Source organism: Phoxinus phoxinus, assembly GCF_949152265.1.
Source record: "Phoxinus phoxinus genome assembly, chromosome: 19".
Lineage (NCBI taxonomy): Eukaryota > Metazoa > Chordata > Actinopteri > Cypriniformes > Leuciscidae > Phoxinus > Phoxinus phoxinus.
In genome coordinates this window covers 9,863,576-10,007,754 of record NC_136894.1, presented here as the reverse complement: position 1 = coordinate 10,007,754, position 144,179 = coordinate 9,863,576, and the positions used below count along the sequence as shown (strand labels likewise).

Sequence of the window (144,179 nt, the reverse complement as noted above, 5' to 3'; positions counted from 1 at the left end):
ATGTAGACAGACAGTCTCCGGCAGTGACATTGATGTTTGATGTTTTAGTGGCCGTTAGCTCATCTGTTGCACGTCCAGTGCACATCTGCCATCAGCAATCTACACCCTGACACAAACCATATCTCAGACGTTTGACTCTGAAGAACAGCCTCTGAACACACACATCCATTAGGGTGATTTTAGCTCATGCACATTACTTTTTGTTAGTACGTCTGGATAAGAGCATCAGCTAAAAGCTTTAAATGTAAATGTTTACCTACACCATTATGGTAATATTATTGAGCTAAACTGAAAGTTTATTCATAAATAGAGTGAATAGATGAAAAGCAACTGAATCATCTAAATGCTGATGTTTGTGCAGAATGCTTGATGTTTATTTATTATACAAATGATTAGATACTGTTGGACCGTGTGTGCTATTGTTCAAAGATTAGATTAGGTTTTATTTATGCTATTAGGTCTATAAATAGGTGGTCTTGTGCTTTTAAGGAAAACAGAAAGGGATATTTGTCTGAAAACCTGTTCTGTATTGCTCTCAGTCTTTTGGCTTGGCATAAAATAAAATAAAATAAACAAAATTCAAACAAAAACTAGATATAAAGCTATGATATACTGCCTTTTTAAGGGTCACATCAGCACATAAAAGGTTTTTATAAAACAGTTCAATAAAGTTACTTTTATTTTTTGCACCGCCAATGGAAAATATCAAAATCAAAGCAGAATCAAGCCTCTCTAAGCAACACAGTTTTCTTTTCAGTGTTTTTAAATGAAACTGTATAATGGATGATCCAATGACTCACTCACAAACACCTTAATTTTTTTAATTCCTAGATTAATCAGTACTTTGGAGCCAAAAGGTATTATTATTCAATGATTCACTAACAAAGACAGTCACTAACCTAACCTACAGAAAGAGTAAAAAATTAAATAAAAAAATTAATAAATCCATATCACTAATGCAGTGTATCTGGAACGTGCAAACACAGACAAGCGAAGTGATACAAATGGTTAAATTGGACTCTATACAGACTGTCTAATGTTTATGCAGCTCCATTCTTAATAATTGTTCCCCCTGAAATCTATCATTTATGACCTGATTTGGGCATATATTTGTAGCAACACTATGCAAGTTGTGGGTTTCAATTTAAACAAACAATCCATGTTTAGTCAAATGACGGCACACAAACACGCTTTTTCATCTCACATCCCTGTCAGTCTTCCTTCCGCTTTACCTCGACCCCTCCTTTCCTCAGCACCTCTTCATACACCTGTCACACACTCACACATTCTGCCTCCCTGGATGCAGCAGCCCTGACCTAGTTTCTATAGCAACCACACAGGTCCTCCAGGGCAAAGAAAAGGCCTGTGACAACCACCTTGCAGATTCCCTCTCTTCTTTTATCTGCAGAGAGGCTGGTGAGACTAAAGAGGGAGGTATGGAAAAAGAGGAAGAACAAAATAAACAGAGAGCAATCTATCTAATTCTAACATACCTTTCCATCCTATACATTTAACTATAAATATCCTCTCGCTTTCTCATTCCAATGCCTTTCTCAAACAAGCATCTCATCTCTCTTGACCTCACATCCACTGCTACTAAAGTGAACAATTTTGATAGCACTTTATTTTACAGTCCTGTTCCCCATGTACATAATATGTACTTATTATAGTAACTGCAATAATAGGTACTAACCTGAATCCTACCCCAAAACCTAACCTTTATCCATGTAGTTACCTTATATTACCTAATATTTTCTTATAAGTACACTGTAAGTACACGTACGTGCACGCACTGCAAAACAAAGTCCTACCAAAATTCCTTATACTTGTAAAAAACAAAAAAACAAAAACAGAAAACCATCAATCAAGGTACATTTTTGGTCAAGATCTTGTATTGACAATGCAAGAGTCCAGCACACTCTGTAATGTCTACTCCAGCACATCCCAAATACTTTCAATGAATTTAAGGTCTGGACTGCAGAGGTGCCAATTCATGTGTGAAAATGATTCTTTATTCTTTCACAATTTGAGCCTGATGAATCTTGATATTGTTATTCTGGAATATGGCCATGATGTGCCTTCCTACATGGTTGTTTAAGAAATGAAAAGCTACACACTCCATCAATTAGGGTTGGAAAGACATGTTAGAAAGAAACATGCAATAATGATCCAATCATAGACTCCTAAGCATTTGCCTTTTTAAATCCAAACTGCAACTTTTTTAGATATATTTTATTATACTTTTTTGTAAGGGAGCAGCGAAAATGATTGATAATACGATTGAATTATTTTAAACTTTGAAAACACATTTCACATGATAAAAAAAGGACTGTGTAATATCATGAAGCATAATGATTATCATATTCCGAGGAACTTCAAAAAAGACTACAATATTGCGGTGGTATGTCCAAAAAACACAGTACCATGGTACCACAATGTAAACAAAATAAACTACAGGAAGGGCTCCAACATCCTACTAGAGGCGCTACAGGTGTTTTCAACATTGCTCCAATAACAGGTGGTGTGTATCCCTGTATTTTGTGTGTGCATGTGTGTGGGTTTGCACACAGGCCAGCTGGCTCCGAGCAGGCCTGACCACAGGCTGACCATGGATGTGTGTCCGTGTTGTGAGGAGGAAGGGAAGGTGCCTCAGATTAACACTTCAAAGGCACAAGAGCCCAGTGTGGAGATTAAAGCCCAGCGTGTATCAAAGCCCCTCAGGTGGCCAACAACACACAGGTGTCCCCACACAACAGCGTTTGTGTGTGCATGTGTCAGTGGTGGTATAAGGAGTACAGTATTGATGATGATGTGGACAAATGACTACGAAATGATTATGTGAGGAAATGAGCATTGCTGATAAAAATGAGGATACTTATTGTTATTAACCCTTGGACAGGAGTATTCAAACACGTCAAAACATATTTTGCAACTTTTTGCAATGTGACATTTTTTTATGACAATTAAACACATTTCACCCCAGACTCTCTTTACCATAATGTAAGCGTTTTTATGTAATTCTCATAATTGTAATGCAATTTTTTAATTAGATTATTATTTCTACAATCCAATATTTTTACAACCTTTTTTTTGTACATTTTATTTTAAATTTAGTTTTTCAGCTAAAAAGAAATTGCACTCCTGTTCAAACTTTTAGGGTCAGTAGACTTTAAAAAAGAAAAAGAAAAAAGAAAGAAATTACTTTTATTCAGCAAGGATGCATTACATTTATAAAAAGTTGCAGTTAACACTTTTACATTGTTACGAAAAATTCAGTTTCATATAAATGCTGTTCTTTTAAACTTTCTTTGTAATGAATCCTGAAAACAGGACATTGTCCACAAAAATATTAAGCAGCACAACAGTTTTCAACAGTAATAATAATAAGAAATGTTTCTTGAGGACCAAATCAGCGACTAATTTCTGAAGGATCATGTGACACTAAAGAGAGAAATGGAATACATAATACATTCAAAGTGAAAACAGTTGTAATAATATTTCACAATATTACACAATGTTACTGTACTGTACTGTATTTTTTATTAAATAAATGCAGCCCTGGTGAGCATAAGAATTTTTTTTTACCCCAAACGTTGAACTGTAAAACGTGAAACATTATTTAGTCAATACAAAAATCGAGGGAATTGTGTTCATAAACTCCATACACAAACATACATTGTTACTTGCTGAGTTTATCACATTTATCAAAGACAAGAAACATAACTTTTTAAATTTTCATTGTTGCATTAACATCCAGTGTAATGCTGTAATGCCCTTTGTCACACTAACTTTTTTAACAGACATTTATCTAGAGGGACTTCCAGAACTACAGAGATCTGGGACAGATGCAAGGTTAAGTGCACTGCTGATCTGATGGAAGAACACAACAACTCTATCTCATGAAGAGCTTGCATCTTCTCACCCTTCTCCAATCCTTAAACTTTAATGACACCCCATACTGATCGATGTGAAGTAGCCTACATCTTACATCAAGGGGAATATGTGGGATATGCGATGTGCCGAGCGGATGTCACGACACATCCAGGCATTTACCTTCCTGAAGATGTGACTCAACCGCTGAACATCCATTAATTACACAAGCTCTTTCCTCTTTTAGAGGAATGTATGCTTGAAATCGCACACACACGCACTTCTGGAGTGAACGACACTCGATAGGCTTTATGTCGAACGTCACATGAACAAACAGAAAAACCGGTCTCATCGTATCCGCTTGTCGAAGAAAGTGTTAACAGCAGTAGGCCACTCCGACGCCATATGGACTTTAAAGGTAACCAGCTAACCTACCTCTTTTTATTGTTGGTGTTTTATTCTTTTTGAATATCTAATGTTCATGAGAAGAAGAAAAAAATGTTTAGATAAAACAGCATAGCCTATTGGGTAGAGTGAGAGAAACCGCCCCCCTTAAAGGTGGGAAGCAACCTGTTTTACAGAATATAGAAGTTTGCTGCACATAACCCCAACAATTCCCTTCAAATGTATATATTTTTTGTTTTTCAGGATGCCTGTTCTTACTTTTTGTCTTAAACAAGGCTGCTCCTGAGTGACAGAGGGCATTGTGGGTGGAGATATTTGACCCCACTTCACAAAGCTGCGATGAGACCGGGACCAGCCACATGAGAGAATTTTTATCCGATATCCGGATCAATAATACTCAGCTATTGATCGTCAAACCACAGTGGTGGGAGTATGGGATGAAGGGAGGGCGGTAAAAAAATAGAAACAGACATAAAAAAAGAGGAGGGTGAGGTAAAAAATGAAAGAAAAAAATGGGAAAAAGAGACCTGAGAGGACAGACGGTAGGGAAGGAAGAGAAATGTCATGTATTACTGATGCTCACTAGTCCTATTTATAGACTGAATGGTCAAGTGTGCGTGTGTGTGTGTGTTTTAGGTGGGTTAGAGTGAATGATGATGTGTAGAGGAAGAAAAGAGGAAAAGGAGGAACAGAGGAAGGAGGAAAATCAACCAGTAGACCTGATTGAACTGCACACACACACACACACACACACACACACACACACACACACACACACACACACACACACACACACACACACACACACACACACACACACACACACACACACACACACACACACACACACACACACACACACACACACACACACACACACACACACACACACACACACACACACACACACACACACACACACACACACTCACACACACACACACACAGAGTCTATTTCAGACAGTCTGTACCTGCGCACATCATAACAAACACTGTCAGCAAAAAAAACAAAAAAAACATGCACACTGAATTGTATTGAAACTTTGATGTGTAAATGTTAATTGAATATTGAGTAATTGAGTAAATATTTGCTCTTCTGTTGTTTTAGTTTTACAGTGGTTTTAGCTGTTTGTCAGTGTACACTATGAGTTTAATGTGAGACCAAATATTCAATAGGGTTCAAATCCTTACCAAGCAAAAACATGAGCCTGATGGACTTGTTCTCAAGCCACTTCTTGGTTGTCTTTGCAATTTGGGCAGGAACTGTGGGCAGTCTTTTTGAAAAATAAAATTTGATCATTCCTCTTTAGAAAACAACATTTGTAGAAAGCAAGCCATTCTGCAATAATCTCATGTACTCCCAATGACGCCTCTTCCTCCATGCTCCACTGTGGTAGAGATGCATTTATATTATATTTCTCACCAGACTTTCAAAGACACCGCTCGGGCTCAACGCATGTTTCATTGTGATTTATCACTCAACGCAACTCTGCTGAACCACTCTGAATCAAACTTTCCATATTCTGCCAAACACTTCATTCTGTCTTTGATGTTTTTCTGAGATAATGGCTTTTTAAGTAGTGCGTATTTTATCTGTGGTTAAGTCAACCTATTATGCAAAATTAACTAATTCTGCCCTCAGTGAGCTGTACACAGTCCGCCATTTTCTACGAGCTGGAGCAGCTGACGTGATAAGAAAAATGTCTCAGTTTTGCACTAAGAAAGTCAGGTGTGTTGTTGTTGGATGTATGTAAGAGTGAGCATAAGACTCCCAGCAACTGAACACGCAGTGGATTAATATTGTTTATGATGGGAATATGCCCCTCAAGTTACCTAAAATTTTTCCGTGGCTGTGCTAATAATTTACACCAGACTGATTTGTGGTCAATACAAAGCAGGTTTAGCTAAAAAGTTGTTACTCAAGAATGTAGCAGTACCGTACGTGATCTTGCTTCACACCCATGAAGACATATAACACTTTATATTTTGTAAATTGAAAATAGCCTTTCCAAATGAGCTTGTTAGTAATTATCACAGCAAATGCAGCTAAAGTTAATACTATGTCTGTGATTATATTCACAGAGAGGAGAGTTATGTATATTTACATTTTAAACCCGAAAATGCTTATTGTCAATATACTTCATAACCACACGTTAATTATGAACTATGCAGTATAAGGCGATTGTCTTTTAAGAGGCTATTTTTTTCTTCACAAACACATATCAGTAGCACGAGAGATGTTGGTTGCCAGACAGACTCACCAGAGCTAGTGTTGTTACACAACTATCATTCTCAAAGTTGTTGCTTCTGCCGGAGTCTATCAGATTCATATAGGGCTGAACAGCTGAACACATGTATTTATGTTGTCAGGATTGATTAGAGAGAAAATTATAACCATGCAACCATCTTCTATCTACAGCATTGCATCAGTGTAGTGTCCCTGAGGAAAAATTCCATTCATTTTTTGCTATAGGAGAGGAAGAACTGTCTAAACTCACTAAATCATCTAAACAACAACATATATGTTAGACCCTATACTAATACTGAAAGAGATGCTTTCAGAGGTCATCCTCTTCTTAATTAATTGTGACCCTAGACCTCAAAACCAGTCACAAGTCGCACGGGTATATTTGTGGCAATAGCCAACAATACATTGTATGGGTCAAAATTATCGATTTATCTTTTATGCCAAAAATCATTAAGATATTAAGTAAAGGTCATGTTTCATGAAGAAGTAAATTTCCTACCGTAAATATATAAAACATACATTTTTGTGAGCAAAAGCGCAAACATAAATGGAAAAATTCTCAATGGTTCTTTTTTTTTTTTTGCACCCTCAGATTCTAGATTTTCAAATAGTTGTATCTTGGCCAAATATTGTCATATCCTAACAAACCATACATCAATGGAAAGCTTATTTCTTATGTATAAAAAATAATAATGAGCCTTGTGACTGGTTTTGTGGTCCAGGGTCACAATTCATCTTTGTCATTAGGATATGTACCGAAAACGTTCAAGTTTCAGGTAGTATGACAATATTAGCCCGGTTCTGTCAAAACTGCATTGGCTCCCTATAACATCGTTTACATTTTAAAATATTGCTAATTACTTACAAAGCTCCCCAGTACTTGAGCGAGCTCTAAACGCGTTATAGTCCTCCTATTTTGATCTCAAAGTTCTGGCCAGTTGATAATCCCTATTAAAATCGACTGCTGGCCGTATATCCTTTTTTCTATTTAGCACCTAAACTCTGGAACAGTCATCCTAGCATTGTTCGGGAAGCAGACACACTCTGTCAGTTTAAATTTAGACTAAAACACATCTCTTTCACCTGGCATACACATAATACATTATCAATTTCTATAATTCAAAACATGTGAAATGATGGGCTGCATAAATTAGGTCAGCCGGAACCCGGGAACACTTCCCATAACACCAGATGTATGTGTTACATCATAAGAAGAATGGCATCTACGCTCTAATATTAGTCTCTCTGTTTATCCCGAGGTTTATAGTCAGTCGAACCTGGGCCGTATTAAGATCAGATGAAGGACCTGCGTCTAGACACAACCACAACGCAGCCCTGTAGTGTCAGTAGAGACCGTGTCAACTAGACTATCCCCTGCGAAGACACAACAAACGGGTTTTTTTTTTTTTTTTCATGCCAGACAAGTAATTGGCAATGTCGCTTTGTAAAGAAAGACTACGCAGCCAGGCACATACGCATTCAATCGTGCATGGCATGCATATAGACTAAAAACGAAATAGACATGTGCATGCCATCACCGTTTTCACAGATTCACGTTTTTGAAGTTTACAAGGAGATGATAACAGTATCACTTTTAAAACTTGCACTTTGAAACCTATTTCAAAGTTTGCGTTCTCAGGCCAACAAAATGCTGTAAGATAAAATTGGACAAGCTATAATAAATGACCTGTGGGGTATTTTGAGCTGAAATTTCACAGAAACATTCTGGGGAGACCAGAGACTTATTTTAGCCTAAATCTTGAGAAAAGGGTAATAATAGGTCCCCTGTTTGGCCATGTTGGGGAATATACACTTACAAAAAAAGTTCATTTTATTAAGTATAGGCTACTTAAGTAACTTAAGTACTTTATGTAGTATACTTATATCAACGCACTTGCAGTGTAAAGTGTACTTTTTCAATACTACTTGGGACTAAATTGGCCCACTTTTTAGTAAATAAAAGTATACTTTAAGAGTAACAGTTTTAAACTTTGAATACACAACTAGTGTAACTTTTATACTTGAAATACACCTTTAACTACTTTACTTTTTTTTTTAAAGTTGCTACTCCACGCCAGCATTTTTTATAATTTGCACAACATTTTCATGGAACCCAGAATAGTTTGTTGCATGTATATCTGAGCACACCGTATATCAAAAGAAAGATCAGAGAAAAATTCTAGCTTTATTTACCTTTCCTGGGTCGCCATTTCATTCAGTAATGTTAGGCAGTTTAGATTTATATGCAGTTAATGTTTAATGATCGTGTTAGATTACATGCGCATAAGCAATCCTTTTATCTCTAGTTGCTGTTTCTTCTTCAGCTGTGTCTTTTGATATGCGTGTAGATTCCAGGGGGGCAGTGTTCCGGAAGACATTGAAGCTTCCCCGGGCGCCGCCATTGGCTAGCGGACCCCCACCTGCTGTTAGCATTCCATTGACTCCCATTCATTTTGGCGTCACTTTGACAGCGAATAACTTTACATCTGAGGCGTTTAAAGACTCCATTTGTCCATTGTTTATTTCTAAAGAAACACGAAAATGTATAAAAGGCTCCATTACCTTGTATCTTACGTTATGGCCCCGTAGAAGCAGTTTTTGTAAAAAAAAAAATAGGCTAACGATTGCGTCATAACCGCGCGACTCTGTCGCACAAGTCGAGAAATTACCGTATGGACAGGCAGAGAAGCTTGCGCGCAATCGGGGGGACGTGGAGGCATAAAGTCAAGAGAGAAGCCCATAGAGAGTCATACAGTTGATCCTGTTGCTAGCTCATGGACAGCTAATGCTCACGCTCTCCGTCTCTGAGAGATTCGGAAGGGAATGATTCAGATTTCTCTCGGCACAGCTACTAGAAGACCTACAGGTTGCTCACGTCACATCTACGTCGTCAAGCTCAGTTTGAGCCTGCGCAGTTCGCCCGGCCATCAGGAAGTGAGTGCTTCTAATTGACTTCACCAGAGAATGGCTGCATTCCAAACCGCATACTTCCCTACTATTTAGTATGGGAAAAAGAGTAGGCGAGCGAAAAAGTATGTATGAATCCAAAAGAGTAGGCGAGAATTACCTGGGTGACGTACTAATTATCGCGAGATTCGGACTTAAGTGCGTTCCAATATGCCTACTTTCCTACTATATAGTAGGCGAAAACAGTACGTGAAGGAAGCAGTACGTTCCAAACATCAGTATTCATAAAAGAGTAGGCGAGAAGTTCCCGGATGGCTTACTGCTTCCAGACAGATCTTTGAGTGCTCAACCGGTGGATACTCTTCTATCCCAGGAGGCCACGCGAGAGGATACGTCATTATCAAACATCACGGAGATCAGCGACGCGCGGGGTTTCAAATGTGAGTAAACACGGTTCCTTGTGTTAAAATTGCATGTGTTAAACTACTATAGAGTAAACGTTTTAACTGTTGAAGGTGTAAAGGAGTTAGACAGTATAGTATGATTGTGATTTGGCTGTAAAAACACGTTTTATTATGTATAACGTTAGCTCTAGCTGACAGGAGCTCCAGTAAGGACACGTAAGTTACGTCTCTAACGTGGATTTACATAAACCATAAACATCTTAAAGACGCTTATTTTAAACGTCTATTTACATCTGACAGGAACATCTTTTATAAGTATTGCAGAAGAGCACATCACAACATGAAATATACATCTGAGTGATGTATGTGTGCTATTATGTAGAACAGATCTATAAATTAACTAAACATAAGTTATCTATTTTATTTGTCCATTAGTACTGTTGATAAATTGAGGAACATGTATGTTGGATAAAAAGTTAAAACAACCTCAACATGTAAATGTAGTGTTGAGCTCATAAATCACAGAGGTTATGGGAGTCTTGTCTGGATGTTACAGGGACAGATGAACAGATGTGTGTTTATCCGGTGGAGAGAGGCTCATGAAGCTGATGCTGTCATCAAAGGCTTTGAGTGAGTATACTACAGAAATTAATAATAATTTAAATATTAAGTTGTAGTTTATTTTAATTATTGTAATTTCAAACAGAGCTATTACAGCACCTTTCTGATTCTTGATTTGTGTGCATTTGCTGCACAGCTGTTGTGGTGGAGCAGGACCTGCAAGGAAAGATGATGGCGGCATTTGTGGAAAAAAAGCGTTCTTGTCTGCTAAATAATACTGAAATCAAATGACATTGTGCTGTTAAAACTACTGCTTTTGTGTTATGTTTGTGCATTTTTGTAGGATCTGAAATGTCAGCAGACTGGTGTGAGCACTGAGGATGAGGAGCACAGAGCTGAATCCTGGAGATCGTGCCATGGACGAGACCCTCCATCACTCCACCGGCCCTTATTGCCTCAGATTGTGAAGCACAACACATCACGCAACAAACTCCGGCACTCCGGCACGGCTCACCTCTGGCGGTCCGCTGATTCATCAGAATAAAGCCGCAGAATGGGAACCGCTGTGTTGAGATGGCAGTAGATGTGGTTCAGTGCCTGTAGCCTATATACATGATTGTAGTTTGAATAAAGCTTTGTTTCATGTGTTGACTTGCATTTGTTTATTGTGTGATGGTGACTTTCATTCATTAATTTACTCCTTTATTAATATTTATCATTGTTGTCAGTAAATAAAATATCATTATTTAATTAATTGTTTGAATGAAAATGTAGATATGTTCACAATATACACATCTAGAGTGTATTCATGCATAGCTATGTCATATGACATACATTACATTTTGTTTGTTTTATTGATTTTTTTCAGTAAAAAGTAATATAATTAAGTATCGGTCAGTATTTGTCACGGTAAGCCACTTTTGCTTGTGGATGAAAATGTTTGGATATAAAATAAAGAAATTAACAACATATTCAAGAGATGACAATTTTGGGATTTCGTAATAAAAATAAATAATATCGTTAAGGATAAAACGGTGGGTCACATAAGTAGGGTTAAATATAAGAACTTAAATCAACCCTAAATGTATTCTCAAAATATGGGCAGCAGTTTCTTCAAAAAGACCATAAAATGAGCAAGTTTAATCAATATCAAGATATTTACAGATAGATGAATTAAACGTGTCGTTCAACTCTTTTAAGTTGTTGCACTTGTGATAACGCGGCGTAGGTCACATGATAACGTCAACATGGCAGATGTCCGGTTCGCATTCATACTTAACGAGATTTGGCTATAAAGTACCTACTCTTTTAGCGCTCGTTAAGTAAGTACTTATTGAAATTAAGTACCTACTCATTGAATATGCGGTTTGGAACGCAGCCATTGTCTAATAAGGGGAGAAGGTTCACTCTCGCTACACTTCCGGCTTCTGACTGGTTGCAGTTCCACTCTGATTCCACATGAGGGCGCTCACAGGACGAGTGCAGAATGAATGGAGGTCTATGGAGCTATACCCCTCAAAATCCACTTTTCTCAAGATATAATTTTTTGTCTAGTAATTTGAATGTTGTATTCGAAAGGAGATGCAAAGAAATTGCACATTGCAGGGTGTTCGATTTTTTAGAGTCACTTATTTGCTTTAAAAAGTCTTTCAAAATGTCAATGACGTCATACACATCGTACGACCAGAGATACTGCTTTACGGCAATCCTTCAGTCACTGTGGTGCTTTCGCGCTCTGCACTTTCTTTTCTCTCGAGGCATCGCCAGCACAGCTGACACAGGTAAATACACAGGCTAGAAGAGTTTCTGCTAGAATACATTCTGTTCCCGCTTCAGATACCACGATGCCATCAAGCGGTATCTCTGGTCGTAACCTGTCCTTCACTGACCAATCAGCGTTCATTAGCAGAATGCTAGCGTGTTATGAGCAACAACAACTCAACCTGTAAGAAATCGAAAGGACATAATTGTACTCGTTCATTCAATTTTCGACCTATAACCCATGTTGAACTTGCCAAACCTACAATCAAATCTGAGATTTCTCAACGGCAATCGGGTGAAAGGGACAAATTTAGCCGTCTAGCCCCATAGACTCCCATTCATTTTGCACTCGGGGGCGATCGCCCCCAGTGGAACTCTGGTGGAACTACAACCAAAATTCGGTACAATAGGACTTAATAGGGAGTGAACAGGCTCTCCGTAGACGGGCTCTGACTTCACTTTTCTCCGTTGAAACCTATGGGGTCGCTGTGTCCAGTCAGAGCCCGTCTACGGAGAGCCATTGCTGGCGATGCCTCGAGAGAAAATAAAGTGCAGAGCGCGAAAGCACCACAGTGACTGAAGGATTGCCGTAAAGCAGTATCTCTGGTCGTACGATGTGTATGACGTCATTGACATTTTGAAAGACTTTTTAAAGCAAATAAGTGACTCTAAAAAATCTAACACCCAGCAATGTGCAATTTCTTTGCATCTCCTTTCGAATACAACATTCAAATTACTGGACAAAAAATTATATCTTGAGAAAAGTGGATTTTGAGGGGTATAGCTCCATAGACCTCCATTCATTCTGCACTCGTCCTGTCAGCGCCCTCATATGGAATCAGAGTGGAACTGCAACCAGTCAGAAGCCGGAAGTGTAGCGAGAGTGAGTCTTCTCCCCTTATTAGACATTCTCTGGTCCAGTTTATATACGGTCTATGGTAGATTCTGTAGGCCTACTCTTTCAGAAGATGTGTAATAGCGCCCCCTACCATACAATGAAAACATGGATTGTCGGAAATTTCCATAAATGGGGAAGCGTTGTGTCATAAATGACAGATACTATTGGAAAATTCAGTGAATGTTGTGGAAAAAGTTAAGTGCATTTTAAGTAAATTCACATGTATGTACTTTAGCAGTGGACTACACTATTTTTTTCTAATCAATATTTTCAAACAAATCTATTGTACTGGGTGCTTTAACCTGCAAGTTTATTAGCCAGCATGTAAAAGTATATACGTTTGTGTAATGAAAGCGTAAACACAACTACAAGCCAAGTATACTTAGAATACTTAATTATAGCTAGGCTACTTTTAAGTCAAAAGACTGAGTACATGATATTATGTTGGAAATTATGATTATCGTCTATTATAAAAAATGATGTCTATGTAATGTATAAGCTACCCAATTACTGTTAGTAAAATCCATTTAAAGTTTAATGATGTGCACACTGAGATCAATTTGATAACCCAAGGAACCGGTTTGGAAACACAGCTTCTAAGATAATATTCCAATGAAAACAGGCGTGGGCTGTAATATTCCTGGGAAGTCAAAAGTCAGTGCTGCTGGCCTGCGGTTAAATCTACCTGCAAAAATACATATAAATGTGCGGGGATGTATATAAATGAAAAAGGTCACTGTAACTTTGAATATGCTTAGAGACAGACAAGTATTTGTCCATCTCCTGTCCCATACTTGATGGTTAAATCCCAAGACTGGCACCACTCCAAATGGGTGTAAAACAAGCATGGGAGGGTGTTAAAGCATAGAGCCACACCTGTGTGTTTCATATTTACTGTGCTTTCATGTGTGTTTATGTGCCAGCAGCTCCGCATGAACCATGTAGGATAATATTCTGCCCATGATGATTACATCATCATCATTATCATGCTTGGAGATGATACACTATGTCCGTCTTCTAAGTGATGGAGTGTCTGTCTCTCCACAAAACACTTTGGCCTGAAGGTTGCCATAGCAACAGGATACTAGCTATGTGGCTTCATTAAGCATGACACAGAAGCCTGTGGGCAAACATGCAATACTCACACACACACATTCTTATTGAGTTTATATTAACGATATGAAATAACATTCTAGTAGACAAATACATAAACACACAACACAGCTTTATTCTGTCTCCTCTGCATGAGAATGCACTGGAAACATTACATTGTATGCTTAATTTAGTTTTTGTTTCAGTCACAATTACTTCAAAATGTATTGGCAAATTAGATTATTTGAAAAGACTGCCATCCAGTGGAACAACAAGCCAGTATAAATAACACATCATCATGTACCTTCTTCAGTAAAACATACACTTTAAAGAGCATAATATGAAACTACTCAACATATGCATATCTGTGTGTGTTTGGTTCCCTCATTCGTTCAAATGTATTTGTTGGCTCATTATCAAAAACGGGACCAAAGAAAGATGTCATATTTGACGCTGAACACTAGAGAGAGCTAAAGATCTGTTTATGAATATATTAGGTACTCACATGGGTTGGTTAGAATTAAATCAAGCATAACTTTTCTTGATCAAATGAACAGGATGTGCAAATAGACAATCAAATACTGTGAATCAAGTAAAGTGAGTAAATACATTAGATTATGAGAATAATTGTGAAATATTAATCCAGGGACATAGGAGTACGATACATATTATATTCAGAATTGGTGCAACATGATATTTGATACAATTACATGACACTGCGAATGGAATCTGCCATCACTGACATCAACTTGTGCCTTCATGCCGCAAGACTGAATATGTGCAAACACAAATTAGATATGAGAGCTCCAGCACAGAGCAGAATTAATAGTAAAAATATCTTACATTTCTGTCAATTTGTTACACTAATATGGTGATTTGCTGGTTAGAATGTTAATATTTTAACTTTAAATTATTGTGGAAACCATGATACTTTTTTTGCAGGATTATTTAACAGCATATTTTTTTTATGAACATCATAATTGAATGCATTTAATGCATATGGAAGAATTATATACTACACTGATAGCATCCTCCAAGTTTTTTTTATTTTTATTTTTTACCTCGGTTGCAAAAGTTTTAAATATCTTTCAGTCTCAGTCTAAGTTCATTCTGCCCTGAATTGGCATCACTAGGTCACAGTGTACTGACTCCGATGGCTCGAATCTGCAGCTGTGCTGAACTATGAGTGTATTATGAGAGCTAAAACTCACATGCTGATTGATTGTGGTGAGTACGAGTGTGGGCTCAGGGCGTGGGCCGTGAACAGCACAGACCAGCTCAATGAGGCTCGTGCGCTACACCACAGTTGTTGCCTTGGTGATAACTCTATGTGACGTCTGTGTGGAAGAGAAAGGAAGAGTACGTTTAGAGTGAATGCGCCACGTGGAGAAGCTCAGAATGAAAGAGAGCGAGAGATGGTGCCATGACTGATACCCGGTAGGAGGAGGCTGGCCGTGGCAGAGAGGGCAGCTGTCTTACAACCCTCCCTCCCCGGCTGGAGACACACAGACACACAGGTGGAGCGGTGCCAGGACGGCCGCCTGCTGGGCCTGCAGAAGAGTGTGTCTTTGCAATGAGTGTCTTTGAACACTATCAGTGAAAAGCAGAATGTGGATTATTAGTTGTGTGTGTGTGTGTTTGGTCTAATTCCAGGCCTTCTCCATCCCAGAACAGACCTCTTCGCCCCAAAATAACATGCCTCGAGGAGCTGCTCGCTACGAATCTGTGTGAATCACTGAGTGTGTCACTCTCTGGTCATCTGTGTCTTTCTTTTCCCTCCTCTCCATCGGGTCTCCATATGGAGCATTGTGTGTGGGGCTCAGGCTGCACCCCTTCATTTCACACACACACACACACACACACACACACACACACACACACACACACACACACACACACACACACACACACACACACACACACACACACACACACACACACACACACACACACACACACACACACACACACACACACACACACACACACACACACACACACAGCCCCAGGGGTGTCAGATCACTGTTAGGGCACCACAGCAGATTATAATAGAATAATAAGCCTCTGTAGAGGGTTAAAAGCAGATGCCTTCACGAGACACTGAGACATGCTAGCAGAGCGAAAACAGCACATGACAGCAGGGACAAAGACACAGGAATTGTAGGTCTCTGAACAATGATTATATATAATATTGCAAAACAGGCTCTCTCAAATTCAAATGTTTTTTTTAACGCTTTGCTTGAGAAATGTAAATAAATGGCATTTGTTATATATTCAAAATAAAATACTGAATAAAATAAAAAATTATAAAATAAAAAATGTGTACAATGTGCAACTATTTTTATTTTTTTGTTTATTACAATTTTACTTTTTGACATTAATACACAATTTGTGTAAACACAGTAAACGCTATTTTAAATTAAAATAAAAAATATCAAGAAAAAAGTGGGAAATGATCCACAGTAAAACTGCTCTTATGCTCACCATATAAAGTTTTTTTTTTTTTTTTAATAAAAGAAGAGAAAAGGGTCCTAGTGATTCTAAAAAAAGAAAAAAAAAACGTGGGATATTGTCATTTGGGATATTAATACATTTTCACCTAAGTGTCTTAAAGGGACAGTTTACACAAAAATGAAAATTCTGTCATTAATTACCCTCACGTCGTTCCAAATCCGTGAGACTTTAATTCATCTTCGGCACACAAATGTAATCTTTTTGATGAAATCTGATAACTTTCTGCCCTTCCTTTGACAGCCTCCACTTTGATGTTTCAAATATTTCATAAAGAGATCATAAAACTAATCTATATGAATTGAGCGGTTTAGTCCAAATTGTCTAAAGAGACTCGATCCCTTTATATGATGAACAGATTTCTCACTCTCTCTTCCTTGTCCCACTCCTTCTTCCAGCGAGCCAATGACAGTTGTCCTGAGAAAAGAAAGATGGCGACTGAGAGATTCTTAATGGACAGAGTCACTAACAACAACCAGAGATTAAAGTCAGAGGTGACTAAAGAGAGTGATGAAACAGATAAGATAAACAAGTGAAAAGGGAACACAAGCTGGTCAAACAAGAGTAGTGAGGTAAAGAAAAGACAGTATTGATCTGAACAAGCCATAAAGAGCTGCCTTTCCATTCCTCCTCTCTTATCCTCCTTTATTCACTGACAGACTGCTTCAGGGTCAGGAGGACACATTACACTTGGCTTTTAAGCACTGACCTTTCAGAATCGTATCCCCCTTCTTCAGGTCGGACAGCAGTGTGTATATGTATCAACTCTACATCTGTTTTATGCAGTCGGGCTTAATTAACTTGATGGATATTAATGATCATATTATAATATTAGGACCCATTTATTGGAAGCTGAATTTAGTGCCGTGTGTGATATTAGTAGAGATAATTACAGTCAAGCTGTCCGTGCTGATGAGAGAAAGAGTAAAAAACACTGAAGATATCTCTTTAATATCTCAATTGTGTTTCATTTTGCAGTAGAAATTGACCCTAGTAATCTCACGTTCATAGAGTGTCAGAAGAGATCATAGCATTTCTCTCAGATCAGTTTGTAAAATATTTAAAAAATGACATCCGTGATTCTCAAACTGTCCCTATTCTGTCCTTACTGATAACTGCATTGGGGGAAGTGATTCTTTGTTAAAGGGGTGGTTAAATAAATATCTGATGTCCCCAGAGTGTGTGTGTAAAGTTTTAGCACAAAACACCCCACAGATATTTTTATAGCATGTTAAAGTTGTCACTTTTTGAGGGTTTGCAAAAACGCACTGTTTTGTGCCTGGCCCTTTAAATGCAAATGAGCTGCTGCAGAGGGCGGGGTTTCAAGAGCTCATGTGTGTTAGCAGCTGCGATTACCTCACGCAGACACACTAAAATGACAGAAACTGTTCTGCCTTTAATGTTAAAACGGAGTCAGACAAAGATGGAGAGACTCAAGAAGAAGTGACAACATGTAGAATGCAACAGGACGTCTCTGAATGGTTAGTTGATGAATTTATGTTGCTGATGTGGAGTTATCTTCAATTAGGATATTCTGTCATGGTAATCTATGAATCGCACATATAGGAACTGTTGTGAGATGCACACAGAGTAACTTTCTATTGCATGTGAAAAGATGGATGCTAAAGTTTGAGCTGACTCACAAATGTGCTGGACTACAACAACTTTTCCTCTTCTCAACATGGACTGTGTTCCCGGGGGCGGGGTTTATGCACATTTTAGACTTGCTGAGGTCCCTAACCCGGGAGGAATGTCGTGTAGTCCTTACCAGCCGCTTTGTTCTAGTCCTTTTCTTTAAAAGCAAATAACTTCCTTTGCTTTGAACTTTGAGCATTGTAACTTTGCAGATGTTGTTTATGCTCAAACAGCAACATTTCACACTAACTAAAGTTAGAAAAGTGAAATCATACTTTACCACGCCTTAAAAGAAATCAAATTACAAATATGAAATTAATTTTAATATGATTTTAAAAGTGCAAACTGGGATTTTACAGATTTAAAAATGTATTGTAAATCCACTATAAAGAGTAGTCAAAATAGTGAGATATATTTTCAGACAAATAAAGAGCGGAAATGCTTTAAAACTGGAGCATTTTTTATTATCTAAAAACAGGGGAACAGAGGATAAGTTCCTCTAATTGAAGAATTCCATTTTTTTATTTCCCCTTAGAATGGTTAGAAGAAACATCTGAGAGAAGCGCATGTTTATAGTTAAAGTATGTTTCATTTGAGTTAAGTCTCCTGAATTGTGAGCAATACAATTTTCCTCTGAGGACTTCACAATAGATTTAAACTTCAGTTTGAGTGTTTTTTAGCATGTTTGTGTGTTTTCTCATTGCGGTTGAACAATCTTAATGGAGAGGGACATAGAGGACAGAGATTTTCCTAATATTATTTCTCAGTTCCCTAGTTTTATCCTCTGTGCTTTAATACCTCTCTGTACCCATCATTCCATCCTCAGATCTGATAGAGAGATGCATCTAATGCGCTTCAAAGGCGTATGTTTTCGCAAAGCAACATCAAAAACAAGATTGTCATAGCTTGCAGCTGTATAAAAGACCTCCCACAGTCATCATGACTTGAGATTTTCATAGGCCGGGGCCGATTCCAGCAAGGCAGGGGAGAGCTGTTTTTCCCCAGAGGGAAGTGAATGTGAAAAAAGAGGTTGTGGGTACTGTGCTGAAAAACACACAGCGCTTCACTCGCACACGAACTGCATCATGCAGTTCCAGATAAAGTTATTTTCATAATGTCATATATATGTAGACATGATTGTAGATCCCCTAAAAGAGAGAAAAATGAATTAGACATAATCAAACATAAACAAACATATACTGTAGGAATAATGTTAAATCCATGTACACTCACAGACAAAAACATAGGACTTCAGTCAACACACAGTTTAATTCCTGAATGAATCAGTGTTTTTTTATTTTTATAATAGGCCTATATTGAGTGAATGATTCAATTATTCACTCAAAGAAAATCATGCATGCATCAATGCATGCAAAGTGAGATATTTCAAGCCTTTATTTGTTATAATTTCGATGATTATGGCTTACAGCTATGAAAACCTTTTTCACAATATTCTAATTTTGAATTTGGTGTTTTCATAAGCTGTAAACCCTAATCATCCACATTATAACAAATAAAGGCTTGAAATATCTCACTTTGCTTGTAATGAGTCTATATAATATATTAGTTTCACCTTTAAGTTGAAATTAACTTTTGCACGATATTACAATTTTTAGAGTTTCACCTAGAATAAAAGGATGAATGTAATCCATACTACAGTCGTCATGCTGTCATGTAACCTACAGTATAAGTTGCGTCTCTTTACTGCCATTCACAATGGCCTCATGGGATAGTAAAGTGTCCATTGGGATGTGCACTTTGGTATCTCACTGGAAGCTTATCCATGTTATCCAACTGTTAAATGAATTCAGACATACTTTTTCACATACTTTTTCGCCTACTATAAAGTAGGGAAGTACGTATATTGCATTCAGTCACTTGATTTGTTTTTGATTAAATCAGTGTTTTGAACAAATCGGTTGAATTAATGATTCAATTGCTACTCATAGTCTCTCGATGCCACATACTGGCATAAAATCCCACTACTAAAACAGATAATTGTTATTATTTATTACTATTAATTATTTATTATTATTATTATCATTATTAAAGTAACATCCAAAATATTTGATTAGATGAGCAGATCATTGTTGACCCAGTGCTCCACTGTAGGGTTCAGGTCAGGCCTGTCTCTAATCACAGCCGTGATGAAGTGAAGCACAAAACTGAGCAGCTGCTTTTCCTAAACTCACCACAGGCCTTTTCCAGTCAGTTAACTAACATACATTCACACACATGGGCACACACACAAATACACTCCAACAATTACATTCATCCATGCACGTATTCACTTATACAGATGTGTATGCATGCAAACAAACATATCATGTGTATAGAACCAAAATTCATCTTACTCATCTTCCTTCTTCAAGCAGGGTTTTGCAGCAGATGTGACCATTGAAGCACACACAACACACACACACACACGCACGCACGCACGCACGCACGCACGCACGCACGCACGCACGCACGCACGCACGCATTTACTTTCCCAGTGTGAATGTGTAGGCGGCACATTTCCATTGTTAGACTGTATTTTACTCTCTAGAGAGAGAATGAGAGCATACACACAAATTGTTGTATGCAGAGCAACGTCTCACGATTCAGAAAAAAATTTCCCTTATTATTCCCTCTGTCTTCGTTTTCCTCTCTTTAACTTCATCTTCCCACCTCTCATTTATGTTGTGTCAAGGTGCATATTTTATAACAGGAGGTTTACTCAGGCTTTCTGCATTCGAAGCAGTTCAGTACGTGGGTGTCCAACCCCGTGGCAGCTATAGCTGGTATGATGTATGAAAGCACACTATGAGTCACTGTACAAATGTCTATCTCCCCCTCTTTCTCCACGCATTTGGGAATGAAAACGTGACAGCTCCTATTGCGAACATCATGCCTTTCCGTCACATTTCTTCCATGACAGATATGTCCTATTAACATCTTGAATGATTGCTGATTCTAAGTAACTAAATGACTCGCTGTTGGTGGAAGATCTGTTATTTATCAATAGCACACACAGTACCATCTCAGTTGGTAGTATTATAGGTGTCAACTATAGGTAGGAACTACAATTTTACATTTTCTGAAGATGCCTATATATGCATTGATAGGTTGTTGCTAATTGGATGTAACTGCATTGTTAGGTGGTTGGTATTCTGGTGGCTACTAGGGCATCGCTAGGCAATTACAATGATGTTCTGCAGTGTTACTGTAGGTTATTGATATGGTTGCTATGTTCTCAATGGTTATTCGGTGTTTGGTAGGGTGGTAGGTCTGGGTGATATGAAGAATATTAAGAATGTTAAGTATGAGAAATACTGTAATAATAGTGATGTTTGCCTTAACAAGCATCACCAACTAAAGACCCCCATGACACTCTCCTCACACTTCTCAAGTACTGACAGTAATCCACACTTTCTTCATAAGAGTATATGACTATGTCTCTTACAGGCAATTCCTGAAGGTAACTCAAGGCTTATCTCCAAATGCTCCATTATCCAGCCCCCTGATATTTCTTCTCAGAGACTGGTCTCCCTAGAGGGTCTCGCTGAAATCCAGGACTCTTACTGGAGGCTCGAAGCAAGCCCAGAAAGATGTGGGTAAATTTGGAGAGCCCACAGGTTAATAGAGATTAGTAGAGCAGATGTTTTGCCAAGATAAGGAACTCCCAGGTCTCTCCACACTCCCACCCCCCTCACACACATAGACGTACCAAGGAGATAATACACATTAATAGAGTTAGTTGAGGTTTAACTCCCAGACCTCCTCCGGCTGGCTCCCTCATGGAACCTGTGACTAAACAGATTTGCATCAATAGTGCATCATTATTGCTGAGATCCCCCGGCCCAGAACTCAAGTTCCCTTACCACACCACAATAAAACCACCCAACACATTCTCACTCAGCTCTGTTCATAGGATTACACTACACACAAACCAACTTACACAAACAAGCTTCCAAGGTCTCCATTTTACAACACCCACAATCAAACACTTGGCAAGCAAGTAAAAACCAGCAAACGCTGTCACACCCACAGCGGCAATTCACGCACAGCCTCACCCAAGTTCCTCATATTCTCCTCTCATCCATACGGTAAAAAATTATGTGAAAATCTTTTTCTCCAACAGAGTTTATACTGTCTCAGACATATATTCAAATAGTGCTTCAAAGTTCAACATACTTCATTTGTCCATTTGCTGCCACTATGTCTGTCACACAATGCAGCTCAAATGTTCTTCCGTCATGCGCACCATCTGCCTGCACTAATTGGTGGGTCCACAATGAAGATAGAAAGTGTCAATAAAAACAACAGAAGATGAATGTGAAAACAACAAAAATAGATATGCGAGGATGTCAAAAGCTACTGTACTTGCAAGAGTATAAAAATGATGCAACTCTGCAGGTTTCTTGACAGGTGACTGCATGATTGAGTTGACAAATAAAATCTGATTCAGGGTTCAGTCGATTAAAGAATAATGTCAAACATGATACAAAAGGAGCAGTTTTTCAAGAAAAAAGGGGGGTTCCACCACCCCTAACTGGCTTGTTAGTTATCACAGCCTTCTTATAGAGTAAGCAATTACTGAACTCTATTCTCAGACAGAGAGGATTAAGAATGTGTAAGCATGAGATAAACACATAAATAGTAATACACTATGCAACACTTACAAGCCTAAACTGTAGACAGACTCTCACACAAAGACTCAGCAGCAGTCTGAGATGCTGTGGGGAGACTAGAGATGATATTGGTGCAGTAACATTAATCCCATCTGTATTCTCACAGGCCAGCTCCAGAAGTCAATACAGTGAGGAAACTGAATACTACTAAACTGCATACAGCAGAATCTACAACAGGAGAATCATTGAATACACTATTCAAAGGTCAGTCACAATAAGTGCTTACAAGAATTAACTGTGTGAAATAAATGGCAACAAAATCTGAAATTCTTTGGGCGACCATGTCTATGTCTTACCCCTTCCCCTTAGTTTTGCACGTTCACGTGAGAGTAAGGGCTATCCCAATTCTCGTTTTGATCGAAGGGTAGGGCTTGGAGCACACACTCCGGCAATACCTTCAAAAAAAAAAAATCCTATCGTCACCAGCGCACAATGAATTCTGGGGTAGGGTAGGCTGTGAAGGATCCATCTGTTGTATCCTTTATTGCCCAGGAAAGGAAGGATGTATTTCAAGGCCGGCATTTGAAGGAGCACTTCGAATAAGGGCAGCATTAGTCACGCCGCTGTGACGCAATCGATCTTCGAATGTGGCCTTCGAAGGGTTTAGCCTCTGAATTGGGAGCTACCATCTGACCTTATGTGTGTGTGTGTGTGCTCCAACAATTCTGTAAGACAAAGACTCAAAGCTAACAATACAAGTCCATCTCATCTGCTGATGATCTCAAGTATCATCTCATGTTTATGCATTGTGTTCCTGCCATATCTGCAAGTACCTGTTTCATTTTTGCTCATTGCGTCCAAGCCTGATTGAGAGAACAATATCCACACAACTTATGTCCATTATGTGTGACATAATTCTGTGGAAATAAAATGTATTTGTTCACAGTATTACTGAGAAGTATTTAAAATGTTTATATAGTTTTCATACATTTTCTAAATGATTAAAGGGATAGTTCACTGCCACTCACCCTCATGTAACTTCAAACCGAACAACTTTTTGTTTTATAGAAAACAATAAAAGATTTGAAGAATAATCACACTGCTATATTTCAGACAATGCAAGTGGATATAGAGTCCAGGAACTGTCACATTAATAAAAGGGCAAAATAAGACAAAAGACAAGAAAAAATAATCATAAACGTGCTCATTGAACCCTACAGTCTTAAAAAAATAAAGGTTCTCCTATTGCATCGCTACAAAACAAATCTTTTTAGAACCTTTATCTTTAAGAGTGTATTTGCACTAATTTCCAAGTCATCTGAATTCACAAGATAGTTTTGTGTGCTCTGAAAATCTTGCTTTATTTTCATCTCTGACATTCTGCTATATATAACTCCTTGAGTGTTTCACAGAAGAAAGACAGTCATACGAGTTTGAAATTACACGAGGGTGAGTAAATTATGAGAGAAGTGTTTTAATTTTTGGATGAACAATCCCTTCAAGAATTGAATGAGAATGTATTTGCATATAACAAAATACGGTGTCATACCCTGAACTCCATATTTGTGCTCTAAGTGAGGCTGAAATGTATGAATGATGAGGTCTGTCGTTTTTGATCTGTGAGCGTGTGGCATCTGAGAGAAGATTCTGTCAGCACTCAGGTGTTACGATGCTGACAGCCCTCATTATCCGCACTAATGTGTGTCTGATCTCAGCAGTGTTGCGTGGGAAGACGTATAGCCAGTACAGTGAGGTCTAATTTGAGATGGTCAATCTGTCACAACAAAATGTGCTGGCACACAGGCATTCGTCCACCTGTAAAAGCATGTGGCACACACAAAGACACACATATGCAAATACTGTTTTAAACATTTGCCTTGGAGCAGTCCAATAATAATTACATATTTGAAACAAGTGCCTATGTGAGAATATGCATTATGAGAATACAGATTGCCTCGGGGGCCTGATTTTGCAGAGTTAGATGGTTGCTATGTGTCATGGTGTGGTGCAGGCAGAAGAGGAAGAGGAGTCCAAAGTTCCAATGCAAAAGTTTTACTAACAAATATAATCTTTACAGGTACAGACAGGCAGGCAGGGTGAACACACACACTAAATACAAAGTAGAACGAACAAGGACTGACTGAACTGAAGGAACTAAATACAAACACTGATAAACATGATTAACTGAAAACAGTTTTTTGGTGTACTCGGTGGTTGCTATGGTGTTGCTAAGCAGTTGCTATGGTTTTTCATCATTATAGGGCATTTTTAAAGGGCTAGTTCACCCAAAAATGACTCTAATCACTGTCTTCCGGTAACGGCCATACGCGAGTTGAGTTCTGGCAGAAGTGTGACCTCTGACCTGACGTATGACATAGGATGTAGGAGTAGCGTAAGCTTAGGTGAAAGTAGTTGCCTCTCATGGTTTTTGGGTGAACTAACCCTTTAAGGCTATTGTAGACTGTTGCTCAGGTGTCCTGGGTGGGCTTAGTCAAGAGAGCCAACCTCAAAGTCTCTAGAGTCCGTCCTTCAAAGTATGTCTATGGATTTTTTTCCCTCTCATCTGATAACTTAATAGATTAGTGTCTATTCACTAACCCTAAGGCTTTCACTAGCGTACGACCAATTGCTAAAGTGATGCTTGCCTAAGCACGGCCTGATACTAAAATTAACATAGAAACTGAGAAAACATCATAGAAACTGAGAAAAGTTCACAGTCATGGCTAATCGTTCAGCCACACTATTAGTGTCCTTCCTGTTTCACTTATTCAGACTAGAACTCTGAGTCTGTACTAGATGTTCTCCTGCTCTCATCGGGAACATCAAGGCGCTGTCCTTTCAGAACCATTGATTCCCTCCCTACCTCTGCTCATTCTCTCTCTCATTCTTCACAGAGCGGCGGTCCCCCTGCCTGCCTCTGAGAGCTGGTACAGCCCCTTCTCCCGCTCTTTCTCAATGCATTTTGCCCTTATATGGAGAGAGTGAGAGTGGCGAGAGGGATGAGCAAGAGTGTAGCTGGACCGTACTATCTGCTCACGTTTTAAGGGGGTGTTTAGAGGAGTAAGGGGATGTGGAGAGGGCAAGTGATGGATATAGTGTGAATAACGGCACCTCTTTGAGTGGCCCCGAATAAAAGGACAAAATAGGTTTAGGAGCAGGGGGGAGGGGGGGGGGGGGGTGTGATTAATATGCCTATGGATTTCTCTGTGGGATGATAGCATGTTACAGCATGTTTGTGAGGGTTATTTTCAGATGACTGTGGCGTCAGTCCTGTACTGAGGATCATTCATTGAGTGGGATCATTTGAAGACTTTTCTTTGTGTTTCTCACCACCCCCACAAAAGCACAAACCAAATGTCATTGCAGGCGTCATAGATAAAATACATCACATGAAGACAGGTGCAGACTTAAATGTATCACAAAAGCCCTTGGCAAGGATAAAACCAGAAGAATCCAAGGTCACAAAACCCTGCATCAATCAAGCATGCTGTCAGTTTTCAGGTATAGAGATCTGGTGATAATGCCGGTAGAATGCTAGCAATGATTTCACATGCATTTAAAGCCTTAAAGTGGGCTCTAGCATCTTACATGAGATTTTTTTCGGTTGGCTGGACATTTATGGACTACTTTATTTTTGTCCACAGCTCAAGGCAACTGTATGGGATGACACAATCGACCCAAAAAATAATAGACCTGGTATGAATTATGGACGGCTCAGCTTTGAACTGCATGGAAATGTTGCTCAAATAAAAATATTTCAGCAATTAGAGGTTGGGCTTTTCTGATGAACTTGTGTTCCCCAAATTAATCTAAAAGCCATTCACCCTCGATGAATAGACCTGGGATGGCTGACATGGGATGATGTCAGCATTAACTTTAATTTTGCTTTACCTACATTTCGCTGGTTAACATCTTCTCAGTGCAGGTCCATTTCTGCTGGGCTATGCTGGGTTATGCTGGTCTTCAGAAGGGCCCCTAAAAGATTTACTTAAAAGGCACATTTCCCCCCAAAACATTATAATTCTGTCATCATTTACTCACCCTTATGTCGTTACAAACCATAATTTTGTTCATCTTCAAAACACAATAAAAAACACAATCAAAATCTTCTGAAGAGACACAATAACTTTATGACAAACAGATTTAATTTGGGCTTTTATTCTCATATAAATATTGATCGATGCACATAAAAGGACCCCCTCAAATATCGTCAATGGAAATCTTCATTTGTGATGAACCAAAGTTTGGAACAACGATGAGTTTTTGAATTTGGATGAATTTTTGGGTGAACTAATCCTGTTATTCAATAAAAAATAGCACTCCAAAGAACTCAAAGTAGGATTTAAAATTTAAAAAGCCTTAAGTCGTGGCTTATAGAGATACAAAAAAAACACATACTGACATGTTGCCAAAAAGCCTTCTAAGTTGTGTTATTGTTTTAGGATTTAATGGCATAAAGGGAAATCTGTTTTACAATACTATCAAGAAATGTCAGTGTCGTGCTGCTTAGCACTACTGTCCACCTACAAATATACACTTCCACCCATTAAAAACCCACTGAACTTATGGTATTAAATACTTCAGAACTTCAAAATTAGTTTGCTTGATTTAAGTAGCGCCCTATGTAGAACATTACAGCAATTTTTTGTTATCGCATTTTGCAACTGGATCATTAGCATTAAGAGTTAAAGGATAATAACGGCATCAGTTTTGGCCTGATGGTGGCTGCTTGTACTGTTCAGTGTTGGAGTGGTGAATGCCAGAGCGCTATGATTTCCTGCAAAGGTCAAACTCGACTAAATGCTAATTAGCTTGAGTCACCACATCCATTCATAGACCTGAATGCATTATGCTACGTATGTAAACGTTGCAGGTCGCACTTCCACATTCATTACCATCAACAATCTCTAATTTCAAGCACGGAATTATTCTTGAACTGTCAGGCATGAGAAAAGGATCCCAAACTAATTTGTCTCAGTCAAATGAATCTTGTAATTGGTTCCCTCTTTAAATAGTGACATAGACATGCATACTCTCCCACACATACACACTGAATACATCTCAATGCATGTTTGTATCACATGCTGTACTTTGTTTCACAGAGTGGTTGGAGTTCAAGAATACAGCTGTTCCCTTGGATTCAACATGTCTGGAGATGTTCACCAAACCAACACTAACAGGCAGGCTGGCAAACAGCCGTCTTCACTAGAGCAGTTCCACCCGCCATTGGAAGATTTAGGTCACTGGGCTAATATTCGCATAATAAACAGAAGAGGAAGTGGAGTTTACTGAATGAGGGGGTGTTGAAGCGGGGCTGGGGTGGGGGGTGGTGAGGGGGGGTTGATTGGGAGACGGTTGTTACTTCAGATTTCAGATATAAAGGCATGATGCAATAGTAAATAGTTGGATTGTAATGAGCTGTCGACCTCAGAAATAAGGTATTATTCTGAAACCTTTCAAAGAGAAAATACTATTCAAAATATTGGGGCCAGTAAGTTTATTTTTTTAAGAAAAAAAAAAAGGAACTAATACTTTTATTCAGCAAGGACCCATTAAATTGATCAATAGTGACAGTAAAGACAACAGACAGTATACAGTATATCAAAATGTTTCTATTCCGAATAAAAGCTGTTCTTTTGAACTTTCTATTACCAAAGAAGATTGATAATAATAAGAAATATTTCTTGAGCATCAAATCAGCATATTTAAATGATTTCTGAAAGATCATGTGCCACTGAAGACTGAAATGATGATGCTGAAAATTCCTCTTTGTCATGAGGAATTATCATTCCAGATAATCATATTAAATATTACAAGATCAAATTTAACATTATTAAAAGTAAAAATGAAATATTTAATATTAACATTTAAATTAGCACAAGAAACTATTTAAAAAAAACCTTACCTAAAAACCTTACCGACCCCAAACTTTTGAAAGGTAGCATGTCTTACCACAAATTGACAGTAAATAAAAGACGGGAAAACATAGATTTTAAAAAATTGTGACATGACCTTATGATCTTATGTCAAAATAAATATAGCATGAATTCGATGTATAGTATGCACTCCAGGTGGCTAGGTGGCAATGTGAAGCACTGCCACACAACAACACCAAGTCCGCGCGCCTGCATTCCTTCTACTTCTTTCCCTAGTAGACTTTTGCGTTTTTACCCTTTAGACGGAAACGCGACGGTGGAGCGTTTTTAAGATTTCCACTCTGGAGGGTGGTTTCACTTTTTTACGTTTTAAGCCCCCAAAACGCCGTCGCCGTGTAAACAGGGCCTTAAACAAGAGTGATTATTTGTTAAAGATATATTAAATAAGTATATTATATGAATATTTTGATTCTGTCTTGTCACAGCTTGTTTTTATAAAGCCCATTTCTCATTTCCTATCATTCACAGGCAGTATTGTCTCACCTCCAAAGTTTGAATATGTCATAAGAAAACATAAAAGAGCGGAAATAAAGATATGAGAGTATGGTCGCTCTGTTCAGGAAATTGTCAGGTGAAATCTCACCACTCATTTAATGTCACAATAACATTTCCCACACACCACCTCAGCACATCTCAGTCACCAGACAATAAGCAGGTCTGTTTATGACATCAGCAGGAAGAGACTCTGCTGATTTAGCGCCACTGTGGCTGTAACTGCTAATAAAAGTGGTAGAACGCAAAAAATCTCATGGACTTACATTGAAGAAGAGACCAGAGTCATATATAGAGACCAGAACATCACAGAGCCTGCAGAACCTGATTTCACTAAGTGCAACATGTTCCTGGATCAACATCTTTATTGATCCTGGAACAACATGCCAATCAACCAATCAGATTTGAGGGACAAGTTTACAGTTTATGTCAAGTTTAGGCTTACAACCATGGTTAGGTGCTTCTTCATCAGTGTTATTCACCTATCATTTCCCTCTGACTTTAGGGATAATTTATGGGTAGGGTTAGGTTTACAGGTAGGGATCGGGTTAGGACTAAATTTTCGAACAGGAATGTTGTTCCAGGATCAACCAATTATATTGACAGATGAACAACTCTAACTTTGCAAAATCAGGACGTGCCACAGAGGCTATAGGCATAATAACAGTCTAGCAACCCTCCACAACCAAATAGCAATGCTCTATCAACCACACAAAAACCACATACAATACCATAGCAACGCCCTAGCAACCACCCAGAATACCCTAGAACAAAGACTATAGAATTACTCAAGACGCGTCACTCGTATTGTTTTGAATAGGCAAAAGTGCAATGCTCAATATGGTGGTATAAGTCCCGCCTTCTAAATAAGAGCCAATCGCCAATTGGTAAAGTCATTGTGTCACTGCAACTGCCGTTAGAAGCTCAGGAGTCAGTCAGACGTGCACTTCCACTGCGCATGCACATTAGCTTGATCCAGGCTGAAAAATTTTGTTTTCTGTCATGATGCGAGCATTTAACAACAAAATGTATGAGAAAGTTGTTGTCAGATTTCATTGGTGATTTCAAATATGAAGTTTAATCGTAAACTTGGCGAACTGTTTTGGAGAATTTGATGTTTCCCTTATTCAAAAAGATAGGAGCTGCACTTGCATGTCCGAGAGGCGTTTCAAAGATGGCCGCCGAGTGAAATTATTTGTTTTATTAAAGGGACTTTGTCTAGAATCAGGTGTCTTTTGCACATGCGTCTAAAATAAATCATGATTACATTTTCAAAATTAAGCATTGGTATCTAAGTTAGCTGTGAATGCATTCACAACCAGGAATTCAAGTATAAATAAAAAGAAACAGCTTGACTATGACAAGAGAACTGCACATTAACACAGAAAGAATATGTGTCTGAAAGTGAAACCTCACAACATCCTCTTATTGAGAAGAGCAGCCTGACAGGAAGGCTTATATCTATAATTAGATATACATTTGTCTGACTCTTTTTTTAATGCACTACCATTACTGGTGGAGGCTCACACTAGGGGTAAGCATGTCTAAAAGCATTTTCACACTCACACACAATGCACTCCTCCACACACTCTTGTTCTTCTCAATTTTGACAAAACATTTTGTTGTACTTTTCCACAAAGCATGAGTCACCCACTGACGTATCTGAACACTATGCCGTCTTCTGACAGAACCTGAATATTTTGATGAAATGAAAGTTAACTCCGTTAAACTGGAATTTTTTTAATCAGAAAAAGAAAAACACCTGAGTTTTTAGTCTGTTAGCTCAAGGGCCACGGCGTTTGAGGGGTAAGGCGGCCCGGTCATTCTCAGCCTGGCGGCAGCGAAGCATGTGTATCGGTGGAGCGAAGCATGTGTAAGCTTGGAATCGGTGTGTGCGTTCACACACATCCCGCACGTGACATCGATGGGACGTGTAATGTCTCTGCAGCCTCTTAAGTTTGCTTGATCTGCAATTTATCTCTTGAGTAACCACATTCGTGCATTTTTTTCTGATTCAATCATAAACTAGCGCATCGTGAACCGTTCCACTAACGAGCGATCTCAGCTTCAGCGTCATCGCTGCGACAGACCCCTTATGGCATTGGTCATGCCTTTGGTTCACACAGTGCGAGTTCTGGGACTGATCCCAACAATGTTACTAGGTCCCGGGATCGTGTTTGCGTTCACACGTAAGGTACTCTGGCAATTCCACGGCAATTTTCTGGGATCAACGCTATATGTGAAAGGGGCTCAAATGATGTACGCTCAATGGCTAGAGAATACCCATAGTGCGAGTCGAATGGATTCCCGCGCATCGTGGGTCGAATGAATTCCCGCGTCTCGGCAGAAGATGGTGCCCGCAGCTGAATCAACAACAACAACAAAAAAATACTCCAATAATCTTTGTTTTACCTACAACTACAACAAAAATTTTTTTTTTTTTTTTACAGAGTACTGTAAACCCAGTATCCAGGTTTGCTTGAATGAATTTAATATGTATTTTACATCCGAGAACATCTTTATACCTTCCCTGATGCGCCAACATCAGTCCTGTGCTCTGCATCGCTGAATGTCTTTATGTAGCCTATACAACAGTGGTTTGAATCGTGTGACGACCACAAACAATAGCTATTCTGGCCACTTAGACGTGCCTCATTTCACCTTCCCCATAAGCACAGCGACTCATCACCTTATCGGAGGGGACACGTCCATGTCACCCACCAACACAAACACACACACCTGCTGTTGTAGCCTGAAGGAGAAGGGTTAATTCCCCCCACCCTTATATACACAAACAAACAACACTCGTGCAAACCATCCGCTTGCATACCCCCCCCCCCCCCAGCAGTCAGTTGTTAGTTAGGGGGAGGGGGTGTGAAGGGGAGAGGCTAGCGGAGGTCTTTGTGAGAGAGAGAGAGAGAGAGAGAGAGAGAGAGAGAGAGAGAGAGAGAGAGAGAGGAACAGAGCGTTCTATTTCTCATAGATGAGCAGCTGCTAGGCAGGACTGTCTTGAAAGCAGAGAGACAGTGAGAGAGACCATTTGGTGCCTGAACGCGAGCGAGGGAGGGGGAGAGAGAGACGTACACACTCAGCGTGAGCTTGTGGTTTAAGCAGACACTAGCCGTGCGTTTAGGGAAACCCACAGTCTCAGCTCCCTGGGATACAGGAGTTTCTGGCCCTGCTCTTTTTCCCCTTTTCATTCTTTTATTTTACTCCCTCCATCCTTTCTCTTCTTCCTTTTGCCTACGGAGAGCGCTGGACCACCGTTTTCTCCCTGAAACACGCCGAGCCGGTAAGAGGGCACGCTAACTATTTCTGTTTCCAGCTTTTTGTGTGTGTGTCAGTATCTTTTTCTGCTTCATTCATCCTCATTGCTTGGGTAGAGAGAGATGCTGTTGATGTGCTAGCATGATACCTAGGTGATGCTGTACCGGCATCCATCACAGCCGGCTTATACTGGGACTGGGTGCGGAAGAAGGAGGGATTGGAGGAGAGGGAAGGGAAGAGGGTGTTCTACTTTTTCAGCCCCACGATCGGTCAACTGGGGCTTGTCCTCTTTCACTGCAGCACATGGCAGAATGCGCACACAAACACACAACACTCCAGTTGTATTACATGTACGTGTCCTGTAAAACCAACCGTCTGCTTTAGTAAGGCTAATTAACGCACCTATTAGTCTAATCAATACTCAACCTCTGATATTAACCAAAGCCAGTGGTGCATAAGGATGTGTTATGGGTAAATAGTTTTGGATGTTCTCGTTGATCAACCCTTTTGTGGACATAGAAGCGTTTTCCCTTCAGGCAGAGTGATCTTCATAGAAATGGCATTTTATTCCTCGGTGACATATGCAGAGGCATTTGTTGTAAACGATAAACCACACAGGGCTAATTAGGTTGCATGCGGTTGTATGTGTGCAGCTTGTGCATTGTTATAGCTAAAAACATGTAGCATGTGAATGGCTCAGAGAAATTAATGAAATCATGAATGGAGAGATGAACCACTCCTTTTTTCGATTAGTTCTCGTTTTCATGAGCGGGATATGAGAGAGGAAATTCACACCTCTGAGGGGGGGAAGAAAGAGGTAGATGTATGAATGAAGCCCTAGAATATGGAGTCTGGTCATACATGTCCGGAAATGAATGCGTTTTCGATTGTAAAAGACCCCTGACATGTCAGGGGAAAAAATCAGGTTGGGTGGATACAAGATCTGTAATTTAGTGAATATTTATTTGCAAGGGTAAAGAACAGCTTTAGTTTTCAATCATTATACAAAATCATTGTTTTTTGCACAATTACACACACACAAAAACCTCTGTGTCAATTAAAGAACTTGAATTATACAAAATTAGATGTGTAATCTACTCAAAATGAGCCTGATCACTTAAAATGCACAAAAATGCAGTTGACAGCAAAATATAATGCATATGTGCATATTGCGTAGGTATGTATTTTATGAATACTTGAAATGCTTTTTAAACCAAAAAAGTTCAGAATTGTATCATTAAATCACTATAAGCCTCATTAGTTTGTGTCAGTACCGCATACACATCAAGATGTCAGTTTAGCAAAAATATGTGCTTTACCCTTATATGAAATCAATCTGAGGCTGAAAATGTTTTTACTTGTCTGTTGCTAGGACACTCCCTTTGAACATTTTATACGAGGCCTCTGATTGGCTGCAGCCAATGATGCAAGTTTCTCACCCCAAATCTTTCCCCTTCGCCCATGGAAACATGCCTGTCTGCATTTCTTCCATATCTCCATGTCATAGATCGTCTGAACCATGTCTCCATCCTGCATCTCTCTATCCCTTCTTTGTTTCAATCAGGCTATGGATAGAGGGATGCTACAGTGCTGATCCTTTTCTCTTTGTTGTTTTCTTATTTCCGACAATTATATATATATAAAAAAATCTGCTGGCTGTAAGAAAGTAAAGCATTAAAGCTCAATACAGTAGCAGTTCATTCTCAGCGTTCTGCGCCTGTGCTGGTGGCAAAGACTCTGACCCCCACCTTCACATGAGCATTATATATGCTGTACTGTAAGTGGGTCAGTGTAGAATATGTGGCATGACATGTGTGTCTCAGGCAAGTGGCCTGAAGCTGGACAGTCATAGAGCGTGGGAATCAAGAGAGAAGGGGGCTGAATTGTCTTTGCTAACCTTGCCACAAGGTCCCACCATCTACACTGCAGCTTGACCCATGCGTTCATTATAATGCTTATGTATCAAGCTCGGAGGCTGAATATCGTGCAGAATACCAATAACTTAATTTTGTCTAACAATCTTTTGTATCAGACCTAAACTGAAACCTTTTGAAAAATTTGTATTACTGACATTATTAAGTGTAGCTTCAACTATCTAGCTTCACTTACCAAACAGAATAGAAAAAATGACTTCCTTTTGTAATAGGGACAGTTCGTCCAAAAATTGTTTATTCTTGATACCATTTATATAATTTACCCTCGTGTTGTTCCAAATCTGTATAACTTTCTTCAAACTTCAAAACACAAGATTTTTTTGAAGAATGTCGGGGTTCAAGCAACAGCGGAATCCCATTGACTTGCATTGTATGGACAAAAAAACAGACGTTGTGCATCTGTATATGTGGAGTCATGTATGATTTATAAGGAACACCTTGCTGAGCGATTTTTAGCTTAGTGCCATTTATCTCCATGAAGATGCTGACATCTTTCATGAGAGGCCTAATGGATTAACTTTGAAACCGCAATAAAACACAAGGCTAATTTTAAACAACCTGATAATAAATCGAACTAAATCCTTTGTGCAATCAAAACGCTGGATTAATGTCTACACGGCTAACTTCAGTTCAAAATACATTTCAAATAAAAAGACGAGGGATTACAGAGCCATTCTGAAGTGTAAAGGCACACATATTATTTTTGTATGAGTTTTTTTTATTTTTTTATCCCTGTCTGATCCCCTCTTTTAAAGTCCTACTATACTTTCACTTTAATGACTTTAACGACTTACAGGAATATCACAAATTTTGCCAATGGATCTTATGGCAAATTAATGAAGTTTCAAAAGGAAGCTTAAAAATTTGTCTCGCTAAACGAGGTCAGGCTCTTTATCAAACTTTCTTTTAACGCTTATAATTAATTGAAAGAATTTGCAACTTCATTTACCCTCAATGTGTTCAACTGGAAGGAACGTAATTGTGATTGATTTTGCCATTTTCGAGATCGGTGTCTCGCTTCAAGTGCATGTTGGCACTAACCCTTCAAATAAATGAAGCTCCAATATGTACATCACTCAGAACAGCTGCCACAGGAAATGGTTACAGATACTATATTAGTTCATGAAGACCTAAATGTCCACATTTTGATTTCCTCTGGCCTGAGGTGAGAGCAAAGGCTGAGACAGCGCTATGTGAGATGGTACGTCTATCTGCACCCATTGCATATAGGCCAGACACTTTACACTGATGCAGACTCAGAAATCTCTTTCAGAAGGACAATAATGTATCTAGATGACATAAGATAGTTTCAGGACCTTTTTATGCTTCTGCATGCATTTTATGATCAGTGCATCACCACCTTAGGGAATACGAGAGTTGCAGAGGTATGTCTAAACTCAGTGTCATTGTCCTGATGTCTAGCATGCTGTTATGGAAACAGCTTGCATACATTTTAATACTTAAATGATTACGTGATTCAAATATCTAGCTTCACTTACCAAACAGTATAGCAATGACTTTCCTTAAATTCTGGTTCACACTATTGGGGCAGTGAGAACAAGACTGCTGTACAAGACGGAGGCTTTTGTTTTTTGTAGACTGGCTCTGAGGGGCCGAGGCAAAGTGAGTGATGGTAGAGCTGATAGCCGGTTTCTCATCTCCTCTTATCTGTCTATCTGCCCTGCAAAATTCGAGCAGCGAGAAAATGGAAGTTGCTGCCAGACATCCCACCAAAAGCTTTAATGAGCAATCAGAAGCTTGAGGAGCAAGTTAACACAAACCCAAATATCCTCGCTCCGAGTTTTTAAACTGGGTCATATTGAAATTTCCATTAGTTATGGGCATCAGAGGCCTCATTGTTGTCACGCTGTGCATACAAAATTTGTAATGGTTAATAATTATTTAATGGACCTGACCTAACACAGAACTATCAATGAAAAGTTTTATTTTTTTATGTGTATTAACGTTAAAACATTAACATTAATAAAATACTGTAACAAATAATTTAAGTATAAGAAAAAGTATTTTATTTAAACTGATTTAAAACGAATACAAAGTAAAGTAACAAAAAATATTAATAATTATTGCGAAAGGTTTGATTTTAAGAACTTCTTAACGTTTATAAAAAAATTGTGATGATCGCAACTTGTTCACCAGTATAAATCTGCATCTTAAAGCAAAGTCATCTGATAATCACTGCTTTTTGATTCATATTTTGAATATTGCAAAGACATTTTGATCAGGATAATTGTGGTTAACCCTGCTAAACGTGTTTGTTTTGGATGCTAATCTTCGGATTGCTAGTGTGCTGATGTCCCAGCAAGACTACTTTGGTCCACCAACTAGACCAACCAGCATAAACCAGCTTGGACCTTAGTAAATTCATGTTGGTCTTTTCTAAATGGTTCTGAACTAAGACATCAGACGTGATGGGTGCTTTATTCCAAGGAGATTGCAAGTGTTCTTACTATATTTAGCGCCTGGTTTTGCTCCCTGACCTTGAGCAGGTGTGTTCCACAAGGGGAGTGAAGAAGGCAAGAGAAATGGGTAAAACAGACACAAACTGGCAGGTTTGCTTGATGTGCTGCCAGAATGGCTCAGTCACACCAACAGCAGTGACGATGTGTAAGGGTCTTTTGTTTAAACGTCACAAAGGGTGAAGACATTGATATCACAATACATGGAGCACGTGCCAGTGTTAAAATGCGTGGGTCGTTCTCTTAATGATACTTTCCAATGTTTTGCTGACAAACTTGCTACTAAAAACATAATAGCCATACTCTCAGGAGATGTTCTGTATCGTTCAAAAACGAGATAAAAATGAGCCTGAGGATAGAATTTGGTTACGGATCTGGATATTGCCACTGTATTTCTATTAAGAGGACAACGAAGCAAAACAGTGAAATCAAAAATCCATTTATCCACTTCTGACTGTTCGTTTGATGTTAGCTCATTGTTTTGCATTGTGTTTTGCTAATAAGGCTCTAAAAATGCAATTCATTGGAAAATTCCAAAATCTAAAGATTAATTTGGCTCTATTATTAATTCCAGTCATCAAAAGGAATGAGCAAAAAGATTCTCTACTATCAAGACTTTTGTCTCCTGTCAAGCCCTTGAGCAAAGGCACACAATGCTAATTTGCAATTGCCCTCCGTGCTATTCTCCGGTCTCAGCCTTTTTTCTTCCAGCGCCGTGGATGGAGAGAGCGTGGGGGAGGGGTGGCGGTGGAGAATCGTTCCCTTCTTTCTCTCTCCTCTTTCCAGTTCCTGTACCAGCATGTTTTGCTGTTCTCCAATATTGGCGTAGGTGACAAGGGGCCGATGATGGCCGAGCATCCTCAACCCTGTCAGCTGTAGCATTGGATTTCCAATCATTCGCTTCATTCGGCCCTGCCGCTGCCATCTCCCATCAAGCCCAGAGGCGAGCTCACTGTCAATACCGATTTCTCTTTGAGGACCCGCCGTGCTAGGCTAATGCTATCTCCATACGCTGTAAGAGCTATAATAATGCCCATTAAAAAGTTGGACATGTCATAGACAGGAAGTGAGAGGGATAGGCAGAGTGAAAAAGGAGAAATCATCATTACTATTATTCCCTGACTTCCCTTGTGAAAAAGAAGTACACTTTAGTATACAGTACCTTTTTTTTTTAAACTTATTGCGGAAGTAATACACTTTCTAGTATATACTTGAGTGCAAACTTAATTCAATGTTTTCAAACACTTAATTGCATGTTAATTGTTATTAGCTGGACCATTTCTTACCCACTTGTTGAAGTACATCTTTACATGTAATTTCATTATTATTCTATTGTCTTTGAATTATGGTTAAAGTGGACTGCTCAAAAGGGTGAATTTAGGTAAATTGCGCCGTTTTCACATTCCTGTCAAAAAAGTAGTACAATTTTACAGAATTGAACAAAACCTGACAATAAATTGAAAGAGCTTTTTGTGATTTGTTCATTTCTTTTCATTACCAGACACTTTCATTATTCTTTGAAAGTGCTTCTGTTTTAAGTATATTAATGAGTCATTTTTGATAATGGCAGGTAGAATACTGTGGGCTAGTTTCTCCCATACCCATATAGTATAATAACTTTATGAATTTAAATCATAAATAAATGATGACCCCCTCTAAAGGCACATTCCGATCAAACAGATGGCTCAGCAAGGTTGATAATGTGTACGCTTGTAGGCTTTTACTCTAGTTTGACTCTGATTTACAAACAGCATTTTCACATATTTAACACCAAGCCTGATTGTTTGTTGCGACAATATTCTGAATAGAAAAATTGGTTTCTGCCTACAGTATTTTATGTACAGATGCGCAAATTAAACCTTTAGGGTTTACACAGCTTATCACTGGGGCAGTACCCTTAAAGGGACAACTTTGTACCTTATTTACCTCTATAAGTTTCATAGTAGTACCTTAAGGGAACATATTACATCCCCTAAAATGTACTGACATGAGCATTTAAGGGGAAGATAAGGTACTACCCCAATGAAAAGCTGTAGTATACCTGAAGGTAAAACATTTTTTGTGACAATGTAGAGCAGACTGTTTGAAATCTGAACAACCAATGAGATTTCCAGTCCGTTGGTGAGCCTAAAGCTTCTGCTTCAAAAACTGAAAATAAAGGTGACATTAGTGCAAATGGAACTATAAATGGGCTAAAACAACTTTAAGAGCCTTGTGTAAAGACTGAATGCAGAAGAGAACATCTGCTCCAGTTTCCTCGGAGAGCTCTTTATTGTAATGCAAGTCCTTTAGATTAAGTCCTTTTGAAGTTACTTTGACCTGACACGGCATTGTTAGGATGTCGCTGGCAAAGGTCAGAGTTCATTAAGAAATTCTTGACCTTGTGTTTTGTTCACTGTGACATGTATATCAGTCAAGACCTAGTACAAATCATTACAACTTTATCCTCTTACTTTTAAACACTCTTTTTCTTCTGGGGGTGGACAGGTTTGATCTATGCACTAGGTATGGCCTCAAAGACATTTCTTGGTCCCAGGTGACCCTGGATGACCCCGTCCTCATACGGTCATTAAGTCTGAAGTCCCCCAATGCTGAAGTGAATTTAATTGCAGGTCATATACCGCTGGACTATATTGAAATTCCACAGCATGCATCCAACACGGTTATAAAGATTACTAGGTACTTTATAGAAAAACAAATGGTTATACGCCACCATTTATCAGTTGAATGATATTGTATATATTTTCATAATCAGTGTGTTTTATTTTTTAAGGTAAAGCATAATTTCATTGCTTGAGTCAATGACACAAGACACAATGTTTCCACTTTCTGGGAAAATTAATCTACAAACTGCTTGTATATCTCTGCATATTAAGCTAGCATCGAAAAAAAGTATTTTAACAACTTTAAATTTCACTCTTCACTTTTAAACAGTAAGTGTGGTAAATTATCTCCACATGTTATTGTAGAAGTATCAGATCAGTCATAAAGCCACTGCAGTGAGCAGATAGCTTTGTGTGCTGCGTGATGCACAATGTGCTGCACACTGCCTCAGATTTATGAGAGACATTGCCGCATAATGCATTGAGCTACCCATTTACGTGGCTCCTCATTTGGAGGGTTATACTGGGGTGGGCGAGTGTGTTTGCTGGATGTAATTATAGGTTGGTGGCCGGCCGTGCCACTCAAGAAATGAATCAGATTGTGACCTGTCAAATATATATAGGCCTATCCCTCCCCAGAGGTTTATCACTGTATTGTCTGCCAGAGTGACTGCTTTAAAACAAACCTCATATACATGTATGTAAGCACAGCCATAACCTCAGACCCACAAACGACTTTGCCATATTGTTCACATTCTGAGCCTTTTCTCTGAGTTCAACTAATCTGTCTTTGTTTTGTGTTGTTTCTCTCAGGTAGTGGAGGCTGATGCTGTGATACTGCAGGAGAAACATACAGGCTCTTGTTTGATGCAGTGAAGTGCTCTGTGAGGAAAATCGCAAGCAAAGGTATGGACCAAAAACAATGCGGCCACATTCGCCAAGCCATATGGAAGCATGTGTGATAGAAGGCACAAAAAGCCTCAGAAGTGTCAGAAAGCAACTGTATTCTGTCTGCCCACTTTGTGATGGTGCAGATTTTTCTTATCGGTTTCAGCACAAACAGCAGATTCACAACTCCAATCAAAAATAGCCTACGAACAGATGCCATGCAGAAACATTTATAGGCATTTGTTTCGTCCGTTCATATTTGTATATGCAGTACTAAAATCATGAACAGATATTTGAGACAAAAGCTTTACTGTTAAAGTTATGCAACATCCTGGATGTGATATTACAATGAATATGCATTTCCCTGACCAGGTCTGGACTAGTCTGAACAGACAAGAAAGAGACAGTGTGATATTGCTGTAAGCACAAGGTTTTTAGTTTAGTTTCCACCTCAGTCAGTTGCAATCGTTTTTTTGGTCAGCCCAACAAGCTTCCACCAGGGTCACTTCCTAATAACTAAGTACACCGGAGCTCTGTTCTCAATATTTAGTCATACAAAGTCAGCTTTAATGAATTTCCTTTCTTTTTTAGATTAAACCCAAAGACAAATTTCAATATACCTTTAATTTCAAACCAGAAAATAGCAAAAAGATTGGGTACTTTCTCTTATTGCAGACCACAAAACAGCAGTGCTTTTTTAAACTCAGTAGAGGAGATGTTTCGTACACAGGAAACTGCAGCTAGAGAGTTCAAGGCATCGTTAAACCCATGCACTAGTACAAGCCACCTTTTCTCTAACCTCTCACCCTATCAAAACCAAGCGTACACATACAGTGGGGCACCACAGAGAAAACGTTTAACCAGGCTCTTTTAAATGAAGCCCTGCCTTTAAATAGCAGTGAGAAAAAGAGAAGTGTGAAAAGAGCAGAGCGATGTTGAACGCAGAGCTGCAGAGGGGACCGTTGGTAAGGCTGAGAGGGTTCCTGTGGGGCTGTACGGCACCGACCGCATTAAGACAGACTCTTCACAGCTGGGCTCAGGGACAGCTCTGGAGGAGGAGTACTGGGACGAAGAGACTGAGATAGGAGTGGGAAACCGAGAAGACTAGCACAGTGAGGCTTTAAGGGAAGTTGGAAGAGGGAAGGCAAACATTTTTTGGCTGGTAAGTAATGGACAGTCATATATATCAAGCTGTATGATTGTTTTTGTTGACATGACAGCTGCAGAAGATTAATTGCTGGTTGACACTTTCCTGAGTGAGAGCTTTGGTTAGACACGATTGATGGAACTGAGGTTTACTTCACAGACAGACAGACAGACAGACAGACAGACAGACAGACAGACAGACAGACAGACAGATAGATAGATAGATAGATAGATAGATAGATAGATAGATAGATAGATAGATAGATAGATAGATAAGATAGACAGACAGACAGACAGATAGATAGATAGATAACACTAACAGACAGACAGACAGACAGACAGATAGATAGATAGATGAAAGACAGACAGACAGATAGACAGATAGATAGATAGATAGATAGATAGATAGATAGATAGATGAAAGACAGACAGACAGATAGACAGATAGATAGATAGATAGATAGATAGATAGATAGATAGATAGATAGATAGATAGATAGATAGATAGATAGATAGATAGATAGATAGATAGATAGATAGATAGATAGATAGATAGATAGTTTGATGTCTTCTAATAGACTGTTGTATACTTTAGACTTGGATTTGGCTGGTAGCTTATGAAAGCCTCAGATAGACGTGAGAGGCAATGTGGTCCAGCCATGGAAACAGGGCTCTACTGGTGGTTGCCAGGAGACAGGCAGAAGGGGGGGATACTGCCTCTTAAGTGATAAACAGGCTGAGAGGAGCCATCTTTGCCTTGTGTGCCATACGCAAAGGATAGGGCTTGATATGGAAGATTTAAAAGGCAAAATATGAAATAGTCAGATTCTAATTTGTATTCTTATTTCAAACAATGTCCATTTGCACATTTGTGTCTCTTGGGAAATCATTTTTTTGTGCTGTTACCAATGCCATGATAATCCAGCTATTTTATTACTTGAATGTTTCTAGATAGCATTGTGTCCAGAATTATTCCTCATGCAAGCTATTACCAAGAGAAGCTGCAACATTTGGTGTCCATTACCAACTGCAATTGATATTTAGCATATGCAAATTGAACAAACTGAACAAACAGAACAGTTATGTTGATAGTACATAATGTTCTATGTTGAACTTAATGTTCTAACCAAAAGCAATGTAATAACGCAATAAGCACCAAAAGCATGTTTTTGTCCAAAACCAGCAGTGAGTGCGACAAGCAACAAGACGTTTTGTCAATTTCTATTTATGTCACGCTGGGTAGCCCAACCCACAGTGAAATCTCATTGGGCCAAAATCCTGCTCAACATAACAGATTTTTTATTATTGCATCATGTCACATAGCAATTTCGCTTTCAGTATGGATCAAATTCACTAGAAACTATTAGTCACAGCTGCTTACACAGCGTTGGTTTGAGTTCTGTTCATTCAATATATAGTTACATCACAAGTCACACAATAGCAAATCACCACCAAAAGGCGTTTGTATCTGCCTGTGTGATGTCATGATTAGTTATTTCTGCTCATTTTCCTGCAACATGCAAATGCTGCATTGCATATTGTAATCAATATTACGACAGAAAAAAGACTAACACTATATTAACATTGTTGTGTTGGTAATTTTATTGTTTTGTTACTGCTATTTTGAAAAGGACATCTGTTGAACTGTTGTGCAATGACAATGTGTGGAGAACGGAAGTGAAGTGAAAAGGATGAAGTTCGCTGTCTTGTGTGCTTCATTTCTTAATAACTCCTGACAGACACCACAGATCGGCGACAAGGCTTAGGCTTTTTTCCCAGGTATTGTTGGTCACGAAGATGGTTGTTGCTAACGTGCCTTTCCCGAGTTTATTCCTGCCTTACCCCAGTGAGCCTGCTACGCCATGCAGCACATGGCTTCGGATTTTTATCTATGGGTTATTGATGATACAGGGTATGCCTGGCCAGACAAAAGACGAAGAGCTGTACTGCTTCAATGCCTCGGTACTAGAGGGACAATGGATTTTCGACTCTTTGCCTAACACATGTAGCCTATGTTATATGGATGCATTGAAAGCCTATTTCGTGACTTTGTTACTTCCGTAAATGCTGTCAGGCGGTGCGACATTACACTGTTGCTTTGCGAGAGCTTGTTGTTTCATGTGAGTTCGGTGCCAGTACTGAAGGAATGATACGCGCACAGTTAGTAGAGAATGTGCTTAGCCCACGAATACGTGAGAGACTTTTACTAGAAACTGATCTTACACTGGACAGAGCTGTTATAGCAAGCCAGTTTGAATTTGCTGACGATCAGGCTAAATCCTTGGTGGATTTGGTGGTTGACAGTGGATCTTCTGTATCTATCCTGCCCTACAGCACTTACATACCATTTCAGTAACTCTCGCAACCCAGTCAGATTTGTGACGCATTCAAAAGCCCAAATTCCAGGGATCACTGTAGGTGTTTGTCAGCGAATGTCTCCGTACATGACCACCAAGTTCCTTATACGTTTTTCATTGTGGACAAAGGGACACCACTCATGGGGAGAGACCTAATGTCTGCATTGCATGTGAGGATTGAAAACAATCAAGTCCTGCATCTTAACGCCCTTCCTGTGATTGGTTCTCCCGTGCCAGTCTTTCAGTGCACTGTTGATGAGTCACCTGAGTTTGGATGTGCTAAAAACTTTATACACTTCATACAGATGGATGAAACCGTCACACCTGTGCACCAAAATCTAACCGTCTACTACTCTCGGTGTGCCCGCCATTTCACTCTATAGTCTACACTAATGCTAAGTGGGGTGCTCGTCCTCATTGTTTCCAGGATGAGGATAAAGTGAGGGTACGGAATCCCTTGCATTTCTTAAGGAAAAGTTTACTGATTCTTTCATGGTTGCCAAAAGACTTAGTGATGGAAAGACATGGAATGCTTCCCATCTCACTGCATTTCCATACACACCAACAACTGTAAATGACTACAGATTATCTCATCATAATTTCTTGTGGTTTGAGGTGTGTTAAAAGTGACGAATCTGCTCGGAAGAACGACGGGGCTGCACAGATCTCAGATCGGAAATATCCAACATGTTGAATATTTATGATCATAAATCCTGTTGTGTGGGGGGAAGAGGACAAACGTGCATGCACTCTGTAGATTGTCACGTGGAACAAAACTATACCAAATCAGAAAGCAAGCCGATGGAAGTTTAACACGATTTCATCCAAACCTTTATATTTTTTTAGACGTGAATTTTCTGTAAAAAGCCGTCAAAACACTATTATCACCATTTCTTCTTGCCCGTCGTCCGCTATGTTTGTTTTCTCTAAAGTCACATTTGACCACGAGAGATTTTGCGAGATTTCCTGTTCACAGTTGGGAATCTGGCTGTTTGTGGATGGAATCTGTTGGTATCCGGTGTGCTGTCTTTGTCATATCGCGGCACTCCACACATTATAGGACTAAAATGGTTAAATCTATGACCCTATCATGTTTGTGGTCTCTCACATTTTGAAAATCGAATAATATTTTTAAAAATCTAATAAGATTTTAAAAAATCTTTTAATGTGGGCCAGCTTTTAGATCTGATGTGCTGTTCTAGATCTGTACAGATGTGTTTGCATTGTGGGTGCAAATCCGATGTTCTATTCTGTTATTAAAAAAAAAGGGAAAATGGTTCGTAAGTCAATTGTTATTGTGACTGCTATTTTGAATAGGAAGTCTGGACTGTAGAACTGTTGTGTAATGATGTAATGTGAGGAGAAAAAAAGTTAAATCCCTCAGTGTTTTGTCAAAAAGTTTATTTTGCTGATGCTGACACAAACTTTCTTTTCATTACTATATTCCACATGAGAAAACTAGCATAATGTCTTCTTTTCCAGCATTTCACAATACACATTCTGGCCTCTTACTACAGCAAATGAACTCATCCAGTGCTTTGAAAACACACACTTACAGTCTAGGATTCTTGCTAATGAATTTCATCTAGGTTGTATTTCTTTGTACTGTATGTATTTGTCTTCCTTGCCCAGGTTTGCCGGCCATGGGGAACCTCATTAAAGTCCTTGGCAAGGATTTAGAGAACTGTCCTCATTTTTTCCTGGATTTTGAAAGTAAGTGCTTCGCTGGTGTACAGTGTGTGTACGTGTGCTCAGATGTATATGTGTGTGATTGGAGATGGAGGTATCAGGGTTGGAGCAGATATAAATGCATCCTCTATGTAGATTAAGACAGACTTTTGTATTTGGAAACCATTTACTTTTGCTCTCTTAATGTGGAAGCCAACCAAAAGTTCATTCATTTCCCTTCATGTAAGGGAAGGGAGCAGAAAGAAAGAGTTTCAATGTGATCCAAGTGACCATATGAACATCACCCGAGAATCTCTTGTGTCCGAGCGACATCGAAAGTCCATCCCAAACCCTATACGCCCGACCCCCTTATCCCCAGACACCACGCACATTCACACGAACACACACCCAACACCAGAGACACGTCTGCCACACCTCCCATGACCCACACGCTTCTCCCTTCTCTCTGTTCCAGGGGGATCATGGGAAATCTCCTGAAACTGCTGGCTTGCACCGAACTTGAGCATGGCCCAATAGTTTTCCTTGACTTTGAACGTGAGACCATCAGCATTTTATGTTTTGAGTTTGCTTTTCTTTCCCTTCTCATCACGGTTCCTCCTCATTCGCTGTCCTCTACATTTTCACTTCCTTTTCTACGCCATCCCTCTGTTTGTGCATCAATGCTTGGCATTCAAGGGTTTTTCGGTGACCTCAATTTGTGACGTGCCTTTTTTTTTTGCGCTTATCTCCAGGTCGACTCCGATCCGCTGAATTAAAGGTCGTCGTACGAATGCCACGCTTTTTTTTAGCAGTTAGAGTGGGATGGAAATAATCACATAACACTTAACTCATCTCCTCTTTTTTTCGCACAAAACTTTGCAGACTTGTAAAGTGTGTTGGCACCATAATCTGTTCCAGTATGTCCTTTTACATCTGGATGTGTGTGTGTGTGACTGCATTATTAATCAGTTTGAGGATTTAAGGAAGTGGGAATAGAAGCTGCCTTTTGAAAGGGGAGCCTCAATTTCCTTGTTCTCTGATGTTGTTCCCTTTTAACCCTTACCTCTCTCTCCTGAGTAATCCTTCCTTTTATGACACCTCTAACAGCTACATGCCTAACATCTCCTATTTTTATGGAGGAAATAAAACACCTGTCCTTCAAGTGTGAGAACGCGGAAGACTTAGAGCGGTTGTTGTCCAGTCTATACCATGAAATGTAGGCTCTCCTTCCTCAAAAATATTTAAATTGGGAGATGTTCTTAAAGTGACGCAAGCCATACAGTTTAATGCCTTTGCTTGTAATTCATTATAGGGTCAATGACACATGTTCATTTTCTTCCCAATGTATTGATTAATTGACTTAAATACTCTTCTTTGATGGATATTTGTTACATTTCTACATTAAAATTATTTTTGATATTTATTTTGTGTTTTTAAAGTAAAAAATGTATCTGGTGTAAATGATCTAAGATCATAATAAGAAACATTTCTAAATAACAATAATTTGGCATAATCTTTAATAATTTCTTAAAAAGCAGTAAAGCCATTTTAATTAAACATATTTTGTTATTAATAAAGTATAATTAGCATAATTAAATATGATTAAATGTTATAATTGGGGTAAACAACATGCAGGAAGCCATATTGTTTTCATGAAACAAGAAAAAACGAATTATCAATCAACGACCCCTGTATACTTTCATAACTTTGGAGTAAGTTTCTTAAAAATATTAGATGTTTTGACGTTTTAAAGACATAGCAAGGTTGGTTCAGGTCAAGTGTGCCGCACACGTCCTGCAAAGTGCAGGCAAAACATTCCGATCGCCAAAAGTCAAACTGAAAACATATAATCAATAAGAACACAAATATTACATTTCATGGCACATGCGTTTTAAACGAAATCTTGACAATTGTTACTCGTCATTGACCCTATAGCAGAATCCATGAAATATAAAGAAGTAATATCAAAACGTTACACAAGCAAAACATTTGGACAACAGCCGCTCTCCTGATCTTGACTTTTTGAATTTTGTGACGGTAAAACAATGATCACCTCTGTTACACTGCACTGGTTCACATTTCCTTAGCTCTAAAATGGGGTTACCGTGCCACTTATGGCATTCATAAAATGATTATATCTCAAATTCAAGACACAAAACAAGGCTTTTGTGGAAATAGGCTTTGAGCTCAAGATCAGATCAGTTTTACTGAATTGCAGATACAAGCGATGAACCAAAAGGTCTACCGGTAAATGGTGCACCGCACAATAAAAGTGTGCAAAGGGGAAAGCAAACGCTACAGTACGACTGTAGCACTGATGTTAGTCTTCACACACTCTGTTCTTTGAAGATCACAGGCTGAGCAAGCAGACCCGGAGGTGACATGATTGGGAGGAGTCACTGGCAATTACACTGAAGTGTGTGTGTGCATGTGTGTTTGCTCAGCTGATAGCACAAACATCTATATACATTACAGCCCCTCCGTGTGGATGCGGTATAAGGGAGTGCACTTGTAAATTAGGCAGAGAGACCCCTGCTTCACAAGGATCATTTATCGTACAGAGGCTGGGGAGACTAAGAAATCTGATCTAGGGATAGACTTTTAATGACAGCACTACCCAAGATGCCATTTGCTGCCGTTTTTACACTGCTTACACTCTTAAAAATAAAGTTCTTTATTGGCGTCTATGCTTCCATTTAGTACCTTCAATATCCATAGAAACTTTCCCATGCACTAAAGGTTTGATAAAGTGGAAAATGGTTATTTAGATTATTAAAATGGTTATTTTAAGAATTGTACACTGAAAGGCTCATTGGGGAAACAAAAATGGTTCTTCTATGGCATCGCTGTGAAAACCCCCGTTTTGAAAGCTTTATTTTTAAGAGTGTGTCCTCTCCGAGCTAAATGGAGAGGTCCACCACCGAAGTTGACGTCCACCAGGGGGCGATATTCCGTAGGGTATTCGTTTGCCTTTGCTTTCCTGCCTCCTATCGTCGGCTTATTAATCAAATGTCTGTGACGCTCGCTGTGTTGGAAGCTGACACGACTCTTTAAACCCATCGTAGCCTCGCCAGCAACTCCGCATGGAGCCGCTTCACTGGCCGTGGCCTTTCGTCGACACTTCCCACTAGAGCTGTTGATATCAAGCCCAGCAAATCCTAACATACACCGACACAACCTAAATCCTCCTCACGTACTTCTGACTCACAATTACACCATCATCATTACCAGATTAATCCACATGGATTTATGGTTCCTATCTTTCAAAGCCCGTTGGAAACAGCTTCCCCCTCCGGGTGCCAAAGAAAGATGATAACTCAATGGTAGCGCCATATTAACTCACACCATGAAGCTTTATTTCAATTAATTTTCCAGTTTTTAGATGTAACTTGACTTGACTGGTTGAACACAGTCTAGTTGATTCAAAACATAACTTTTACCCAATAGGACAATAGTATGACAGTGTGACAGAGGTGATATATCTAACTCAGGAATTGAAAAAGGTGTATCGTTTTGGCATTTGACTATCACATTTTGACTGACTCAATGTGATTTCTGCCCACAGATGCTCAGCCCACAGAGGCCGAGACAGCCGTGTATAACCAGGTTAGTGCTGTGCTGGAAGAGGCCCATGGGATACTGGCAGAATTACAGTCTTACAATGGAGCAGGACAAGAAATAAGAGAGGTAGGGCTATGACTCTAAATTTTTACCTTTTCTGAAGAAAATGTGTGGTGTTTACCTGTGCAAAACTAGGGTGCTAGGGTGTTCTGAGTCAGTGGTTGCTTACTCATTCAAGTTCAAAAAAGCCCATCTTATTCTGGAATCAAGTATGAATTTTATTTCATCACCCTCCAGGTTATTATTGTAAGCATACATCTTCGCAACAATATGCGTGATTTGAATTATTGTCATGCATGTCCAGTACAATTGTTTGATTTTTTTTTTAAACTTGAAAATCTTTTGCAAATCAGTTATGGAAATTTGATAAATGTATCTATTTAATTTATTACATAATCTATACACTACCGTTGAAAACTTTGGTGGCAGTACATTTTTTATTGTTTTTGAAAGAAGTCTCTTATGCTAGTCAAGGCTATATTTATATCAAAATATATTTTTAAATACTATAACAATTTCAAATAACTGTCTTCCATTTTAATATATTATAAAATGTAATTTACTCCTATGATGGCAAAACTGAATTTTCAGCAGCCATTACTCCAGTTATCAGTGTAACATGATCCTTCAGAAATCATGATTTGCTGCTCCAGAATAATTTCTTATTATTATCAATGTTGCTTAATGTGGCTTAATATGTTTGTGGAAACCATGACCTTTTATTTGAACTAGAAATAGTTTGTGACAAAAGTTTTACTCTCACTTTTGATCATTTAATGCATATTTGCTGAATAAAGTATACATTTCGGCAACACATTAATTTAAGGGGATATAGTTTCAAGTTACTACATGTACTTACAACAATAATAACAACAGTAAATTATGCATAAATACAAACCAAACCCTAACTCTATAGTACGTACATGTAATTAATTATCTGAATAAGTATAACCTAATTTTTTTTTTTACTTTTCAATTTAGTGACATTAGTGGTGTTGCTTTATTAGAAAAAAAACTGGTAAGAATTATTCATCCCCAGCCTATTATAAAGCACATAGGCATTATAAGGCATTTTAAGGCATTAGTTTAAGCAGGTTGTTGGTTTAAATCATTCTGGTTCATAAACAGCAGATGTGCAGGAGTTATTCAGCTGTGAATGTTTCACATTGCTGAAGAAGCCCTACAGCATACAGTGTAAATTCATTTAAAAGTGTACAAATGACCTTGAGTTTAGTCAATGTAAATGAATAATTTTGTTTGACTTTCGGTCTCAAGTGTTCCTGCTCGTCCTTCTCTCCAGGCGATTCAGAACCCCAATGACCTCCAGTTGCAGGAGAAAGCCTGGAATGCAGTCTGCCCTCTTGTGGCCAAGCTCAAGAGATTCTATGAATTTTCTCTCAGGCTAGGTAAGTGGGTGGCCATTTTTCTTTTCTTCCCAATTGTCTTTTTTTATAGTCATACGGGCCTTGCATGCACGAGTCAACCAACGGGCTGACCGTGCGTACAACGAGTGGTGCAAGCATCCGTTTCTGTCCTCCTCTGCAGCTGACCTCGTGAAGAGTTGGCATGGCAACCGTGGCAGCAGAACCTAGAGGAGGCTGACAATTCAGTAAACTCAGTTTGCAATAGTCGATCGCCTGCCTGTTTTTTCACAGCAGTGCTGACTAGTGAGAAACGCAGATCTTTGGCCAGACAGATAACATGCAGATAAGCTTTCCCTGCCGAACTATGGCATCGCAGTGACTCATGAGAAAAAGAGGCTCCACCCTATTCAACACATCCTGCCATCCGCAATATCTGGTCCCCGGCTAATAGAGTCAGGTTTCTCGGTAGGTCTCCAGATAAAACATATCAGCTCCTTATTTATAGTAGGGCTGCTGCATATTTGATGAGAGGAAAGGATAGCTCCTCTGGAGACATGCTTAGGCATACTAATGACATTCAGAGATGGCTTAGCTCTGATGGTGTAGCTGTACGTCTTTTAGTCACCAAACAGGAAACAGAGCTAAGAGCTTTACACCGGTAAGACGTACAGCACAGACATACAGCATAAATTCACTCTCATTAGATAAAATACTAAATATTGATACTGCAATAACACTGCTTATGACTTGTCTCTCTGGAATATTTGATTCTGATAGATCAATAATGCCACTGAGTGGTCATATATATTACCAGTCAAAAGTTTAGTGCTACTAAGATAAAAAAAAAAAAAAGAAGATCACTTATAATTTTCCACAAAAAAAAAACAAGTCCAAACATTCCTTTTGCTATAATTCAGTGAGATTTTTGTATGCACAAGGAGTCTGACAACAGCCGGTGTGCTCCACATGAAGATCTGATCTCACCATCATTGAGTCCCTCTGGGATTACAAGAAGAAACAGAAAGAAACTAAATGCTTGAAGAAACCTACTTGCAAAGCTACAGTACTGTGAAAAGATTTAGGCACGTGTGTAAAAATGCTGTAAAGTGTCGATGCTTTAAAAAATAATGTCATATATAGATTCTGTTTATCAAATGACTTCTATTAACTATATCAAATCAATGTTTGGTGTGACCACCCTTAGCGTTTGTCCTACACTCTAAAAAATGATGGGTTGTTTTAACCCAATTTTGGGTCAAATATGGACAAACCCAGCCATTGGGTTAAATTTTTAAATTGCATTTTTGGCCCAAAATTGAGTTAAAACTACCCAGCATTTTTTAGAGTATGTACACTTGCACATTTTTTTTCCAGGTAGCTTTTCTTCTGAATTTAGTCTGTGTCCGTTTTTTCTGTTTCTACATACCAGCTGTTATCAGACTCCGTGTGCATACAAAATGTCACTGGATTATTACAATAATGGCAAAAATAATGTTTGGAAATGTAAACTGATATTTCCTACTGACACACTAAAGCAAAATATATAAATAACTGGCTTAAAACCATTTGTTTGTGATAAAACGAATGTGTCTAAGACTTTTGCATATATACATACATACTGTCACGACTAGGCAGATGAAGCAAGCAGACGAACGTGGATAGGAGTGTAAACGAGGTTTATTCCAATTGCAGGTGAACAGAGTGTAACAGCGTGCAACATAACACACAAACAATACCGGACACTGAACTGATAACAGACAGGAACTTAAATACACTGTGATGATGAACACAAATGACAGGCAGCTGTGAGGAAGTGATCAGTGTCCATGGTAACAGATAGGTGGCGGGAAACAGACAAGGAAACACAGGTGAAGACAGGTGACACAGATGATGAGGACGATGAACAGGTGGATGATTGAGGGAGTGAGTTCAGGTGTGAAGACACAAGGGATTCTGGGAAGTGTAGTGCAGACTAAGATAGACAGGTGCAGACGAAGACTGTGACACATACATACATACATACACATTTACAAACTTTTATGTTAGATGCGATTAATCACGATTAATCGATTTGACAGCACTAATTTAAACTCAAATTCATCAATATTTCGCATCCATGCATGATACATTTGTCATGTCAGTCACTCATTTGATAATTTATTAATACATTAGAGGTTTTAAAATGAACTTGAGTTTTAAAAGCAACCAGCATTTGTGATTATGATCATATACTGCAGTTTGGAGTCATTGATGCTTGCATCAGCTGCGGATTCCAACGGTCTTCAGTATCTAGGCAACACTGATGGGATTACAGGTTCTTGTGATAAACTGCAGCAATTACAAAAATACAAAAGAGAGGCGTTAGAGGTAACAATGATAACTGTTGTGCTTGTGCTGGTAACCATGGAGATGAAATACATTGCAGTGCTGCGCTATTGGAACATTATGCTGCGTGGATTACAAATTCGATTAAAGGTTAGAGGTGTGGGAGAGAGTGAACAGATGATAAAAAGCTTAGGAAAACTTGAGGGACGACAACAGTATTGAATGTGAATTAGTTTGAAAAAACGAATTGCTACAAAAAAATGACTGTAAAAATCTGTAATCAATATCTCTTTGCAGAGAACGCCCTGCGCAGTCTTTTGGAGGCCCTAACTAGCCCACCCTACGCTCCCATGCAGCATCTGGAGAGAGAGCAGGCCCTCGCCAAACAGTTCGCAGAGATCCTGCACTTCACTCTCAGCTTTGATGAGCTTAAAGTGAGTGTTTCTCACGCATTACTCACTTTGATTTCATGTGGCATGAGTTCTGCTTAAATATTTAGCCCTGCACTCAGTCAAGCCTCTTCACACTGATGTTCTCTGAGAGTCACGGCAAGCAAAATGTCTAAATGACAACACTATTAGCTGGTCTGTCTCTAAAATGCACCCTTGAGAATGGACATTTAAGAAATCATTCTCCACAACTGGATGCATTGTTTTCTGTAACCTCTTGAAGTTGGAAGTATCCACTTATTGAACCAATAGGCTCAGTACATCAGTGAATTTGGCTGGAAAGTAAATTGTAGGGCTTTTCAATCTGCGCTTAAACCCGGGTTATCATCGTTCTAAACCACGCATAAAGGAACATTTTACAGTAGCGGGTTAGCACTGCTTTTTACCTGGGGTTATAAAACACTGCTCTGGAGTCGCCAAACCCGCATTGCGGTGCCAAACGTGTAGTGTGGAACGAATACGGTGTTAGATGCTTACAACCGAAAACTAATTGCATGACTTATATTTACGTCAAAACCCATTGGAAAATCTTAAGTGAACCACTGTTGAATTAGTCTTCTGCACCACAAATTATTGCAAATATGCAGATAAGAACGTTAACCCAAGGGTTTAGGAATATAATGCTATAATATTAGCTAAATAACCAGGATTATTTGTTAACCCATAAAGTATGAGCAGTGTGAAACGTGAAGCATGATAACTCAGGACTCCGCTTACCCAGGGTTTAGAATGACCCAGGGTTAACTATTTCAAGTGTGAAAAGCCCTTTATCTGATAAATAATATGCACTGAAGACTGCTTTGATCTAAATCCTGTCTTTACTACTAGATGACAAATCCAGCCATACAGAATGACTTCAGCTACTATAGGAGGACCATCAGCAGGAATCGTCTGAACAACCAGCAGGTAAGATCAACGATCTGCTGAAATCGACATTACTATAGAAGTGTTCACTCTGCCACTGTGTTAGACACGTTCCCGGGTCAACATATTTTGTTGATCCTGGAACAACATTCCTGTCCAAAATGTAGTCCTAATCATCACTACCCCTGAGCGTAAGCTATCCCTAAAATGAGAGGGAAATGATGGGTGTATAACACTGATGTAGAAGCACCTACTGTAACCTTTGGTTGTGAGCCTAAACTTGATATAAACTGTAAAGTTATCCCTCAAATCTGATTGGCTGAAAGGAATGTTGTTCCAGGATCAACAAAGATGTTGATCCAGGAAAATGTTGCACTTGGTGAAATCAGGTTCTGCAAAGGGGCATACCCGTTTTCAATGAAAACGACAAATCAAAATGAAAAATAGCGTAGAACACCAACTAGCAACCTACAGTTGAACAACCCCAAAAATAACCCTTTGAGAATTGTATAAATGTCTGACCAGAGATTGCATTTGCATGTGGAGGTTAGTGAATGTGTTACTTAAAAAAGAAGCTGAAACATCTGAAGTAACATTTTCCATTTGCATTACAGTTAGAAGCTGAGAATGAAGTAAATAATGAAATGGCCAATCGGATGTCGCTCTTCTACGCTGAAGCCACACCCATGCTCAAAACCCTGAGCAATGCCACGACTAAGTTTGTGTCGGAGGTAAGTAAAGTTTTCACGGAGGCTGTGTCTGAAATCACCCCCTTTACCCTTAAATAGGGCACTATTTGAGGGAACAGCCATTTGAAGTGGTGTCCGAAACCATGGTGGACATTGTAAAGAGCACTCATTCACTCTCACATTGCATCGCAATAACGTGTGTGTAACCGATGTACGCTCAATGGTTAGAGAATACACATAATGCACTGGGAGACGCCAGAAGATGGCACCCGCCTGAATCATCCAGCCATCCATTTTCCAAACCGATAGTCCAATGTGGGTGCAGTGTAATATCATAGGTAGAAATTCCTTTTTAATTGATTATTGTTTAATTAAGATTTATACATGCTAGTTTCCATGACCGAGTTCAAGATAGATCTTTTCATTACTACTGGAGTGGCCAGTTTGCTAAGCACAACTATGCAAAAGCGGCAGCCCTTCCGGCTTACTCAGTGTCCAACTTCACTCACTCGTTTTTAATCACTCCTACTAGTGGACTGTATTAGTGGAGTAATGTATGGAATAGTGAATGAGGGTATAAGGGAAGATTTCAAACACAGCCTAAATCTTCTGTAAATGTAGAAAACAGAAATGTTGTCGCCCTCTAGAGGCTCTAACTGGTCTTGATTCACATGCATGTTGCAGAATAAGACTTTGCCAATCGAGGACACCACAGATTGCCTGAGCACTATGGCCTGTGTGTGCCGTGTCATGCTGGAGACTCCGTAAGTTCATCAGTTTAAGTCTTCTCACTAAAAGAATGCAATTATTTGAGTTTTTAAATCATGTCAGTTATCCAGAATAGGTTAATTTTTGTTTAAAATGATCGCTATGTCCTGTCCCAAGGGAGTACCGGTGCCGTTTCACTAACACAGACACCATGCTGTTCTGCATGCGCGTGATGGTGGGCGTCATCATCCTTTATGACCACGTTCATCCAGTGGGTGCCTTTGCCAAGACCTCCAAGATTGACGTAATACCAATTTATTGATTTCAGATACAGTGAACCTTAAACATATATGAATGTCATTGCATTATACAGTATATTCAAATATCAAAGTAAAAGACTCTTTCCAAAAACAACAACATTACTGGTTAAAAAGTATGAAATTTTAGTAGATCACATTCACAGTTAATGTGAACTGTATCTTGAGGAGAACTGATAGTTTATTGCTATAGGCTATGGAAAAGCATAATTGGTTTGCAGATTGTATTTTGTTTGTCTAATGCAAGGAAACTCATTTAAGTGTGGCTAAAGTGTCTACAGGCAGATTCAACTGCTGCGTATTTTGAAAATATTATGTAATTGAACTGCTCTTGTACAGTAGTCCACCCAGTACTCTCTCATGTCATTTCAAACCTGTATTTTCTTCTTCTTCTGCTGAACATAAAAGATGATGTTAGGCAGAATATTCACTCTTTTTCATAGAATGAAAGTGAACGGGGACTGCTAAAAACCGGTTCAAATTGTGCACAATTTTGTTGGAGCAGTGCCATAGCGTATCTTAGCTTTGTGTGATATAGTAAAAATGACATTATTTACTGAAAATATTAACCCTCTGCAGCAGGCCTGAAATATCACATGGATCAACTACACATCTTTGCATGCCTCATTTAAATATACACTACCCTTCAACATTTTAGAAAAATTAAGATTTTTAAAAGGAGTCATTTATGCTCACCAAGGCTGCATTTATTTGACCAAAGACACAAGTACAAATGTGAAAAATAATAGTTTTCCATTTTAATACATTTTGAAATGTAATTTATTCTTATGATGGCAATGCTGAATTATTAGAAAAACAACTTGCAGCGAGAAATAAAGACTTCTTTCAAAAACATTCAAAAATATACATTTAAGGTCCTTATTTGGCATTTTTGGAGCTTGACGTCATCAGTCCCGCCTTTCAGTTTATGGAAATGAGCAAGCTGGATGATTCTAATATCTCCACATATTGTGGTGCACCTTAACATATCTGGAACAGCACTATAGGGGTTTGTGATTGGGGGGCTGGGTCCATGATCACAGTCAGTGGTGAGGGACAAAAATGGGTGACCTTTCTTTTAACGCTGTATTTTCACATGCATGTGTGTGTGTGTGTGTGTTTTGCAGATGAAGGGCTGCATCAAGGTGTTGAAAGAGCAGCCTTCAAACAGCGTGGAGGGACTGTTGAATGCACTGAGGTGAGTGTGGAGTAAACCACTTCACACACGTGGTTTTCTGAACTGTAAAGAATGTGCATCACACATATGACCTGAGAATGTGCTTTCTTTCATCCAGGTATACAACAAGACATTTAAATGATGACAGCACCTCTAAACAAATCAGGGCCCTGCTTCAATGAGAGCAGGAGGAGAGGGAGGAACCGCGGAGAAAGAGACTGTCAGAGAACAAGCGACGGTGGCTGGCAATCCTCTGAAACCTGTTTGTTTACAAGAGCAACTTGATCTCAAGTGAAATAAGATATTCTAGAAAAGAAAGAGGAATACGAAAATAAATATATATATATAGAGAGAGTTGATGGTTCATCACCGTGTGTCATTTTATAAAAGCAGGAAAAATAGAGATATATATGTATATTAAAAGTCATTACTTAAACGAAACTACCCGGTGTGGATATAAAGGTCTTTCAAAAACATATTAAATATTTAAGAACTGAATTAATAAAGCGGTAGTTAAAACCACCAACAAAACTCGTTCATATTCCAAGTTACGTCCGAGAGTATTTTTGCACACTTGAAAAGGAATCCCACCTCACAGGAAAGACTTTAACATGGCTTGAAACTGTATAGCTCAGATCCTTTTTCATGCGTTTAGATTTGATTTGATTTGATGTGCAATGCCTTTGCCTCGTTATCCTCGTTATCCTATGCTTCATCCAATGCATTCTGGGAATTGTGGGTTTCCCGGTTAAAACCGCAGTCCTTGGCATTTCATCTTCGGCACAAAGTCTGTTAAAAGCATAAATGTAAAGATCACATACTTGAGACACATCTCTGCTGACATCGCCAGAAATCAAACTATAATCCTCTAGCTGTATATACTCGGAAAGCACAGGATAGTTTTGTAAAGAAATGAAGCGTTTTGTTAGACTTCTTCACTAGTGCTGTACAGCAATACTCTACCACCAAGGTGACAACAGCAAACACGTTCATTTGAAATGAATTCATACCAATGTATGAGACGCCGGATAATGCTACCAGCTCATCTGTGGAGTTTAAAGGCCAGCTGTACATATCATTAGACGAACAATCCTTTAAAAAGCTTTTTTTGTTTTGTTTTTGCTCTTGTAAAGTTGACGTTAAAACGGAGCGAGTAAGCCATGAAACTGTAATTCAGACGCAAACACACATTCTGCCCTGTGCCATAGCTGCTTCCTGTACCACTGCGTCACGTTCAGTCCAGGCGGAATGACATATAACAAACATCATTAGTAGAAAGTTAACCAACAAAAACCAAAACACACCATTGTGGACAACACAGCGATGTGGATTTGCTTTCCTCTGTATCCAAAAGCAAATCATTGCCAAATGAGACTGCAACTTTGCCTTTTAGATAAATAGAAGTGATGCGCTGTGTGACGTTCGAGTGATTCGTTTTGTCATGAACACAATCTCCTGGAATGGGAAAACAAAACAAAAAACAGGCTTGAAGGTGCAAAACACTTGACTTGGTGTAAATAAGAGGATGTTTCTCGTTGAGGACTACACAAATGTTCCATCGAGATTCTTTGTTAGAATTGCAGAATAAATAAAAAAAAGACGTGGGTTGAAAAACAAAAATGAATCAAAAAGATTATACCGCGACAAACGCAGTGCTGTACTTTTGAGTGTCTCTCGCCATTAGTCGAACTTGATTTGATCTTCTAATATGTTTTCTATATGGGGTTCTGTTGAAAAACAAAAGCTCTGTATGAATATATAGATGGCATGCTGTAAAAGTTCAGACAAGACTGTAAATATGGTGTTTTTATTCATTTTTAATTGTTCGGTGAATCTGAATTGGGTATGTGTTGTCTCTAAGAAAACCATGCGTTTTGGCTTGGACCATCGGACTTGCCGTAGACATGTTCCAGATCTTCAACTTCATATCAGCGGGGGAATTCAAACAGGGCAGGGAGGGGGGTGGGGGGGACGGGCTGTCCATTTGCTTGTTATTTTGTACATTTTGTGCAAGAAATAAACTTGTCATTTACTACATTCAACATGGCATTTTGTCATTATCCTTTGATCTCTGACTTTTTTTTTCCCTCATAAAAGGTTATTCCATCTTCAGAATCAAATGAAGCAAGGAAGTGTATATCTAAAGTTGAATGATGTCAGATATATTATGATGCTTTGAATCACACTGACTCAAGTAAATAAGCGCCGTGTGTTGCTGTCCGTGGTGCTGTTTTCTGAACTCAATTAATGCCAATCACTGAAAAGGACATCAATTCATTATCTATACAGTTCAGATAATTAATATGGGCCAAAAATATTAATACAATGGGTGTCATATATTTTTAACCAAATGCAGGTGTATCAGAAAGTTGGATTATCTGCAGTACCTTACAATGGTCAGATACAGTAAATACATTTATAATGTTATTAAAGATTTCGATTTTTAAAAATATGTTCTTTCTTTTCATCAAAGAATCCTGAAAAAAAATGGATCACAGTTTCTAGAAAAAAACATTAAGCAGTACAGCTGTTTTCAACATTGATAATAATAAGAAAATAAATCTTGATCAAATTAGTAGATAAATGTGAAGGCTGGAGTAGATAAATAGTTTTTAAAACAATCTTAAACTTATTAACAGTAGTGTCTCCTGAAGTTTCAAAATGCATTCAAAATATATTTTCACTCAGAAAATCTGAGATTTAACAAGCAAAATATATTATGAAATATTTTAGGATCTGGATGCTGGCTAGCATGAACAAGTTGCACACTTGTGAAATTCAAATAAAAATGAGACATTAGGATATTATTTTAATTTAATAAAAGCAATATTAATTACCATGATTATGCTCAAAAGTTTACATACCCCTTGAAGAATCTACTGTCTTTTCCTTAAATTGCATGTTATTTCTTATTTAGCACTGCCCTAAAAAAGGTATTTCACATAACAGATGTTTAGCCCACAAGACGACATAACTTAATTTATTAAAATGACCCTGTTCAAAAGTTTACATACCCTTTATTTTTATGGATGATCAATGATTTTGTTGTGTGATAGCATTTCATGAACCCCTTGTTTGTCCGGAGCAGTTAAACTGCCCACAGTTCTTCAGAAAAATCCTCCCAGTCCTGCACATTTTGTTGGTTTCCCAGCATCTTCTGCATATTTGAACCCTTTCCCCAAAGTGACCATGATTTTGAGACCCATCGGCTCTTAATGCATAATGTTTCCTTCTTGAGCATCAGTGAATGTTTTCACCTTTTGTAATAGCCATATATGAATCACTCAATTATCAAGTGTGTAAAGATGGATCTCAAAATCATAGTCACTTTTGGGAAAGGGTTCAAATATGCAGAAGATGTGCAGGACCCGGAAGATTTTTCGGACAAAAAGTGGGCAGTTTAACTGCTCAGGACAAACAAGAGACTCATGAACAACCATCACATTTACAAATCATTAACACAGTCGTTGATCATCTAGGTGAAAACACAGGTCCTGCTCAAATACCCACACTTGTAGTCTTGGCCACTCGAGAGAGCGTGTGCACGCAATAAGATGTAAGTGCGCAAGTCTTAAAAACGTGCCATTAGTGTACACTAAACCTACACTATCTCGAATAGCGCTTCAGAGCGGTGTTCATGGCTAAGGGTATCCCATCATGCATCGAATTCAGGAACTTCTGTGCCCCGATATCACGAGATGTTGAGGGAAACATTCCATTGTAAGTTAAAATAAAAATTTGGAAGTTAAACTAAGTGTTGCACATTTTATTAGTGTATTTTGCACAACAATTTCAACTGCTTTTTATCACTAATTTAGAAGGCCCACAATTAAGAAATGGTTACATAGCGACCACTGACCAGTTTAATTTAAAATACAAAGTACTGGAAAATAAATAAAGCCCTTGCATTATTACACACTGTAAGTGTGTCCCATGAGGTAATCAAAAGTTCTACACACACTTGGGTCAAATACAGGTAATAAATCATGTAAGCAGACAAGTGCACAGACGCCAGTGTGGGTATCTGGACATGCCCACTGAATATAAATGCAACATTCAAAGTTTTAAGTGTTTTACATGTGGTTTTCAGTATAGGGGAAAACTCATGTTAGAAATGTTTAAAAACGGTGTGGATTAGCTTCACGTCTAACCACCAGGGGGCAGCAAAGTATTACATTTGAGATTTCTCGTCTATGTTCACAGCAAGTATCTGGGGGCCCTACACATTTATATAGCTTCATATCAGCTCTTATTAAAACATTTACACCCACATATATCATAAATGTTAACACACATCTTTACAGAAACCCAGAGAGTTTGAGGAGGGTCTGGTGGATATTATAGTGCAGAGAAAGCTTTAATAATCTGGGGCAGAAGAACACACAAGAGATGAGATGAAGTGTGTATGGTTATTATTGGAACACTGAAGAACGAAGGCATAAATTGAACACACATATGATTCATGCACAGACCTTTCTGTGAAAATATATAGAAAAAGATACAATCCCTTGTTTTTCATACTTTGAATGGTTTTGCACCATCTTCAACCAACGTTGTATTCATATTTGCGTTTCTTTGACACTGCAAACTAATTATGACACATGTCTAATGATTCAACCCCTTTGTTCTGGAATATACCCTTACTGTAATTACAATTTAACTAATTAAAGCTCACTAGTCATCTGCACTGCATTATTCATAGGTAGATTCAATGTTTATTTCAGCCCTCCGTACTTCTGTACATTCAAGACTTGCATCCATCTGAAAATAAATATTTCATCAGTGACTGATTATCTTGTCATGAAGTGAGCTGCCATGTCATGTCCAGTGCTGACCCAGTAAAGATACAGGCAGTCCATCATCTCAGATCTGTCCGTTGAGACGATGAGAACGCTATATCACCCTTCCTGCCAACGACTTAAGTTTGAGGATCTGCCTTTGGCAGTATTTTCCAGAGTTTTCCAGGTAATTTGAGGACGGGCGAGTCCGTTGGCAGGTGCACAAACCGGCTCAACATGCACCCGGCCGTGCCACTCCCGACAGGAAAACAGAAGAAAGAGAGGGAAGTAAAGAGTGGATTTTCTATCCGGAGGGTACGGACTGTGACAGTTACTGTCTGTTTTATATGACAAGGGCCCTTAAGGGTTGATAAAGTGTGCATGTCATTTTACTGCATTAAGATTAGTGTTAACCCATTTTATCAGTATACCCCCATAACCCTGAGTCTAGGTAACTAACAATGCAGTTGTTGTGCGTATTCAAGATAAATCTTGGCACAAATTAACTGTGGTTATATTCCCCAACCGTCCTCACCTCCACCTGCCCTGTTCACACCCACACCAACTGTAACAAAGAGCGGTTACACAGCAAATCATACTCAAAACATTAACATCGATGCTTGTGTCTAAAGCCGCGGACACACTTAATGACTGTAAGGCTGATTATGAATGTAATTTGATACTTATGACTGGTCATGCCCAAACGTGCCGAGTCAGAGACAGTTGCGTTCAGTCTGTAAGTGTGTCCAGTTCAGTCTTAGAATGTTTCAGCTAGTCTTTACGCGTGTCCCCGGCCTAAGGTAACATATGTACATCTAAGGAAACAAAGCCCCCGTCCAAAAATTGTAATTAAATATTTTCCTTTATATACCTTTTTTCTAATTAATTTTTGTTTTTTATTTAAACCTATATAGACCTAAAGGTTTCCATATATATATATATAACAATTTTAAACATACAACTTAAAATTGTGTTTCTAGCGTGTGTGTGTGTGTATTTATATATATGTGTGTATACAAATGGTGTGTGTATACAAATGGTGTGTGTTTATCAGGGAAAACAAAATGTAATTGAAATGTAAATGTATTTAAAGCATATAGCATCTGTTTGTGTATATATACCCACAAACAGATGCTATATGGAAATATGGAGAGAGAGAAAAAAAGTGTTCCTTTCATTTCTGTGCATCTATACTGTTCAGATCTCATTCTAGTGTGAAAGCACCGACTCACACGGACAACAGAAACAAAGAGGCTTTCCATGAGATGCTGTGGCAAAACTTCAAGACTATCAAAGACAAGTTCTCTCTGAGGGCCAACAAAATCTTCATACCGCTTTATCTTCAGAAATCTATTCAAAAGTAATGGAAAATCATGTAGATCAATAGCCAGCAGTGTAACTAATACTTACAAACTTATAAAAACTACTTAAACTCTTTAGCCATTCCGCATGCAAATTTCCCACACCGGTGAGTAATAAAGACCATAATACATAAGTCCAGACATAATAATGTATTTCCAGGCATAAAGTCATTAAACTCACAGGCTCACACCTACAGTATAAATTCTGTTACTTATATTAGAAGTGCACACACACATTTATGCAAGCTAGAGATTCTTTGAGCTACATGACATAAAACACAAGGTGAGAGGTGCTTATGCAAGTCAACTTTATGGGTGAAGAGGGTTGTGTAGTATGCTACTGTAGGTTTCAGCACTGAAACAGTTAACCGTTCTGCAAACGTCTGAATGCCCCTCCCACCAGGGCTTATTTGCATATGAGACATTTAGCGGGAAAGCCTCCTCTCTCTGCTTTGTCTTTGTGCCAAAGCCCCTCCCTCATGGCGGGATCTGATGGCGGGAAAGCGAGCGCGCTAAACTGCAGCAGACCGGCTCTGGCCACTCCCATCCCCGTCTCCCGCGGCAACCGGTGGCCAACGGCCCGGAGTACCCAGGCAACCAGTGAAAACATTCAGCCTTGATCTAGAAACACACTGGCACAAACATACACGGCTTGAGGAAAGAGATAGTGTTGAACAAACACACCCATATAAAGACTCATACAGTAGACAGCAATAGCACACATATCAGAAACACACACACACACACACCCAGAGCGCTGCAGGGGTTAAAGGGAAATGTTTAACGCCCACATTGTTCTCTCTCTGGTTTTGGCGCGAAATATCCTGAAAAATAAAAGGTTATTTTAAACGACAGGAGAACAAGACATGACACAAAAGAGACTGCAGAGCTGTTATTTAAGACGACACACACACACACACACACACACACACACACACACACACACACACACACACACACACACGCGTGCGCACCAAGTGCCTTTTACTGCATATTGACCCATATATTGACAAAACTAAACAGACGGTAAGGGGGAAACTGTTCAGGTAAACAAAGACAGAGGACAAACTAACAGTGATGTCTTCAATCTCAAGGCTGTGTAAAACGGTTTTCCCCCTCATTTATTTCTTCAATGCGCAGTGTGTATCTATCTATCAGGGCAGCTGAGGAACTTTTGGCGGGATTTTTGCCGGCTTGAGCCTGTGTGTGTGTGCACGCGCATAGAGTCTTTCATAAACAAGTCGTTCCAGTTATGCAGTGCTGTTTGAGCAGTGTACAAATGTGGATGTGTTGTAATTTAACTAAGTGTTTGCAAAAAAGGGTACTTTCAGAAATATGATCTGGTTCTCAAGCTCAGATTATCCTATTTATACAATGGCATGGAAATTAACCGGCTGTAAAATGGAATATAAGCATTACATTTAACCATTGTTAACGGCATTGACAGTTATCTTACATCAGGCTGTCAACTTGAAGCTTATTTTGATATTTACATTCCCACACTTTATCCACTTTCAACTGCCTTGGTCTTGTTTGTTTTTTTAAAATGAATTATTCTTAAAGGGATAGTTCACCCAAAAATGAAAATTCTATCATCTGGAGCAGGTGATTTTAGGGTGAACTATCTCTTTAAAGTCTTCGTTTAAGAGTTATAAGTTATGACCCAAACCAACCAGCTATGAGGTGAAACAAAATTTGAAACTTTGATTTTAAGCAAGTTTTTAAAAATCTTTTCTTCTCTGACAAAAGAAGGAAGTTACAAGGTTGTGTATTTTAATGAGAGAAAGAACTACAATCACATGAAGCATTGCACACAACAATTGGATTAAAAGCAATGGAAAAACAAAACTATTGATTAAAATATTGACTGTATATAGAAATCAATATATTATACATTTACTGCAAAATATGAATATATACACAAATATATAAGTTGTTTGAGAGTGTAGAGAGTCTGACTGTATTACGTCATTCATAGTGGGAATCTTTTTGGATGAGTAATGTCGTTTTCTACCAGGAATTCCACTTTTCAACAATTGTTTATAAATTAAGTAATGAATAATGCACATCCAGCTGGTTATTATTGCACAATAAAACCCTTCAGGGTGATACAAGACCCCTCTGCTTTGCGTCAGGGTATAACTGACTGGATGTACATTATCCAGCTTATTACACGGCTATTATTAGACGCAAAATATTGATTTCAGCTGAAATATTTGATTAGCTCATTAAACGCAAAGTTCATATCAAGCAGCTTGGAGCCTTAAGAACGAACAAGTTCAAACAAGATAGACATTTAAGGGATAATGTTCATATCACTTATTACCAGAGGTGTGAAGAGTACTTGAAAACCATACTTGAGTAATAGTACAGTGAAAAAGTCACCAATTCCAATACCACTCGAGTAAAAGTCTTAGAATATCTGATTTTAACCTAACTCAAGTATTTTACTGGTACTGAATGTAAGGCTCAAAGATGCCCTAGTCCTCAACACCTAAGAGACATGCTGGTGAAAAACAAGAAACATTTTGAAAATATTTTTCAGAATATCTAAATAAAACTGTACACCTCAATATTGCAATAAATCAACAGCCTCTCTTAAACGGCTACAAACACTCAAGTCACAGTTAAGCTCAAATGCTCGAAAAGGGCATACGTAAACCAATATCCTTCAAAAAGCTCTCTTCACTAGAACTGTTAAATAAAATAATGTTAAGTTGAATGAACTAGTCAACACCTACTTGCAATGGACGTGCCGTTTCGGCCTCATAACCGGCTGCAGCCACATCCTCATCTCATATATGAAACACCTACGAGTCAAAACTAGCTGCTTATGCACTCGCATTCAGGGAAAGTAGCTTTGTTGACAAGTTTGGGTGAGTAAGGGAAAAATAACACGATACAGTAACTTCAATGCCCTGTAGATGGCGATATCACTTTTGTTGTAGCAGAAACAAACAACCGCAGAAAAAGTTAGGTGCCATGCAAAACGTAAGGAGTAATTGCATTACTCATCACAAATATATTAAGAGTACATATACTTGTTCAAAAATGTAGTCAAGTAGAGAGTAAAAGTTGCTAATATCTTTGATGCTCAGTAAAACTACAAAGTAGCCAAAAAGATACTCAAGTAACAGTAACTAATTACATTTGCTCAAAAACTCTACACCACAGCTTTTCACCACATAAATGACGAGGACATGAAATATTGGTCTGAAAAGACACAGTTTTAAAATATTACCTGATTTTTTAATTATAATCCATCACAGTGTGCAAAACCATCAGTCTAGCAACAAGACACAAACTTCAACCGTACTATTAATACCGAAGTCCTCCAGTTTCATTTTACAGGAAATAGTCAATAACTGAGGTGCAAGATGGCATCAGCTCCTATTTTTAATATCTGGAACCTGAGCACGCTATACTTGCGCTACGTTTACGCTGTGATGTCACTTCCTGGAGGATGATGTAGAACTTGGCTTTTGTTAACAGGATTGTACAAAAAGACAAACAGAATGTAAAGTGATATTGAGGGGGGGGGAAAACACTGAAATATTAAAAGAATAGTTCACACAAAAATTGTAATTCTGTCATTATTTACTCTCATGTTATTACAAACATGTACGACTTCAGTAAAACACAAATGCAGCTTTGAAGAATGCATGTAAATGAGAAGTGTGAACAATAAAAGTAGATGGTGGCAACAACAGGACTAAAAAAAAACACTTTAATTGTATTATAAAAGTCACCAAATAAAACTAAAGCATGAAATTCCGAGTCTCATGGTGACATTACATACGGAACAGACAACCGTTGTAGACAGAAAATCCTTGATCACTTTAATTCTATGGAAAATAACAGCTTGGACATTCTGCTATAGTTTTTTTTTATAATCTGCACAGCACCTGTGGGATATGGCAACATCAGTTCAAACTAAAGCACTACAATAAAACCATTGAGTACAGTTAGTGGTGATGAAAGAAAACTCATTTGACTTTCATCCAGTATATTAAGACTGGGATTGTGTCCTGCAAATATACTGCATAGTAGGAATGACTTAACAGTATTGTGGTATGAAGTGAATGTGACTGGGCATAGAGGAGTGCTGTCATTCCTTCAGCTCTCTTTCCCACACTTTCTACCCGCAGGGCCAACAATCACAACCAGACCAACCACCACACATGCCTTACCTCATCCAGCACACATTCAACACAAACACATTAAACACTTTCTTACTGTTTCTTACACTCTTCAAAATACTGGATCCAAAAGAGGGATTATGCAGCAATGCCATAGAAGAACCATTTTCTGTTTTCCCAAAGAGCCTTTCAGGGAACAGTTCTTAAAAGAACCATATTTTTCTTAGCGTGAAGAACATTTGAATTATCTAAAGAACCTTTTCCATTAGAAAGAAAATTTTGTGTGACGGAAAGGTTTCGTGAATGTTAAAGGAACACAGCGACTTTTTTTGTGACTTTAGCTTATTCACCGTATCCCCCAGAGTTAGATAAGTTCATACATACTCTTTTCATCTCCGTGCGTGCCGTAACTGTCTGACGCACCCACCGCTAGCCTAGCTTAGCACAAAGACTGGAGGTAAGCGGCTCCAGCTAGCATAACTATATATTGCTTATGTTATAACAAAATAACACCTACATTTTCCTATTTACATGTTGTGATTTGAATAGTCACAACGTGTACAAATAACAAGATCACGAGACACGGCCATCTTCTAACCGTATACATACTGGGAACTATATTCTCAGAAGGCGAAGCACTGCTACTTCTGCGGAGTGATTTGCTCGCAGCACCTGAGAAGCCCCGTGGTGAGGAGCAGAGAGTTCGCTCAGAGTGTTGTGCTAATCACTCCGCCCAAGTAGCAGTGCTTCGCTTTCTGAGAATATAGTTCCCAGTATGTATACGGTTAGAAGATGGCTGTGTCTCATGTGACCTGTTATTTGTACACGCTGTGACTATACAAATCACAACATGTAAAAAGGAAAATGTTGGCGTTATTTTGTCACTCTTTGGGAGCAGTATGCTAGCTGGAGCCGTTTACCTCCAGTCTTTGTGCTAAGCTAGGCTAGTGGTGGGTGCGTCAGACAGAGTTACGGCACGCACGGAGATGAAAAGTGTATGGACTTATCTAACTCTGGGGGATACGGTGAATAAGCTAAAGTCACAAAAAGTCAGCGTGTTCCTTTAAAGATTCTTCATTGACGCCAATAAAGAACCTTTATTTTTAAAAGCGATATCACTTATGCATGACTACACGTCTTATACCGATAATACAATGTGGATGTTTAACTTAAAAGCCTGGATAGGGCAACACAGTGTAACCCTAAATATGAGGAATAACAATAGTGAAGCTCACCTCAGCAATACATGACAAAAAAAAACAGCACAATACAAAGCACAGGGCATATCCGGGATATATGCTAAGAGCTTATAATCAAATAATTTTTAATACACGCAGAAAGGCTGAGTAATACACCGGGGTATTGGGGGAAAACCAGCTCTCAGTGAGTCATGGTGGGAGTGTCTTCCAGCTGAGCGCCTCTCATCCTGTCTCTGGGAAAGGGTTCAGTGGGCCACTGAGAAAACAGGAAGTTCTGGAAGAGAGGAGTTGAGCTGTGAGGAAGGGGGGAGAGAGCAGCAAAAAACCCACTGCCCTCGGATTACATAACACAGCAAGAAATCTGCAGAGCTTTAACAGTCTATGCCAAAGTCACATGAAAACCAGCATCTGGATGCACGTACACGCTCTTACGCGACATTAATATGCAAATTGGCTTGCCAAAAATTGTTAGGGATCATACTGTTCCCCACGGAGACATTTTTTTAAGTGTGCAAACACGAGGTAATTAAGCTCACTAAGAAACGCATACACTCGGTAAATGCATCTAAACTTACTGCACTTTTTGCCCTTAGTTTCTTCCTAATAGCAGCATTCACACAAGGACACACACACACACACACACACACACACACACACACAAAGCAGAGAGCAGAACCTCAGATGTCTCCCTGCAGGCCTCTCACATCAGATCAGCGGCATGTGTCCTCTCTGACCTAGCCGGAGAATGAAGTATTCCACTTCACATTGCCAACGCGCATCTGCCATCATCCAATCAGATAGCGTAATGCTCGGACACCTCCAGAAAACACTTACATATTCACACGACGTATTAAAAGCAAGTCTTTGCACACCTCGGAGCTACTAAAAGCCATTATACCACCAAATTATCCAAATTGCAACAACATGCACCAAAGTTTTAAAAAGAGCTGCATAAATCTCTCTGGAATGCTTGATTCTGATTAGGTTGTATAATGACAGCTAAAAATTATTCCATGCTCTTCCCATCAATAATTACAAAATGATTAAATAATTATATAAAATAATAATAATTATAAAAATACCATGAGAGAACTATGATATTCTTTTAAGTAGCCTAGTTGTGTATAAAAAACTATTTATATTAGTGTTGTCACGATACTAGAATTTCTAAATTCGATACGATACCTTGAAAAATATCGATATTCGATACCATTTTCGATACCACAGAGAAAAAAACTGCCACAATATTAAGGGGGTATTTTTTTTATTTAAAGCTAAATATAACAAGTCTAGAACATGACAATGAGGTAGCCTATATTTTACATGAACAAAAATGTCCTGAGTTCTATCTGTTAATATTTTTTAATTGGACCAGGGCTAACCTGACCCGTTGTATTTGTCTAACCTACTGTTATCAAAGATTAAAATATAGCCTACTGTAACAAAAAAGCACTTAACAGTATCAAATTGGAGGATAGAGTGTCAGTAATGTATAATAATAAGATTAAACATTACATTTTAATTTAAAGGCATTTCATTATTGAATTCAGAGATGCCATTGTCTAGCTGTTTAGTTTAATTTAATATCTGTGTAATCAAATTGATGATAATCGCTAATGAAGGCAAATTGCAGAATTAAATAATAATTTTCTGAATAAAGTTAAATAGGCACAAGTTAATTTACATTTGACCACAGTTAAAATATTTACTTGTCTAAGATTCCTCAGTCAGATTATGTTAACTTTAAGAATTACGGTGAAAAAACAAGACAACACAGACTCATATCAACAACAATACTAGGCCATCTTGGTTAATATTTCAGAAAAGTTAAAATGAGAAGAGTTACGTGTGTTTCCTTTAGGATTTTTTTAGCAGTGGGGAAAGGTCTGTCCAAACAACAAACACCCCTGATGCTGAGCGTAGCCTATGCTTGCTAAATGGTAGCTACCCCTGGAGCCTGTTCCTTAAGTCTGTTTTCACCTATAAAATCATTTTAAAAAATGAGTGATGTGAGAGATTATTGATTGTCAAACAATCTTTTGGGTGCCCGCAGCCCGCTCGCAGTGTGAAGCGCGTGTCTGCGCTATTCTCTGACATGCCCGCTCGCGGTGTGAAGCGCGTGTCCGCGCTATTCTCCGACTCCGACATGCCCGCTCGCGGTGTGTGTTTACGCGTGTCCACGCTATTCTCCGACATGCCCGCTCGCGGTGTTCTTTATCAATCAACCAAAGTCGGTCGCGGGGGCGCCGCCCTCGCCATCTTTTCATTCACTTCACTTTTGCTATTTAACCAGAGCGAATGAGACGAGTGCGTCACGTGTGGTGTTTGTCAACGCGCCTTTGGAGAGAAGTGAAAGTGACCGCTCGGCTAGTATCGATACTTCGGGAAATTAGTATTGGTACCGTTCAGATATTTCAGTATCGATATTTATCGAAATATCGATATTTTTGACAACACTAATTTATATACATTTTTATATATACACACACACTACCATTCAAACAATTGGGGTCCTATTGTTTTTTTTTTAATAATTAAAAACTTTTATTTAGAAAGGATGCATTAAACTACAGCAAAGGCATTTATAATGTTGCAAGATTTCGATTTCAAATAAATGCTGCTCTTTTGATCTTTCTATTTATTCAAATAATTTTGAATGTCAAATATAATTATGAATGTCAAACTGTTTTTGACATTTATAACAATTATGTTTCTTGAGCCTCAAATAAGCATATTAGAATGATTTCTGAAGGATCATGTGACCCTGAAGACGAGTAATAACAGGAATAAATCTGATCTAAAAATATATTAAAATTAGAAAGCAGTTATTTTAAATTGTAATATTTCACAATATTACTTATTTACTCTGTTTTTTTAACAAATAAATGCAGCCTTGGTGAGTATCAGAGACATGCATGAGAGTGTGAGGGTTAAACAATGCAATCTGAATAACGTTAATGCTTATTCTGACGGAATAAGAAATCTCTTGCATAATTAACAGTGTAAACAACAGGGAATGTGAAGTATGCAGACATAAGGCAGAGTTATGTGAGAATGTAACTTGCTTATGGGATGATATAAAAATCTGTGATGGAGGAGTGTTTCTTTTATTGTGAGAAAGAGAGATGGTGCAAGTGGGAGCTTGGAAAGAACAGAAGTGGAGACGTGGAGTCAGTCTTGTAAAGAAAAGAGAGCCAAGACGTTATTGAAACATCCAAGGCCGCGTTCAGTCTAGCATGGGCATATTTACATCCACCACTGCTGAAAGGACTCATCCTCTAAAATCTCTAGAGGCAGGAACGAAACGATGTTTTGTCTCAGTAAAAGAGGGAGCAAGAGAGCGATATGGGGGGAAAAAAGAGATTAAAAAGGACACATCCAAGTGCTGCATCTTCACATGTGTGAGAGTTGAGAATCCCTAATGCCCAGCCAGCTGGCAATAAATAGGAATGAAAACATATGCATGTGGTGTATCCTGTCAAACAAAACCAGAGTGAGTCAGACGACGCTTGTTTAACAGGTGGCTGCTTCCCGTAAGCCTGAGAGGACTTCTGACAACAAACACAAGTCCAGAGATATCCTGCATTAGACCAGCAGGCTTCCTCAACAACATGAACTGACAAAAAGGACACAAACAGTGGCCAGAAAAAGGAAGTACAAATGGTAGTTGTGGGAGAGTGGCTGCGCTCGTAAAAAAATATGTGATTTTAAAACAGTGCAGTTACATAAAGCAACTTCGTGTTATGCTACTCCTGCCAAGGACTCAGAAAAAGACACGCATTCAAACAAAGCTACTGTTCATCATCCCTTAGTCACAGCTGCATGTAATCTAGTCCAGGGGATTTCAAACATTTTTGTGCCACGTACGTGCGTGTGTGTGTGTGTGTGTGTGTGTGTGTGTACACACACACATGCATGCATACATACACACATACATACATACACACACACAAATGTGTATTTGTAAGAGTGTTTGTGTGTATATCCAAAATATGAAGCCACAAAAATGTTTTTCAACATTGATAAGAACCAATATAAATAACTGAGAACCATTAATAATTATTAATTGAGCAGCAAATCAGCATAGTAGAATGATATTTGAAGGATCATGTGACACTGAAGACTGGAGTAATGGCTGCTGAAAATTCAGTTGTCAGAGGAATAAATTACATATTAAAATAAACAAGTCTTTACCCATTTATAATAATTCACAATAACACTGTTTTTACAAATAATCAAATAAATGCAGCTTTGATAACCATAAGAGCGTTGTTATAAAAACATGAAAAAATATATATTACTGACCTAAAACTTTTGAACAGTATTGTATATTCTTAAAAGCCATGCCTATTTTGCAACTACAATTTGAATGCAGTCCACTGTGAAGCAGCCCAACAAAATCCAGAGGAATTTAGTTTTTTCTGCATTTGCCAAAGTTTCCAGGTTTCTATCAAATCATGAAGCATTTTGTTTGCAATAAACTATGGTAGACATTGTGAAACCACGAGAAGTGAAAGTGGCAAACAGTTATTTCATCACTTGTTGTTGGTCACTTCACATGCCAATTAGACAGACTTTTCTTGACTCAGTGGGCAGTTCTAAGCCACAATTAGCAATGTGGATCAAACCAGTCAAAAGTCTAGTTGCATGCAAATTTCCCGTTTATCTTTCCACAAGATCATCATCTCAGTAGATAATCTCAAACGTTTAGAGGGTGTATTTATTCCTGGGAAGCCAGTTAACTGTTACTTTATGGTTGTAATGAGTTTCATGCAAATCTGAGGCCTCCTAAATGACCAAAGGAACGCCTAGGGCAGTTTCACCAGGTTCCACGAAACAGACATTGAGACCATAACAACAAGACTAACGGTTTGTGTTGAGGAAGTGCTGACGAAGGGAAAAACCACCCTCAGACAAGACACAGAGACAAACCACTAGGTGTTTAAAAGGGAACATTGTGCTCTTAAGTGATGGCCAAGATGGTTCCCTGCAGTATTGCTGGTAAAGGCTATTATTGCGAACTGATGGCCTCTTATCGAATAAACCAAGGCAGGCCGCACCAGTGTGTCCAATCCAGTGTTATTGAGACATTACCAGGCAAGGCCCTTCCCTCACCACAGGAATGAGCTACAAGTTCATAAATACGAATCTCCCTGCTTATTTTGCATGACATTCACGCTGAGAGATGTGTGGAATTCAAGTTCCGTGTTTTAGTCCAGATAACAATACCCTGAGGCTTTCTGATTAAGATACCAATGGCTCGAATAACAGATCCATAGAGCGTTTAGGGAATTGCAGGCAAGGGCACAAACATATATAGACGTAAATGTACTGTTAAGTAGCAGGACACCTATGGATCAAGGTCAAACGGGGGCACAAAGTAGCAGACAGGCCGGCAGCCAACTCAAACAAGGAAATGGGTCGTCCAACCACCCTGCTAGCATCTGACCACCACATATGCACAGAAAGGAACTGAACGATGGTTTAAATGCACATTCAATTGAGTTATGCTACTTAGTCCAGCCAATTCTGATGCGTTTCCCTCAGTTTGCAACTTATTTCGGTTCAGATTCCATTCAAATCTCATTCGGCTGGAAAGCAACATAAGAAACATTCAAACCAGACTAAATAGCTCAGATATGTCAGGAACCCAGCTGAGAAAAATGTGATGAAATGCCACAAATTACAACCTTGGGAGCATGAATGTGAAAAGATAGTGGGCCCGACCTTCGTTAAAGTGTGGCATTAGTCCTGTGTGTTTGGGTTAGGGCTAAAATAGAGATAGTGGGTCCCTTATGAAGATAACATGATGTCTTGTGCCAGGAAATAATGTGTTTTCCAGTTGACGACACCGTTATGGTGTTAAAAACGAGTGCTAGTGCTGAAGTCATGGATATTGTGAGTGTCAACACAGTCCCGTATTACGGGCACTCATGCAAATGAGTTTATGGTGATACTGAGCGATTACAAACTGCAATGTTTGTGTTAACCTTGCCTCAACATTACTACACTCTAAATTCTGGTAAATATTACTCGCGCTTTCAAGTAAGCTCTTTTGGTCAAAAACAAGGACTGATCCACTCTTCAGGATTCATTATGAGTGTTTCTAATGTACTTCCACTAATAAAACGATCGCATTTTCAGTTACATCTAGTTCTGTAGGCAGCTAACTGGAATCAACAAAATCTCGCATGTGCCCACACGTCTGTCTGTAGTAGTTGTATTTGTTGCGTGTTAAGTTACTATCAGTGTCTGTGTCTGACTGGCTGTGGCGTGTATATTAGCTGCATTTGTCAGGATAGCTCCAGATGGCCTGGTGTTTTGTCTAAGGGGATTAGGATTATCTTGTAGACTCTAGACGAGTTTAAGAGCGATCACACTGTCTCTGACTACGCAGGCCTAATCCAACTCAGAAAAAGTGGGAGCTAAATAGTGGAATAGACCACAATTCATGCACACTTGAGCTCTGTTATTGATATTGCTGCTCTGCTCCCTGAATAGGCAGCAGCCTTTTAAAGCCCAAAGAGTGCTTTGTTGTTTTTTTAACGCGTACACTAGGGAATGTGTAAACTGCATTTACAATTTCTTCATCAGCATAGTGAGTGTACTGTATGTGGCACAGCCGGTGTTTCTAAAGACCCAGGTAGCTTTTATTTTTTTATAGCTTTAGTTTTCATGTGAATTTTAGTTTGATAATTTGTCATTAGTAGTTTTTTCAGCTTTATTTCAATTAACAGAAATGTTTTAAATAGTTTCTTAACAATAACCCTGCTGCACAAGCCTATTCTAAGTATCACAGCATGCGCACTACCTAGTGGACATTTCTGTTAAAGTGCTCAAATCATGTGCGGATGCACTGTTGTCTGCACACACACACACATCCAGCTGCACGCAGACGTCAGCAGACTGTGTTAATGACAAAAATTACATCACACAGACTGTCCGCGAACTGGAGTAGAACACAGACAACGGAAGTATACTAACTCGGGGACAAGATCGGGAACAGAACAACCAAAACAAGTAACGTTAACAACTGACAAAGAACCAGAGAGAACACAGGGTTTACATAGACAGAACTGAAGGGCAAATTAACAAGACACACCTGAACTGAACTATCAATCAATCAATCAAACACCATAGAAACAAACAGGCAAGGGGCGGAGAAAGACAGAACTGAACTAATTGACAGAACACAGACAAAGACAGAAATCAAAACCGACTGACAATGTGACAGTTTGGAAGTCAATGGGTTTCTTGAAAGGGTTTTTGGTTAAATGCCTGAAATAAGGTCTGTGGTAAACTAGACACTAGAACGCTATTACAGCCTTGTTGCGTTTATAATCACGCTCTTGCAAACCATTCTAACTCAAATTTTAGGGACATAAAAAAAAAAAAAAAAAAGACTGAAAGGGTTGTCGGAAGCTTGGTGACGGTGGCATTGAAGTCACGCAACTATGGTGTAGATTGTTCATAGCCTACGTTTAGTAATTTAGGGTTCATAAAAGTTGTGTTCATTTGTGAAGATTATCATAAAGGAACAAAATTGGTCAGAGCTTATTTTCAGCAATAATCCAAAGCCCAATGGAAAAATATTTGGTTTTTAATCGAGGGAAGCTCGATGATACCAACTTTCGGGTTGGTCTACAAAAATACATAATCACTGCAGTGCTCTACTAACAAATATGCCAAAATTAGTTTTTTTAGAAGAGCCTTAGTGTTAGTAGCATACTTAATGCCTTAAAATGCTGCCTAGATAGGGAGCTCACTAAGGCTGTTTCTGAAAGCTTAAAAACACTGCCTTTAGAGAATGCATAAGGTAGGGAGGCAAGTCCGAATCCAATGTTAGCTTCACTTCCTGATCCTGAGAAACCTTCATCTAATCGATTTTTAAAGGCAGCATAGATGTATCCTTCCCTACCTTTGATATCCCACAATCATGTGCTTTCCATGCTGTGCCAGCTAAAAAAATAAAGATGGCATCTGAAAGTAGCGTTTGTGTGTTCAGGTGTTCAGTTTGTGTGTTAAATGTGCGTCTTTTACCAATATTAGGGCCCTATAATTTTTGCGATCATGGAATCGCGGACGGAATTGGCACATTAAAACAGAAATCTAGTGTTAACGCGGAATTTTGCATATTTCGAATGAAATTCTGTTTTTGCGTGGGAGAAGAAAGTATGTCTCGGGAAAATGCAGACTGGGGGCAGCAAATCTGGGCGACAACCCCTCTTGTTATTTCTGATCGGGGGATTGCTTCAGTCGATTTAACCCGATTTCTATGGCAGAATGAGCCATAGACGCTCATTCTGGCGGGCTCTGACACGGCCTGATTGGTTCGCGCGTCTGAGCCACCTCGCCATAGGTTCGCGCAGTTGCCGCAGCACAGCCAATGACCGCGCTAGACGCTCAGCTATGTGTCTGCTGTGCAGCTGCACTGTGTTTCAACCAGTTCATATTTTTAAGCTCATAACCATTCATATTTTGTTGTTACTTAGAGTGCAGTGTTACGTTGCATCATGCAGTATTTGTCCTGAAAAATAAATGTGAATACAAAGTAAATGTGATGTTTGTTACTTCAATAAATTTAAGGTCATTCCTATTTTATTTGTGTATATTTTAATAATTAACATTAAAAGCACACTCTTTTTACAACTAAAATAACAGTAAAGGGTAAAAAAAAAAAAACTGAATTGCCAAAACTTAAAATGGAAAAAACGGCATTTGGGTAAAAAATAAAACAGAATTTGGGAAAAAATAAAATGGATTTTATAGGGCCCTACACTATTTTCCTTTTAATGTGATTTCTAGCCAGAAATTCCTATTGTAGTAATTAAATATTTGCTAAGTTATCAACAAATCTTGCTCTATTTTGCTGTAGATTATTAAACCGTTATGCTGCCTAAGAAGCCTGTCCGAAATCAGTTTTGTGAGGAACCTTCTTCATGTGCAAACGCTGCCTACGAAGTCATTGCCTGGTAAGGGAGCAAGGCAAGTTTTCAGACACAGCCTGTGTTTTGGAAGCAGATCACACCAGAAAGCAGTACGTGTTCACAAACCCTTTTTTGTTCGAATTTTGGGTTGAAATCAGGATATTCAAACTATTCAGAAGTAATTGCACATACATAAAGAAATAAATTCAAAGAAAGCTATTACACACCTGCCATTAATAACTACGGAGTTATAGTAGAGAATGACAGACAAACATTCTTGACGGCGCCCACGTCTCTGAACGCACAACAGATACGGTTCATTGTCAGGTCACAGTACAACAGGTTAAAAGGTATGTTATCAGCGTTTCGGTTTATACAATACATATATACCTTAACTGACACCAATTCTGAGGAAAGACAGTGAGCTTGAAGCACAGTCTGCCGCATGGATATTACTAACTCCAACACAAAGCTGACCTCTGGTAAGGACTGGGTGTACAGACTGTTCCACTGCACTCCAGAATAACATGATTCATTCTCTAGTCAGGGAAAACGAGAAAAGCTGAGAGAGAAGAGAATATGAAGACATGACCTCCCCATTTAAGCTGATATTCAGGTAATGAAGGGGAAAGGTAAGAGGAGAGGGGGAGTATCAGAGAAAGTGAAGGAGAGAGCGAGATAAGACGATGAAAGGAAACCGAATCATGCATGTCGGTTGGGTTTCGAAGGCTATCGAACGTTGATAGGGGGCCAGCGGAGGGAATGGACTGTGTCTAACCATGACCCTTATTCACTTCACACAGACACACAGCCCTCACCAACACAGGGCACTAACACATATAGGCTGAATCCCAATTCTTATACTTGCAAAATACAAACTAATATACACTAACTTTTTTTTCAACAAATATGCATAATATTGATCAAAAGTGGCAGTGAAGACATTAATATTTCTGAAGGATCATGTGACACACTGACAACAGATGACATATACACAACAAATACTTTATACAATATTTACAAGCAAACCACAAAGGGCAAGATATTAAGTAATATGGATATGTGAATTGGGGTTCAGCCTTAGGATTCAGTGCACACTTTCAGAGTTCTTAGTCATCATGACTTTCTACAGTATGTGCATTTTAAATGGACTAGGAGATCTAAACACGACTGAAAATAACAGGATAATTAAGCAAACAAACTTGACCCAATTCTCCAGTTCTCAGCGTGGCTTAACTTGGGACTATTTAAACATTACATCAGCAGGTTTTCTTTTATTCAAGAATCAGTAGTTGGGAGGGAGAGAGTGGGGGGGGAAAAGAGAATCAAGCCAACAGCAGTATAAACTGGCTAATCATCCCAGTGAGAAGTAAACAAATATTCTTGCATAACGAACAAACTGCATTAAAGATAACAAAAGCAAGCAAAGAGTTGAACAAACATTAAAAGTGTTGCTCACAAATGTATCTTTAAAAAAAAAAAGTTCATTCAAAATATAGGCAACTGATTCTTTTAGTTGTAAACCCACATGGCTGAAGAAAAATATGTTGAAGACTCTGCTGGTCGCTCTTTTCCATGCGATTGCATTTGAATGGGGAATTAATTAACCATAAAAATGGTCCTATGATATAGGCACAAGGCACAAAGTTATCACTGTGAATTCTTGAAATGTAGAACAAGTCACATTAACCACTTTTTAGAAAGCTTTTGCATCCACGTTCAAACACTAAAAACCTTAAATCCTCAATTGCAACTGAATGACCAGAACATTAAGAAAAGTCTCCTTTTGCATTTCACAAGGCAAGTTTACAAGGCAAGCATCTCAACAAAAGAAAGTCAAACAGTTTGGCACAGCATAAGGCCTGTCCTTAAAGGCAGTGGTCAGACTAGTAAAAGTAGTTAAGTTGTAAGATTTTATGAAGTAAACAGTCTGATGGCATGCAAGGTCAACAAACACCAGCTGTCTGCCGTTTGCCTTAGTTCTTTTTCCATTCACTTTCATCCTTGAGAACTCCCTGATCTAAATGCGCTGTTATCCGTCAAGAGGAAGCTCAGCTGACCCACTAAGACTTTCCCGCCAAGCCTTGAACCCTCACAAAGCTAAAATAAAACTCACATTCACACACACAGGGATGAGAGGGCTGCCTGTCACTCCCCTTATACCGGAATCACCGGCACCCGCTCAGTCCAAATCAGTGACCCAAATCAGTGCAAATGTGGGACAGCCACTTACAGGCACTGCGTAAACACTCTCCCTTCCCGCTATTGTATGTGATGTATATTTAGCCTGAACAGGGAGGCTAATGAGTGTTATGTTGTGAACTTGAACTGAAAATGAAATGCCACACTGGAGCACATTGACGTGGAGCAATGATCAAAAGAGAGGGAGAAAGAAAAAATAGGTAGCTTGTGGCTCCCAGCCAAGGATTACGAAATTGTGCACCGGTATGAGCAGGTAATGGTGGTTCATCGCCCAAGCAACCCTGATGATTTCATCCTAAAAGTTTTCCGACTCATTTGATTAGATAAACACAAATCTGTTCAGATGAGTCATTTAAATTATAAAAAAGCACTTTAATTACATTTACATAATTTATGCACTGCAGTTATAGATCATTCTGTAAAAGTCTTGAAATAAAAACTCTCAACCCAAAAGGCAAATTCAGCGGAGTCTTAAAATGTGAACTAAGTATTAATTGTAATTTATAAACCTCATGATGTTTCAAACACATTCTTTCCTTCATGGTACTCAAAAGAAGATATTTTGAAGAATGTTCATGCTGCTCTTTTCCATTCAAGCTCCAGATGAAAACATAAAAAGTAACCCATACGACAAGTTTTCTGGTGCCGTATTATATAATTTATTCATTGTATAGATTTGAGCTGTTTTTACATTCCTCAAAATGTCCTGTTTTGTGTTCCATGAAAGAATGAATGGGTTTGGAAAGGCATACGAGTGAGTAAAAAAAAAGTTTTTGATTGAACGTTGTCTTAGAAAAAGCAAAGGCACTGGGAATCCTGAGGAAAGAACGTCCACGTAAGCTTAAAGTCATAGTTATGTGCTGACCCGAACCGATCAGACGATTATATAAATATAAGACTTTCAAATAAAGTCCAGCATCAGATTTAATAATGAAAAAATAACCTCCGTTCTTGATCAGCAAGGAAAAATGTGATCCAGTAATCCAACATCAGCAGTGATGTATTTTGAGTTCAGTTAGAACCGCCAAAGAGGTTAGAACAGCTCACCGCAGTGTGGTTTAAAAGAGCACCAGTCGTGGTTAGATGTGGTTAAAAAGTGCACCACTCAGACAAAACAGCAGCGGGGAAGACATCTGTCCAGAGCAAGTATCCAAATCCAGACATTAGCCGTAACCCCTGGTCTGTGGCAGATGGGAAAAACCATCAATCCATGCGTCTAAACATCACAGACCCTGAAGTGTGTTCTGCTACTCCACAGGGAACGTTGAGGTATCACTGCAGCTCACTGCAAACCAACGAATCTGAAAGCACATTCTTATATTGATCTGAAAAAATACATTACGAGTCCTTCATTTCCTTGGTCCACCTGTGAGCTTGACCCCAATAAGCCCCATCAGAGCCGTGAGGTGCTAGAGTACAGGTACCTGCCTGTCAATGACATTTTTATGTTCGGTAGGGTTTGTGTCCTGATCTGAGGCTTGCTCGGCTTTTCTCCTCTTGCGGACTTGATGAAGATGGTTTTTGGACTTCTGGTGTGCTGGAGGTCAGGACAGTTCAAATATTAGCATCAATAGTCTTGCTGTAAGATGCTTGAGAATGCACTGGTTTTCTAGTTTGCAGAAACTTACCCGTCCATTCCAAGTCGCCGATGATCACCTTTTCGCACAGATCGCACATGTGATGACTCCGTTTGTTGCGAGACTCCACACCCTCAGCTCTGATTGGCTGTGTGGATGGCTGCTCTCCCTGGAATGGTTTAAAAAGTAGATGTGCTATGAATGGGGATTTGTAACTGGCCTAAAAAATCTTTAGAAATGATACCTAATAACCTAATGATAACTAAAAAATACAAAATAATTGAGTTTGTCATGAATGTTTGTAAATGTAAACTTATTTTAAATGTTATTAAAAACAGCACTTCACTGACAGGAAACTAGCAACACAAACGATTATGCAAAACCTCCACGGCTGGGTTCACAAGACAAATCATGATCAGAGGGGTGTAAACGGAGACATTAATTGTCAACTAAACAAGAAAGGAAACAAGTCAAACCTTTTGGAGGCAGTCCAGGATCTCGAGAGCAGGAGTAAGTACAGTAGTCTCCCAATCGGTCACATCCGTCACATCCAGACCGTAAACTGGAGGCACATTGCTAGAAGGTCCTGAGGATTTTGAAGATAAATTGACAAAAGATGACACTGATGAACTGCATTTTGATTAAACTTGCAGAATAATTATGGTGCAATGTAATGGTGTGAACACAGTGAACTCAGTTAATGTTACACCTTAGGCTAATGATTAAATTACTTTCCTTAACTTACAGCTCGAGTCCATTGGGAAAAACAATGACCACGATTTGCTAATTACGTATAGGCTCATTATAGAGAGCATATGATTGGGCAACACATCTGTTCAGTGCAACATACTGATCTATATTTTTGGTCCATTTTCCTGGAAGAGAAAGACTACATTTTATATCTGCTAAAATTGAATTTAGTCAAAGGGAATTTAGTCAACGTACCCTTTTACGATGAAACGGAAGTAGTGAAAGATATTTTCTTCCGTATTGTGACAAATTCGAATATAACGAATGATCAAAAAGGGGTGGGGGGGGGGGGGGTGTTCAGGGGGATGTAGAATGGGGGCATTGCACTCAAAAGTAAATGAGAACTTGCAGTCGATGGACTAAAAGTCAAATTTCATTTAACAATTTTCAATTAAACAATTAAAGATTAAAAATGTCAAGGACAAGAGGCTGGAACGGATGGAGTACTCCGTATGGAGTGAAGCGGGGAGGGCCTGCAGCAGCCTGAATCTGCTGAATCACTGCTGCTCGATAATCTCCAACAGCATTCTGACACTGTCAGCAGAGACGACCTCACTCTGCCTCTCTCAACGCTATTGATCCATGCACAATACAGCAGACATGCACAGATAATGAGAGGCCCATACGTTAAACACATCAAATTAGAGTGATCTGGTCACAAAAAAAAGGATCTACAGGGTATGTTATTCTGGTCCCTAGGTATTATTAAAGCACATTTCTTTTCATGATCTGAGGCATCATTCATGTCTACAGAGCAAACGGTGTGGGACAAGTTAGGTCCCGAAGTTCAATATTTAGGGTTGTGGCCTGTTCAAATAACCCAACCTAATGCTTGGCTTAGTGAGAAACACTATGTTTAGAACTTAACAGAACAGGCTTTCTGAAACTTACTTTACTTCACCCATGCCTTTGAGATGAAAAAACACATGCCTTTGAGATAAAGTCATACATTGCAAGTGGTAAAAATCACACTTGGCTGCCTGGAACACAGAGACACTCTAAATTTAAAAATCTGTCTACCAGCAATGAAAAACTCATCTTTGTCTTAAAATGAGAGGCCATGACCTGCTGTCATGCTTTACTCAAATCCTCTCACTTCCCTTATTAAACACAATAGACACATTTTCTACATCAATTATAGGTTAAACTTTAAAAAAAAAAAAAAAAAAAGGAATAGAAATGATACAGGAAAGTATTAAAAAGGTTCCATTAGCGACATCTTGTCTGGTGCTGCTCTAAACTGAAGGATATCACACACAACTGTGACCATATCCTTTTAAAACAGTATTAGAGACTGTCAATCTGTTTGGATTAATACTGAAAATCAATATGACATTTCAATGTGCAGTATAGTTGTGGGGCAAAAAAAAAAAAGCTTACTAAAATGGTGTAAGTAAAAAAAACATGGTATTATCATATTTCAATGTGCAGTATAGTAGTGGCGCCATTTATAAAAAAAAAAACATGGTATTATAAAATGGGTATTACCACGGTGCATTGCAGTTTAAAAAATACAAATAAATTAAATATACATAAGCCATATATATATACATACATAATATTGGTAAAATTATTGGGAGACCCCATAAACCAATGAATTCAGATGTTCCAATCACTTCCATGGCCACAGTTGTATAAAATCAAGCACCTAGGCATGCAGACGCTTCTACAAACATTTGTGAAAGAATGGGTCAGTCTAAGCAACTCAGTGAACTCAAGCGTGGTACCGTGATACGTTGCCACCTGTGCAATAAGTCCCTTCATGAAATTTCCTCACTACTAAATATTCCACGGTCAACTGTTAGTGCTATTATAACAAAGTGGAAGCAATTGGGAACAACAGCAACTCAGCCACGAAGGGGTAGGCCACGTAAAAATCAGAGCGGGATCAGCACATGCTGATGCCCACAGTGCACGGAAGTCGACAACTTTCTGCAGTCAATAGCTAGAGACCTCCAAACTTCGTGTGGCCTTTGGATTAGCTCAAGAGGCTAATTAATAGCTTAGAGAGTAGAGAGCTTCATGGAATGGGTTTCCATGCCCGAGCAGCTGCATTCAAGCCTTACATCAAGTGCAATGCAAAGCGTTGGATGCAGCGGTGTAAAGCGCGCCGCCACCGGACTCTTGAGCAATGGAGACGTGTTCTCTGGAGTGACAAATCACACTTCTCTGTCTGGCAATCCGATGGACAAGTCTGGGTTTGGTGGTTGCCAGGAGAAAGGTAAATGCATAATAAAAAAGTGTAAAGTTTGGTAGAGGGGGGATTATGGTGTGGGGTTGTTTTTCAGGAGTTGGGTGTGGTCCTTTAGTTCCAGTGAAATTAACTCTTAATACTTCAGCATATCAAGATATTTTGGACAATTTCATGCTCCCAACTTAGTGGGCACAGTTTGGAGATGGCCCTTTCCTTTTCCAACATGACTGCACACCAGTGCACAAAGCAAGGTCCATAAATGCATGGATGAGCGAGTTTGGTTTGAAGCAACTTGACTGGCCTGCATAGAGTCCTGGCCTCAACCTGATAGAACACCTTTGGGATGAATTAGAGCGGAGACTGCACGTCCAACATCAGTGCTTGACCTCAAAAATTCCCATAAACACACTCCTAAACCTTGTGGAAAGCCTTCCCAGAAGAGTTGAAGCTGTTATAGCTGCAAAGGGTGGGTCAACTCCATATTAAACTGAACAGATTAAGAATGGGATGTCATTAAAGTTAATGTGCATGTAAAGGCAGACGTATATTAGTTAATAGTATTCTTTATACTAAAATATACTTCTACAGTATTGGTTAATCTTAATGTTTATTTCAACAACTACAAATACATAATTAAAACAAAAAAGTAAACAGTGGTGCATCTCTAGTCATTTAATTTGAGAAAATTACTTGACTCAATGCGATTTCATTTGATCCACACTAAGGCCCTGTTATTGGTATTAAGATGCATTTTGTCAATCCATTCACAAGTAGACAGCGCTAAATACACGTGTAAACGGGGGCTTTAACGTTTTGAGCTTGTCCACTTTGACCACTTCCAGGGTAATCAAAAACGTATTTGACTGGATTTCTTTCGTAGTGCAAACATTCATATGATCTAATGCATTCAAACAACCACAAAAAAAAACACCTACTGACCTAATGTGTAAACTATGTGAAGCGTGCTGGCCAGATGAGATTTAAACTTTGTAGGCTGAAGACCCAAGTTTAATTTGAAGAAGAAAAACGTACCAAGCACAATGTTCTCTCACCATTTCTAATTTCTAACACGCACTCACAGCTTCCAGCGTGTTTTTGCTGCTATCAGAGTAGAAACGAAAGCTGCTGCTCTCTGTGTGTTTTTCCGTCATCTCTGGTCGTGTTCATATGTAAATTGTGCAAGCTTATTTTGTCCATTAGATAGAAATATCTGAAAAAGCCCATAGATTTACCCACCCATATACCCTCCCCTCAAAGAAAACAGGACAGAAGTGGTTGAAAATTAATAAAAGACACCAGGTGTAAACGGGAATGTTTCTCCCTCATCTACTTGTGATTCGAACGACCAAAACACATCTTAATAGCAGGTGTAAACAGGCCCCAAGAAAGCTAACTGGGGTCAGTGAAGTGTCATTATGATCAGTTGCAGTGGTTGGGCTCATGAAGGTATAATTAAAGTCATGATGTAGACATAAGCAGTCAAAATTTCCCTGCTGTGATAACCAATCTCGAAGAGGCATCTTTCTGGCATGATATTTTTCAAACACTGTCTACTATAACTGTCAAACTACTTTGAAATGGCTTGGCAACCTATACTTACAAATGTTTGTTTTTCTTTAAGGTAATGTTAGTAAAACTGACAAACACAAACTGAATATGCAAGAGCTCTCAAGATGTGTAGCCTGTTTATAAATTATAATTGCACAATGGTGTTGACAAAAACTATGAGCTCTTTGTGATAAAGAAGAAACCTGACCTGAAACTGACAAATTCAATGAAAATAAAAAAAAATATTTAAAAACTGCCACCTATAATTCCAAGTATAATTTTTGATGTGGGAAGCCCTCTTTTTTTAAAGTACAATATCACCAACCCTCACACCTGTTTGCCTGAGGGAAATGTTACGCAAGTCCAGAACGGTCACAAAGAGAAACATGTCCTTAAACACTTCTAAAACAAGATGTTCGTTAAAAGAAGACTATGCAAAAAAAAAAAAAGTAATTTGCATAAAATGCAAAGTACATAACCACTGAACATTGTTTGTAACCGTAGTTAAATGTTTATCACAGAAAATCAAATTCTTTGTCAAACGGTTACTCCACGTCTGGCAAAAAGGAACCGACCGTTTCTAATTTAACCTTTGGCTAACCACTGGAATGCCTCCAAATGCAGTCTAGTCCTTATCTAGATGACACCAATAAGTATTACATAATCCAGAAAAACAACAGCAGCACCTAGAATATTAAACACACTAAAAGGCATTTAAAAATCTGAATGGTTATCAAATAGTAAAATGTATTCATTACATATATATATATATATATATTGAACTATTGAAATTAATAAATAAATAGTACATTCAATCAATTTCAACTGATTTTTTTTTTGTTTCTAACAAAACCTTTTCATCAAAAAGTATGTCATTTAATTAATTATTAAAAGCATTTTATGATCGTCTAGTGAACACTATACATGAAATATATTACAATGATGATTTAAATAAATATAATTCAATATCAAATACCTGCTGTCAATTTTGATAAATTATTTATTGAAAATGTTATAAAATGAGTATATGCACTATTAAATGGACACTGCTGCTTTGCAACTAAATATTCAATTTGAAATTGAAAATTAAAAATATAAAATCCATTAATTTATCACACTCAGCAAAGATATCTCAGCAAACCTGAAAGAATTCATTATGTTAATAATGTCTTAGAAAGCCATGCAATAAATTAGATGCATCCAGCTTTTGCATTGGCACCAATTGCACAGGTGTTCCTGCACACAAGAGACCCAGCGTCCCACTTAGCTGATGTAAAGCATCTCTCTACCTCAAACTAAACCTTGTTGCATCTTGCTTGCCGTCGCTCCTAATCAAAGACAGTTCTGCAGTCTTTATGTCCGCTTTTGTGCTTATCAGAAAAGAGCGGCAGCAGGTGGGCCTGCACAGAGACACCTGGCCTACCTGAGCCATGTGGGGAGTGGAGGACTTTTTTTGTACCTCTCTCTGGGGTATAGAAGTTAGAGGGAACGGGTCAACGATGGCCATCTGGGGGTAAACAGATGCTGAACGGAGGGCTTTCCCCCCACCCACAATTCAAATCTCAGTGAAATCTAAGTCAAGTAATCTTGCCAGACCTGAATGGTGGAAAAGAGGAAAGAACAAGGGTTTCTAACCACAGAGATCTCAAATATCTGCCTAAATGAGGCGGCACCTCTGCAGCACACCCACGGCAGACAGCCGTGCGGCTGCTGCCTTTTGAGATGTGAAAAGACCCCTCGCTCACCAACTGGCAGATCTTTTCCAGAGTCTCTAAAGACATGGGCATCAGGAAACACACTGAGCAGTCACACCTGCTGCTGTTAGTTTGATAAGAGAGCCTAGGTCTAGAAAAGACGAAGGAGTGGATATGGATATCAGCACAGGACACCGGCTGTAATGTTGGACAGCTGTAGGACTAATCATCAGACAGCTGTAGCTTGTGAACACCAGGTCAACACCTCAACAGCTGTTTTTAACTCCTTAATTTAGTTTACATTTGCTTATACATTATGTGGCCATCTTAAGCAAAATCTTCCACAGTATGCCATTCACAAGCTCATCAACACACGTTCATGTATAGACACCCATGGACAAAGGTCCATAGGCAAACGGATGGCATTCGTATTTTTGCGGGAATGCATTTAGGGAGTGTGGGGCGTGTCCCGAGGTGTGTGTGTGTAAGGGGACACTTTTCTATGTCGCACCTGTCGCACATCCCACTCAGGTTTCCCCTATCGTTGACAAAAGGCAAGAGACTGTTACTTAGTGCTCACATTGCCTCCCTGAGCTGTCGACTGAACTGTTGTCACGGTTACCCCCCAAGCTACTCTCCCTAGGGTAGCGGAAACGGAGCTCAGGTTCACCCTAATCCCGAATTCAGCTGTCAACAGTAGGGTTCAAACCAGCACAGCTCAACAAGGTAGCACACTGACTATTAGAGCTGGCTATTGGCTGCAAATTAATTGATTTTAATAAGGGAGACACATCACAAGAACTTTTCTTCCAAACAATTTGTGACGGCTCTGAAGGTGATGCTCCCTTCACAGCTGTCAGCTTGGGGCAACGACCAATATACAGAACTGGCTTATTCATATCAGCTCAGAGTTTGTTTCAAGTTATAAATAAAACCACTGATTAAAAAAGGAAAGAGGAGATCTTGATCGCCCCATAGAGGCCAGGAGGACAATGAACGCAAGTTTGCCCTCAATGAACCCACAGTCCTTATCCCCAAGAGGCCTCACTATAAACTCCAACCTCCTGCCACCCTTCTGAATTCCTATCAGTACTCTAATGCCTACAGGATTAGACCGGTCAGCTGAGGGCCCCATGAGGCACTAGGATGCGTGGGGTGTGGAGGGAGGGATCAGTTAGGCTACTGACAGGCAGCCACAGGAGCTTAACCAGACCAAAATCAGGTCAGAGTCCAGCAAAGGGTGGGAGAGAGGTGGGGATGGATGCAAGGGGTTTAATTGTGATGACTTGAGACCCACTGGTCTGGTGAACCTGAAGTAAGGCAACAAGAGATGACCTAAGAGTTTAAATGCTTCTTAGAAAGCTAAACCCATTATTGTAGTACTCAAGTGTATCTAATTTCTTAGTCCAAGATCATAATTTCAGGAGCAGTTCAACTAATAAACATTAGGACTCCAATAAGCTGGTTTCTACTAGTCACAGAAAATATGGTCTTGGACTTGAGTACTACAATACTGGCTAACAGAGCTGTTGAAAATGTACAGAGAAATCTAGCCTGCTACTTATCTAATTATTTTCTTAAATAATTAGGATGGCAAAAGGCTTGGTATACCGCATGGACGAAGCAGAAACTTGCCACGCTGTAGGACTGATCACTGATCAAAGCACCAGGAACCATCTGGTGAAGAAAAATACTTTATAAGAACATGACCAAACGGCTCCTTCTTGCAGAACTCAGAAGAAGATTCTTCAGTAACTAAAATCAGGACACAAAGACCATAAAGGAAGGCCACATTCACAGACATCTCACCTAATCCCAGCTGCCCTCGTGTGTAGGGTTCAGCCGCAAATGGTGGGACACAAAACTACTCTTAATAAGGGCTAGCCACTGTCTCTGCCTAATCTCATTATGGCTAACAGGATTGCTGGTAGTCTCCACAGGGATGGGGAGCAAGGGGTAATCCAGACCAGGATCTTCAGAAACAGGGGTCAGAATCCAAAGGGAATTCCCATATAATGTTGGGAAGAATGGTAGAGGCGGTGAAGGCCAGGGACTTCCAAGGTAAAGTGGAAATCAAAGGTAAATCCAAGACATTCGTTTGGTCAGTGTTGAGGTGCTTACAGGAAGTAGAACAGGAAAGATGAATGGAAGACATGAAGATGATGCATGTGCCAAGTGGAAAAAAACAACATGCATGTAAACTTGAAAAAAGCATGTTCCAATGAACATTGTCATCTCATGTCATTCCAAACCCATATGACTTCCATGGAAAACTATTTTCTTTCCAAAAAATGTTTTAAAGAATATCCTGGCCACTCTTTTCAACAAAATAAAAAATTATTTAAATAATTTTGAAGACATTTGATAGAGCTTTACATGAAGAACAGACCAAAATGTAAATCGTATTTCACTGAAAGTTCTTGACATCCAAGCTAGCTCTACTTGCGGTGTTCACAATAGTACTTTAAAAAACACTTCTTGAGACCCTGTGTGTTCTGTTTTTATCCCACTCCTTGTAGCTGTTCTGTACGCAAGATACACGTCCTGTGTGAACGTCCCCAGTGCCACGCACATGCACACATTCCTTTTAACTTTATAGCTTTTATTATGCAACAAACTAACATTATTTCACTTCTACACTCGCCATTGTTATGAAGTGTTCTTTACCTCCTTTATCTAGATAAACTTCACACCCTGTTGTCACCAGCACAAACATACGTACACACACAGCTGTTTAACCACTGAAGTGCTTGCCTGATTCGGCTGTTGTCTGTTAGGAAGTAAAAGTACGAACTGTTCAGACTGACCGTGTCTTGAAACACCCAAACTTTACGAGCATTTGATCTTTTATCAATCCAAGGCCAGTAAATACTGAACCCTGAGCCTTGGAATTTTGAGGCTGTCTGTGAGGGAGGGGTAGCCTTCAAACACACACACACACACACACACACACACACACAGTATTTCTCCATGACTGTTTGTGTGTTTAATGGGCTGTGTGAAGTCCATCTCGTTAAAACCAGCTGTGATTACCTGACCATTAGACCGTACAGAAAGAAAATGAAAAAGAGACACAGCTACAGTAACCTCTGGGGGCGACCAATATACAACAGACAAGCCACAAGTGAAGCCAATATTTAATGTCCAGCAACGAATTCAGAATTGAGATGAGTGAACTGAACACTAATGGTGGATGCACTTCCCTTGTGATCCAAATTGAAGCCAGTAGCTGAAATGCACTCTGAACTAACACAGCTGCAGTGTTACGGAGCATCTAGCAGCAGAGACTGTACCTCACAGACAATTAAACCCTCAAACATGAGACAGGATGGAAAGGGCAGGACGACAAACTCACGTTTAAGGGTGGTGGAACTTTCATGCAATGTCGTCCATGAATTTATTCCAGGGAAAATATGGCTAGAAAAATCTGTGGTTTGGTGCCTTATGGGCATCAAATAAGCTGCCTTCTGAATTTGAACACTGCACAACACCAAGGAAAGAGTGTGTATTCAGCGAGACTTACTCTTGAGGAATCGGTTGCGGACCCATTTGTTCTGTTTTCGGGCATAGCGGCGAGTCGCCTGCTTGAGAGACTCGACCCCTGTGAGAGAAAGAAAAAGCAAGATCAATATATGACGGTCACACCAAGTACTGTGTGAGATGTTTGTGGGAGACAAGACACATTTTTTTTTAATACATTTAAAAAGTAATGCACAATAGGTTTACCAACACAATTTAAAGTGCTTAATAGCAAAGCATTGAGGACAAGGAGAAGAGGAAGAAGCAGTTCCATTAAAAATCTTAGCCACCCCACCCCCTCTCAATTCACTTCCTCTTCAGTATATCCTCTTACCCCTGGTGCCACAGCATATTGGGCTGCCTGTGTACTAAGGCTACACAATTTAGTCAAATTTATTTATTCTTTCGACAAATATTAGCATTTGCAATGTTATATTTAAAGGGATGGGTCACCCAAAATTTTTAATTCTGTGATCATTTATTGTCATTCCAAACGATCAAGACTTTCCTACATCTTTGGAACTTTTTAATAAAATTGTTTTAATAATTCGCTTATTTTTGTTGATCCATTGAAAACCCATGCTAACAAGAGTCTCATGCATCAAAAAGCACAAAAAGTTGTCTTTCTGAAGACACATGATCACTTTATACGATGAACAGATTAATTTTAGGATTTTATTTTACATATAAACCTTGATCAATGCACATACATGAAATGGAGCACATCAAAAATGATAAAAGGAAGCTCAAATGTGCTTGCTTGACACATCAGAAGCATATAGGTTTGTTTTCGGACATCAAGCAAACAGTTAAGCTTCATATTTTACAATGCCTTTTTGTACTTTTTGATTTGTAAAATATTTGTCTGGAATGACACGAGTGTGGATAAATGACAGAATTTGAATTTTTATGTGAACTATGCTAGTATCCCTTTAAAAATCTTGCACTGCTGCTGCTTAGATAAATATATATATAAAAAGGTCATAAAACCACAAACAAAACAAAACGTAGATAAATTGTTCTTATAAGATATATATACAAGAATAACTTATCTAGGCCTAGTTTTTTTTGACTAGTCAATGGAAAACTGAAAGAGTTGTATGTATATATATATATATATATATATATATATATATATATATATATATATATATATATATATATATATATATATATATATATATATATATATAAATAACTCTTTCCGTTTTCCATTGACTAGACATGTGCCGGTATACAGTAATACGATATATCACAATAATGAACATTCACAATATTGTTATTGTGGCCACTTCAAAATACTGTGATTTTTTTTTTATTAGAAATCATTCAGATTTCCAGAATGCTATTTCTGAATACTTTTTCCATCAATGGTTACAATGCACACCACCGCTGTGTGCTTCATCAAAGGGTATGCACATTGATGTAAACGAGGATGAGAAGAAAATCGAGTTCACATTGCATTTACATTGTACTTCAACTTGAAAGTGTATTCCGATCTCTTTTTGGATCAATGTAACATTAATTTTTATATGTGATGCGATCTGGGAAAACCCGTCGGATGTCGCGCTGGCACGTTTTCAGTAAGGTCTAAAAATAGATTGAATGTCAGTTTTTTTGACAAAATTGGGTTTTCATTAAATTATTCTTCTCTAACATCTTGTCTATCATCTGAATAGCCTATATCTTGGGAAAATTCACTAGTTTAGTGCAGAAAATGGCGATTTATAGTGGCAAGCTGAAAAGACTGTCTTTCTCTTTAAGAACACGCATGGCGGGGCGGAGGTGCAAAAAAACTAAATCGCCCACAGCTCTTCTTTACTTAACACTACAAAGACAGTTCACCTATCAAAATAAACCACATACCAGAATAAAGGTCCCACCAGTCCTGTGTAAACTACAACGGCACGCAAGTTTTTATTTATTTATTTTTATCCAACGTTATCGTGTGATGCGGAGCACAAGAGAACAACGGAGTCTGAAGTAGCTGCTCGCTTAAAAGATCTTGCTTGCCTCTCAACCGTCCAATTTCAAAACGGTTTTCACAGGATGAATTTTGAGTTCGTAAGTTTTCGAATGATACCTAACATTACAGACTGTAATGTCAAATTTCACCATGTGTGGTTGGTTTTCCCAGATCGCATCACATATCTTTAAAAAATAAAATAAAAAATTGAAGCACTGCTAGGTGGTCCATCTAACCCTCAATTCTTTATTTTTAGAGTGATCTCAATTTCACGTGCAATTTTTATTGTGCTCCTCATTCCAAATTAAATAACCTCCATCTACAAAACTCTGGTGTCATCATGTTATGTTAAATTTTACAGTAACCCGTGGCACCAAAACCTCAGAAAATATTGCATCATGAGCCCCTTGTGTGATTGAAGTATGTGCAGTTGACAACAGAACAGAGCTCTTTGCTTTCAGTTTGAAGCACATCTATGCTCATTAAGGCTGAATGTATTTGATCAAAGATACAAATTAAAAAAATAAGTCATTTTGTGAAATATTACTAAAATTTAAAATAAGGTAACTTTTGATTGTTTTTTTATTTATTTACTCCTATGATGGCAAGGCTGCATTTTGAGCAGCCATTACTCCAGGCTTTGCTGCAACATGAACCTTCAGAAATCTTTTTCACTTTTTTTTGTATTGAAGCTGCAGCACATAAATACACATTTGGTCAAATAATACATATTTTGATCTTGTCATACAACGTCGTCTTTTTCCCCCAGAACAAATGAGAGTTATCAAAAATATTGAACAATAGTGTATATTTAAATTAAACTGCAGCTTTTTGCTCTTTAATAATCCAGTTGTTAAGCCTGACATCGTGTCACCATTTACGAGTCCAAACAATCTATCAGAGGTGTGGTACAACCAGAAGGAAAAAAAAAATCATGATTTTTACCTTTAGCACTATGGAAATCTCAGGGTTTTTTTTAATTTTTGCTATAAATGCATAGCGTTGATAAATCTCAGTTAAAACAGAAAATGAATGTAATAGCAAGAGCAAACAGACAGGGTCCAAGCTTCTACTATATGTTGATTTAGTGTACATACTAACATTTGTGTATTCACCTCAATGGCAGTGGCATCCCCACAAAACTAGAAAGCAATTCACAATCCATCATATCAACATGAGAGCAACACAAATCAATCAGAGAGCAGTATTATCATCTTCATGGCCAACTGAAAAGTCACTAATGCTGAGCACTAAACACTCATGAGCTCTCAGCAGACATGAGCGCTGTTATGAGTGCTGCAACTTTCATGCTTAGCACGCCAGTAATTGATTTTGACACCAATCCGAGAGAGAGAGAGAGAGAGAACAAAAATCCTGACGTCTTCATCTCTACAGCCCCTCAGCTGCTGATGACAGACTGAGCGTTCACTCTTGAACGCTAAATGTTTTAGAGATCTGATCAGACACAAACATTAGAGCAATTCTCAAAACTCTACTGAAAATTTAGAAGACAAATACCAGTTTGCTTTATAACAGGGCTGTCAATCGATTACCAGTTTTAACTGAATTAGATATGCCATCACATTGCCGTATTTGATGAGAAATCTTCACAAATGAATATATAAAGTCTATTCAATAAATAATTGAATAGACATTACATAAAGTGTCTTTCAAAGTCAATATGCTGTTGTCCCGTCCACAGCGACACAATTTGTAATGCATGAAGTAGACTTCCTGTCTGCACTTTTTAGTTGTTGGTTTGTGTATATGTGCCTGACACCTAATTAATCATTACCGTGACAAAAAGTAATTAATCACAAGCAATTAATCAAACATGTACAATATACTTGTCTGAAGGTGGTAGTGATCATTTTGTATTACAATGAAAATGTATTTTAATCAGTGATGGACAAAGTGTTTTTGCATCAAAGTGTTTTTGCTTCAAATGTGCCGAGTTTGTTCAAGGACTGGTTTGTTTGACTGTTTAAAAAAAAAACTGCTTGGAAAAGCATGAGAATGCTTTCAGAATGAATTTCTGAGATTGTTTGCGCTCTCTTTTGTGTGAAGTCAGGAACGGTTTCATAACTGTTCTCACGCAGAAAAATTTCAAGAACATCAACAATCTCACTCTATGTTCATTCCCAAGGCCTGAACTAACAGATGTTTAGTTTACAACAAAAGAATGAAGACATTCAAGCTAAAACAAAATGACAGAGTGAATGAATGCTTACCTTTAATTTTCAGTTTTTCACGTTCTTCCTGACTCATGTTCTCTTTTGCTGTCAGGTACTCGTGAAACTCTTTAAAGCCAATAGACTGAAATATGCCATGCTGATAGTCCTGACTGTAAACACAGAAGAGAAAAACTAATTACTTATGTATACCAAATGATTATACACATACAAAACCTGAAGAACAGTACTAGATTTTTACAGAAGTAAATATCACTCATCTTTACCCATGAAAAATAGCACCACAATGCTAGAATGTTCTGGGTTGTTGTCAGCGTGTTGCTATGCAGTTGCCAGAGATATTTACTGGTTGAAGCCAAAATTGCCAAAAACTATTTTGTCAAGTCAAAATGTATTTTCTGTTTTATTAGGGCAGCCCCCTAATAGTCGAATAAACGTTAATGAACGAGAAGAGGCTTAGTCCACCAAAATTGTATTAGTCGGTTAGTCGCACAAAAAGAAAACTCACAAGTAGTAGCGTATCAGTGTTGCCACTGATCAATTGAGCTACTTTTGCTTTGTTGCCATGGGTTGTTTTTTAGTTTGCGGGTTAAATAAAAGTAATATACCATTTGAAACTGTAAAGGCTCTGCTTTGATTTGTGTGAACTCACAATAACAACAAAACGTTGCGCTTTTGTAAAATAAAGAAAACAAACAGGATGCAGTTTATGCTGTCTTGTTTTCTCAGAACTGGAGTGCGTCACAAAAATGAACCAAACCTCAGTGTATAGGCTACTTGACTCACGGACATGAAATAGATACTATATATCTATAGTAATCTTGAAATGTCTACTTTAAAAAACAAATACTCTCAGCTTACGTAATCCGGTGCATTTCTCTCTAAAGGCGTTCCACTATACAGCGGAGATAGCGAGCCAATAAAGTGTCCTTCCTATTTTTTTCATAATTATCCCTTTTGCTGGTGCTTTGCGGCAAGCTTGAGCGAAGAATTGTCTATATTTTACGCCTAATATATATATATATATATATATATTACAGGCTCATTATGGTTTAGTATCCTCAGTATATATTTATTTAAATTAATATAAACGTGCAATGAGTCGACTAATGGCTTAAATTAATGATTAGTAGTCAACTAGAAAAATCTTTAGTCGGGGACAGCCCTATATTTTACCCAAAAAGCTATATAAATATACTAGGGATGCACCGAATCCAGGATTCGGTTTCGGCCTAAAATTTAGGTTTTTAAAGGGGTTCGGTTTCTGCCGAACCTTCTATTTTTTTTCCACCGAACCCTATAAGCTTGCAATATAATACACGCGCTAGCGCTACGATGTTCGACGTCATGCCGCCGTTGATTACGGGAAGGTGTTTACGTAGTGTAACGCGTAGAAAAATAGGGATACCGGTAGCTCACAGCTTAAGTTATAGCAGAGGCCAGAAATACTCATGGAGGCGATTGGCATCTTACAACTCGCACTTTATTCCCCAATTGAACTCATGTAACTGTCTGTCACACGTTTTACCATCCACAGGGTTACTTAATAAAATAAGATAAAAATGAGCATCAAACTGAAATAACCCGCATACATGGGGTATCGAGGCGCATACAATACAATACAGACTGCCGACAGTTCAACAGGGAGCGCGCAGCTCTTAAAGGGGCCACAGCTTATTTCCACTCGATACAGTAGGTGGACCGTTCAAATGACGTAGGCTGTGAGAAAGTTAAAATGGAACTCGTGAGCAGAAAAAGTGTTGTTTGGCAGTACTTTCAGGCAAAAGAATGCAATGACGATTTGTCTCGTGGTGGCAAGGACCCTAAACAATATACAACATCACCGCTGTTAAAATGCATAATGTTGCTTATTCTATTTTTTTTTTTAAGTTCAAATATAATAAAATGAAAAATCCACTGCTGTGGACGTTGTTTACTTCATTGATGTGTTTACTGTGTTAATGGACTGAGGATGGGAGTAGGATTCGGTATTCAGATCTTAACCAGTGGATTCGGTATTCGGCCGAACCCCAAAAATCTGGATTCGGTGCATCCCTAAAATATACACTACTGTTCAAAAGCTTGGGATTTTTTTATGTTTTTTAAGAAGTCTTATGTTCACCAAGGCCACAAAAAAAGAAAAGAAAAAACTGAATTATTACTATTATTTTTCCTATAAAATGTAAGGGGGAGGTAAGGCTTATAATGCCATTATAGCTCTGATTCTTTCACTTAGAACTTCAATTAAATTAGATTGCATTCAAGCATTGTACAGCATCTGAATTATCAAAATGATTGCCCTCTTTCTCTGTTGCGCTCTGTCTGGGTGACATTCAGTGAAGTCGGAAGTTCAATAGCAACGGGCTGTTACCGCAAGCTCTTTTGTGAAATATAAACGCTCTCGTAACATTTCACATATAAAATCATATCATATGAAGTGTTGCACTGGGAAAAGTAATCTGAGAGCACACACACACACACAAATCTGTCAAAGCATCAACCTGCTCACATTAAACTACATTATTATGACAATATTTAAAAAGTTGTGCTCCCATGTTTTTGCGCAATTATTCAACAGCTCACTCTCTTTAGTCATTTTTAAAACGTATTTCATCGTACAAATACACTTAAAGCAACTGTAAATTAATGTCACTGACTAAACGACAAAAAGAGATTAACAGATGTCATTGTTATCAATGTTATTGATCAGCTGTAGCTGAATTTACAGAACAATATTCTAAATATAAGGCCTTTTGGGTGAACTCAAGGGTGAAATCGCATCCAATGTTTAATGGGACCCAATTTTAGATGGAGAAGCGGTCACTGGGTGCATCAGAACCCCAGCCCCTGGGGTAAAAATGAGTTGTCATACAGCTCAGAAAACAGAAAGAGAGATCAGCCGGTCACAGGGACACAGACAGTGCAGACGGGGTGAGGGGGAGGGGGTCTATTGACAGGACAGAGCGAGATAGACTGAGAGGGAATGGAAAGGAGAGACCGGCAGAGTCTGACCTTGCTGCCTAGTGACTGCTCCCCGTGTAAGGAGAGAGGGCTGGCGGAAGGGTGGCAGATGCAGACATAAAGAAGAGGAAAAGGGGGAGGAAGAGAGTAGGATGACGTGAGGAAACAGGAGAAAAGCGCTTGGGTTGGCAAGTTTGCCAGCGAAGACGTCTAAGAGTGGAGGTGGGGTGCGATCGGCTTGACGGAGCGCTGGGCGGTCGGCCATCAATCGGCAGAAGCCACACCCAGAGCTGCCCAACCCCAGACACTGCTGTGTCATCAACATCCACACACACCGCAGTGCAGTCCATCCGCCAATATCCCTGCACAACAAAGCATGTGACAGCACTAACAATCAATAATTAATCACCTTATCAAACAAATATTGTTAGTGCATCCATAAACACAGGCTAAAGCTGCATCATAGGCTTCGCTCTTGATCTGATTGCCGCAAGATTGGATGATTGCAGTGTGATCTGCTGTGCCGTAAATTCGCTAAGAGGCATTGCACCATGCTTGTCTTTGCAAAACTCACCGCTATATAGCCAGTGTTAATGGTGGTTGCCTGGTTTCTAGAGTGTTGAGTTGTTTTCAGGGCATTTCTATATGGTTGCTAGGGTCTTATGAGTGGTTGCCTGGCCATATCTATGTGAGGGTGTTATGAGTGATTGCTAGGTCATTTCTATGCAATTGTTAGGATGTAATGAGTGGTTTCCTGAGTGTTTCTATGTGGTTGATATGGTGTTAAATACAAACAAAATAAGAAGACAAGTATTATATAACAAAAACATGAATTAAACCAATTAGATTTTTCCAGGTACTATAGGTTTATTTAACATGTAGTTAGAAATAGTACATACATTGAATAATCAAATGTACAAATTAAAGCTGCAAAAGTTATTAGTTATTAGAGCAGCAGGTTTATTAGGCTGCTTTCCTTTTAAGAGCGAATGCACGGATCCATTATTTTGATACACATACGATTTACACCCAACTGTTTACTTTCACTTGAGACATAACCGACTGTTTACATGAATACACCACACAATGGGCATTTTGACAAAATTGTGTGTATTCGACCATTCAAGTGCAATAAGACGTGAAAGAGAACAGAATTCGCAATCGCATGCTAAGAGATAGTTTTCTGTGCACACACTTCAGCTGTGTCAGTCAGCACAGTTCTGTCACGACTTATAGCGATCATTTCTATGTAATTATTAGGGTGTTATGAGTGATTGCCTGAGCAATTCTATGTGTTTGCTGGGGGGGGGGGTTTAGAGGTTGCCAAGGCGTTTCTATTTGATTGATATGTTATTGTTATGAATGATTGCCTACTGGTCTAAACCAAGATAGCCCCCCTCCCCCCTCATTTCTGTGATATTCTGGCCCTTAAATATGGCTTGTGTATGTCCTTTAACGAAAATCAGTAGAACAGATGTATGCCCCATCTGTTCTACTGCCCACCCGGCAAAAAAAAAAAAGCAAATATAATTTTTTAGAAATGTTATAACGCAGTTTTCCTCAACAAGATTCAGATTATTTTATTTACAAAGCTATTTTCATGGCAAAAATGTAATTACAAAAATACAAATATATAAATATAATAAAAACAATACAAACCGCAAGTCATTATACAAGATTTTTTAAATTAACATTTAAAAATTATGCCTGAAAAGGTTTTGGATTTTTTTATCATATGTCCTTAAGTGAAGTAACTTCATAAAAGAGCCTTCTGCTTGTATTAAGTCCAGGACAATCCAATAAAATATGTTTGACAGATAAGGGAATTTTACAAAACATGCATAAAGTTGGGTCTTCACCTTTAAGCAAAAAAGCATGGGTCAAACTTGCGTGACCCATACGACATCTGGTGTATACCACTTGATTAAGTCTAGTTTTAAAATTGATAAAAAGTCTGTTTGTAATTTCCGGATGAGTTTTTTCTCAACAAGCCACACATTGATATCTTTACCTCAAACAGTGTCAGATAAGTTATGTCCTGAAGGTTCAAATCCCTAACCTAAGTATGAGCAATAGTTATAGCAACGCTTGCCTTTGAGAAGCATATTGTAAGTATATGTTCGAAAGTAATGACGTTTTACATTTAAATGAAATATTTAAATACATATGCATGTTGAGATATTAATAGTTTATTAATAGTTTATTAGGGCTGTAATCAACCAAAGGAAATCTTGGTCGACTGAAGTCCTGAAATTTTCGACTAAAAATGACGTTAGGAAAAAAAACGTTAAATTAATTAGCTGCGCACTGTGCGCAGTACTTGGTAGCCTTGTTGTCCGCCTAAATGAATTATAAATAAAAATAAAAAATAGTATGCTATTTGCAGTATATTAAATCGTTTTTGACCTAATTATTTTGCACTGAAATGAGTCTGACACACGAGTCTGTCGGCTCTGACAGCGTTGCATCACGTGCACCTGCGCAATATCATAGCCTATGATTTCCGAAAATAGTACTGTTGTCAACTAGTGATATAATCACAAGAACTTTTGAGGAATATGCAACATAATTTAGACAATTGTTTTTATCATATGTATTATAATAACTGACAGCTCGCAGCAGCTCGCAGAGTGAGGCTGAACACAGGAGCGCAGCTTCGCGGCTGAGACACGAATAGACTATTAACTTAAAGCTTTACTCTTAAACACAAAAGGCACGTCCATTTTAATAAAAAAATCATATTTATTAAACAAACCAGATCAAGAGCAAAAACAAAATAAAGTGCATAACTGAAAATAAAGCATAGGCTCAAAACTAACACAAACAGTGGCACAGCGCATAGCGCATTAGGCTACAATCATTTTTTCCCGTTTTCTATTTAAAAAAAAAAAATGCTGCCACACTGCCGATGTCTTTGTTGACATGGTAGAGGAGGATATGAATTAAACGCTCTCACAAATAAATAAATAATATTCAGCAAACCTTCTAGTAGCCTACTTTCTTCAATCTGTCTCTCTTCTCCGGTGGTTGGGCTAATCCAAAAGAAGTGAAAACAAGGGGGGTGTTCTGAAGACAGACTGTTACCTGTGAAACAGGGGTGCTCTGAAAACACCCCCATTAGCAATTAGTGCTTTCCACCTGATGAAACGAACGCGGCAAAACTGATGAAATGAACGCGCCAAAAAAATCGACCAATCAGAATTTTGGTCGAGCCAGAACGTATCGACCAACAATCGACTAATCGACTGGGAGATTACAGCCCTATAGTTTATATATATATATATATATATATATATATATATATTTTTTTTTTTTTTAACAGATAATAAGCCATCAATAACACTCTTATGCCAAGGTCACAGACACATCAAATGTTACGCAGCAGTATGGACCAATTAATTTCCTGTGAATTCAAAAAGATACACAAGTGTAAATGCAACCTCTTGTAACTCTACATACTCTGAGCCAGTCGAATGATTCAAGTGTGTTTTAAGGAACGTCAGTTATTGGAAACACTTTGCTTGTCAAAACCCTGGATTCCCACCATTACTTAAGAGAAAAACTCACTGTAGACAGGAACAGCGGGTGATAAACTTGCTTCAACTTGTTAACTTAAAAGGTCAAATGTGCAGAACAGGTTCAGCCTGTGAAACTTAGCTTTCTTGTATTTTACTGACAGTTGAAGAAGAAAAAAAGCTGTGTAGCTATTGTGTCAAGCAACTTGAGAGATAAATTACACATGGTTCATTCAGAGGTAATACAAGGATTACGAATACAAAACAAATCTGACCTAGTTCCATATACCAAATAGAGGATTTAAAAAAAAATCAGAAACGCACAATAGATAGGTGGCTGATATTATTCAACAACTAGGAAAATAAAATAATTATAGAAACTAATAAATCTATGCAGCTGACAACAAACCGTTTTAATGTGTAAAGGTGAATTTGTTCGTTTTGTTCTGTGAAGTGCAAGTTAGCTTATGCTTTTGTGTTGTCAGCAAATTAGAAGTAGAAGATCAGTTATTTTTTATGAATTATCGTTTGAATTTATTTAAAAATGTTCTTTCACAACATTAAGATTTACCTGCTCTCTTTGATCATCTTCTCATTGAAGCGCAGGTGAAAATCTCTGAGCTCATCAATCAGCCCAAGCGATAACATCTGATCCACACGCTTGTCCAACCTCTCATCCAGAGCTACAGGAGAGGATGAATGAGCGAATTAAATAAAGATACTGAAGACATGTTACAGTCACAATCTACAATGACTGGTGGCTACCATTCATTTTGTAGTGCAGCCAGAAGATGCAAGGGTTCTGGAACCGCAATGGACCCCCAAGACAATCTCCTCCATCCTGCCCTCGCTGCTCCTCCAAAAGCCGACTGTGCGGAACTCCAGTGTCCATATACACCTGCAGACTCCTGTCAATCAACCAATAAATTGAACATATTATACTTAGTCAAAATACTATATGACTTCAGATTAGGGATGGCCCGATACCGATACCAGTATCGGGTATCGGCCCGATACTGAGCTCATGTACTCGTTCTCGTAAAAACGTCCCGATACCAACAACCGATACCAGGCAGCGTGTGTACAGTGTTTGTGTCCAGACAAAGAAGCACTGACAACAGAAAGTATAATGGGGATAAAAAAAGAAGGCTGTCTATGAAGTAAATGTATCATATTAGTGAAATATTAAACAAAATATAGTAACGCCTATATAGCTGTGGTGCGCGAGCTGATAAGAGAGAAACGCGCAGTGGATTGAGCACGCCGCGGCACCGAAGCGCGAGCTGGTCGAGCGCATCAGACGTCAGTGGAAAGTTTGTAGTTCAGTCGGATATCAATGGCAAAGAGAGTAAAACGAGGCATGTAGCTTATTATTAACATTAACTGACCAGAGAAAAAAAAGAGAGAGAGAGAGAGAGAGAGAGAGAGAGAGAGAGAGAGAGAGAGAGAGAGAGAGAGAGAGAGAGAGAGAGAGAGAGAGAGAGAGAGAGAGAGAGAGAGAGAGAGAGAGAGAGAGAGAGAGAGAGAGAGAGAGAGAGAGAGAGAGAGAGAGAGAGAGAGAGAGAGAGAGAGAGAGAGAGAGAGAGAGAGAGAGAGAGAGAGAGAGAGAGAGAGAGAGAGAGAGAACTTCTGTTGAATGCTCTGGATTGCTGATCGTTCACTCGGCACGTATATTTGGATTAAAACTAAATCGTATATGCAAGTAAAACATGAACTGTTACCTTATTTATGTTTAACGACATTATTACAGGACATTTGCAAGTCAAGAAGTTACATGAACTTCAAACATCCAAAGTGTGTGCCCCGAAAACCATCGCCTCAGACAGCGCGCGAACACGGAGTGGAATTATTTCACTATTGCGCTTGTACGGATGAATTCACACAAAACTATGTAAAAACGCCCGTCTTGGCGAGTATCCTAGTAAACAAAGTATATTATATGTCAAGTGAACGTAGACAGTATAATTCAAATGGGTTTCAAGTGCGTTCGGTCTTAAAGGGGCAGCAGTTGAATTAATCTGCTGCTGTGTTTTAATGTTAACCAGACAAAGGATTAACTCTTGACTAAATAGGCTACCTTTTTTTGTAACTTCACAAAAAGATCCATCTATATTTAATTTATACAGTAATGAATATGCAGTGCATTAAATATATTTGATGAACAAATATGATTTGACATTCTTTTGGTTTCTCTACCAATACATTTAAAAATGACAAATGCATGAATTAAATTAATTTAAAATAAAAATACAGGTATCGGTTACGGTATCGGTATCGGCGAGTACCAAAACTGAAAGTATCGGTATCGGACTCGGCCTGGAAAAAGTGGTATCGGGCCATCCCTACTTCAGATAAAATAATGCATTTTTAATGCAATAATGCAGATTTCCAAGTGTCAAATAAGCTCTCAACTGAACGTATTACTTGGAAAGAGCACGCCATATACCAAACAAGAACGAACTACAAAAAACACAAATAATGAAGTTTAAGTTTGGTCACGCTGAAGAGAGGGTTCATGGGACTTCAAGCAAGTCATTTCCTCAGAAGCAGCTGATATCAGTGAGGAGGAGCACTCTTAACTGTGGGAGAGAAGCTCTTCTACCGCAGCAATACTGTAGACGCAGTGGCAAACAGGCTGGCATCAATTAAACAAGCACATAGTTCTAAGAGGTGCTAATCGGCCCCTTGACACCAATCAAACACCAATTGAAGCATGTGAAAACGTGTGTAACACGCCTGGAAGCCACAGCCATCAGTTCTCCCACACAGGTGGAAAAATAGATGCAGCCCAACAAATGGCAAAATTTACCACAAGATCGTATGCTAAGGTTTCTACCCAAGTTCACTTTAATTCTGCTCCTTTTAAGAGAAATGTATGAGGGGGAAAAAACAACAAGGCTAAGAAAAGACTGACATAATTGAAAGAGGAAAAAATGAGAAGGGTGCAGTAAATAAAGTGACGTGGACTAAGATCTGGGCTGGTATCTGAGAAGGATGTAGGTTCCAGCACCAGGAACTTCAACACCTCAGAATGGGTACTCATTAAGAAAATAGGTTTATTTGCACACAAAGTGCTGGAGTCAAGACTAGATGTTTCATGACCCAGACCATTACCAGACCCCCTAATACAAAGACCCTTCAGATCCAAAGCCAAACTTATTCCAAAGAGCCAGACCAGCTGGTCCAAGACCCAAGTTGTCCATTTGAATGAACTTAAACCCTGAATTTAATGCAGCATTACTTACACACTGTACAAAGTTAGCCAACTGTTTGAAAGTAGACATTCAGAGTCATAGAATTCTTGCAAATACTTCCTGATAATACCATGTTGGTCTGTGGATGAGGTAAATGAAGTTGTCTCCGTTTTGTGCGATCACTGAAATAATTACCTTGCAATCTTGCGTGCGTCATGAGGGTGCAATATGGCGGCCATGTCAGGGTCCACCTCCTTCAAACGTCTGTGAAGTTCAGGACCACCCAGTTTCTCAAGCTCCCCTTTTGATTCAGGAGTCCCACCATTTTCGGATTCTGTGTCACTCCCCTGCTGTAGGTCAGACAGAGGAGGACTCGTTTAGATCATCTCTGCCAATAGATGCACAGAAAGCCTTTTAATATTACTATGACTTACTAGCTCCGTTTCAAATTTAGTGAGCTGCCTCGTTGCATACCGCCTTTTAACACAGTGTCTAAGACACTAGCGGAGTGACACGATGAGACAAAAGGGAATCAAACTCATTATAATCAGTCAATCTGTCTACAATAGATGTGCATGACGTGATAGTTGGGTAAACTTACACAGTCAACTCCTTAAGTAAACTTCTACTGCTCAAATAGCAAAAGACAAAATCCACAATTGTATGATTTTCCCAAAGAGGACAAATATCAAAAGATTGATTATGATGGTCAGAAGAGAGAAATATTTGCCATCACTCCCTAAGCCGTTGTATTAGAAACACTCAAGAGTTTTCTGAAATGTAAAGCCAAGGTAATATTACACAAAGTATAGTATTATAAATGCACATTAAAAACTTCATTATGACGTCAATTTTGTGGAAATGAATCTGACTGTGAAAAGGGTCCATATTTTGATGTTAGCATGTTGCTAACAGTATGATCCTCCAATAAACGGCACTCTAAAATAATCAATTTTTATTATGCTTGACTTTTTAAATCAATACTTTAATGCATTCTGATTTTCTTCTCTCTTCGCAAAACACGAGGCATCTTAGACAGCAGCATAATTTAGATATCATCCATTCAACAACTGGTGCATAGAACCAAGTCCCCATCCCACATTTTTTCTTTTTCGATAATCTGTTTCATTAGAATGTACGTCACGATACTGAAGAAAAGAGCCATGTCTACTTTTGTTACATTGCGACTTTAAAATGCTGCCCACGCAGGCAGATGACTAGGTTCAGAACAATTCTTTATAATCAGAAAGCATTAAAACTCACATTTACCCCCGTGTCGATAAGCACATTCCATAAAATTGATTCAATGTAGTAGTTTGTGCCTCCAACAATGATGGGCAGCTTTTTCCGATGATGCATGTCCTCTATGTACCACATTAAGGAAGTCAAACATCATTTTTCAAATAAACATCCTTTGATGCCACAGTTACAAGCAATACATAAATTATGCACAATGATCATACATGTGCAACCACATTGGGTTAGATTGTAGAGTACACCACTGCTATAGAACTCGGCGGGTGAAAAGCAATTTCATATTCTCAGATCTATAGATGCTCTAACAATAATTCATGTAATGTCCAGGCCTGGTGCTGTGAGAGGGCAGTCAGTTCAACATGACTGCTGGGATTCTGCTGAAGATTTTAATAAATGTCGTCAGAAGCTCCATGGAGCAATTCATTAACCGCTTTAATACGAGAAGGCGCATCAGCACTCTCCCTCACACGAAATGGACAAACACGGACACAGACACACTTCCAGGTCACATGCATTAAAATCAAAGCAGTCTGGCCAAACGCTGTCCACCCCATCTGCATCACTCTGCATCCCTGGGGAGGGAGGGAGAGAAAACAAAAGAGGAGGAGAGAAGAGAAGGAAGTGAGAGAAAGACACAAGGAAAGGGGTGGGGACGAGATTGCGAGAAAGAGAAAGAATAGTCAAGCATCTCTGGATGGTTATAACTGAAGATTATGACAAAAACAACTCCTAATTGAGGCTGCACGATATTGGAAAAAAATGATATTGTGATGTGTTTTTCTGTAAAAGTGATATTAAAAAAGAAAAAAAAAACAGATTTTTCACCAGATAACTTGAATAGCTGTATTTGGAAAGAATAAGCCATTCAAGAGTGAGTGGGGTGATTTTGTTGGAGAGTATCTCTGCATAGAAAATGAAAAAAATATATTATATTTTTTTCCCAAGACACTTTTTTAAATGGCAAAATATTTTTAGGGCTGAATTATTCTATGAATATATAATGATGAATTATCTAAGTTTTGAATGAAAAGACTATTGGAGTACGATTTAGAATGTAATGCTATATCCGTTTATTTACTTCAAAATTTCATGTTAAAATTAATTTTACTTGCCATTCCTTTATAATTAATTGTAAAAAATGACTAGTGATTTCTTACAACGTAAATCCTACACATTTTTTTTGTACAAAAAAAAAAAAGATTTGATGAAAGTTCAAAAGAACAGCATTATCTGAAATAGAAAGCCTTTTGTAACATTATACACTACCGGTCAAAAGTTTGGGGTCAGTAAAAATTAGTTGGGTTTTTTTGGGTGGGGGGGTCAATACTTTATTCAGCAAGGAAGGATGCATTAAATTGATCAAGTTACAGTAAAGACATGTATAAAGTTACAAAATAATTAATTTCAAATAAATTATATATACATTTCAAATATTTTTGTTGCTGTATTTTAAATCAAATAAATGCAGCCTAGGTGAGCATAAGAGACTTCTTTTAAAAACAATAAACAATATTAATAAACAATATAATAACATTATTGTAGTGTAAAATAATCAAGTAATAAAATATTTTTATATCAATATTTTGTTTTTATATAAATATTTATATAAATATTATAAACAAGTTACAATATTAATATTTACATCTTAAATTGTTCATTTTCAAACAGTAACAATCTATTTTGACAGGATACCGACAAATAAAAATATGCTGTGCTTATTTCAGTGTGAAGCTCGTCCCTGTGTGTCCATTTACATGCAAACAGCTCATGATATCAGGTGTGTAAATTCGTCACTGAGACCGGTAGTGCATTTATTTCATTAAATCACAGCCTCAGCAATTTGACAAACCAGACTATGCCATATTGTATTTCGTAATATCGTGCAGAAATAATCTTAATGATTACTTTTTGTATTTGGTCCGCAGCCCTATTTTAGCGTGTTGTATAGTGGTTATCACTGCTCTTCAGCAAGGCGAGACTGAGAAGCTCTCCACCTGCCACTCCTCATTTCTTGTGCATGAGCGTCTGAGGTGTCTGCGACAGCGTTCCTCCAGACACTGCGAGAGCCGCCCCACCTCCTCACAGCATCTCCCTCAGCTATTAATATCCTCCTCATCTCTCAGCAAACATCTGCAGGAGGAGGGCGGGGAAAACGAGGACAGCGATGCGTCTCTCTCCGTCTCTGGTACACGCATTTCCAGTTATGCCCTTGCATTTACTAAAAGACCATGCCGAGGGAGTACAACCCAGCACCCACTCATAAAATGCCAGAGCCATTTGTGTGGCACGCTGGGAAATGCCACATTCCACAAAAGATGTGAAATTAAAATATGGGGATTTGCATTCAAACAAGGAGCAGTCTTACAAAAGCTGTGTCACTGATGTCAGGGAGGCGATGACATTTTAAAAGAACAATTACTCAGAATGATCATTAAGAAGTTTGCAGATGATATCTTAAAAGGCCGAGTAATGGCCCATTAATTTCATCTGCAGAGACAAAATAAGCATTTATATTTAGAAGGGCCTGCCAACTAAACTTGTCAACCAAATGAATCTCAGCAACCATCAATTATAGGGTGTATGGATCGGGCAAAATGGCCAACTAGTTGCCCAATCAGGGTTACAGACTATGTAGAAATTAAAAAATGACTCGCCGTTCAGTAAGGAAGTTTTGTAACCGCAGTAAGAATTGTAAACACAGTAACCACTCAATGCTTCACTGTGTATATTTTAAAATCACAGAAAACCCGTTCACAAAACAAATTTATATAATGATATATTGAGTCCACACCAACATGCACAAGCTCTTTAATATCGGGTGAACTCCGATTGGCTGTCAATTTTTGTCGTTCCTCAGTTGGAAAATTTTTTTTAAATATTCTGAAAGTGATTCCAATATTATTCCGCTGTATCATAATCATTATAGCTGTGTAGTAAACTTCACTATTCTCATAGAACTAGACCAATTGTTATAACTTTATAGTTATACTGCCCTACAAAGCAAAAAAGCAGTAACTGCATTTTTGGTCAAAAATGAGTTATTATCATTTTCATGACATTCAGGGCATCCTTTGTTATGTGACAAAACATCTTATCTCAAATGTGTGTCGTTTTGGAGAAAAATGGTAATAATCTACCTACAACTACTTAGGCTGGATGACACAGGATAACTTTAAAGTCATTTTTCTCAGTTCTGCACTCTGCGTAGTTACTGCCTTTTTGCTTTGTAGGGCAGTATAGTCATCCTTGATGTTAACAGTCTTTACTTCACAAGCGAGTTAAAGAGCGCTTTGTGAATCTCATGCCTGATTTATTTAAAAAAACAACAGTTAATAAGAGTCACATGGGCATTTACAAAGGCCTTAAATAATTGCATTCAATCTGGAGGAGTCTGGAATTTTATTATGGAGGGTTGGTTGAGCATATCAGAAAGGATATGAGAGACAAGGCCTTGTTCCTGAAGTCCACCACTGTGTATCCACTAACCAATGGATCCACAAAGCTGATCATGTGATGGCGACACTGGGCTTGCTCCTCCTCTGTAACCTTATTGGTGATGATGTCCAGTCCTTTGTAAACCTGCAGTGAGAAACCAACCAGATCAATGAAGCATCAAGAAGGTTAATCCAGGTCATATAAGATAGAAATCTTGAAGAAGAAGCAAATGTCACATGCTTCATAGACCACATTACTGTTTTCGCTTGGTTTATCATGACATGATCACTACATGAATACTTAAACAGGCCCATTTCAAAAACTGGGTCCAGTGTGACAGGTAAAAACAGGTCACGGGCACTTCCTTACTCTGTCCTACATACCTAGTCATGATTCTTCATGACAAAAGGGACTGTAGATGTTTTGTTTTTTTAACATGGGACTGATTTAGCAATTTTGGTTCTCGACCCAGTGCCTTAATGATTTAGTACTTTGGTTTAGTACCTTAGATTTGTTTTTGTTTATTTGACTATCATGCAGAAGTAGAAAGAAATGTGCGCAGGGCCGTCCTTAGGGCAATGAACCCGGTGCCCCACGGTGCACACTGAGTTCCAGACAGTATCCGAATAAATAAGAACCAGTTCTCGATTCCCTACCCTAGTTATGTGGCATCAGTCCACAAGTGGTCACCATAAAGTGTTGCTGTGTGGTCACTCAAGAAACATTTCAGGAGCCACAGCAGGATTTCAACGTCAAGGCATGCGTGCACAGCCATGGCTAAATTCAGTCCAGCTTACCGTAACTCCTCTGCCCTTGCGTGCCCATTTCGGCAAGTTAGAAAGAAATGCTACTGAATTATTAAGATCGTTTCCCCTGTGTTCTCCACAGGACATCCCTGCCAGCAAAATCTTGGTGAGGTGAAGGGGGACAACAGCAAATATGGAGAGACATGAATTCAGCCCATTCTCTCCAGAGGAGGAATGGTAAACGCTAATAAAGGAGTGCGATTAAAACTTGCAGAAGGTCTTTATCGCCGCAGAACTTGGCATGTTACTTCCATTCTGTTTTTTACTGAGCAAGTAAAAACGCCTGCTTTTCAGAGCCAGCCCTCTTGAATGCAATATTTCGACTTTACAGGCCACTAACTAAGAAAACTTGGAATCAATAACATCTGCTTTATTTTTTATCTTGAAATAAAACCAAATCACTGAGTTGGGGAGTTTACCAACAGCTACATAAACTTTCATAAATGTAGATTTTGAATACAGAACACAACGCTGGTCACTCTAACACTATTGCCAAAAACAATTTGTTAAAACTGAAGTTCATCAAGTCAAGATGCTAAATACATGTTGATATGTGAACGTTCATAAGCGATCATTTGTTAACGTGCCTTGTTAGTTTCCATAAATGGGCTGGATGGACAGTCACATGCTCCCTTCCAAAACCTTGTGAGCTACTACGATAGCAGCATTTTAGGACCACTAGAAACACTACAGCACTGACAAAGAACATTGAGACTGTAGATCCTCATCTCCATGAACTCAACTGATAGTTGCATTAAGAGGGATCAATACATGAGAGCGCATGAACTAAGATATCAGCATGCTGGGAAGTCCACACAGCTCACTAGCGAGGGCATATCAGGTCAGGTGACATGGACTAACAAAATGTTCTACAACGGTGTAAACAGCACCTGATGTGCTGAAAATGTGCTACTATTACATTGCACAAATAACAACAATTCTCAAAATTCCTGGCAAATGTTAAATAAAAATTGGCACAACCTTGATTTGCAGCAAAATATTTATAAAATGATTTTTATATCCAACATCAGGGTTAGATCTCAAGACAAAACATTGAGTTTGACCACTAAAATTTCATAACCAACAACCAAAAAAGAAATCTATATATAAACTACCATATATAAAAAAATAAACAAACGGTGTATATTTTCGTCCATTATTCCGAGAGGCTGTTTAGAGTCCATAGCATGTATGAACTGCCCAAGTTCAGGATAAGATTAAAATGACAAAGACATAACAGAACAAGAAAAAGATGGGGGGGGAGGTATGTGTGTGGCAAAGAAGGACAGAAGGCCCAGTGAATGCCGAGCCTAGTCATGTGGCTCTCATTTGGGGCCGCGTTTCTTAAGTGTTGCCGGCATTAGCGTGTTTTGTTCCCTGCACCCGTTTGTCACCCCCTTCCGTTTGGCTCAGTACCAGCCTCTAACCGATATTGAGCCCACCCTGTGCTCCAGCCTTCTGACCAGTCGTCCCTTCTCCAGTAATTAATTTTTTCGCCCTAGTAGGCTAGTTAAAATAGTCAGCATATTTAATCTGACGCAAATGCAAACATTCCTTTGAAGAACGGAAGTAATCGTCAGTGTTGTGCACCTTGTTGTCAATCATTATACAGATGAAAACGGGAATGTTTTGTCACTGAAAATTTGCGAAGACATTTTAAAATGTCTTATTGAAGACTGTTATATAAAATAAAAAATGTGTTCCTGGCAAACGTTTAATAAACATTAGGTTCCGTGCTTCACTGCAAACTGTTTGTTGCGAATTGACCACAACTTTCTCACAAAAAAAGCTAACTTTTAGGTAGGGGTGCACGGTATTGACAAAATGTGATATTGCGATATCGATAATGAATATTGCAATATCGATATTAATTTCGATATTTCAATTCCGATCGCTCAAACCACTTCTGGAGGTCTGGGCCGCATTCCAGACGAATCTGGACAAGTGCATCTGGTTGTTGAAACCACATGTAAATTATACTCCAAACAAAAATGCAAAAATTTTAATGTGAGAGAGCGTGTTATAGGTTATATGTCATGTTATAGCCAGATATGACGACGCTACTGCAGCGCACATCACCGCAGCTGAGCATCGATTCATCAAGCCAACGTGCAAACTATCGCGAATCAAAGTGAAAGTAAGTCGCAGACACTCAACACAGAATCATCTTCATTAAAAGTAAATAAATTAAATTATCTTACCAGTGCTGTTGCCGCTCTCTCTTATTGCGGTCTTTGATTTCGAAATTTTAGCTGACGATCAATAAAATGCAGCTCATAACTGTTGCTTTCGGTGACGTGAACTCCATTAAATCTGCATATATCGCGCGGGAATTGAAGATTGGATTTATATCCGTTTTGCAAAAACACATTTATGTGACCAGGTGTACATGGAATCGTTTTGATAAATCAGATAGCTATCCGATCTGAGAAAACACATGAAGCGGACAGGTGGCCTGATGTTTATACTTGTGCGCTGGTGTGTGCGTCGAGCCGGCAAGTGTGTGTGTGGGGACTGTGTGGCAGAGCGAGGGAGAAGTGAGAGAGTGACGGCGATTAGCTTTGGAGCGAGTAGCGACTAGAGTCATATTGAGAGAAACAAAGTGTATTTTTCGAGAGGTGCATGTCGGACGCATGATAAACAAAATATTGCGAATTATCGTGAGACTTTCGATATAATATCGGGCAACATGATATCGCGATAACGATATTGATTCGATATATCGTGCACCCCTACTTTTAGGACTAGTGAGATTTTTGTCCATTATGAATGTTTTGGAAAGATGTTTCACACAACAGTACAAAAACTCATTTTTGTTTGAATCAAATGGAAGCACAGTTTGTTCAACGTGTTGTGCTATTGTGTACCTTTTTGTCAATTGTAAAGATTGTGGAATATTTTGTCCACAGAAAACTTGCAGACAGACATTTTAAATGTTCATTACAACATTACTGTTATACAAGGAACGTATTTGACAGAATTTACAGTTTTTTGCAAACAAAGAGAAAATTGAGAGATTTTTGTCTACTGGAAATCTGTTGAAAAATTTCACTGTAAAACACGGCGAAAAATGTATACTTCCTCTCAGCCTAATTTTAGTTTGAATCACATTTTAGCCAACTAGTTTTCTAACCTTCATCTCACTTTTTTCTGCTGAGACATGTTTGATTTGATTGATTAAGATTATTGATGATTCTTATTTACAATGCTGTTGCGATTGCCTCGGTTTGCCTTGTTGATGTCGTGGTGGTGAAGTCCTGCTGTTGGGTCACATGCCCTTCCATGACTTGAATGGCAGGCATCTAATCCCATCCAGCTGCCTGCCTGCATGCGTGCGTGTGTGTGTGTGTACATGTTCTAGAGAGCCAGAGTGTCTAATTGAAACTCATTATTAATGAGGACAACTGGTCCATAGAGGAGGGAGTGAAAGAGAGGAGTGAAAACAGGAACAGAGCAAATGTGGACTCCATATTTCACATCCACATTTACACATTGTAAAAAAAAAATTACCAAAATTACCAGACAATACCAGCATTTATGTGGTAGGAACAGTTGCAACATGGTGTCAGAATCCAAGCGTTCATCACAAACAAAAAGTGAGGAAGAGACGGCCGATAAAGTGGTCACAAGGTTGTGTGTTTGCCGACCACAGCCCTAATGGGCTAGGGACAATTTTTCTTTGTGTGAGAATGAGAGAATTCAAAAATTAGAGGGAGACAGATAGCAAAAGAAAAGGGGGTGAATGAGCAAAAAGTGTGTATTGAATCCAGTGACCCACACCGCAAACACTCAGACGAGTCCCCAGACAATGGCTTTAGTGTTGAGCTATTACAGCCGGCCGTGGCTGAACCACACAGCACCTCAGGCCACGCACGAGACAGCTGCTCCCCACAATTCATACAGGGGGAAGGGTCATTGAGTACGAGGACTGGAGAGGAGGAGTGACGGTATAACAGAAAGCTGACGCGGGTCAAAAATGGATTTATTAGTCAAGACAACATACTAAATATCAAAAATTGTTTTCGCATGTTGTACTCTGAGTATTTACTACTTTTGAATATTAATTACTTTGCGAGTTAAAATAGTGTGTTCTATGTAAATAAATGTGTGCCATATTGCAGTAATGTGTCCGGAGTTCCACATCATCATCCGTGATGTGTTCAGTTACTGTGAGCTGCATTTACATGCGGAATAGAAATGGTGGCTAGCAAACAAAAACAATCTCAGAAGCTAATTTTGATCATGGCTTTTCTTGAAACGAAAATGAGATGAACTGACCGGCCAGGGACCAGAATTGGCCGATTTTCCGTATGATTGTCCCCAGACCGGTGACCGGCCGGTCAGTCAGTCTCACATCTTTCCAATTCCGAGGCGGTCCATTTTGCTGTCAGCAGCACAGGCAATAGCGTCAGATGCACGTTCCGGCTATCTTCTGTCCAACGGCGAAGTGTCACAGACCCGCCTCCTTTCACTCACTCGCCTCATTCGCTAATTCCAGCAGGTTTTGCGCTCACACCAAAAGCGTGCACCACTGATCAGTCATGATACAAATCTGTATCGGCAAGTCACACTTACAAAAAATAAGTATGAATCGGCGAAAAATCTGAATTGGACAAGAAAATTGCAATTATTGCATTTCTAAATAAATAAATAAAAAATAAAAAATTAAGACATCTATGTGTGTGGAGCAAGTGGTGGTTTATTGTTGTCTCACTAATTGTGTCATCAGATTCTGCACTCCTATTGGTTTTTGATTTAATGGTAGTCGTAGGACAAGTCACAATGCAGGACTGTGCTCAAAACACTGCCAGAATTTTATCTGAGGTCAAATTTGATCACAATGGTCATTAAACGGCTGTCAACGAACATGTCAAACTACTAGCAATCAAAGGCTTCAGATTTTGGCCCAGGATCAGAGCAGTCTTTTAGGACTCTCAGAATGTGTAGCAGACAGCCAAATCATGGCCAAAATCATACAGTGTGAACCCGGCTTTAGCATAACAACCCTAATAATAATTATAATTATTTTATAGTCATATGGAATTGACCAAACCTAGTGTGAATGTGGCCGAAGAAAACTCAAGTTCTTAAATCAGTTAATTTTATGGTTCGAGTTGATTCTTGTAGAGGGTTTTTTCCCTATGCAGATGGAATTGGCAGCAAAATAATCACCCTAATCATTCATTGCAGAAAAACAAAATATCGTAATATATTTTTTCCTAATGCCGTGCAACCCTACTACTACTAGATGAAAACTGTTAGTTCATGAAGTGCTTAGGAAAGTAATAGCACACCACTCCTCAACAAGATGCTGTACAAAATAAATGCATGACATAATTATGGCAATGAGGATGAATGAGGATAAAAAGAAGACTGGTGCTTCTGTATCAGGGGTGGAAACTACAAACTGAGATTCTCCAGCACCGTACCCCCCACTACACAGCTTCAACGCCCTAACCGTGCAGTCATTCACGCTGCCCCACTCTCCTGCATCTTTCCATCCGTTCCTTCTCTCCTCCAGGAATGGCTCAGTGAAGCCAGGCTAATAAATCATTCACGATCTCGCTCTTTCTCCTTGCTTTAGCGCCATTATGCAGTCATCATTTGTGGAGGCTTTCTGAATCGCACCACACACACACACACACACAACACCCCACCCACAACTAACCCATTTCCGCACCCCATTTCAGGCTTTTCCAGTAGGACAGAACAGGGTGCCAGAGGAGATGAGCAATGGAGAATAAATGAGAGACATCACTTCTATTTCTCGCTTCAGGCTGCTCAGAGAGACTAGAGTCATGGTTTAACTGGTTATCAGACAGATCTCGAGCACTGGCGAGGTTTCTCAGACACCAGGATGAATGCAGACGTCACAGCGGGCATGTGCTGTGCCGCCAGTCCTACGAGGCCAGACAGACTGACACAATTGGATTTCATTCATTCAACTCAAATTGAATTTAGCTGCTGGTGTGTTTGGCAAAAGGGGGGAAATGGTTCCTTCCAATAGCATTTAGCGCCTGAGTAAACGCAGACAAACTGACTCGACCCATCAAATGCATAAAAGGTCACATTAACCCTTCTCTTTTCATCTGCATCCTTACGTTAGAAATCATTTGGCAGATGTTTACAGGAATAGTTCAGCCAAAAATTTAAATTTTCATAATTTTCTCATGTCTTTTCAAACCTGAATGCTGTTGATTTTGGCAGTGGAACCTACGAAAAGAATCACATGAATCTGTACATAGAGCAAAACTTTTTTGTCATTAATGTCATTGCCTGCTCTCATATCAAACAGCGTATAGTTCAGATTTCCTGTCATTCTTTTATGGTGCACCTGGTCATTCATCATTTCTGTTTTATGGAAAAGAGCTGCATGCACACTCAGTAACTATTTCGATTGTTCACTTTACAAATTTTTTATTGTTTTACTTCAATGGATGGTTTGATTTTGGTGAATTTTTTAATAAAAGATCAAAAGGATTAATACAGATTTATTTTCATAGGCTTCTTAGCTCATATTTGCCAAGAGAACCAATAATTCTGGCCATGACTGTAGTTGAAAAGTTACTTGTAGCTAGTAGTGGTGGGGGAAAAAATCTATTCTGTTCAGTATCGCGATATTTTGCACATGCAATTATATCGATACAGTAGCGCAAATTATCGCAATATTTAATTATAAAATTATCTGTTTTACTTTCGGTTTTCTCGAAATTTAGTCTAATAATTTACATTTGCGCATTACATCCACAAAGTGGCGCTTGTTGCGGTGCTTTGTTGTCGTGCATTCAACAGCAAATTCAACTGAAAATGCAACCCTCTACAATGCGAGTAAATCTCACTCTGGGCGACTAAATAATGTATATCATTAGCCATTGGCTAATAAATTCTTAGATTTTACTCGTCAGTGTGTGTTAGATGCCAAGTAGGCCTATAAGTTTAGATATTTCCACTCGCTGAACACGGAGCGCTTGAGAGTTTCGCTCACCAAGGACAAGTTTTTGCACTTCAGTTAATGTGTAGAAGATGATGTTCACAGAATTAAAAGTGACATTTGAAGTGAGTTGATCAGTCATATTTTCCTAATTTTTTGTAATGCCTTTGAATAATATGGGGGGCATGAATCGCAATATATAGCATAATCGAATCGCAATACTTGCTGTATCGCAATGTTAAGTATCACAATAATATTATTGAATCGTGGCCCAAATATCGCAATACTATCAAATCGTCACATTTTTGCCAATTCTTACCTTTAATAGCTAGTAGAATGTCTAAAGTGGACCATCGAAATAGTGTAACAGAACATTCTTCAAAAGTTGTTTGTGTGTGTGTGACGTGTTCCACAGAAGAAAAAAAGCACAAAATTATATGCCAGTCGATTACCAAAGCATTTTTATTTATTTTTTTATTGTGTCTAAATAAATTAAAAACAAAACAATAAAATTTAAAACTATTGATTTTGGTTGTTACGCATAATTTTAGACAGCACAACATTATGTACAGTATGAAAGATCAGATTTGCTTAAGATTACGGTTTTATTAAATTAGTGTTTTTGAAGAGTAACAGAGGATGACAAACGTAATCTAAAATGTAAAAACAGAGGAAATGACATGCACAATTAAATATACAATACTGACCAATATCGATCAAATCAATATTGAATTTACATTCATTTAAATAAAGCTGAAATAAAACAAATATTAAATGAAAGCCTGAAACTTAAAAGCCTTGATTTTATATTAATGAAATATTGCATTGGCAACTAACTGAAAATACGTTGATAAATGCTAAAAATGACTAAAAATGAAAGCTAAAAATAAATATTATGAGGTAAAGGGAAAGACATTAAAATGATGATTATAATGCCTTGGTGAACTATTGCATCAAAAACTAATCTAATATTTATGCAAAAATTAAATGCAATCAATTCACAGATCGGGAACATGGTGTCAACTGTACATGACTAAACCTCTGGGAATGCAATCATTTGCAAAGCAGATTAATCGCAATAATTGTTGGGTACATGTACATGGCAATGCTCCTGTGGGTTTCCAACGCGGTCCATGCAGTTTTCAGACAGCAGGTTCTGTCTGCTTTGAGGCCTGATCCATTAATCCACCTCACAGGGTGATGTTAGTGCGAACAAGTGCTCAAACAGGTGCAACACCTTATCAAAGAGCTCTGAGAAAATGAGCAGAAATCAGACAAATGCTTTAAAGGCCTGCGTCCTGTATTCAAATCAGGTTGATAAATGATTCTCTTTGAATTACGGTTATCCCGTGAAACAGGAGAGCACAGATGCGTCAAGGCCTGTCATTTGTCATGTGGGGAAAGTTAAAGGAAGAGAATGGAAAAGAGGCAGCAAATCCTTCGGTCCAAATCGGTCTTTGAAAGAGTCTTCACTTTAGGTCATAAGGTTAAATAAAGTTCAGGTAAATGGTTATTGAGTATGTGAATGGGCCTTCAAGACTCTTAAGCACAGCTGAGATTGGTAAATTGGTAATCATAGGAGAATGGCGATCAAGTGAAAGTAAACGTTTCAGAGTCGAGCTGCATTTACTACAAAACTCAGGCTAAAGAGCAAGTGTTTGCTGGGCTCTAGACTGACACTGAAAAGGTTACAAAAGAGAAAGATGGTAAAAACAAATTAAAATTCAATTAAAATTTTATGGAACTATGCTGAGAGCAGAGATCCAATTATTAGCAGAAGTTCTTATGAACGGTCACTGAGTGAAACGTGATAATGTGTCACTCAGTCAGAATGATTGCATCTCTCTGCATTTCTCAGTGGCTCCCTCACATTTAAGCAGATGTTTAAAGACATTTATTTAAAACAGAGAAGCCTAAAACTAGGGATGTGATGATCTTTTATGCCATATCAAAACCGCTGCACGGTTCTGGATAAAATGAGAACAACATTTTTTTTTTGTATAAAATAGAGATCACAATTCTCTCCCGATTCTGAATAGACAACTAAACAAAACAATATGTAATTTACTAGAGGTTCTGACAAAATGATAATTGCTGCAGTCTATTTAAAAATTATATTTAATTCATTTGAATTAAACTTTTATCCAAGTACTTCTGTGATGATTTGAATTCTTGTAACAGAAATACTGATACTGTGTAGTTAAAAAGTCTGTTTGTGAAGCCGTTTCATACCTATAGTAGTCTACATGACAGCTGCTCTCTCTGGGTCAGCAGCAGCGGCTACAACACAGATTTGCATGTTAGATTGCGTGGGTATTTGAATCAAGATCATTTAATGATTAATCGCACAGCTCTATAAAATAGATACTTTCGTCCCACTACCCTCAATCAAGTTTGATTTTTGACCCTTAGTAAATACAGCCAAAATCGGATTAAAAGTCTCTGCCTAATATACAGGTCAACCATGTATTTGACCAAATGTATTTGGCTATCTGTCAATTGGCTGAATAATTCAAACTTTGCTTTGTAATAATACTATAAATGGTTACACTATTTCGATAGTCCACTTTAGACATTCTACTAACTCTACTTCTAATCTCAGGTTAGAATAAATTGACATGTAGTTGCAAAGTTATTTATAGTCAGTATAATGTTTGTTGGTTGACCATCAAAATAAAGTGTTAGCAGACAGTGTAATACTTTAATGACTGGTAGTTGCAAAGCTGATTATAATGTAGTAGAATGACTAAAGTGGACTATGGAAATAAAGTGTTACCGTATAATCTACAAATTATGGACAATAACTGCTTTATGGATCCCTAACGGCTACTCTTGTGTTATTAGTTACCATTCAGTATAACTGGGCTTCAGTCATTTAGCAGGTCATTGTAGCTCAAACAACAGCGTGGGTGTTTGTACGGGTTTTTCCGGGGTGTCTCGTTTCTGTGTAATCCATGTTACCATGATACCCTTAAACCCTTTGGATTGCTTTTACACTGATCAAAAGCTGACACCAGCAAAGAGTAGTACAATCGGTTCCGCACCAGTAAGCCCAAACACCCACTAAAGTCCATTAATAACCGTTTGCGCTAAAGTCTCCTGAACCTTCACTCTTGTGAATGGCCTATTAAAAAGGCTGTTGGGATCTTGAAGACCTTGTGTGAAAAGCAGGATGACCTAAGCATCTAAAATCCCTTCTTACTTCTCTCCAGTTACAGCCTTGAGTGACCTCAGCCAGGGTTCCCATGAGCAGTTTGGCGACCCGAGGTCCATTGAACCCTGCCCTCCCTTGACCTTTCATGTCACTACTCGCTCCAACAGAAAGAATTTGGGTACCAGAATTTAACAAACCATTATTCAAATATTTAATCCAAAACCTGACCACATGAACAATCGGTCGTTCTCTCAGCTAAGTCCCATTCTACCCCTCCGTACAGTACTCCCATTCAAAATGTAAATAGTGCCCTGTGTAAGCTGCATGGCCACTGAATGTGCAATGAAAGCTTCTGCGCATAATAGGCGTGTAGGCACCAATTCAGCACGTCAATAGCGGCTTCCCAGCAGCCAGCCTGCAACAGTGCTCAGAACTCAATGAAAAAACCCAACTCGCCCTAGCACAAACATCCATTATTTATCGATGGACAAATGCAATACTTATAAATATACTCTACAAATACATAAAGCACACATTTACTACTGCTAGCTCAATCCAAAGCTCTCATTGACTCTTTGTCTCTTGTGGAGCGTTACACCAGCGAGGGGTCTTGAAGGAGCCAGCTTGCTGCTCAGTGTGTGAGCAGTGGATGCGACTGCACTGCAGCACAAGGGGAGGAATTTTATTAGCGTAACCCAATTAACTGCACCAGGTGACAGCCATGCCACTCTCAATAGAGCAATACATCCTCAAGGATGAGAGAAGGACAACTAGAGTTTCACGTTTTCTATGGAATATAACGTTTGCCTTTGCGAAAGTTGCTATGTGGTTGCTAAGGTGTTGCGAGTGGTATTGCCGTGCGGTTGCTAGAGTATTATGGGTGGATGCTAAGTCAAGAGTCCACGGCCAAACCTAGGGCTGCACAATTTATCAAAATGAAACTGAAAGCGCGACATGGCTTAGTGTGATTAACAAATCACAAAGGCTGTAATTTAATTAAATATAGCCTATGTGATGTATGTTTCAGAGTGAAGTGTGAAACGGTGTTCTTTTATCGGTTCATGATCCAGTGTTTTCAGTCTCTCAAAATGGGTAAATTTTGACTTAACGTCCCAATATAGGCTACTTCAAGCGAAATCTAAGAACTAGCCTAACTGATGTGACACCATTTAAAAAAAATAATAATAATTTGGTCCGTGATTACATAATAGGTAGGTATGCACGGAGGCTCCGCCTTCTATCACATCGAAATCTTTTCTGGTTAATTTTTTCTTTTGATTCCACTTATGATACATCATACACCATCTACACAAACTTTTAATGAGAAGCACTTAAACTAAAGCTGTTGTTATTTACAACAGCCAGGATATAAGTTTCAAGGGCTCTCTGCGGTGCCCACTCTTACGTTGAGAATAAGTTGAATAAAACATCTCTCTTCAACAAGCCAAAAAATTTGAGGTATCATTCATGTCTGTAGTCCAAGCATGCAGGACGTTATGCACAGAAGTTGCAAAATGCAACTAATTAAGGCGAGACACTACAGGTGAATAGGGAAATATTTGTAACTAGCAGATATCACCATGAAACTTTCCCAGTTGATTACCTACATTAAGATGAGAAAAAAATGTATTACAAGTTTTCTGTAATTTATTGTTTAAATATGCAAATTAGGCATTATCTAATTAAATATGCGCTAATTTGCCTATATTTTAAAAAACGAAATCTCAGAATTGGATAAAGCCAGGTTTACAATTCTTTTTTCATTGTGTTCACATATTAGATGGGGAAAAAATTACAGAGGGATTTATGGATATCTACTTTTGTTATCCTGTAAAACAGAATATACTGTCAATAGCCTTAAAAAATGTATTTTCGCCATGTTTTTTGGAATAAAATGTTATATAAATCAGGCTAGGAATAATATATTTACAAATCCCTCTGTAATTGTCTTCATAATATAACTAGGTACAAGACTGGAAAGTTTGGTGTGTATAGGTGCTACTGAAGAGGAGATTTCGGACTTGGAGTATGAGAGAAAAGTAATTTTGAGAAAAAGGCATTTAAAGATTTGTAATGTAAAAAATCATACTTTTTTAGTGGAAACAACTATTTACTGACACAATATCTTATCAAATCATTAGCAACAACAATACAAACGACCTAAATCACATCAAAACTTATAAACACAGCATTTATGGCCTTCAACTGAGCAGAAAAACAGTCAAAAACACACATCTGAGTGTCAGAGCGCGTCACGTGATGCATCTGAACGAATCAGGTTGTCAGAAATTGACATCAGCCAATGAGATTTCGCTTTTAGGGTTAAATGCCCATTTTACTTTCACGATTGGTTACTGATTAAAAGGAAATGACCATATTTGGATCCGACAGCATTGTACAGAAGAGAGAGAGCTTTCCAGACATGTGCGTGATTAAAAGGAAGCAGAGAGAGATCGCGGAGCAGCGCGTTGATTTAGAACGCCAACTTTTGTTGAATTTCAGAGAAATCTACTGACGCAAATAGACAAAGTGTAGTAAAATAAATACCTAAATGTGTATTTTGGACTTTTTTTCACCACAAGTCTGAAAGAAAACATGTTATTGAAGACAAATAGCCCAAAATCTCAAAATTGACCAGTGAAAAAAAAACGATGTTTTTGCCTGCCGTGTCTCGCCTTAAGGAGCTATAAAATAGCAGTAACAACAAACAAAAATTGTGGAAAATGATTGTCACATTTAAGGAAAACTATGTAACAGAAATTGCCACTTTGCCAATAATGCAATCAACAGGTAGGCCTACATCACGTACTGCATTTATAAATATTACGTAATTGTCATCATTTCAACTATACACGTCAAAGTACTTAAAGGGGTCATGAACTGGAATATTTTATTATTTCATGTTTCCTGGGGTGCCCTTATGATGTTAGTATGATTTTTACATCAAAAATTTTCATAAATTTAGAAATAAAAGGCATTTGATCAGATCTACCCTGATTTTAGCCTCTGATTTGAACTCTGTTTAAGGGGCGTGTCTATATGAGACTTCAGTGTAAACGCCCACTGCTGTGATTGGCTGACATGTTTGCATATAAAATAGCAAGCATTACATGTGGAACTCTCTCTCTCGATATCTTTTACTACGTTTTTTACTATTACAGCTATCGAGATGAACGAATCATGAGAAGTTTTTAAAATATTTAGAGCTATTCCATCACAGGAAAGTTTGCAGTGATGACCATTGAGCAGATGACAGTCTGTTGATCGCATGAATGAAAAGATCTTATTGCAACGCAATTTCTGCACTCTCACGAATGGTTATTTCACCAAATAACAATGCAAACAATGAAAGTACAATAAAAGCTTCGTTATGCAGTGTTACAGCGTCATTGATTTCATAACGAGTTTTGTGTCCAGATAAACTTGTGCTGTGTGATTGATTATTAAATGAAAAGATTATCTGTCTGAAGATTTCTGACTTGCACATCAGAAATCACTGATCACAGATCAGGCATTGGAATAAACATGGTTACTTGCATGTTTGTGGTGTTGCTGGCAGATCCATATCGTAAAAGTCTGTTTGCAAAGCCTGCGAGGAAACTACGACTGAATTGCCAAATAATCCACAGTGAAATGCACCGAACATAATGCACTGCTAAGACCTTCAAATTGTTGGAAAAAACACACACTTTCCTAGAATTAGGATCCTTTGGAAGGTAATGGTATTGATCCTGTGTCGATTCTCATGTCATTCACTAATGCTCCAGTGGGCAGGGCCAAAGACACGGTGATTAAGACTTAGGCGTTGATATTCTTCAGCCAAGGCTGTCTTTCGCTGCCCTGTGACGTCACAAGTCTCCACTTTTGAGATCCTGTCGTTTTCTGCCCATGGTTTCAATAAAATTCAGTTTTTGGAATAACAAGAAAGTTTTGATTTTTGAAACTTATAGGGTATTTTTTAATAGTATACCTCTTAACTGTCAAAAGATTAAGGTACATTTTGAATTCTCAGTTCATGACCCCTTTAATCAAATGTCCTAAAACACTTTCAAACAATAAAATACATGAACTACACCCAGTTCAACTTTGGGAATGGGCCAAATTTCCACATCCTGACTGAGGCTTTAATGTATGATTAAACTGACCCAAATTCAAAAGCAGAAAAGTCCCTTTCTATTGAGAATAATAGACAGGCCTATATGCAAATGCAGTACCAAACCTTCACTAAGCCCACCCCCTGAGTTCCCAGGCCTTGTTTCCAGGCAGTCCATACAGACAAAGCCTTTTCATCTATTACTGACACAGACTTGGTGGAGGATGCAGCATCTCAGCTATTTCACCTGATCATCTGCAAAGAGCTGGATAATCTGGTAGAAAAACTAAAGTTCTTGAAATGCATAAAAGTTGACAATGACACAGTAAAGCTATATTCTAATTCCTCAATATTTGCAAGAATACCATAGGCACAAAGGCAACTAGATGAGTCAAATTAAACCAAAATGCATTTGTAAGGCTAAAGTGAGTAAGTAATGCATGCCTGGGCAGTCACGTTATTTAAAGAGGTCGTCAAACGTCAAAAAGTAACGAATAAGCATCCGGATTCAGCCTTGTACTGATGAGTTAATGGTCTGGCAGTGACCAATGAGCTTCTACTTACACCGCAAACTAAGCCACTGTAAAATTCAGATCTGACTGATGGAGTAATGAGTCCTAGCAAAAAGCAGTTCCTCCAGTTCTCTTGCAATTCCACGATTGTGGAACAACTCAAACTCAAAATGTCGCTTTTGCGAACCTGCATAATTCATAATTACTACATAAAATTAGACATGTAAAGGCCTGCTCACAGCAAGAATGATAAATATAAAGATAGCTGTAACTAGGGCTGGGCGATTTTTCCCGCATTTTTCAATTAAAACTAATTTAAAGTTTTAATAATAATAATTTGTTACATTTATATAGGCCTAGCGCTTTACAAGGGGGAATCTCCTCAACCACCACCAATGTGCAGCATCCACCTGGATGATATGACGGCAGCCATATTGCGCCAGAACGCCCACCACACACCAGCTTACTGGTGGAGAGGAGACAGTGATGAAGCCACAATTTTATGCCACGTGTTTTTTTCCCCCACAATTTTATTATTATCGAGAAATCACGTTTTGAATAAAAATGTTAGCAAATGTTACACTTAGACATGTTGACAATATGGCAATGATAACAGTTAAAAAATTAAATCAATCAGACCACGATGGCGCACGCGGACCTGATTAAACGCTCTCGTGACACGCTTTATGAACGTAGAACACATCGCTAGTCTTAAGCAGCTTTTCACACAGAATGTGTTATTGGGTAAAAAACTAAACAAGACACGCAGTGGAATGGGAAAAACACCAAGTTATTAGATAAGAGTTTAACTTTTTTTTTTACTTGAGTGCCGTGTTTTTAGAATGCCGTTTCATGGGTGAGATGCTGCAAAAGTTATAATATGCTATAGGGGTGTGCAAAAAAATCGATTCACAGAAGAATCTAGATTCTCATTTGCAACGATTCAGAATCGATCTGAAATGTCCAAGAATCGATTTAATAAATAAATAAAATCAGCTGGCTGTTCGAATCCATTTTTGTAACTAGCCTATACGGGACGTCACCACGCAGCCGGTTTTAGAACGTGAGCGGCAAATCACTAAAACAAAGAGGAAGCAAATATGGATTAATAGGGAGATCTTTCGTTCCTACCAAAACATTAGTTCCGAGAAAAAATAATTAATTGTACAGTTTAACCATCATAGAGTGAAAGTGTATCATTTGCATGTGTTTTTAAGTCCTGTCAGTTTAACAGGGCACGCTTGACAGGGCATATATAAGAACGAGCAGAGAGAGAGAGCCCTGGCCGCGCGCGCGCACTCACCCGAGCGCTGTCTACTCTCTCTCTCCCTCGCGCATATTAATCAAAATCAATTAATAAGATGGTGTCGGGGAAAAAAAAAACTCTCCAGTGATTAAATGTTTTCTGTGTTGACAAATCTTGTGTGATATCCTAAACTGCCGAATGCATTGCTTGTTTTTTCTGTTTACATTTCATTGTGAATGCTGCTACGTCAGAGCGGCCAAAGCGTCAAGATTCCCCGTACTTTTTGACAAGCGTCCTTGACAAGGCGGCCAGAGCTTTTTTGCTGCTCAAGTCGGCGGCGGTGTGAACGTACAGTCAGCCGCCAGCTGCAGACCAACACACACTGCAAAAATGAAAATTGTCTGCCAAATGAATAAATGTAAATATGAATTATGTTTATACAGTATATACATGCAAGTAGGCCATTTCTTAAATATATGTGTGCATTTATATACACAAAATAAGTAGGCCTAACAGTACACACATAAATTATGTAAAATCTTTTATTTTGGATGGGATTAATCCTGATAACTAGTACCAGATTTATAAGGTTTTTGCTATTCTGTTTTTTGCAGGGATCTTAAAATAAAAGATGTTTTCCCCCATGTGCTCCTTTTTATGTCACAGCTCAGGTGACTGCCATCAGTTCTGCTGATAGGTTGTTTTGAGCCAAAGATGGCAGACATCTCTGGGTATCTGCGCCAGTGGTGTAAATGCCATTGGGATTCATGGGAATGCTAATGGACAGCTTTCTCCTTGATGTACTTTGGTTTGAATATAAAGTTAGGTAGCCAATCAGATGGTGGACAGGAGGGAGAACCAGTCATACTGTTATGCAACATGCCCTATTGAGCTCATGCTAAAGATAACTACTGCTTTGGTCAAAATTATCCAAACATAACCAAACAAATCCTTCAAACTTACTAGTAGAACAGTGCAGGTGGTCACTAACTTTCTATAGATTTAGTGAAACCCATCAAAACAGATCAGAAAACTGAGCAATGACCACGTTTAGATTATCGATGCATACGGCCAATTAACAAATCACCCGAAATAATAAACTAGTTATTATATGTTGTTTGTCATAAGAGTGGTGGTAGTGAATCAGTATACACGACTTTATGACAAATTAATAAATTATGAGCGCGTGGAGCATTGTCAAAAATGGCGACCAGTGATGGGCACGAGGAAAGAAAATAACTTTAAATCCTCAAACGTTTACGATGCGCTAGTCAAAACATTCACACGACGTTTCCTGCAGCCTATTTTCGGGAGGAAAGGTAATTATAAGCCTGTATAAATATTTTTTGAGTCCAAATGCTTTTGGCCTGCTGATCTTCTGGTTTAACACATTATAAAACTAGTATCTGCATGTAAAACCTTTGACAAATTGCGCAGTTACATTACAAAGCATTAACGGTTTAATTTTGCAGCCCTGCTGTTTTAAAACGAGCTGTCATTTATTAATAGCAATGCCCTTTCACGTGCTTCCCTGTTTGACAGATGATGCAGCAGATCGCTCGACTTACCTGCATGGAATCAGCGCTTATAATTTCCCCATTCAGCCTTTTCCCGATCTCGATAGCCAGTTTGGATTTGCCAGTTCCAGTGGCTCCTAAAATCACCACTAAAGACGGAGCGATGCCTTTCTTGAGTACACGCGTGGCGGCCGCCATGACAGCAACCTCTCAGGAGGGCTCAGGAATGATCTGAGCATGTGCGTTGACTTCGCCTCGGAGGAGGGAACTGTATCCAAGCAACTAAAACGGTTTCCATAGGAACGAGATCGAAGCATTCAATTATAGCAGGTACAGAAAGGCAATGGAGTTTCATTCAGAGATAGGACAAAAGTTCTTTAATCAAACAAAAAATACTGGGAAAACTAGATATATGGACAATAAAATGGCACTGTGTGTTCCAGACACGGATGAATCAAGTTGAGAAAACGTATAGATTTTCATCATTCAGGACCCATTCAGTATCATGTTAGCTAATAACACAGTGCTAGTTACTAGTATAGTGAACCTATCATCAGTATATTTTGCGTTCATTGCAGTAATGACAGCTTTGAGTTTTCACTCACATTATCTGATGGTTTGGCGTAGTTTTTAATCGTTTAATTTGCAGCTTTGACACCATTGTTGACTTTAACAGGTCGACTCGTGCGCCTTCCGGAAGAACACGGGTATGAATAGCTCTCTTCCGTCTCCATGGCAACTGAGCGTTCTGGGCCAAGGAAAAGAGATGATGATCGTTGCCATTACGACGTGTCAACTAAAAGCGGCTCTCGCTAATGAAACGATCGAATCGACTTCACACACACTCGTACAGGTGTTGATGGAGTAGCATGGCTCTTATGCCACATATAGTAAAATCTTGCCCTATTTTCTGGCATTGCTGAGCCAATATGATATGATGATATGAAATAATACTTTATTATCAGACAAGTCTGAAAAAATGATTGCAAGACAGTATCTATGTACAATATATAATATTGTATTTATATAGAAGTTATGATGCATTTTAATTACCAATCACTGACTGCTGCTCTAGTGTCTTGATGTTTAAAGGGATAGTTCACCCAAAAATGAAAATTCTGCCATCATTTACTCACCCTCAGGTTGTTCCAAACCTGTATAAATGTCTTTGTTCTGTTGAACACTAAAGAAGATATTTTGAAGAATGCTGGAAACTGAACAATTCTGGGGCACCATTGACCTCCATAGTATTTTTTTCTTCCTACTATGGAAGTCAATGGTGCCCCAAAGCAGCCTGGTTACAGACTTTCTTCTAAATATATTCCTCTGTGTTCAGCAGAACAAAGAAATGTATACAGATTTGGAAGAAATTGAGGGTGAGTAAATGATGACAGAATTTTCATTTTTGGGCGAACTATCCCTGTCAGAAGATCAAGATGTCTTGAGATCAAACAAATGTCATCGTTTACTCAAGCTGATAGTGTTCCAAGCCTGTATGACTTCAGTCTCAGTCACTATTCAATTTTATTGCATCTTTTTCATACAATTAAAGGAATAGTTCACCCAAAAATTCTAATTATCCCATAATTAACTCACTCTCAAGCCACCCTAGGTGGATATGACTCTCAGTCGAACACAGTCTGAGTCATTTTAAATAACATCCTGGCTCTTCCAAGCTTTATAATGGGAGTGAATAGAGCCTGAGTTTTAGAAGCTCCAAAAAGTGCATCCATCCATCATAAAAGTAATACAAATGGTTCCAGTTGGTTAAAAAATACTTCCTGAAGCAAAGCAATGGGTTTTTGTATGAAAAATATCAGTATTTAAAACTTTATAAACTATAATCACTAGCTTCCGGAAACAGCCGTACGCCCGTTCTTGAGTGAGTCCAGTTCCGGCAGAAGGATGACCTCTGACCCGACATATGATGTATGACAAATATGTTTTCGTCTTTCTTCGGCGCTTCCGCATTCGTCAATTCTCACCTCAGCTTATGCTACGCTTATGTCATACGTTCTACGCTACGCCATACGTCGGGTCAGAAGTCACCCTTACGGCGGATCTCCTGTTGGAAAAAAAAAAATGTTTTTAACCACAAACCCATCGCTTCGCTTCAGAAGGCATTTATTAACCCACTGGAGTCATATGGATTATTTTTATGATGGATGGATGCGCTTTTTGGAACTTCAAAAACTCTCTTTTCAATTCCATTATAAAGCTTGGAAGAGCCAGGACATTATTTAATATTACTGAGTTCGGCTGAAAGAAGAAAGTCATATACACCTGAGATGGCTTGAGGGTGAGTACATTTTAGGATCGTTTTTTTTTACATAAAAGGGTAGATTGGCCTAATTTGAATCAGAAAAGTAAGACTAATTAGCCCTAATTAATTGCTAGTTGGTCAGACTAGTTCTTAAAACACAGCTTTTACTTAGCAGCTGCAACTGGCCCTAGGATGAGTAAATGATGATGGAATAACTTTCACTTAAATAAGGAACATTTTATGTTCAAATATTTTACTTATTTTTTGGCTTCTGGATCATTGGTGTATGCAACCAAATCTAAAAAGCAGTTAATTTGAGTTAAATTCTATTCAACAAAGAAAGACAAACATGCTGACGTGATTTGAACTGAATTTATTTATTGTTTACCCAATTTTGAGTTTATGTATATAGGCTTATGAGGTACAGAACACAAAGTGCTTAAACAATGCTGCTGCCATTTTTCTCCCAGTATGACACCTGATGACAAGGGACAAAAAAACAAAAAAAACAATGGTTACTGGTGGCATATGCACCCTGGTGTCAAGTACTGTCAATTTCTGATGGTAATTTACCCTTTTTGCCATACAATTTCAAAGCTGACCGAACAAACAGAAGTCACAATGATTGCTGTGAACACATGACCATTTCTTTTTTTTTAAAATAATTGCATTCTTCGGCATGACGAACAGCAGTGTGCAGAAAGTTCGGATGGTCATAGTGTGAGATAAGTAAGCATATGCCACCAGTACAACTTTATAATTAAATAGAAATCAAACAATGATACAATCAATTCTGTAAGAAAATATAATTAGTACAAAATTCTTTCAGCATTCTCTTTCTCCCACAAGAGCGATATTAAGCCAAAGAAATTTCAGAACACAGGGAAGAGGCAGTGAAAACAGCATAAAGTGGCTAGTGATGAAAATTAAATGTTGATAGTGTTGTTTTATTTAACTTTTTGATTTTTTTTTTTTAACTTTTCTTAACAAAAATAGAAACTTTGAGAAACTCTAGAGAAGGCAGGTGGGCCAACCAAGGTTTAGGACAAATGACAGAAAAATAGAAAATAAAGTCTATTAACAGTGCTGATTTTCATATTCAAAACACAAAAGGTATGTATTTTTACACAATGTCCTGTACATCACTATTATTATATACATATGTCCAAAGAATTTTCCACAGTTTATATACACTGCAAGGCTGTGCTGGACACTGTCCTGAATGTTCAAGATAAGAATAATATACAATAACAGAGGAACAAACAAAAAAACATGGAACACAATATAACAAAAGTAACAGTGATGCAACTTCCTGTCTGTTAAACTTACACTGTCATCATGTGGCAATGGTGGCACACAGCTCTCCTAAAATTTAGGTTAATTTAGGTAACAAAATCCCTATTAACGGAGAAGTTACATGGATCAAAGACACTTAAGTATCTTTAACCAGATGAATTCTAGATTCTGCCACACAAAAAAAAACCTTGACGCTTTAGGAGATCAATTATACGTGCATATAAATTGCTACATTTCAAATAACGCCTAATTTGGCATGCTAATTCAATTAAATAATACTTCCCCGCCAAAATACTTTAGCTTTTGCGAGAGAATTTAAGAGAACACACATTCAGGGTCTAAATCGTTAAATTTCTAATGAAAATGTCAGAAATAATGACCCTCTTTGGAAAATTGTTTGAAACTTATTAGGGTCAAGTAGGGTCCACTTGAGAACACCAGTACCGCAACTTCCACAAGTACGTCCCCCTCCCTCAGTTGCGAAGGCAAATGTGCAAAGAACGAAAACTGAAGAACTAATCTCAAAATATAGTGTCCATTCCATTAAATATCCTCACGTGGAACTTTGGGAAAAAACACACAGCTCTACACAGTTCCTATTGAAATCATGGCTGGACTATTATGCACGTTTCAGTTCAGCGAGTCTCCGTAGTAACTGCTGTTGCCTGCTTTTCAGCTGCTTCCTCTCCTGGGCCTTCTGTTTGTCGCTGACATGCAGCGTTCGCAGGTATTCCGTGGCCTTGGTCAAGATCACAACTTTGGGTGTCTTTGGACAGTCAGCCAGGCCTGGGATTTCATCCCGTAGCGCCAGAAAGCGCGAGCGTAGGTCATTGCGTCTCTTCCGCTCCAAGTAGTTGTGTGTCTTACGCTTGTCCGTGTCCTCACAGTCTGAACTCTGAGGGCTGGATGGTTGGGATTTGAAGTGGAAGGATGAGTGTGTTGGAGAAGCGGAGACAGTCTGAGATTGGGCGGGGACTGAGGGGGAAGGAAGGGAGGGGGTTCTTTCAGGGGTTTGGGGTGTTGAACCCATTCGTGGCTGCAAGGTCTCTTGCCTGATCTTCTTGCGAGGCGGCTCCTCTTCAGGATAACTGTCGGGCGAGCGGGCAGCATAGTTGTGCTGTTGCTGGTGAATGGAGATGTGGAAACGCTTCATGCAAGGGTCATAAGGGTCTGCATGAACCGTAATGGTCACCGGTTTGCGGGCGTTCACCAAGCGCGACTTGTTCTGCTTATGTTCCACCGTTACTACATCAATCTCTTCATCATCTGAAAGAACAACAGAAAAAAGACTTCAGTTTACAAATGTCTGGTTTTGCATCCATTGTAGACAGATCATGTGCAATGCTGCATCCTCTTTTGCAGCCTTTGTCCAAATTTACCTTTCCATCCACCAATTCTAGCACTTTAAACCCCATTCAGAATGTAAGATCTATGGGCCACAAAACTACACAATGAGTATTGTTTCTATTAGTTCCCGATTTTCACCAAGAGAAAAGTAAATGAGGCTTATATGCAATAATGAACTTGGAGTCACCTCTGATGTGTATTTTGATAAGAGAAGCATCTGTTCGGAGTTCAATCTACTCCGATTTCACTACGCAATTACTTCCGTCATTGAGCACAAAGCCAAATATTTTTGTTGCAAGATCAGAAATTCACTATTAAAAAGAACAGTTCATCCAAACATGTAAAGCCACCTTGTGTAAAACCTTTAGTTTTTTGGTCCATACAATATAAGTCAATGGGATCTAATGTTGCTTTAGACACCATTGACTTTCACTGTATGGTTAAAAACAGCTAAAACATTCTTCAAAATATCTCCTGTGTTCTGCAGAAGAAAGCTGCCGAACGATATGTGTAAATAATGCTGATTTTTTTATTTTGGGTGAAAATTGCAAGTGCCCTTAAAATTAAAATTATAGAAGAATCAACTAGGCTACATCTCTACTGTCAGCTTCATCCTGACTGTTCATTCATGGACAATTGACCCTGACCACTTTAGGATTCAAGTACCCTATTATTGCTGTCTGCTGCTGATCATGAACTAGTAGGCACCAGCCACAAGTAAAACAATGTCTCCTTTTGTTTCACTTGGGGAATGTGGAAACACAGCACACTTTTAAATTCCACATATATTAAGCAGAATTCAAGGTGAAATGCCAACCTAAATCCCATGGCACCAATATAACTTTTCTATAACTACATCAGGTTTTGGTGTAGTTTAGTGCATAAATGTATGGAAAAAACTACTACTGCACAGAATGATCACATATATCGAGATCTGTCAGGTGTCAACACAGCTGCAAATTTACACGTACACTTCAAGGTCTACACGGTTAAGCAAATAAGTGAGTTTTGGTCTTCAAAGTCAACGGTCTCGTGCTTACCCGAGGAGTCGGTGCGAGATTCTGACCCGGACGACACCTGTTTCTTGCAGCTGCTGCTCAGGGGGAAAGTAAGGACAGCTGCTGGATCCACGCAATCTGTCGCGAAGCTGTTGAGAACAGGAGCGTCCACTGGGACGCACTGCGCTTTGCTGGAGAGTTTCGACTGAGCCGAGCAGGACAAACGCTCGCTGACAACTTTCTCCAGCTGCTGGGTGGCGGAGAAACTGCTCCACATACAGTCCTGAATAATGATGGAGCTCAAGTTCTCCAGAGTCTCCTCCGCATTGAGTTTGCAGTGTCCCTCCTGCTCGTCGTCCTGCCCCCAAAACTGGGACACACACTCTGATCTGTCCCCTGGAGATGGACCGGTACCTTCCAGTATCCTGACAGGCGACATGGGCGGGGTTGGCACGAGCTCGAATTTCTTCCAAATGTCCTCGCTTGGTGCGGTTGATTTGAAAAAGTCTTCGTCCAAGTTGTGGTCGTCGTAGAAGTAGTGTTGATATTGGTCGTATTCCTCCATCTCCCACTTTTTATTTCGCGATGCGTTTGCACTGATTCCTGGCATTGGTGTCCTCAGAGATCAAGATCTGAAAACCACAATTGATCCGATTTTAAAAACAATCCGATCTTTTTGTGCTCTGTGAGAGAGATAATTGACTTAAAGCTCTTAGTTTTATTTTCAATGAGCTTCTGGTAAATAATTTAAGTACAGTTTATTGTAGTTTCTTGCAAGTATTTAACATTATTAAATGATTCTAAATAATATAGCCCGCATTAATGTTTTATATATGCATGCAAATGTATTATTTAAAAATATATTATATTTTTTATAAGTCAAGCAGTCCAAAACAGACATATTATAAAGAACTATGGTCTGTAGTTCTACTTTACGTTACAAAACTTGAAGTTTCGCAACACAACGTTACTTCTATTACATAACACAACGATGTACTGCTTCATGTAAGTGCATATACTACTACGAGTGTATACTGTCATCAACAGTTGCTTTATTCGTCAGCAAAATGCCTTACTTTTTCTCAAAAACGATTAACCCACACAAATTAGGCGTTCCTTAACAACCACTTACCGTAATACAGGAGCCGAGAGTCAGTATTGCATGTCATTTGACACACGAAAATGATGTGTTGCAGTTCACCGGTGAGCTCCAGACAAATGTTTTGCAGAAAAGGCTTTCATGTCAACAAGTTAGGAAAGCGTCGTAAGCGGTATGCTGAATAATCCTGTCTTGTGTTCGTTTTCCCGGCGTGGTTGTGTATTATCCGACTGTTGTTTATAAGTTAAGTTGAGAGTATGTTTGCCCATTTGCAGTCCGTCTATTCATGTAAACTTCACTTCTCTCTGCTCCCTTTATAGCGACTGTGTGATCCCTTCTCTAACCGCGGCTTGCGCTCACTAGTATGGACACCTGAAACGAGTACCGCACTATATTACCCAGCCAAAGTAGTGGGTGGATTTACATAGGGCGGGTAGTATGGCGGTAACCACGCCCATCACTTAAAGCGACAGACTTGAGAAAAATGTCATATGGACATTGCTATTTCAGATTTGAGAGACTTTTAAAATGATATACTGTATTTCAGCTCAACAACGAATTGATATATGAAAGAACAAAATGCTAAGTGCATTTTACAGTATAAGAAATTAAGCAGGGCTTGTATAAAGCAGATACAAACATCCCACATAATTTGACAATGTGAAGTTGTTCAAAATATATTATTCTGTTGTAATATCTTGAACATTATTCTGTAGCTTATATTTGAGGTGGATTTGATTGTAACAGGCATAATTGTTCAGATTGAGAGATTTGATTGAGATTTGAGTTGATTAATTTAACTGCATTAGTGTTTGTAAATGTGTGTCAGTAATTATAATAAATAATGGATAATATTATTTTTTTCATTTGACTTGTTTTCAAGTATAAATATCTCAGCATCCCTAAAACAAGTTACATTTACATGCTGGCATTAGATAAGACTTATTTCTACAGAATATATCTGCATTTTGTTAATTCCAATGGAAATTTCTTCTCATACTATAAGCACATATAGGCCTATAACAAAATACAGTTTATGTTTAAATTAACAAAAAAACAATGAAACAGAAATAATGGCATAAAAAAAAACTTGTTTTGAGATGTTTGCATACGCAAAATGATGTTTACAAAAAAAAAAGAGTTTAATTTTGTATGGATGGAACAAATTGCCATGAAAACCAATTCCTGGGCGCCCCATAATAAAAATAATAATAATTTCTGACACTGCAAAATAGCAAATCAGACAAGTGCAGTGAAACATTAGCCAAGATCTTGCTTTGTTTGTGTCTCACACACACCCTACAATTTTCAATTTGCATATGCTGCCTGTATTCCCGTTGAACTACACATTGTTGTATTATATGTGAGTGAAAGAGTCATATCCAGCCCATTTTGCCTGTGCTAATTTAGCTCAAGATGATAATTAGTGCCAGACAGCTTAATGAATTGCTGGCGGTACACAAGCTGTACTTGTGACAATACTGTTTCTTATGGATACCACGTGTCCTCTTTTCCAACAATGTCCCATATGGCAAATCTGTGCATTAGGAAGTAAGTAATCGCTGACTAGTGTCTCAATTCAGTGTCTATCATCTCCTTTCTTTACATCTTAATTTAAGACATTGACCTTACACAGAACAAAGGCTCTTCCCACAGTGATTGACGAATCTCCCTGGAGAGATGTAGCCTATCTTTCTTTCTCTGGCTTTATGGTCTTTTTATAAATTTGCTTAGCCTTTTCGACCCACCCTTTTGATCCAATTGTCCCATACAAATGCTCAAGAGTTTATAGGAGGCTGGTCAATGACATTAGGCTGGGTGAGTTCAGTTGGTTTGCTTTGACAAAAGAGTTGCATTGACGATCCCCTCTCTACTCAGGTCAGGTGCATCTTTATATATATATATATATATATATATATATATATATATATATATATACCGGTATATATTTATATACTTTATATATTTATATACTTTATGCTGATAGTTGCTTTTTCTAAGGTGTATGATATGTACCATCTGCGAATGATTGAGAAAACTGTGCATGTGCCCTTAAAATGAAAACTTAAAAGGCAGAATTATGGCTCTCTAGGGAAATGAACATTTTTAGGGCTCTGAGACGGACCCTCACAGGTACATGCATTAACACACTATTTGTCTTTTGCTTTAAAAGGATGACCTGCAGGCAATGAAGCTGGTGCTTTTGTGTCACTGCATGGGGACAAAGCCCTGAAGGTGTGTGTGTGTGTGTGTGTGTGTGTGTGTGTGTGTGTGTGTGTGTGTGTGTGTGTGTGTGTGTGTGTGTGTGTGTGTGTGTGTGTGTGTGTGTGTGTGTGTGTGTGTGTGTGTGTGTGTGTGTGTGTGTGTGTGTGTGTGTGTGTGTGTGTGTGTGTGTGTGTGTGTGTGTGTGTGTGTGTGTACTCTGCAGACTGGCAGAGGTTCTTAAAACATTAACATGCCGTTATCATAGTTGCTAATTAAGAAGTCTGCCCTCAAAGCTGTGCACTGGTTACCAGTGGAGAAATAAGAAAGGCTAGATTCACAGTTATGGCCTGGTTTAGGCTTAGGCCATTGATTATTATTTTTTTGTAACACTTTTTCTTCTGGCAGGCATAAATTGTGCAATAAATAAACACACTGACGAAGAGGCCAGTGACATTTCTAGCTCTTTTGACCTGGGCCTGTAAGCAGCTGCCCAGAACACTATACATAGCAACATGCTAAAAGGCACATAAAATGCCTTAGCAACTCTATAACAACGCCCTGGCAACCGCTCACAACAACCTGACAGCATGGAGGTCAGTTTTACATGCGCATTTCTTTTTTTTCTTTTTTTTACTTTTTTTTAAACTAATAATCAGATGCAGAAAAATTGGTGACATCAAAATTAGCTGATTTTAAATTAAAAAAAAAAAAAAGTTTCTTATTGTTGAATCAGCCTAATTCATTATTTTATACCAGCAACACAAATCTTTATGCGTAAATCTGGTAGAAATGGCTCTTTAAGGTAACAATTGAAGCTTCACTTTTCAGTGTGGCCAAACATGAATGTAAAAAAATGCTCTATTTTATAGGCTTTTTCTTGTTTTCTTTACTGCTGTTGTGTTATATGTGATGATGTGATGGTTATCGGAGATATGGGTTTAATATGTAATACATTTATGGTGATATAAACATACAAAAATGCAATCCTGTCTTCCAACATTCTCTGTATATCTAAACTCTCTTTGTTGCTCTAATGCTTACTGAAGTGCACCTATCAAAGGCTGGCATCATGAATTCCCCGTAGCCTGACCCTTGAGCGAATAGGTTGACTGAGCAGGTTGAATACCACCTGATGCCTTTTTAATCACACGAGGAAGAGAGCAGGGAATCCTCCCTATAGGTCTAATGAAAGGTCAAGGTTCCGTGATCTTCTTGACCAATAGGGTGGATACCTGTCCCTTTGATCTATTAGCATCTTGCACACTTTGCCCCACCCAGAACCCTTTAATCAAATCTGGACAACTGGCAGCAACAGACAAGTCAGCAAAAAAACATTATCTATTGCACTTAACAATAAAAATGCATAACAGAATGTGTACATTTAGCATGTGTTAGAAAATGTAAGATATAAAAGTCTCAATATACAGATGGGCCATGCAGGGACTTCTGGATGCAGCAAGGGGGCGTTTATACACAACAGTGTTTTCAATGTTTTTTTTACACTTTTTAATGCGGTTTGGCCATACATTTACACAACAACAGCATTTTGGGGGCCTGAAAATGCAAACTTTTAAAACAGGTTTCAAAGTTAAGTTTTTGAAAATTGTAACTTTATCGTCTCCGTGATACACACAAAAAAAGTGAATTTGTAAAAACGGCGATGTCTTGCGCATGCGTATTATGTGTTCAGTCTATAGGCATTTCGTTTCTTTACAAAGTGACAACTACTGGGCAGCATATACAGCATTTTTAGTAGTTTTCGTAGATCCGTGCGGATTGGGACAACGGCGTGGTCAAAAATAAACAAAAATAAATCCCGTTTTCAGGACGTTGTTGTGTAAACGTACCCTAAATGATAGATTTATTCACATTTTTATTTATTAAAAATATTATTCTAACAATATTTTAAAGCATATTTTAAAATTTTATATTTAAAATAAATATCATAAATATATTAACTTTATTATATTAATTAAAAAGCAGCCATTTAGAAAATGTATAGTCTAATATTTTATTGTAGGCTATATGATAATAAAAAGTGTACCAAATAATTAGACACAATACGGTACACAAATGTAAGAGGTAGTACAGAGGCCTTCCTGGAATGCATCAAAATCAATTTTAAGTTAATTCATATTTTTTACTTTTTAAAGAAAAAAATAAGAAATATAAAAAATACATTTTAAATATTGTAAATTTATTGTAAAAAATAAAAAGTTAAATTATGTTAGAAAGAAGTCATTTTAAATGTAATGTAATAGTATAGTCAAGCAATGTTTGCACTTTTATTTTTCCATTAAAACACTTTTTTTTACAGAGCTGATTGAAGGAATCTTGAGCATATGCAAGTGCATGAGATGTCATTAAATAGGCCTACACCTAAATCCCTCCTCCAGGAGGGGCCCACGAGGGAGTATAGTGAATTCGAATTCGGGGTTAAATAGCTCTCCTGGTGACTCTTTATTGCTTCCCATTGGTTGGGTTTTAAAAGATGCGCAAGCCAATCCCAGCCAACCCATCACCTGCTGTGTGCATATGTAAATGAGGGTTGCTTGTGGGTGGGTTGACATCACTTTGAGATGTATGTGAGATTGATGTCAGAGGACAAGTGAGAGAGCCAAGATTTCTCTGCTTGAAAGCAAATTCTGGTATAGGTATATTTATTTAAATATTCTTTATGGGTACAATATGTAAATTAGTTTTTAATTAAAATATTTTATCATACATTTTTGCATTCCACTGGAATTTTAAGTAGCCTATTATAGTGTTATATTTGAATGAAGTTATATTTTGCCTACTCCTGCGTTTGTGATGAATAGCTCTAATAATTTAATAGGTGCTAGATATCATTTGCATGATTCAGATGGTGATGCAGTGTGAGATGCATTTGGAAAAGATTTGTGCATAGGTTTTTGAATCGTTTAGTGCTTTACAGCAAATACACAGATGTTTATGGCCATGTGCTTGCATAAATGAAGGTATCCATAAGCAATAGTCACTGCTGAAGCCTGACCAGCATCTGAGAACAAAACAACCACTGATAGTGCAGGGGCATTGCTATTTCATCCATGTAGCATCTGTTTGCAAATCACAAATGCACCATTCCTTTTAAAAAATCTTTCTTTTGGGTTTGTGGATTTGAATATGTGATTTTTTTGCACTAAATTCAAAGAATGATATTCAGAAACAATTCCATGCTTCTCATGAATGTATAAGCAGCCCGACGAGAGGTCCAGACATGGAGGTTTTGTCCAGCAGCAACTATTGACCAGCAGGGATGAATGTGAGTGGGAGGGTCACATGGCCCCTTTGATTGATAGATGCTCATTAATTGGAAAGGGTGTAGGATTTTTTTACCGCATTCTTCCAAGACTCAGGGAGAAAGCCGGCTGTCAGCTCAGTTCTGGGTACGGCGTGTACTTGTTGCAAACCGCACCTTGGCAGCAGAAATCGGGAGAGAGAGACTGAAAAAGAGCGTGAGAGAGAGAGAGAGAGAGAGAGAGAGAGAGAGAGAGAGAGAGAGAGAGAGAGAGAGAGAAATGATGGAGATGGAGAGAGAGAGGTGGTGCATTTCACAACAGCCACTGAGTGAAAAGATTTCATAACCACTATCTGGCAGTGACAGAAATGCTTCTAAATAAACAAAGTGAGCAGCAAGCATTTGACCGTTTATTGCTGTTTCAGATATTGTTCCACTGAAGTAGGTATTTGCATGAAAACGCAGAGATACTGAAAAGTTGCACTGCAGTACTTGCAATTTTAGTAACATAATTAATATTTGCATAGATGATAAGAGACCACTGTACTAACGTACTCTTCAGGTTCTGCCTGGTGTATTCAGGTACAAAGCATTCAGGATATTACTATTGGATATTGTCTTTTTTAAACTTCAGTTGAGACAGGATTTGCATGCCATATCAATGGACACTTCTCCTTTCCACCATATAAAAAAAGCAAAAGAGGAAGCACAGCATCAAATTCATAACTTAAATTTGAACGTGTGTGTTTGTGGCTCAGGTTCTGTGTACATTGTGGAGACCAGCCCAATTGTCCCAATGAGGAAAACATCTTAAAGTTCCCCCATTATGCTATTTAAAAGGTTCCTAATTTTGTTTTGGAGGTCTCTTACAATAGGTTTACATGCATCCAAGGTCAAAAACAGTTTTTGTTTTCTCGTAACATACATTGCACAGCCCCTCATGTCTCAAAGAGTCTGAAAACGGTTCGTTCGAAGATTCAGTTTCTCCAAACCCCTCCTTTTCGCGGGCTTACTCTGCTTTGATTGGTCAGACAACCCAGTCTGTTGTAATTGTCGTCGGTTTCACCGTATCAATTCCAGGCTGAGTCCTCGTCCTTTTGAAGTGCATCCAAAGTGCATTCGCAGCACTGAAAACAGTATCTTCTTGACATTTCTACAACTTAAACCAATGTAGAGCCAGGCGCGACGCAAGTTTTTTTTTGCTAGTTTCAGCCCGATGCAGTCAATATTTTCACATCCTGCACCACGTTGTTTAAATAAAAAGTGAATTAGCGCCCATTTGTGCGCCCATGATTCTGGTAAAGGTGTTATAGGTCTGAAAACGAGGTGTGTTCAAGCGCATTGTTGGCGCGTTGCTATTTTGAGGCAACTAAAATAGACTGCGCCCTTGAACAACTATAACCTGGTCTACTAAAACCGGGTGCACAACACGCGTACACTTTGTCCCGTAGATGGTCTGCTCGCGCGCTTTAACCTTGCACACGAGCAGATCCGTTTCCTCGCTAGAGAAGCCTTCAGTTTTTTCGCTTGCAAATTCCGCCATGTAAATAGTGAATCCGCCATGGCGCGTGCGCAACTGGCTTTTAGAGGGAATGGGAGATGAGATGGCCAAAACACACCCATTACCATTGATCTTTACAATTTTGCAGATCTTTTACATTCACAAACAGCTACACTGCATAAAAGATATTATTTTAAAAAAAGAAAAAGCATATGGTCAGTGGAAAGTGTAGATAAAAAAAAACACTTGTATGTGACTTTTTGTAAAACTGCATATTATGTGAAAATGAATGAATGAATGAATAAATAAACAACTTATATATACATATAAATGTGTTGACAAAAATAGCCTTTTCATAATGGAAGTCTGTGGCCCAATGACTTCCTTTGTAACTGGATTTCTGCCAACACATACTTTGTTGTCAATCAAAAGAAGTGAATTGTTTATATTTTCAGAGCATTTTTGTTTTATTTGTATAATACATAATTTAGAGCATATATACCGTATATACAGCCTTATTCTTTTCTTGAATTTGTCTCTAGGCATTCATATTTTTTCCCTTTGTGTTTCAAATCAGTAGTCAACAACATCCGCCATTTGCATTTCAATACAGCCGCCTTCTTGCACTGCTGAACACTAAGTTGGGACTATAGGGGACTTTGCTCAAACTACGAGTTTTTTGGGTTGTTGTACACGGTCATGCATGTTAGAAAAGGTTTGTACTTTTGTTTCCATGTAGAATTGACTGTGTACATGTGTATCCAATGGAACAGACGGGAGTGATTACAAAGCCATCTCCTCCATATCCTGGTTCAGGCTGGCCCTTGCTCATCCCCACCCACTCCTCTCCGAGATCTTCTGCTGGCTCTGCAATCTTGGTCTTTACAGTCTGCCAGACAGTTACCCACCCACCTGCTTACACATACGGATTTACATCTACAAATTAAGCACTTGAACATACTCACAGCTTATTAGAGGCATACCATATAATTTGACTGTGAAATCACTGTTTTGATTTGAAAGGGATAGTTCAGCCAAAAATGAATGTTTTGTCATTATTTACTCGCCCTTATGTCATTCCAAATGTGTGTGCAGTTATTATTATTTTTTATGTGGAAAACAGAAATAAAAATGTGAATTCAAAACAGAATAAAAAAGTAGTGCTGTACAGCTTGTGCTCAACAAACACCTCATCCGTTGAATAATCATGTGGCAAATGTCCATGGTTGTTTAATGTAATCAAACTGTTTCTTGAAATGATCACAATCACATGATTGATCACACGTGATTTTCCTCAGACTCAAACTTGGCTATACACTGACATAATTTTATTTTATTTTATAAAAAGTAACCATTGATAGAATGATTTCTTAAAATATTAACATATTTACATTTTCTTTTCTCTTTATTACACTATTGTTTGCATGTATATACACTTTATATGGTACACATGTTCAACTGCTCATTAATGCAAATATCTAATCAGCCAATCACATGGCAGCAACTCAATATCTGAGGTTTCCAGCACCTTGTTGAATCTATGCCACAAAGAATTAAGGGATTTCTGAAGGCAAAAGGGGGTCCAACTCGGTAGGTGTACCTAAAGTGACTGTTGAGTGTGTGATATAGATATATAGCCTATATATGATAAATAAATTATGGTATAACATACATAACATTTACTTTAACTCATCAAAGTTAAACTTTTTTTTTAAGTTATACACGATTCAACTATTTTTTTAGTCAGTTTAATGTAATTTAAGTTTAAATGTCGTCTAGACATGGTTTATGGTTGTTACTGTTCTTGTTTATGATGTTTACTGTTATTTTATTCGTTAGTTTTTTGTCCTTTTACAGCCACTGTCAATGTTTTACAGACAAGAGGTCCATGAAGATGCACAAAGAACAAAAAAATATGAGCACTCTTGGAATGACTACCGGTAAATGAATAATAATTTGTTTTTGTCAAAAGCACCCAAATGTAGATAGGGCTTATCAGCAAGCAGTTTTGCATTTAAAAGACGTCCAAACTCAGCTCTGATGTCTAGGCTAAAACAAGGCAAAATTTGGGCTGACAGTGAAAATTTTATAAACGTCTCACCATAAAAATATCTCGTCATCAATTAGATAACATGTCAAAGAAATTAAACCAAACACCTTGTAACCACTGATGACTTTGCTTACATGATGGAATATCATACATCTCGCACATTATTTTGGCAAAAATGTTGTGTAACCAAATTTAGACTGTTTTGGGTCTATATATAGTTAACCTGAAATGACGGCTATTGCTTGCTGGGATATGTGTTTGTGAATGATAAAGGTCTATGTGAGTAAAAAGAAAAAGGGACAGGAAG

General features: G+C 38.6%; 3 protein-coding genes and 2 long non-coding RNA genes across 13 annotated transcripts in view; 2 read left to right on the top strand and 3 right to left on the bottom strand.

Moving 5' to 3' along the window:
* The window catches only part of LOC306987264, a 10,969-nt gene extending 2,093 nt beyond the window's left edge, over window positions 1-8,876 (bottom strand). Inside the window, exons 1-2 of the long non-coding RNA XR_013795133.1 lie at window positions 8,717-8,876; window positions 1-106 (exon numbers count right to left, since the gene is read on the bottom strand). The exon at window positions 1-106 is cut by the window's left edge and continues 49 nt beyond it. This is a non-coding gene — a long non-coding RNA (uncharacterized lncRNA). The remainder of the gene's footprint in view (window positions 107-8,716) is intronic.
* An 894-nt stretch (window positions 8,877-9,770) lies between these two features.
* LOC306987263 lies at window positions 9,771-11,484 on the top strand. Its single transcript, XR_013795132.1, has 3 exons — window positions 9,771-9,870; window positions 10,391-10,464; window positions 10,592-11,484. It is a non-coding gene; the product is annotated as an uncharacterized lncRNA (long non-coding RNA).
* Window positions 11,485-18,013: 6,529 nt separating this feature from the next.
* On the top strand, window positions 18,014-59,249 carry fam49al (family with sequence similarity 49 member A, like). 6 transcript variants are annotated; one of them, XM_079589924.1, is made up of 14 exons: window positions 18,014-18,138; window positions 23,072-23,169; window positions 40,428-40,520; window positions 45,638-45,718; window positions 46,149-46,228; window positions 49,239-49,360; window positions 50,595-50,700; window positions 53,281-53,417; window positions 54,261-54,338; window positions 54,911-55,027; window positions 55,670-55,749; window positions 55,871-55,997; window positions 57,138-57,208; window positions 57,306-59,249. In XM_079589924.1, the coding sequence occupies exons 5-14, from the start codon at window positions 46,156-46,158 to the stop codon at window positions 57,367-57,369; spliced, it is 975 nt and encodes a 324-aa protein (XP_079446050.1). In that variant the 5' UTR covers window positions 18,014-18,138; window positions 23,072-23,169; window positions 40,428-40,520; window positions 45,638-45,718; window positions 46,149-46,155; the 3' UTR covers window positions 57,370-59,249. The 6 variants fall into 6 exon arrangements, with proteins under 6 accessions (XP_079446050.1, XP_079446053.1, XP_079446051.1 ...); XM_079589927.1 differs by lacking the exons at window positions 18,014-18,138; window positions 23,072-23,169; window positions 46,149-46,228 and adding an exon at window positions 32,251-32,625; XM_079589925.1 differs by lacking the exons at window positions 18,014-18,138; window positions 23,072-23,169; window positions 45,638-45,718 and adding an exon at window positions 32,376-32,625.
* A 20,895-nt stretch (window positions 59,250-80,144) lies between these two features.
* On the bottom strand, window positions 80,145-128,574 carry trit1 (tRNA isopentenyltransferase 1). Of its 4 annotated transcripts, XM_079590156.1 has the most exons (12): window positions 128,460-128,574; window positions 127,906-128,136; window positions 109,647-109,739; window positions 105,099-105,253; window positions 102,475-102,617; window positions 102,281-102,392; window positions 95,273-95,385; window positions 91,080-91,157; window positions 81,847-81,956; window positions 81,422-81,539; window positions 81,222-81,330; window positions 80,145-81,094 (listed from the first exon to the last, which is right to left on the bottom strand). In XM_079590156.1, the coding sequence occupies exons 2-12, from the start codon at window positions 128,050-128,052 to the stop codon at window positions 81,076-81,078; spliced, it is 1,197 nt and encodes a 398-aa protein (XP_079446282.1). In that variant the 5' UTR covers window positions 128,053-128,136; window positions 128,460-128,574; the 3' UTR covers window positions 80,145-81,075. The 4 variants fall into 4 exon arrangements, with proteins under 4 accessions (XP_079446282.1, XP_079446283.1, XP_079446285.1 ...); XM_079590157.1 differs by lacking the exon at window positions 109,647-109,739; XM_079590159.1 differs by lacking the exons at window positions 109,647-109,739; window positions 127,906-128,136; window positions 128,460-128,574 and adding an exon at window positions 106,173-107,035 and having other exon boundaries at window positions 80,145-81,330.
* Window positions 128,575-130,761: 2,187 nt separating this feature from the next.
* On the bottom strand, window positions 130,762-135,266 carry myclb (MYCL proto-oncogene, bHLH transcription factor b). Its single transcript, XM_079591765.1, has 3 exons — window positions 134,891-135,266; window positions 133,801-134,390; window positions 130,762-132,679 (listed from the first exon to the last, which is right to left on the bottom strand). The coding sequence occupies exons 2-3, from the start codon at window positions 134,366-134,368 to the stop codon at window positions 132,033-132,035; spliced, it is 1,215 nt and encodes a 404-aa protein (XP_079447891.1). The 5' UTR covers window positions 134,369-134,390; window positions 134,891-135,266; the 3' UTR covers window positions 130,762-132,032.
* Window positions 135,267-144,179: the final 8,913 nt, after the last annotated feature.

Bases quoted from the DNA above. Each gene is read 5' to 3' on its own strand.
- fam49al (XM_079589924.1), top strand. From the start codon at position 46,156: ATGGGAAATCTCCTGAAACTGCTGGCTTGCACCGAACTTGAGCATGGC. The intron at 50,701-53,280 runs GTAAGTGGGTGG...ATCTCTTTGCAG, and splicing joins TGAATTTTCTCTCAGGCTAG to AGAACGCCCTGCGCAGTCTT. The intron at 54,339-54,910 runs GTAAGATCAACG...TTTGCATTACAG, and splicing joins ATCGTCTGAACAACCAGCAG to TTAGAAGCTGAGAATGAAGT.
- myclb (XM_079591765.1), bottom strand. From the start codon at position 134,368: ATGCCAGGAATCAGTGCAAACGCATCGCGAAATAAAAAGTGGGAGATG. The intron at 132,680-133,800 runs GTAAGCACGAGA...TTGTTCTTTCAG, and splicing joins ATCTCGCACCGACTCCTCGG to ATGATGAAGAGATTGATGTA.
- trit1 (XM_079590156.1), bottom strand. From the start codon at position 128,052: ATGGCGGCCGCCACGCGTGTACTCAAGAAAGGCATCGCTCCGTCTTTA. The intron at 102,618-105,098 runs GTAATTATTTCA...GTTGATTGACAG, and splicing joins GACGCACGCAAGATTGCAAG to GAGTCTGCAGGTGTATATGG. The intron at 91,158-95,272 runs GTAAGCATTCAT...TTTCTCTCACAG, and splicing joins TGAAAAACTGAAAATTAAAG to GGGTCGAGTCTCTCAAGCAG.